General features: G+C 42.1%; 1 protein-coding gene across 1 annotated transcript; it reads left to right on the forward strand.

The window, feature by feature from the left end:
* The first annotated feature begins 13,922 nt into the window (after positions 1–13,922).
* On the forward strand, positions 13,923–118,148 carry pth2ra (parathyroid hormone 2 receptor a). The gene is made up of 10 exons (XM_056289757.1): positions 13,923–14,044; positions 15,115–15,212; positions 19,408–19,591; positions 27,777–27,930; positions 41,696–41,756; positions 52,716–52,782; positions 72,338–72,432; positions 81,058–81,196; positions 96,542–96,583; positions 117,727–118,148. Exons 1-10 carry the CDS (start codon positions 13,967–13,969, stop codon positions 118,126–118,128), a joined length of 1,320 nt encoding a protein of 439 aa, XP_056145732.1. The 5' UTR covers positions 13,923–13,966; the 3' UTR covers positions 118,129–118,148.
* The last annotated feature ends 8,118 nt before the right edge of the window (positions 118,149–126,266 follow it).

Below are 126,266 nucleotides of genomic sequence, written 5' to 3' on the forward strand. Positions count from 1 at the left end.
TATGGGGTATTGTGTGTATATTGATGAGAAAAAAATGAATTTAATCCATTTTGGAATAAGGCTGTAACATAACAAAATGTGGGGAAAGTGAAGAGGTGTGAATACTTTCCGGATGCACTGTACATGTTTATCCTCTTGCCTATAGTGTTATTTATGCATCTAAATAATTTTGGTGTGAGTAGCGGAGTCTTAGAGATATTGGCCGTAGAGGTGTCTGTGTTCTCTCAAATACAATAGAACTGAATGGCACTCGGTTTGTGTTGCTCAAAGCCCCCCCCCCCCCCAAAAAAAACAAAAAAAACAAAACATAAACTCATTTGAAAAACTCAACATCAATATTTTATTTCAAGAAATTATGACCTGATTACTCAAGATGATTATGATAATAATAATAATAACAAATCAATCTTTTCTAGCACCTTTCTAACACTCAAAGTCACTTTACAATAAAGAGGGTGAAACAAGACAACAGATAAACATAGTACAGACATACGAGGGGAGATGGGAAGGGGGGCTACGAGAGGGAGAAGCAGCAGCCACACATGATGCCAGCAGTACTCTCTGACTTCAACAGATACAAAAGGGCAAGAAAAACAAAAAACAACAGCAATGTGGATGTTGATTTTCTGTAGGGGTTTACTCCCGTAGCCTATTCCTCCCCCGAGGTATCCACTAGGCAATAGCACTATTTAACCCATAGCTGGGGGCTGGTTCATGGGCATCAGGGAATATCCACACACTGGTGGGCCTGTGTACTGCACGTCTTGGGGCCAGACCTCCTCCGAGTCCCTTGTAGTTCAGCCAGGGTCCAAGGTGTACCCAGTTACTGTGTGTCGCCATGAGGAGGCACTACATAGGGCTTGCTGTTGGAGAGGCTATGTACTGGCAGGAAGAGACTTGGTGTGCTCGGCTCTCCTGTTCACATTACTGCTAGCCAGCGGTGAAGGTTGAGAGTGAGACATGACAGACACTGAACACTACACAAACACGCGAGACGCTTCACAACAACCTGACTTCTTACACAAGAATGTCAGACACACAATCCACAGACCGTGTTGTGAGCAGTTTCATGTAGGCGTTCAGCCTAAGAAAATAGTTCCTACATGAAACTGCTCACAACAAGGTCTGTGGATTATCTTGAGTAACCGGGTCATGATTTCTGGAAAGAGACATTGCTGTTGAGTTTTTTGGTGCTTTGAACAATGCAAGCCAAGTGCTATCCAGTTCCATTGTATTTGAGAGAAGGCAGACATCTCTATGGCTGATATCTCCAAAACTCAGTAACTCACACCAAAATGATCTAGATGGATAAATAGCCCTACAGGTAAGAGTAAAAACATGTATTTTTGAATTATGGGTGCACTATCCCTTCAAAGTTGTAAATCTTGTCCTCTGATTATTCTGATTAAGGATGTGATTTCCCGGAGGCAACTCATGCAGTGTGAGAAACTGATTGGAAGTGATTTTGTTTTCTGTGATCTACAGGTGGAGTCTGATGGAGCGCTTTCAGCTCAGGAGCAAATGTTTATCCTTTATGATGTTCAGCTGCAATGCCAGCAGAACCTTTCCAACAGGGACTCGGGGACCACAGGTATGAAAAAAACAAGTTGCAGTTTAGCGATTGCAAATGTATGCCATTATGCTAGCATAATTGGCCCAATTTATCTTTCTTTTTTTTGTTTGTTCACTCTTTTGGAAATGTTAAAGCAAACTGAATGATTAGGCCATTTCCTGGATCATCAGTGGTGGCCAGCTATCATTGCTAATCAATGCAATGTCTTTGCAATGAAACCCTCTCTCTTTTTCTCCCTCTCTCTACAATGTGTGTGCTGTCAAGTAAATTTTATAAGCATCCATTTTGTAATAATAAATAAATCATGCCAATAGACCAGTGGTACCCACTAATTTTCTTAGGAGAGCCACTTATGAGTAAGACCATTCCTCGAAGAGCAACAGAGCTTGCAAAACATTCTGCAAATACAAAGCTACACACATAGGCTATACGTGTACCCATGATCCCACGCTTTTACGTAGCCTACGTTCTTTGACGTGTCTGCTGGATAATTCATTTCAATGTGCTAAAAAAGGACACAAACGGAACCTATAGAAGTTATAGCTATGTTCTTGTTATCAGTGGATCTATATGAGGCGCAAAACAAAGTCTCACGAGCCACGTAAAGAGTAACACTGCAATAGACACATACCATTAACCTTATATGCAACTTAACCCCCCCCCCCCGGACCATTAACAATCACGTGTTTCTGAATTTTTGAATGTCGCACCTCTCCCTTTCCTTTTGGATGTTGTGCACATGATGTGCATGATGAGGCAGTTAATGATATGTTCCTTTCCATGTAACTTTATTGACAGCTGATGATTGATTATGACATGGATAGCGTTTTTTTTTCTCAGAATCTATCAGTGGTGTTGATGAAAGTGCTCAACAAATGAGTGGAATATTAAGATAGACGTATCTCTCTCTCTCTCTCTCTCTCTCTCTCTCTCTCTCTCTCTCTCTCTCTCTCTCTCTCTCTCATATACATATATATAACATTTAGTTTAAATCCCAGAGAGTGCCATGAAATATCAAAGTGGGAACCAGAGGCACAATAACTACCTTTTTTTTTTCTCCAGAAATAGAGGATTTCTTTTCCAAACTTGAGTACTCTATACAAATATTATGCACAATATATATTAACAGAACACCCTTATTTTTACTCGTAAAGTAAAATTGCACTTCACTTTGCTCTTCTCATACATAGGGTAGATAATTAGCGTTGCTGAACACGTTTGTCATGAGTGTTTGTTGAAGGAAGTACAAGAGAATAGACTATGTCACCTAATGCTGTGCAGAGATTACACTATTTGCATCTGTATAATGAAGAAAAATGTGTATCTATTTTGCTATTTTGTACCTTTTCTTTTTTGAAGAATTGGAGGAGGTTTGGATTGGATGTATCTACGAGTTGTCTGAAAGTGATACTTTCAGCATTTGTTTATGCTACTGTAAAAGGTACAACCTAAAAATACTGGGATTTACTTTGATTACTTTAAGATTTCTTAAGAAAAAAAAACTAAACAAATATTTTAAGGGTGGAATTTAAATTATATATAGTTCATAAAAATTTCATATGTAAAATTTGTTGATTACACTGACTTTGGTTACAGCTACTGCACAGTCTTGAGAAGCACATGACACAGCCTCAAATCCGAGAAATATATTGTAGTGTTTTACATTTAATTGAGTAACATTTATGTAGGGCCAGGTGGGTGGGTGTACATGTAATTGCTATGTAGATTTTAGTCAAAGGTTTGCATTGAATTCAAAATGTCACAAAAATTATGTCTCATTTAAGAAAACCATTACCGACATGCTTGTAGTATGTAAAATTTCAAAACAATTACATCTGCACTTTGCTTTGACTTCTGGCATCATAACTGCACACACATTGGAAAGCAATCATGTAGACTGTATTTCAACATGTATTCTGTTTGATAGTGGTCATATCAGAATCAGAAATTATTTTATTGCCATGTGCAATTGATGCACTAGGAATTTTACTTGGCTTTGTTGGTACAATTAAGAGTGCACGAGAAATACTGTCTTAAATAAAATAAAATAAAAAGTGTATGTGCATATATATATATATATATATATACATACATACACACACACACACACACACACACACACAAATACACACAAATAAACACACTCATATGTATAGAGCTAAAAAAATAAGTAAAAAGTTAAATAAAAGTACAATTATATTTTCAGATTGCAATATTTATACATGTGTGTGGGAGAGTCTGAATACTAATATTAATTTGTTGTCAGTACATTCCTAGTTTATTTCACAATATGGCATAAGAAACTGGACACAAGAAATTGGTCACAACCTTAATTTCAACCAACAGTTTGACACAAGACAGAGAAAGAATATTTTATCCCCTTGAATCAGTTAATCAGACTATTTATCTGTCTGCCTGCTTCGTGTCTGTTTGAGCGCATATTGTACTTTTTTTCCTGGTGTTCTGATCTCTGTGAGCCTCTACTCATTGAACCAAGTTTTACCATATTCTCCTGTCTGTGTGTTCCACATTTGGGTCCTCCTTGAGTTGGTAACAGAACAATCTGGCCAACATGGACACAGTGGACACAGACAAACTCCACTAGGCTCTCATCAATCAAAGCCTTCTCGTGAGCTGACACGATTAGACCCTCCCTGAAGTAAATGGGGCACTCAAGAACCTGACAACCAATGTCACCTGCATCGGAGCCCAACTCAACCATGTCTACACTCAGCTCTCCCCATCACAGCCTGGAGCTCAATCCAATTCACCCACTCTGGCACCCGTTACGGTTCCATGAGCTCCCCAGCCCAGTGAGCCCAAGATTCTCTCACCAGAGAATTACACTGGAAACCTGGGGGGCATTCCTCATACAATGCCAGCTGGATTTTGAACAGCAACCACTCACCTACAGCTCAGATAATGTAAAATGGCTTATATTGTGGTCTTACTTAAAAGCAATGCATTATACTGGGCATCAATCAGTACGGGAGAGTCAGTCTGCCATAAATTCCCCTTTTATCAATTTTGTAGTTGAAATGAAAAAAGTTTTTGACCACCCTATTCGAGGAAAGGATGCTGCTAAATGCATCCTCACCCTCTGGCAGGGCCCCTGTAGTACAGCTGAGTATTCAGTTGAATTTAGAACTATAGCTGCTGACTCTGGATGGAATAATGAGGCACTTTAGGGGATATCTGTAAATGGCCTTTGTAATCTAGTGAAGGATGAGTTAGCTGCATGGGGCGATTCTGCCGAACTTGATTCTTCGATTTCCTTGGCCATCAGAATGGATAATCACTTCCGTGAGCAAAGTAGGGAAAGGGTTAGCTGTCAGCTGCCTCAGTCCACATCTTGCTTCTTCCCACCTCCTTTCGCAAAGACAGGCCCAGCCCGCTCCACTGGCTCTTGAGTTTTTTTCAGCTTGAATACTCCCACTTCTCAGGGAGATGAACCCATGTAGGTGGGTCAAACCTGCCTCTCACCTACTTAACGTTTCTGGAGGAAGAAGGCCAGAGAATGCATCTACAGCAGTCAAGCTGGCCATTTCCTCACCTCCTGTTCCTAAAAACCAAAAGAGCAAGCTTGCCAGTCACGGTGGGGTTTCTGCTGAGCCGTACTACTTCTTCATCTGTCCCCCAAACCAGGATGTAGGTGGAGGCTACGCTGTGCTGGCACCAACAGTCCCTGCCACTGCTCGCCTTAGTGGGCTCCAGAGCTGATAAGTTTCCTGGACATTAATCTAGCCAAACAAGCTGGTATTGACAGTGAACCTTTAGGTGACTCCCTTAATGCTAATCCTCTCAATGGCAGGCTCCCCTCCCATGTCGCTCATCATACCAAACCACTGCAGCTTATCCTCTCTGGTCACCATTATGAGACCATTCGGTTTCACCTTATCTCCTTTCCTCAAGCCACGGTGATTTTGGGGCAACTCTGGCTTGTGACACACAAAGCTGGAGCTCATGCCTGCAGTCTGCCCTCACCCTTACTGAGGCTGCTGTTTTGGCATTTATCCTGGAACCTCCTGACCTGTCAGTTTTCTCTGTCTATCATGATTTAGGTGAAACTTTCAGCAAACAGCATGATCTCTCTCCCTCCTCATCACCCATATATACGAATGAGCCATCGACCTTTCTGGAGTCCCTCTGCCCTCCAATTGCCAATATAATGTCCCCCATCCTGAGAGGGAGGCCATGGAGGAATACATTCATGACTCCCTGGCAGCTGGCCTAACCTTTCCGGGAGGAACATCAGCTCCGTCTTGTCCAGATTGAGCTTCAGCTGGTGTGTCGCCATCCACTCCGAGATGTCAGTCAAGCACGCAGCAATGAGTGTCTCTACTTGTGTGTCAGAGAGACAAAAGGAAAAGATCAGCTGGGTGTCATCGGCATAACAATGGTAAGAGAAGGCATGCAAGCAAATAACAGAACTCAGGGATGTCGTGTACAGGGAGAAAAGGAGAGGACCCAGAACCAAACCATGTTGAATGCCTGTAGTCAGTCTGCAAGGCTCCGACACAGATCCCCTCAATGTCACGTGGTAGGAGCGACCCGTCAGGTAGGTTGCAAACATTGAGAGTGCAGAGCCTGTGACACCCAGTCTCTCGAGGGTAGAGAGGAGGATCTGGTGGTTCACTGTGTCGAACGCAGCTGACAGGTCCAGGAGTATCAGGACAGAGGAGAGAGAGTTTGCTCGCGCAGAGTGCAGCGATTTTGTCACTGCAAGGAGGGCCGTCTCTGTCGAGTGACCCATCCTGAATCCAGACTTGTTGGGGTCCAGGAGGTTGTTCTGGTGGAGGTACAAAGCAAGTTGGTTAAAGACAGCACGTTCGAAAGTTTTGGATAGAAAGGGTAGAAGGGAAACTGGTCTGTAGTTTTTGATGTCAGAGGGGTTAAGTGATGGTTTCTTGAGAAGGGGGGTGACTCTAGCAGTCTTGAAGGCAGATGGAAAGCATCCTGCCTGGAGGGAGTTGTTGATGAGGTGGGTTAGATAGGGAAGGAGTTCAGGTGCTATAGACTGAAGAAGACGGGAGGGGACCGGGTCAAGGGAGAGTGGGTTGGGGCAACTGGATATGATGAGGTTTAGAACCTCGTTGGGGGAGAGAGGAGCAAGGTGGAATAGGGTGGGACATGGAGAGGTGAGGGACGGTGCAGAGGGTGGGATAGTGCAAGCAGCACTAACCGGGTGGTGAGAAAAGGAGGATCTGATGTCGTTTACCTTCTTGTCAAAGACGTTAGCGAAGTCATCAGGGAGAAGGGAGGAAGTAGGAGGAGGAGGTGGGGTTGAAGAAGTGTAGAGAAGGTTCCAAAGAGTTTCTTAGGATTAGAGGCAGAGGATAGGATTTTAGAGCAATAGAAGGCAGCCTTAGCAGCAGAAAGGGAGGAGGAGAAAGTAGAAAGAAGAGACTGGAAGTTCCTCTGGGAGTTTGCCTGTTCTCCATTTGCGCTCTGCCACTCTCAGGCTCCGTCTGTCAGTACGTACTGAGTCTGTCAGCCAAGGGGCAGGTGGAGTTGGTCATGCAGGCCTGGCGGTGAGGGGACAGAGATAATCCAGAGAAGAGGAGAGGGTAGAGAGAAGAAGATCAGTCGCAGTGTCAGGGGGTAGGAGAGAGAAAGATTCAGGTGTAGGGAGGTTAGAGGTAACAGAGGAAGAAAGATCCGTGGCGGAAAGAGAGCGGAGATGTCTACGGGTGGAAACCATGTGGGAAGGAGCTGAGGGGGGTGAAGAGAGGGAGAGAGAGTAGGACATGAAATAGTGGTCAGAGAGCTGGAGGGGGGTAACAGAGAGATTGGAAATAGGACAGTGTCTAGTAAAGATAAGGTCCAGCTGGTTGCCGGCCTTGTGGGTAGGAGGAGAGGGTGGGAGGTGAAAGTCAAAGGAGGAGAGGAAAGAGAGAAGAGGATCTAGCTTGTTAGTGTGGATGTTGAAGTCACCGAGAAGGATAAGTGCAGAGTCATCAACAGGGAAGTGCTAGACAAGTGTGTCAAGCTCCTCCAGAAACTCACCAAGGGGGCCTGGTGGGCGGTACACAACCACGATGGTGAGTTTGACTGGGTAAGAGACAGTAACAGCATGAAATTCAAAAGAGAGTGGAGAAAACTGTGGAATGGAAACAAGAGAGTATTTCCATATCAGAGAGATTAGCAGGCAAGTACCACCACCCCGCCTCCCAGGTCTGGGAGTGTGAGAAAAAGAGTACACATCAGACAGAGCTGCGGGTGTGGTAGTGTTTTCTGGCATGATCCAGGTCTCAGTTAGAGCAAGAAAGTTGAGGGAGAGCAAAGATGCGTAGCCTGAGATAAACTCAGCTTTCGGCACCACAGACTGGCAATTCCAGAGCCCTCCCATCCCCACTTGCTCAATGTGAGTGGAGAGAGTGGGATAGATGAGATTGGTAGGGTCACAGCGCCTAGGAGTGACCCAATGCGAAGGAAACACAGTCTAAACTAGGTACACAAAATACAGATGACTGTCTGTATCTAAAAAGAGCAGTCCATGCCTGCCCAGGTGGATCACTCTGTCCGCGGTGATGAGTGGTGGCCTTCCTGCTGCGTTCTGGCAAGGCTGCAGTGAGCACTGCCAGGTGCTTTCCAGGGCCCCTGGGTGGCGGCTCATCATCTTGGGTGTGGGCTGCAGAGCGGGGGGGGGGGGGGAGCTGTTGGACTTGCTCCTGCTGCTGGCTTTTCTTTGACGGGTGCTGTGGATGGGGTGGTGGTGGGGGACTGCATGTCTGGCTGTCCGCAGGCGGCGTTGCCATCAGGTGGCATGCGTTGGGTGTATTCAGCTACGTGGGTGTATGCTCAGTGTGTATGGCAGGATGGGGCATCTACCCTTAGCTTATGTAATGCAATACAGGTTTTGGAACAAATCAAACTTTGTGTTGAAAATTTAGAGTCCTTGGTCTCAAAAAAACAAACAAAAAAAATCAAGTTGAAAATCAATGTCTGTCATATTGCCAGACAAAAACAATGTGCTCATTTTTTTTTATCCTTCTCCCTCCAGATGACGTTTGCCCCCCAAGCTGGGATGGTCTGATCTGTTGGCCTCAGGGCCACCCTGGAAGAATTACCAAGGTCCCCTGTCCCACCTATGTCTATGATTTTAACCACAACGGTAAGTACGCTGACATAAACTACCTGTTTTTAAATTGACTTATACACTATCATTTGGTTCCGACTTTATCTGCTTTTGGTTTAGATCTTGCTGTGCCATGTGGACTCAGTTGCAGACCAAACCAGCTTAAAAACCTCGCCAGCAGACAGGGGTCTTATTCCACTTACTCCAAGTTACTTTTATTTCCAAGTGCCTTAACCCAAATGGTCAACAGGCATTTTGTCAATTTTTTGCTCGACGTTAGCCCATGAGACATATGATAATTCCCAGGCTCCATCTTTCTGCCCAACTAATTCTCCCCTGTAGCTATTAAACAAGCTAAAAGTAACCTGATTATGCTGTCATAAATCCACAATACATTGTGCCCATGACGTAACTTCCCCATTTTGGTTCAGACTCTAACCAAATATTGATACAATGTAAAAAAAAAGAAAGAAAAAAAAGTGAATTCTGCTTTGGACTTTTTCAGAAGAACTTTATGTAAAACACCCTGAAGCTAAGATATTTTCAGCTAAGACTTGGGTTGCCTTCTTCACCTATTTGCTACCTGGAAGACAGGTATCACTTAGATCAAGGCCTGAGTGTCTCCAGTCCATATAATATTGCACTAAAAAAAAAATCAGTCTTGACCTCTTAAATATCCTGTTTTCTCCTTGATAATAATAATAAATAATAATAGTTTCGCCAGCGTTCACCCGACTGGAAGTGATTAAATCAACTTGTCATTGTAGGTAATAATGACTATAATATGGAAGAAATAAGAGGAAGAGCAACTTTCGACCAATATAAACGAAAACAATCTATATGAACCTTTACATTCTGCTTTCAGGACCTGTCACTCCACTGAAACTGCTCTGACCAGAGTGGTGAACGATCTTCTACTAGCTATGGACTCTGATTCCAACTCTGTGCTTCTTTGGCACCACTGATAACTTTATACTATTAGACAGAATCAATTGTAATTTTGGTGTCTCTGGCTTGGCTCTCTTGGCTTAAGTCCTAATATCTGGAAGAACACAGTGTGTACATTACATCAGACTTCTCTGATGTTAAATATGGCTTACCTCAGGGCTTGGCTCTTGGCCCTCTACTTTTCTCTCTATATAGTTCATCTCTTGGCCAAATTATACACAGTCATGGAATACATTTCCATTGGCTACTCAGATGATACTCAGCTGTATGTGCCTAAAAGGGCTGATGATCATACTCAAATGACTAATTTAGAGGCTTGCTTGGCTGCTGTGAAAAATTGGATGTCACTAAATTTCCTGCTTTTAAATTCAGATAAAACTGAGATGCTGGTCGTTGGCCCTGGTAGACATGGACACCAATTTGATCAAGTAACAATAACAATTGGTAACTGTGATTTCAAAAAAATGTGACAGCCAAAAATCTTGGCGTTATGTTTGACCCCAGCCTTTCCTTTGATAAGCACATGAAAGAAATCACAGAGACTGCCTTTTTTTTCACTTATATAACATAGCTAGCATTCGGTCTTTCTTGTCCATGGCTGACGCAGAGACTCTAATCCATGCATTTGTTTTATCCAGACTTGATTACCGTAATGTTCTTGTTTCAGGTCTGCCATGTGCTAGTACTAAAAGTCTTCAGATGGTTCAGAATGCTGCAGCTAGAATCCTAACTAAAACTACAAAATTTGACCATATTACACCCATTCTTGTCTCCCGTCATTGGCTTCCTATCCATGTTAGATCAGACTTCAAGGTGCTTCTGTTGACTTATAAAATCCTAAATGGGCGTGTCCCATCATACCTGTCTAATCTCCTTATAAAACATATTATATATTAAACCATACATTCCATCTTGAGTGTGAAATGGCATATGGGAGACAAAGTTAAAAAGAAGTCAGCTGGCGGCAGGGCCTTTTCCTATCAGGCCCCATTCTTGTGGAATAACCTGCCTGCTGCCATCAGCCAATCGGTCTGTTGAGTCCTTTAAATCCAAACTTAAAACTCATCTTTTTGCCTTAGTTGCCTTTAAATTGAATACTTCATGACCTGTACTGCATGGTAGCTCAGTTTCTGTCTCAATAAATTTACCAAGCACTACTCTGCCAATGAGATTACAAAGTATAGATTATCAACTACTGCATACTGTTCTCTGCTCTCACATCTTTTTTTCTGTCTCTGAATGATGTCTTCTCTGTTCTCTTCGCCTGTGTATGTGAATGGTGTGATATACAGGTGCACCTCAAACAATTAAAATACTGTGGAAAAGTTCATTATTTTCTGTAATTTAATTAAAAATGTGAAACTTTCATATATTCTAGATTCATTACACAAAGGGAAATATGTCAAGCCGTTTTTATTTTAATCTTGATGATTACGGCTTACAGCTCATGAAAATCAAAAATCCGTTATCTCCAAATATTAGAATATTACATAAGACCAATAAAAAAAAAGGATTTATAATACAGAAATGTCGACCTTCTGAAAAGTGTGTTCATTTATGCACTCAATACTTGGTCGGGGCTTCTTTTGCATGAATTACTGCATCAATGCAGCGTGGTATGGAGGCAGTCAGCCTGTGGCACCGCTGAGGTGTTATGGAAGCCCAGGTTGCTTTGATAGCGGCCTTCAGCTCATCTCCATTGTTGGGTCTGGTGTATCTCATCTTCCTCTTGACAATGCCCCATAAGCCACAGAAGTTCATTGCTGAAAAGGGCTGGCTGTTCGCAGAGTGCTGTATCAAAGCATATCCATGGAAAGTTGACTGGAAGGGAAAAGTGTGGTAGGAAAAGGTGCACAAACAACAGGGATGACCGCAGCCTTGAGAGGATTGTCAAGCAAGGCCGATTCAAGAACTTGGGGGAGCTTCACAAGGAGTGGACTGGGGCTGGAGTCAGTGCATCAAGAGCCACCACGCACAGACATGACCAGGAACTGGGCTACAAGTGTCGCATTCCTAGTGTCAAGCCACTCCTGAACCACAGACAACGTCAGAAGCGCCTTACCTGGGCTAAGGAGAAAAAGAACTGGACCGTTAGTCAGTGGTCCAAAGTCCTCTTTTCAGATGAAAGTAAATATTGCATTTCATTTGGAAATCAAGGTCCCAGAGTGTGGAGGAAGAGTGGAGAGGCACAGAATCCAAATCGCTTGAAGTCCAGTGTGATGTTTCCACAGTCAGTGATGATTTGGGGGTGTCATGTCATCTACTGGTGTTGGTCCACTGTGTTTCACCAAGCCAAGAGTCAACACAGCCATCTACAAGGAGATTTTAGAGCACTTCATGCTTCCACCTGCTGACAAGCTTTATGGAGATGCTGATTTCATTTTCCAGCAGGACTTGGCACCTGCCCACAGTGCCAAAACTACCATGGTATTACTGTGATTGATTGGCCAGCCAACTTGCCTGACCTGAACCACTGTCAAGAGGAAGATGAGATACACCAGACCCAACAATTCAGATGAGCTGAAGGCCACTATCAAAGCAACCTGGGCTTCCACAACACCTCAGAAGTGCCACAGGCTGACTGCCTCCATGCCACGCTGCATTGACGCAGTAGTTCGTGCAAAAGGAGCCCCGACCAAGTATTGAGTGCATAAATGAACATACTTTCCAGAAGGTCGACATTTCTGTATTATAAATCCTTTTTTTGATTGGTCTTATGTAATATTCTAATATTTTGAGATACCGGATTTTTGATTTTCATGAGCTGTAAGCCATAATCATCAAGATTAAAACAAAAAAGGCTTGACATATTTCACTTTATGTGTAATGAATCTAGAATATATGAACGTTTCACGTTTTGAATTAGATTATGGAAAATAATGAACTTTTCCACAATATTCTAATTTTTTTGAGATGCACCTGTAAGTCTCCCCTGTGTGCATGTGTAGTCTGTCCTCCTCCCTGGCCTCCACGGCGATGGTGGTCACCACCTGGCCACTGCTTGGCATCTCCCTCATCACATTCTTTATATATCTTATAAGTCTACATAATTTTGTTACAAGGTTGTATGATCTCTCTCACCAACTTGTGACTAATGTCTTTTTTTGTCCCTTCTCCTGCCTATGTGAATGGTGTGATGTGAGTCTTCCCTGTGTGCATGTGTAGTCTGTTCACATGTCAGGTCTACATGGTGATCGCGTGGCTCACGTCCTGGGCTGTTCTGGTTGCATCTAGACACTGCTTGGCATCCTTCTCATCATATTCTTTATATATCATATAATTCCATTATAATTTTGTTATCCTCTTTCAATGCCATATTCTGTCTGTCTTGGGAGAAGAGAATCCTCCTCTGTTGCTCTCTCCGAGGTTTCTTTCTATTTTTTCTACCTATTAAAGTTTTTTTTTTTAGGGAGGTGTTCCTTATCCGATGTGAGGGTCTAAGGACAGGATGTTGTACTGTTGTAAAGCCCACTGGGGTACATTTGTAATTTGTGATAATGGGCTGCACAAATAAAATTGACTTGACTCAATGTAAAGGATGTTAAACATTACAGACTTCCACAAAGGCCAGTCAATAGAAATGAGCTTTTAAGTTTTTATACTAAAAAAAGGAAAAAACAAAAACAAACTCATGATACAATAAAAATAACACAAGAAGACAGATGTTATAAATTATATGCTTCTAGGGCCAGTCTATAGAAATGAGCTTTTATGTTTTTTTTTAAATGAGGACATAAAATGTGCAATCCTAGAATCCAGGGGCTCTAAAAGCCAAAGGTCTGATCACCTCTGGTCACACATCTGATCCCAAGGAAAAGTAAGAAGAGCCTGTCCTAAGGACGTCATCCTGCATCCAGGTTTATGCATTGTTAACAGGTTTAATGTGTTCAAGGGTCAGCTGTAAACAAGCTTTAAAAGTTGATAAGATGTTTCAGCTCAATGTCAGTTCAATAATTTACAGGCAAACAAGATAAGGGTGTTATTTGCCCATCTTTTTTATTTCACACCAATTAGCAGTGGTACACCAACAGTTTTAACAAACCACAAGTGTAAGACATGTTTTTCATTAGGTTAGGAGAAGAGGGAGTAGCACAAATTCAAGGACTAGGAGGCTAAACCATGAATAACCTTCTCAAGGTAACCAAAGCACAAAAATGATTGGATTTTTTATTTTACTTGCAGATGTTTCATGAACTTGTGTCCAAGCTGATGTAAAAAAACAAAAAAACAAAAACAAAAACATATTCTCACATGGAATGGAATCAAGGCTCTTGGGGGGGATTTAAATGCAAATTGGATGAAATGGTACTTGTGTGCTTGCAGGCCATGCTTACAGAAAGTGTGAGGTGAACGGTTCCTGGGTGTTTATGGAGAGCTTGAACAGAACTTGGGCAAACTACTCTGAGTGCCTAGGCTTCCTCCAGCCAATTGACGAGGAAGGGAAGGTAAGTACACCCATGCAAACATGCAGCTTGGATGGGCATCTGGGTGGCGTGGCAGTCTATTCCATTGCCTACCAACACAGGGATCGCCGGTTTGAATCCCTATGTTACCTCCGGCTTGGTCGGGTGTTCCTACACACACAATTGGCCATGTCTGCGGGTGGGAAGCCGGATGAGGGTGTGTGTTCTGGTCGCTGCACTAGTGTCTCCTCTAGTCGGTCGGGGCGCCTGTTTGGGGGGGAGGGGGAACTGGAGGAATAGCGTGATCCTCCCACGCGCTACGTTCCCCTGGTGAAACTCCTCACTGCCAGATGAAAAGAAGCGGCTGGCGACTCCACATGTATCGGAGGATGCATGTGGTAGTCTGTAGCCCTCCCCCGGATCAGCAGAGGGGGTAGAGCAGTGACCGGGATGGCTTGGAAGAGTGGGGTAATTGGCTGGATACAATTGGGGAGATAAAGGGGGAAAAATCCCCCCCCCCCTAAAAAATCCAAAAACCATTCAGCTTGAGAAGCACACATGGATCTGCCCTAGTGCAGAAACACACATAAACACTCAAAGTTTAAAGGCATTCCCTGTGGACCCCAAAGGGAAGGAAATGTAGGCAGACAAAAAGTCAGGTGTGTGTATGCCAGTGGGACAACCATAAAGATGGGAAGGAAGGGCTGGTTTGGGTGGTATGGAGTGAAATCAGTCTCAGCAGAACATGAATTTAAGAAGCCATTGAATCCATGATGCTTGGGGAAAAAAACTAAACATATTTTGATATTGTTGAAAAATTTCATGACGAATGTGAGAAAAAATTGGGTCTGAATTCATCTCCTTGAAAGTCATATCTTGAAAATTCAGATTAAAAAAAAATAATCAAGCAGCAGAAATATCAAAGCCTGATTAATTCAAATCTGAATTTTAGAGATCTGAATGTCAAGGTGCTGAATACAGACCCAGTGTGTTCAACCTGACTTTTTATATGATCATCTACAGTAAAAATTTTACATGGACAGCCTTAAATATCCCTCAGTCCTTGATTTCAGCTTGTTTTTGATATTTTAATACTCTTCCCCTGTACACAGCACAACTTCTTTGAGAGGCTTTACATCATGTATACCATTGGCTATGCTGTGTCCTTCAGCTCTCTACTGGTGGCCATCCTCATCATTGGGTACTTCAGGTAAGAGATGTACCTGATAGAGCACACCCCTACAGTAGGAACAATATGAGGTTTAGAGGAGATGGGCTAACAAGGATGCAGAAAGATTCATGAACAGCTAGATAAAAAAAGAGAGGAACAAAAAAACAACACTGAAAAATAATGGAGACCTGATAAACATATGGTGCATGAAGATATTTTTTAGAAGACAGTGAATAATGTTTGTGTGAGATGGGAACAGTGTGCATCTTGTCTTGCTGTTTTTTTGTTGTTTTTTTTGTCATTTTCTCTGATTCACTCTCATATATAATGCAGAATTTTTCTGAATTAAAACAGTTTCCCGAAGCACTGAATTAAAACACTCTTCATGGATTCAAAATAAATTGTATAAATTCAAAAAGACATAAGAAAATAAAGCATAGCAAAATAGCAAAACTGTTTGACAAACAGTGTGTGATAGAGCATGTTACAGAGATATCAACATTTTTATCAGTTATATCCAACAAAGTACTTGGTGGTATTGATGCTTGCAGGGTGACTTTTGTTTCTCTCTCTATATTTTTTTTTTCTCTTTTTTTTTGGATTTGTAAAAAAGTTTAGGTAGACTCTTCAGTTACTACCTCTGGTAGTTGAGTGAGAAACTTTAAACTGAGAAAATCTACTACTACTTTTGGCTGCTCCCATTAGGGGTCGCTACGGTGAATCATCCATTTCCTTTTCTTCCTGTCCTCTGCATCTTCCTGTGTCACACCAGCCACCTGCATGTCCTCTGTCACCACATCCATAAACCTCCTCTTTGGACTTCCTCTTTTCTTCTTCCCTGGCAGCTCCATATTCAGCATCCTTCCCCCAATATTCCCAGCATCTCTCCTCCACACATGTCCAAACCTTCTCTATCTTGCCTCGCTTTCTTTATCTCCAAACCATCCAACCTGAGATGTCCCTCTAATATACTCATTCCTAATCATGTCCTTCCGTCTTTTCATCAGTGCCACTGTCTCCAAACCATATAACATAGCTGGTCTCACTACCATCTTTTAAACCTTCCCTTTAACTCTTGCTGGTACCCTTCTGTCGCAAATCACTCCTGACACTCATCTCCACCCACTCCATCCTGCCTGTACTCTCTTCTTCACCTCTCTTCTGCACTCCCCGTTACTTTGGACAGTTGACCCCAAGTATTTAAACTCATACGCCTTCGTCACCTCCACTCCTTGCATCCTCACCATTCCACTGTCCTCCCTCCCATTCATGCACATGTATTCCATCTTGCTCCTACTGACTTTCATTCCTCTTCTCTCCCGTGCATAGCTCCACCTCTCCAGGCTTCACCTTTGAGAAAATATTAGCTGGAAAACAGAACATCATAATAGCCACAAAATCAACTAGATAAGTAAGGTTAACTACACCATACTACTTTAAATACATCATCATGGAAATCATCAATTAATTTTGAGATCCCAAAAGATGGTCTTTTCCACAAGGGATTCATTATTTTCATTTAACGGTAAGAGACATTTTCTTAGCCGAAAAAGTCTTATCTGTAGGTACCAAAAAATCATCAGATCTCAGCAGCCCATACAGTTGGTGCAGGTAATGAAAGGGAATCATAGTCTGGTAATTAAGTGAGTACATTTTTTAAAATACTGAGTTTGTAAATTTTTAAACTTACACAGTGTACCCTGTTCTCTGAGTTAGTTCTGTTGGCTTCTTCAAATTTAACTGCAGGGCCTGCAAACAAAATGCAGATTTCTTGTGTCTTTGCTCATTTATTTTTTAAAATGTCTCCTCTTTTGGCATGTCTAATTTCATGTTCTCTTATGTCCCTCCACTATACAACCCCTACACTGGTTTAAGGGGTTATTAGACTTCCACATACGTCCTCCAGCACATGTGAGTTTCTGCAAACTTCTCCTGCCAGCTGCAGGCTTCTCCAGGGGGATGTAACGTAGGCGTAGGCCCACGCTATTCCTCCCAGATCCACTGGCAGCTTTAGGCACCTCCCTGCCTGTAGCTGTTACTAATTGCAATGCGGGGAGACGTTGCACCCACCAGCTGTCCACCCAGGAAAATTGCTAATTACTGACTTACTGTATGTTCCATGTGAGGCCAGAGGCATCACTGGAGCTTGACCCTTAAATCCCAGCATTGGGACATTAAGGTATTAGCATAATGCACAACTTGATCTTTTCTTGTTTTTATTAGCTGAACCTTTGTAAAAGAATATACCATTGGCATAAGCCAAGCGTTTGTCAAGTGTTTGTCATATCTTGTGGAACTCACTATTCCATTGGATATGATGCTAGTTGGTATAATCTAATATTGAGTACATTAAGAAACCTATCTGAGTTGTCCATCTGAAAATTTTCATTTTTTAATTATAAACCACACATTTCTGGCACTCCTTAAAAAGGACAATACGGCCTAACCATCACATACATAGGATGGGATTTCTAATGTTCCAAGACTCCAGTAAGAGATTTTTAAATTAGATATTGGCTCTATCGTAACAGGGATCAAAAGAAAATCCTCGTCATTAAATTGCACTATACTTGCCACCACAGCAACATTTAAATGAAGAGCACTCATAAATGGAGAGCATAATGTACAATTGTGTATTAAAGAGTAATTAAACACCAAAGTCAATTTTAAAAAAAAATTGCCCCCCCGCCTTTTCTCCCCAATTGTACTTGGCCAATTACCCCACTCTTCCGAGCGGTCCCAATCTGGGGAGGGCCGCAGACTGCGGCGTCATGTGGAGTCGCCAGCTGCTTCTTTTCACCTGACAGTGAAGAGTTTCGCCAGGGGGACGTATCGCAGGATCACGCTATTCCCCCCTAGTCCCCCCCCCCCGAACCGGAGCCCCGACCGACCAGAGGAGGCGCTAGTGCAGCGACTAGGACACATACCCACATTCGGCTTCTCACCCACAGGCAAGGCCAATTGTCTGTAGTGATGACCAACCAAGCTGGAGGCAACATGGGGATACAAACTGGCGATCCCCATGTTGGTAGGCAATGGAATAGACCGCCATGCCACCCGGATGCCCCAAGTTTTTTATTTTATTGTTAATATATTCATGCTATACAGGTTTATATGTGTATCTTCTTAATACAAGTGATTTGTCTGACCAAAAATGTATAGCATATGAAAACTGCTGTTGGGCTGGTCAATCCACTGGCTATGGCTGCAGCTTTCTTGCTGTGTCTGATGCCAAAGGAACTGGTGAAATTTCTATCACAAATATTTTTTCAGCGAATTTCTTAGGTACACCAACATTGTTCTTGTGAAGTAGTTGTTTGCTTATTTTCAAATCATTGCCATCTTATCTGCACTGTCGCCTAAATCCAGGAAATGAATGTCAAATTGCATCATGGTTGATAGTCTGTGCAAGTAAAGAATATTTTTTTCAGTAACTCCCTTAGCAACACCACCACAGATCTTGTGAGGTGGTTTTGGATGTAAACGTGAGGTCTCTATGAAGATTGTTTTGAAATGTGACCAAAGGAGACCTGCTGGTAACACGAGAAGTTTGTGTTTAATTACTCTTCAAACAAAACAATTGAAATGAAGGGATTTTACAAGGAGAAATAGAATGTAAGACAAGGTTAGCTGTGTCTGTTCAGGTGTTAAGAACCTTTGAGAGCTTGGGTGAGAACATTTGGCAGAGAGCGTTGCAGCGTACCCAATGGCCCTAATACACAAATAGATGAGAACTCTTTCCATAAAACAGCTCTTCAGAGGCTGTAAGACAGCTTTCAGGGTCTGCCATCCATTGTATTATATCAGTTTTTCCTCCCTTGAGCGGCGTAATACATTGGTAACATTAGCAGGAGAAGTGGGTTCACTTCTGAGAAGTAAGAATCAATGAGGATTGGCTCATTGGATGATTCGGTTCTGCTCACAGAATGTGAAAATCTTCAAAACCCAACTTTCTTTGCCTCATAATGAGCAGTATTCAAATTCAGATGGAATACTGACCACCGACTTAATCTGACACAGGATTGGCTTTGTGGTTCATGTTGTTGTCTCACAGCAAGAGCTTCCCTGATAACTCAAAGGGTCAATTTAACTGATAAAAAGAATAGCTTTAAATGCTTTAAATTTATTTTGACCCTTTATCCCATCTCCAATAGACCCCTTAAAGAATTAATTGATTGTTATTACGCTTTTCTTTTTGCCATTGAGGTAATTACTGTATGTGCTCTCACTCCAGACGTCTTCACTGCACCAGAAACTACATCCACATGCACCTGTTTGTTTCCTTCATGTTACGGGCGGTCAGCATATTTGTAAAGGACAAGGTGGTCCATGCCAGTGCCGGTTTGCAGGACTTTGATTCTACTCTGATGGACAACTTCAAAAGTGTTAGCATGGCACCGCTGGACAAGTCTCAGTATGTAAGTACTTCCTGGTTTCAGCTCATGTTTCAACTATCAATGGAAAGCATGCTAAGTATATTTTCACACTGCTTTAGGTTAATGCTACAAGGTGACCTTCTCAGTATGAATCCTGTATCATGTGAATATTGTATCACATGACTTTTTTCAAATGTTTTTGCTATTATAAATTTGACTTTACCTGTTGCACATAAGTATAGTAGTGTATACACACACACACACACACACACACACACACACACACTGACGAGGTATACATTTTAAAAATATCATATAGCTATCTAATATTTAAATGGGATCTAGTCTATGTGAAAAATTAAGTAGCAACTAAAACTGATTTTGATCGTTAGTTAGCCCAAGGCCCCATTTAGCCAATATTCCCATTTTACCAGTTAGTCCAGAATTCTAGTAACATTTCTGTTAACCCAGTATTTTTTTCTGCCTCACAGTTATGATCATGAGTGATACACCCTCGCTCATTTTTCCAGTACTGTCTTTCACTTAAGTTCCTCCATTGAAAAGTAGCTTCATCAAAACAAAACAACAATCTGTTGCCATTATTTAGGTCAATGGAACCGATTTTTTTTAGTGTTCATTTCTCAGCGCAATACAATTTACTATAAAAAAAACAATTGAAACAATAGTTATTGTTATGTATTGCTTCAACTTAAAAATAAGCAATATCTTTGACAACATTGTACCTGTTAAAACTAAAAACATGGAAAAACAAAAAGCTCCCTGGAGAAATAGAGTGGTTGTTAGGCAGCTTAAGAGAGAGTGTCGCCAGGCAGAACGACAGTGGAGAAAGACTAAACTTCAGGTTCACCATGAAATTTACAAGGACAGACTGAATAAGTACTGCAAAGAAATTAAATAGGTAAGACAGTATTTTTTTCTGAGAGTCAGCACCTCCAAGTCTGAGGCCATGGTTCTCTACCGGAAAATGGTGGATTGCTCCCTCTGGGTTGGAGATGAGTTGCTATAGATGTCCATGGCTCTTTGTGTCCATGGAGCCATGGACATCTATAGCTCTGACAACGACTCCAAAAGGATAAATTCTGAGTCTCATCACCAGCCAGTCAGACTAGCTTCATCTAGTCAGAAAGGCACGAACTGAGGAAGCCTCTTGGATGGGAGGCGAAACGTCTTCACGGATATATACCAAGTCCAGTCGCACTTGATTCAACTCCTTTGGATAACCATGACCTGGATGAATGAGAACATTCACAGACGTGCTGATATATGGCTCCTTATTAATCTTGCACAATTCTTGATTGCATTATTTACATGTTTGAAATAAATCATTACTCATTGCTGTTTTCAGAGAGTGCTGCCAGTAGAGCGTCTGAGCCTTGTCACCAGTTTTCATCAGGTTCTCGGTGTTGGCCACTGAATGTCTGTAGTCATACTAGGGGTGGTGCTGTTCTGCGCTGCTGTAGGATCTTTATGTACTTCAACCCAGCATTACATTTGTATTAAATATTTACTGCAAAACATCAAACTTTAGACATGCATACTAACCAGAGCAATCTCTCATGTTGTTCAGCACCACAGCTAGAAGCATCACATGGAAAGACTAAAGAGGGAAATGCCCTGCTGTAGAGAAATGTTTACCAGTAGCTCAGTGTCTATTTACAGCACAGAACACTTTGTACTCATGTTCAGACTGCGATGATTGTTTCCCAGCTAAGACTTGGACTTGGCAGGGTAAATAAAATGTTCTGCGACAGTTTTCAATAGCACATAATGTCTCTGTCAGTTTGAAGAGAACAGGCTGTGGTGGCCACTGTAATTACAGAGAGGTTTTTACCAAACCTTCTGTGGCAAGAATCAGATCAAGTGACAGTGGGGGATCAGGGTCTTGAACAAAGTTTAAATCTGCAGAGGCAGAACAGGAGAAAGAAAGAAAGACAGATGTGTGATTGTCCTTTCCTAGGCAAGGAAGGTCACATAGCCCTTAACTGTTAATCATGTTTACCTTTTCTTGGTTTTCAAATTAACACCACTAACACCTAATGTCATATATTTTGATTAACCTTTTAGCACAGCATCGATTGGGAATGTAAATGGCAGATAGTCTTTACACAGTTTGCATCTTTGCTTTGAAGCAAAACGGCTGTTCTTTGCAGCTGAGCTTTCAAAAACAAACATCTGGAAACATAATTGCCAGTAAAGGTCAGGTTTGATAGTCTGATTCCTGGATAAGTGTGATCTGAATTCTTAAACACAGTGTCGGCATCTGCGAGGCGTGGCAGTCTAGTCTGTTGCCTACCAACATGGGGCTCAGCGGTTTGAATCCCAGTGTTACCTCTGGTTTGGTCGGACGTCTCTACAGACACCCGTGTCTGCGGGTGGGAAGCCGGATGTGGATTTGTGTCCTGGTTGCTGCACTAGCACCTCCTCTGGTCAGTTGGGCCGCCTGTTCGGGGGGGAGGGGGCACTGGGGGAAATAGCATAATCCTCCCATGTGCTATGTTCCCCTGGCAAAACTCCTCACTATCAGGTGAAAAGAAGAGGCTGGTGATTCCAAATGTATCGGAGGAGGCATAGGGTAGTCTGCAGCCCTCCCCAGATTGGCAGAGAGGGTGGAGCAGCGACTGGGACGACTCAGAAGAGTGGGGTAATTGGACGGGTACAATTGGGGAGAAAAAGGGGGGGGGAATCAAAAAAACAAAAACAAAAAACACCATGTCTGCTTTTCAGTACATTGTGTACACCCTTGGAAGAATTGACACAAATTACAAGTTTTGAGATACCCCATGATATCTACAATCGCACATGAAAGGCGAAGTTAAACGCTGTAGATTTTCTCATGGTATCATGGCAAGAATAGGGTTAGCGTCAGAGTTCAATTCAAAGATAAATTTTGGTGACAACCATCTCACATGGGAAGGACATAAAGTAAGGTGAAGGATGTAAACAAAATTAATTTTGCACCCACATTTTTTATACTTGTCTCAACTAGGGAAAAAAAAATTCCATTGCTCTTTCATAAGTACGTTCAGTTAATCTTCTCATTTATTAGCCTGTGTGCCATTAGCAAATAATGTAATTATAGTTTGAGTACTGTTACCATCTGCCTTGCTCCTTGCACAGGTCTACAACACTCAATAATGAAAGAAGTCTACACATTTGTCACCTGGCATAATTAACACTGCTTTTGGTGGCTAATGTAAGTAAGCTCACTGAGTAGATGTTTAATGGATTTGAAGTGCTTGAGTCAGTTCTTCTGGGATTAAAAAAATGCATGTATTTCCATTAAAACAAAATTTCTTTTAGAAATGATTCTCATTGATTGAAGTGAGGAGGATGGGCTCATTAGAGAGCATGGATCCGCAGCAGAACACCGTTACGCCACTGAATAATTTGTTCCAAGGATAACATAATAATGTGGATTCCCATCATTCCCACGTGAAAGTTGGAATATCATTCACTTAATTCACTCCCACACAGTAATACACGAGTTGATACAAATTGCGTTGTGGCCATCTTGATGTGGATTTAATGAAGATTTAAAAGGTGGGAGAGACTGCTGAAGCAGTTTGAGGTGCCATTTAAAGTTTCCTGTTCACACTCTCATTTCTCCTCTACGCCTAAAAACTTCAATTAATTGCTGTGTTAAGATTCATATTTTCAATAACACATAATGAAAATAATGAGCCATTTCAATATTCTAACACTACATGAAAATATAAAATCCTGCCCTCCATATTATGTTTAAAAGTCTGAAATCTCATTCTGTTTTCATATCAGAAACGTCATGTTCAATTTTTGCAACTTTAGGTACAAACATTTTCTTCATCTCCCCCACCTTTTGTCTTACATCACAATGAGTCCATAACTGCCAGGAAGACATGAGGTAATCGCCAGGAAGACATAAGGTAATCTTTTGTAAATGTCAAGGTGAAAATTAAAAAAAAAACATGTTGGCGTTACATGTTTAAAAGCATGTCACAAAATAAACGCATAGCACCCCGAAAATAAATCTTACAATGAATGTGACATAGGCACTATAAGTTTGTTAGCCACTAACTGCAGATACACACTTTGTTATGCCTGTCCAGTTCCCTGCACTTCCCTTTAGGTTTTACCTGAAGCCCAAAGTCAAACAACAAACACAATATATATTTGCATAATCTCACAAACCACCACTTACCAGAAGATGACAAAAGAAAAGGCGGCTCATCTCTACTACTTTTTTCCTGTTGTGGAATTAGATATTTATTGACTGTATTGTACAAAACAATACTTTTAAAGCAGATTTAGGAAAGGCTTAGGGTTACAGTTTGATAATATGATTTTTTTAAAATTTTTCTGCCTTTTTCTCCCCAATTGTATCCAGCCAATTATCCCACTCTTCCAAGCCATCCCGGCCGCTGCTCCACCCCCTCTGTGGATCTGGGGAGGGCTGCAGACTACCACATGCCTCCTCTGATACATGTGGGGTCGCCAGCTATTCTCCCCAGTCCCCCCCCCCCCCCCGAACAGGCACCCTGACCGATCAGAGGAGGCGCTAGTGCAGCGACCAGGACACACATACTCGCATCCGGCTTCCCACCCGTAGACACGGCCAATTGTGTCTGGCCAATTGTGTCTCCGACCAAGCCGGAGGCAACACAGGGATTCAAACCGGCAATCCCCGTGTAGGTAGGCAACGGAACAGATCGCCATGCCACCCAGACGCCCTGATAATATGAAGTTAATCTGAACAGAAACACTCCAACAAAGACACATCAAGCAAAACAAAAAGACATTAGCAAAGATACAACCTAACAACAACCGGAGGTCACAAATATAATTGCCAAAAAAAAATGTATTAACTCAGGTGATTAATTTCCTCTAGGGTATTAACAGCACTTTAGTCTTACGTTTTCCTGAGCCATAGCTTGGCTTCAAATGGCAAAGCTTTGAACAGGCTTACATTTCACAGCTTTGTTTATCTAAAAGAAGTTCACTGTGGCTGCAGCCAAAGTTATGGACCCCCAATACTGTACACTAAGGGTACATTAATTAACATTAGTTAATACAGTAATAAGCATTAACTAACAGTTAATCAATGCAACAATACATATTAAGTAGCTGTTAACAAATGTCTCGTTAACATTTATTAAGGGTTTACAGGTTAATTAGGGTACTAGTATTAGTAAATGATGAACACCACTAGACACATTAGTTAACTATTAGATATTGTTTATTACTGCATTAACTAATGTTAATTAATGTACTTTTATTGTACGGTGTTACCTGTTCTTATCTTGTGAAGTTGTAGTTGTAATATTATCGTCCATTATTTTCATCTATATAAAATGCAACTTGATTGATTGATTGATCCATCTTCTATTCAGATCATTTTGAATCCTGGAGTATACCTTGTATAGCAGAGCTCTATCACTGATGCTACACGGCCATTTAGTCTGTGTAGCCATATATGTCAATAGCAAGTCGTGTGGCTAGAACTAAAAAGTGTGATATCGAGCTTCTTCTTGCAGATTCCTCAGATTTGTGTGTGTGTGTATGTGTGTGTGTGTGTGTGTGTGTGTAGTTCTAACAGTGCAACATTCAAACCTTGGATTCAAGCATCTGCTTTTGCAAAGGAAAAGCTAAAATGAGTTTTCCCTTTAATATTAGGGTGGGGCTCTACTACAACATGTTCATAACAATAAATGACATTATGACATCTTCCTGTAAAATGCTACTCAGATTATGTACAATGAGATAACCTGATAACCATAATTTAACAGATATTAGATTGTGTGTAAAAAAAAATTATAAATGCACAATGTGATTTTTTTTTGTGTGCACAACTATTTTGGTTCATTCAACATTTGGTATGTGGATTCAGCTCTAGTGTAATATGGGTCAGGGTGTCAGCGTTGGTAGGTGTAGGAGTCGTGAGTACTTCATGACTCAAAATCACCGTTTTTATAATACTTAATGCAGTGTCAAAGCCAGAGCTTTAACACCATGGGTGCAAGTCCTTAAACATTGCCCTTGCATCGTATTATCTTCTCTACATTGTGATTTTATTTTTGCCCTTTTTTGCAACCCTCTTACTAAAAGCATTACTTTGGTTCAAACTTCTTTCTTCTTTAATGGCCAAAGATTACTGAGCTTGGCAAGCAAGCGGTTTAAAAAAGTGATGCAATTGAAAGTGGGCTAACGTCTCCGGTGAAGTGGCCAGAAGCAATTTACCGTTTGGATGTTAATATTTTCCCTCAGCCGTTTTATGAGGCGGCGCCCCTATTATCATTTACTTAATTATTTATTTTCTTTTAAGTAGCATCTGCCTTGCTCACCGTTTACAGATACTTCAACAGATGCATTGTATTTATGTGGTGCAGATAATGTTAAATATCCATCCACAATTCAAAACAAAATCACATCACTGTTTGAAATAAATATGTATAGGTTTTCTGTTGTTAAATATAGGCAGCTGTAATGCATTACTGGTTCATTTTCCCTTGACTCACAGCCATTTGTATTGATAGGGTTCTTAGGTCAGGTCACGTAGTATTTCCACATGTCAAACTTTGGTTCACATGTAAAATCACTGTTTCATGTGTGAAATTTCATTTTTAAATTTGATAGTCACTTTCATGTGTTTTTTTTTTAAGGGGGGGTATGTTAAATTGGAGATTTTGTTTCATGTTCGAGAGGGATGATGTCATAGTGTCTGTTTACTGGTCTGTCTACCTGTCTACAATACAAATACAATATAAAATACATTACTCAATTTAGAATAGGGATGAATGAATTTTCAATATGGATTCACTTTAATTCTAGAGAGCTGAGATGTATCCTTAGCCAATGACTGTTTCTTGGAATAACTCAAAACAAGTTTGTATGGCTAAAGTAAGTATACAGCATTGATTTAAATAGAAAAAAAAACCCAAACCTTATTCACATTAGGAAACTTTAATTCAACTTCTTTATTGTTTTCTTTTCTTAAATCTCTACTTTACTCCTCTACAGTCCTAATTTCATGGACATCAGTGCACATGCCTCTTTGGTAATCAGTTTCCTCTTAAAGATACTGACAAAAACGCTCTGACAAAGCTGTCCAGGTCTCCATCCTCCATTCGCCCACAACTTTATAATAATTTTCAGCCCAACTTTTCTAATACAAACCCCATTGTGAGTTGCAGTTGGTCAAGACCCAATGGGCTGAGGTAATAACCTTGTTTTTGCTCACAAACATTTCCACATTTTCCTCTTTGAGAAACAAAAGAATAGTCATTTAAAAAGAATGTAATACTCTAATCTGCTGTGCACCTGTTGTGCATGAGATATATTCCCTGTTCATGAAACTGGTTCCCTGCTATTGATGTCAGTTTTCTAATATCTGCATGAAGACGCTTCAAATTATGTCCTTCATAATTTGATGGACATAATTTGAAGGGACTGAACCACGGAAGTTTGTTTTTCTTTTTCTTCTCATTATTTTGTTTTTCTATCAGGTGCGTTACTTTTTCACCAATTCATATAGCGTGGGTGACAAGACTGAGGTACTTTGTACGAAGGGTACATGTGAAACAGTTTTCCAACTTGCAGTATTTAATTAACAAAATACTAAAGCTGCCTTGCCCTTTAGCTGTAAAGAACAGTCCACAGCCATAATAATATCCTTTACAGAAGTTATGCAACAGTTCAACAGTTTCAACTAACAATGGTAATAACCATCCTTAGTATCAATGTGTCAGCAAATTCCAGCTTCTTCTCACTACCTGCTCAGATGCACATACTAGTTCATGAGAGGCTCATGGTAAAAAAGTGATCCTTGATGTCCCAAATGAGCCATTCCTCCATCTCCCTGGCCCTCAACCAATGCTCAAACCATGTAGCAGTCACCAAAATAAACAATATGGTTAACGGCCAATTTGGCTTGGGATCAGTCAGAGTTACAGGCCAATTCATTGACAGCTTGACTTCCCTTTTCTGATGATGAGGGAGCCAAAAGTTTTTCTAGTGAGCTACACTTTCCCTTTTTTCCTCCTCCCCTTCTCTCTGTCCCCTTTGTTTAATAACCCTATCTTACTTCTTGGTAAGAGAGGAGTGGTGGAGGGTGAGGGGAGGAGAGGAGAGAAGGAATAATGAAAAAGCTTTGGGATGCACCCAGGATTCTCCCTGGCTCCAAACCTGGCTGGGCCGCCATGACTACAACACGTTTGCTTTGTTCCTTAACCAGATTGGCTGCAAGGTGACGGTGCTGCTGTTCATCTACTTCCTGGCTACTAACTACTACTGGATCCTGGTGGAGGGGCTCTACCTTCACAGCCTTATTTTCATGGCCTTCCTCTCAGACTCTAAATACCTGTGGGGATTCACCCTCATTGGATGGGGTTAGTAAAATACCTTTTCTTTTATAGACTTTGAGATATTGTTTTATATTCATAATTTTCTCTTTAAAATGTCGTGTGTGTGTCTTTGTGTCTTTATGTTGAGTAACACACCAAGATAAATAGCTTTTTTTTTTTACATAAAAACTTATAACTTGAGATTTGGAATCAATACTGTGTGGTATCAGTGCATCACACTTTTATATTGTATGGGTGTGTTTAGGTCAAATATCAGAATTACACAAAATGCTGATCTATTGCTATGATAAATGTAAATGATTGGATGTGAAATATATAGGTACAGGTAGTCCCCAGGTTACGAACGCCCGACATATGAACTCCCATCCTTATGAACTGACATCTGTAAAGCCTATTATTTACAACAAAACAAAAAAATCGAGTTACACACAATGGTTCGTACTAATGAATGGACAGACTACTTAGCATGATGCGCACACTGCGTGTTTTAGGCAGTTCGTCGGCTCAAAGGAGAACAATGCCACGCCGTCATCTCCATTTTAAGTTGGATCACGTAAACATTGTTTTGTGCATTGTGTTTTGACTTAAATTTTTTGTGTGTTTACCCTCATAATCGTGGCTTCAAAGTGCAAATCTGATATAAGTGATGGTGATGTACCAAAGAAAAGAAAAATGATCACGATTGAAACGAAAGTGGAAATAATAAAGTGTTCAGAGAGGTGAAACGCTCTTATTTTTTCACTTGCCCAGCGAGGTGAGCCCCAAGCAGGCTCTCGTTTCTGGCGTCAAACAGCCGGCCTCCGCCAGTCGCAACCCGCTCCCGGGACAGGGCAGGTGGGGAGTTTGAAATGTAAGAAATGTTTCTTTAAAGTTTTTTATACCTATACACTCATTCTCTCTTTCAATCATAAATACGGTACTGTAGTTACATTTATTATTATTACTGCATTATTATATTTATGAAGTTTTAAGGTAAAATATATATTATATACTAAATGGCGACAGGCATGGCCGCAAGTCCATGGATATTGGGTTGGCATCCAGCGCTTTACCTGTGCCCCCGTCCATAGGGCTAGTGGTTGTCTCAGGAAGGGCATCTGATGTAAAACTTGGCCAAATCAGTATGTGGATTGACAAGACCATACCGAATCAGTTGAGGCCTGCATTAACAATGGCTATAATTGGTGCTGTGCCCTCACAGGGTCCTAATGGAAACTGTAAAATCTGCTGTGGTGACCCCAGAAAAACGGGAAAAGTTGAAAGAAGAAGAAGATATACTATATACTAAGTCAAACATTTGACTAATTGACGCTAGATGTGAACTGTACGTAACTGTTTCGACGTGCATACAAATTCGACATAAGAACAGACTCGGAAACGAAACTCATTCGTAACCCGGGGACGACCTGTAATTCAAAGAGATAACCATGTTTGAACTTCTTATGTTACACGATAATTTAAAAATACAGCTATTTTGGATTCTTTTGTACTAAAATCTATGTAAAGTGCTCCTTTCTGCCAAAGGACAGTGAACATTCAAGTGAAAGTGTAAAATTGCAAAACCTGATGTCAGTCACACAATAGTGCATCAACAGTGGGTTAATATAAAATTCCCAAATAGTAACATGTGGTGCATGTGTGGGTGTCTTTCATTGTAAAACAATCCATTTGAAACATCTCTTTGCAGTACCCATTTCCAAAAGGAATTAAAATCTGATTTTTTCCTCAATACTTCATGAGATTTGCCAAGTGAAGTTTGTGAAGTATGTGAAGTTTAAACACAAACTGTAATGGTAATAGAAAACAATTGATAAGATGCCAACAATTTATTTGCAGGGAATTCGCTTTGAATGTTGCACAGTAAAGAAACAGTTATTCCACACTTTACTGATGATAACACGTGACTCAGCCCAATCGCCAATAAATCACATATTTCTCTTTTCGCTTTGGTTGCCACAGATAAAGTCCACCACAAGGCTGTGCATTGTCAAGTTGAAATTTGCCCCCAGTGATTGGAGAGTTCCGTTTTGTAATGAATGTTCAATTACTTTAAATACACATGGGAGATGCTTTGTGCTAACAATCTTGATGTGTTCCTCTCCTGTGCCTAGGTGTTGGTTGTGCATAAAATCTGTTTATTATGTAGAAACATTGGCAAATGCTCTTCTCAGTGATTTGTCGCACAGTCAATCTTCTTTGCGAGCAATTGTTGAATGAATGAATGAACTGGAATGAGTCTTTAACATACCAGGAATTTAATTCTAAAATTATTTGAAAAAATATTTTTTGATATAAATTCTTGTGTTCCTACCACAGAAAATAAGTTATCCTAGTCTATTTACCCTTTACTTGGATATATTTTCACCACAGATGGTAACAAAATGGAAAGCAGGGGAAAAAACACCAATATAGTTCATCTTCTCTACTTTAACATTGGGTAATGCGATGGGGATTATTTTTCAATTGTTCTTCGAAATCTCAGGTGCTAGAATCAAGTATCAACGGAGCAAAAAAGAAAAGAAAAGAAAAGAAAGAAAATTGAAGTTAGCTCAGTTACTTTTCATCTACTGTGTTTCTTTTTTTCTCTCCATGGAGTTGGCATCCGCCAACAATCCTGTGAGATTTCCAAAGGTTGCTTAATCAATTCTGATTTGCCATATGTTCACTTTAATTAAAGCAATACACAGAGGGAGAAAGAGTGGAAAAAAATCATGTATTTGGCTGGTAGAGCAGACTTAAACTGTTGTGAATTAATGAAATCCTAATGTGGATGACATTTAATGCTGCCTACAATGTAGGCAACAAAGGAGTGTGAGGAGGTCATTTCAGTCAGGAACCTGAGTCACGTATTTTTATCACAATCAGTTGTCCAAAACTCTTAATTTCAAAGTATGCCATCTATGCAAGCTTTAAGATGCCCCTGGTGATGAATGCGTAGCATATATAGTTATAGATTATCTTCTGCTTTACACAGCATGGGTTCAAGTATGCAGTGAACCGCATCGGTTTTAAGACAAACCGTACAGGTTTTTCTATCCTAACGAGACATTTGGTCCCCATTAGGATAGAAAAACCTGAAACCAGCTACCTTGTGGGGACATTTTATGGGTCCCCATGAAGAAAAGGGTCTATTTTAGGGTTAGGACTTGGGTTTAGGGTTAGAATTAAGTTAAAGTTAGGGTAAGAGTTAAGGTCAGGCATGTAGTTATGATGGTTAAGGGTTAAGGGTTAAGGAATTAATGTAGTCAATGAGGGCTCCCCACAAGTATAGGGTGTCATGGTGTGTGGGTGTGTGTGTGTTACCCTAACTATTCCCAGCCAAAGCTAGTCTCGTCTCACTAAACAGAACATATGCCACATGTCACGAACCATTCCACACAACCTCATCAGCACGACTCATAATCATCACATTCTTAACTAGAAATAATCCATGATCATATCCTGGGATAGGCTCTGGAAAATAAGCACCTTAGCTTGCTTTGTCCGTCTGGTAGGCTATCCCTTTTCCAAATTCCTGTCTTAATAAATTCATTTATTGGGAGATAATACTCTGGCAACATGCTGTCAACTTACAGGTTAAGGAAACTTACTTTGCTTCCGTGTGTGTGTCCATTTGTTTGTTTGCTAGCTACAGCAGCTACTACTACATTCATGCCCTCTGTTATATTTGTTAAGACGGTTAGCTATCAATGAGCTAATTTGGCGTCTAGTTAGACAGCAAGCTGGCTAACATTAGCCAAGCCCCCCCCTTTTCTCCCCAATTGTATCCGGCCAATTACCCCGCTCTTCCGAGCCGTCCTGCTCACTGCTCCACCCCCTCTGCTGGTCCGGGGAGGGCTGCAGATTACCATATGCATCCTTCGATACATGTGGAGTCGCCAGCCACTTCTTTTCACCTGACAGTGAGGAGATTCGCCAGGGGGATGTAGCGCGTGGGAGGATCACGTTGTCCCCTCCAGTTCCCTCTCTCCCCTGAACAGGCACCCCAAAGGACCAGAGGAGGCGCTAGTGCATCAACCAGGACACATAACTCACATCTGCCCACCCACTGACACAGCCAACTGTGTCTGTAGGGATGCCCCGACCAAGCGATTGGGATGCCCTGACCAAGGGATGCCCCTGACCAGCGATTCCCGTGTTAGTAGGCAACGGAATAGACTGCCACGTCACCCAGACATCCACATTAGCCAAGCTTTTATGCTGACTGAGATGATGATAGCTGATAGCTCGGACATGATAAGACCAAAGACTGGCCATGATAAGACCAACGACATGTGTATTGACTTTAGACATAATCCCTCCAACCTGGTCAACACTAAGATTAATGGTCAGGAGGTTGAAATTTTTGAGTCATAGAAGTACTTGGGCACTACAATTGATAACAAGCTGAACTTTGATTGTAATACCAATTTGCTATGCAAAAAAAAGCCAGCAGCGCCTCTTTTGTCTGAGAAAGCTGGCTAAGTTCAGTGTCGACAGGTCACTGCTGACTTTTTTCTGACTTTTTTCTACAGATCTTTCATTGAGTGGGTTATTACTTTTTTCTTTTATCGGGTTGGTATGCCCCTCTCAATCTTAAATGGAAAAATGCACTAACAAAGGTGATCAAGGTCTGCAGTAGTATCACAGGTACCCAACAGAAAATTCTGTCTGATTTATATAACAAGCACATGTTAAGGAAAGCAGAATCCATCCTGTCGACAGCACCCGCCCCCTGCACCAAGAGTTTCGGACCTTGCCTTCTGGTTCCTGCTTCAAATACCCAGTAGTCAAAATCAATTGATACAAACACTCCATTTCCTCAGCCATTTCACTGCTAAACTCCAATCGTAAGAGGTAGCACCAGCTCCACCTTGATAAACACTGTTAACACGGTTTACTGTTGCATTGCTTTTTATTGGCTTTGTTCTCCTCACTACATGTTGTATTTATTTGCGTTATGTGTTCTATGGAATGTTTGTGTGTTTAAATGTTGCCGCTGCTACACAACAATTGTCCCTCTGGGAATGAATTAAACCTACTTGACTGGATACCTCTGGCTAACGATCTTTGCTAGCTTTGGTAGTATCAGTCCCATAGAGAGATATTAAGTAACTTAGATGGTATGAACAATTACATGCTACCTTGTTGGCTGGCTATCTTGCATGCCATTTTGGCTGCTTGCATTAGTGCTTTGGCAACCGTCATGCTTGGCGCCATGAAAAAACACTATCGCTTTGGGTATAAATAATATAGAATTCATTTGTTGATGTCAAATGCTTATTCTTTTAGCATTTTTTAACGGATTAACTTTAAAGTTTACATTGAAAAATTAATGGGCCAGTCATTTTTACAATTGTAGAATATTAAACTTTTATTTAAATTCAATACCAGCTACATAAATGTGGCCACTGAACAGCATATCCTCAACCTTAGCGGGACAGATTGATATATCATCCCAGGGATCTGCATTGTTGAACATAAGATAATGATGGCAGATGTCACATATATGTGAAATTAACATTGGTGAATATTCGCCTCCCGTTCACTTCCATTCTATGCAAGCGAAGGGGTGAATAAAACATTCGCTTCCAGTGGCGAAAGACATTTGTATCTTCATGTGAAGTTCAACTTCAGTGAACTTTGACCGACAAATCCGTAGCCTCAATCAGAAGAAAAGAAGTGTGTGTGGTTGACCCCATGTTGCTGTAATTGGCTGTAATTTTCTTAGTGGGCCAGGATGGATGAGACTGATTGTTGTTGTGTCTAACCAGCCGGTATTGTACGACATTGCCCGTGGAAACTAAAAACTGCCTCACAAGAGAGTCGGGAGACAGGCACTGAACATAAATAGAAAATGTATGAATAGCATCAATTCATATTTCACAGTATACACATATAACTTGTACACCAATTTTCTTCCTCTGTATTTTTCTATGAAACTTTGATAACATGCACAAATGAGAAGTGAAAACATTTGTAATTTGTGATATTGGGCTACACAAATAAAATTGACTTTACTTTCTCTGGACTTCAGTGTACAGCCCCCTTATCGTGTGACATAAAAGCTGCGCTGTACACAAGATGTGCACGCAGAATGTGTGGCAAAACATAGCCGGGAAACAACGCGCTTACTTATGAAACTCACAGATGAAAGCGTATAAAAACTTAAAATTAAAAGGATAAAAGTTAGAAATTTGAGAAAATGGAAATCTCAGAATATGTTGAAGGTCTCAGCAAGGAAGACAAAAAGCATTATGAGTCGAAACTTACGCTAAGCACTGGAGAAAAACTTCCCGATCCACTTATGCTTGCTGAAGCTGAGCGGACAACTGATATCACGAAGTTGCGAAACATTGGCTGGAGGGGAGGGATGTGCCTACGAACCCCAATTCCAATGAAGTTGGGACGTTGTGTAAAACGTGAATAAAAACAGAATACAATGATTTGCAAATCCTTTTCTGCATACTATATTCAATTGAATACACTACAATGACAAGATATTTAATGTTCAAACTGATAAACTTTATTGTTTTTTGCAATTATTCACTCATTTAGAATTTGATGCCTGCAACACGTTCCAAAGAAGCTGGGACAGGGGCAACAAAAGACTGGGAAAGTTGAGGAATGCTCAAAAAACACCTGTTTGGAACGTTCCACAGGTGAACAGGTTAATTGGAAACAGGTGAGTGTCATGACTGGGTATAGAATGAGCATCCCCGAAAGGCTCAGTCGTTCAAGAGCAAGGATGGGGCGAGGTTCACCACTTTGTGAACAACTGCGTGAGCAAATAGTCCAACAGTTTAAGAACAACGTTTCTCGTCTGTGAATGTTCTCATTCATCCAGGTCATGGTTATTCAAAGGAGTTGAATCAAGTGCAACTGGACTTGGTGTATATTCGTGAAGACGTTTCGCCTCTCATCCAAGAGGCTTCCTCAGTTCGTGCCTTTCTGACTAGACCAAGCTAGTCTGACTGGCTGGTGATGAGACTCAGAATTTATCCTCTTTGGAGTCGTTGTCCGAACTATAGATGTCCATGGCTCTTTGATTTCCGATGTTTACTAATGCTCGTCGCTAACAGAGCCATAGATATGGGTGGCTCTTTTGTGTACCGATGTTTGGCCGCGCTCGTCGTTGTCAGAGCTATTGATATGCGTGGCTCTCCTGTGCTCCGATGTCCAGCCGCGTCCGTCGCCATCGGAGCTATTAATTTGCATTTGTTTAGCAGCGATGGTCGTTGGGGGTGTTAGTTTCGACTTCATTATTCAGTGGTCATGAGAGTCGTTGGAGCCGTTAAGTGACCAACTGTTGTTCTTGGAGGCTAGGCTTCTTGAGTCTCCTGGTCTCGAGTCTCCTCCTTTCATCTCTAACTGACAATGGTTTTCCGAAATGCTCCTGAGCATAGGCCGCGGAACGCATTTCGAATGGGTAGGGCCAAGAATGACGTGACGTCACACCCCCCCAGGCCACACTCGTAACGCATAACTTTATTATTATTTATTATTGCCGTTTTTATTTGTCCTGGTTATAGCCTACACTTGAGTCACAATCTAATAGTATTGTAACGTGCATGGATAAGACACGCTGGCCACTGGCTAGCGGGTCTGGCCCTTTAGTCGAGCGGTTAGCGATGCCTCCTGCGGTGCGGGCGATACGGGTTCGCTTCCCGGCCACGGCAGTTCCTGTGGTTGCGTTGTCCCCCGAATTCGCTACAGTATAACCAGTATGATTAGAAAGCATAAATCATTTGACACGTCAAATCCAGTTGCATAGGATTAAAAAATGTCAACGCTCACCACCCCGCCTTAAACGTTCCCAGAGAAGTTCCTCCGTCTCTCGTTGTGCTGGATGACGTCACTGGCAATGGCGAGACCATCCACATTGGCCAAAGCATCCCTGTGTGTGTGGCTGCACATCAAGTCATTGAGTCTCCTTTGAGTCATTGTTGACCTTAGATAAGTCTTCATACGACGAAGGGTTGAGAAAGACCTCTCGGCGCTGGCAGTTGACACGGGAATTGTATAAACCAATTTCAGCAGCCTGTGTACATCTGGCGATAGGCTCATAACGTTGAGGGTAGCAGCGGCAGAGGGGCTAGTTGGAGCAGCGACAGTTAGACATTCTACTTCTGGTTCCTCACAGGGCTCATTGTGGGCTGGAGTGACGGTGGTTGTCTCAGCTACCTTGGTTAACTTTGACCCGAAGAAATCAGTTATTTTTCGATGCTTCATCATTCATTTTAATGTTACTATTGCTTAAAGTTTAGCGAACACTCTAGCAGTTAGTCTACTTGCATAGAGCGCTGGTATTTTGTTCTGTGAAATTCACGTCCGTGTGACGCTAAGCTCACGTGACACAAATAACCAATCAATCATTAAGAAACAGAGTTTGTTGCTTGTGATAGGCTACGTACTGTACGTAGGCTTACAGCTAGTGGAAATTAGCCCGGGAAGCGCGCAAAAGTGTAATACATTAAGAATGTAACGTATTTGCGATTTGAATTTTTACACGTTTATGTTTGATGCACGCCAAAGTAGGTATGGCCACGGCCCTACTGGCCATACCGGTTCCGCGGCCAATGCTCCTGAGCCCACGTGGTAGTATCCTTTACAGAATGATGTCGGTTTTTAATGCAGTGCCGCCTGAGGGATTGAAGGTCACGGGCATTCAATGTTGGTTTTCAGCCTTGCCGCTTACGTGCAGAAATTTCTCCGGATTCTCTGAATCTTTTGATGATATTATGGACTGTAGATGATGAAATCCCTGAATTCCTTGCAGTTGTACGTTGAGAAACGTTCTTAAACTGTTGGACTATTCGCTCACGCAGTTGTTTACAAAGCGGCGAATCTCGCCTCATCATTGCTTGTGAACGACTGAGCCTTTCGGGGATGCTCCTTTTATACCCAATCATGACACTCACCTGTTTCCAATTAACCTGTTCACCTGTGGAATGTTCCAAACAGGTGTTTTGAATATTTGCAATGGAATATCCCGGTTTGAACGAGGAGATAGACTATAGACCTTTTTTATAAAAATGTCTAATTTATAGTCTACTGTCTTTCCGAGTCACTGTGAACATGTACCTTTATTGTGCTATAGTTGTGGGTGTGTGTACATTTAATCTGTTTTTCTTTTCTTTTCTTTTTACAAAGAACTGTGTTTGGCACGTGACTGCGCTCTAGGATCTGTGTGAGGGGCGGGTCTTAGCAATTGGCTGCTTCAGATCCAATCAAGCAACTACCACCTGTGCTCTGTGCCTGTATAAAAACCATTCACTCCTGTTTTGCCTCACTGTGCCCTGAAGAAGGCCCCAGCTGCTACGCGTGGGCGTTTTTAGGTCCTTTTTGGATATGTCCAAGTTCCAGTAAAGACATTTTAATTACACGGAGTGCCTTGGTCAGAGACATTTGTTCTCTTTTTCTCATCTGAAACTACTAACCTTGGACCAAAGAGCACCCAACAAAAATATATTACTTAACTACAGAGAGGACTGAGCACACCACTGACTCCAAACACACTCTCAAATAGGAATTGGGTGTTTGTAATGATTTAAGCATCGTTGCCCCCCATAAGACTTACCTAGCAGGATGCCCTTCCCCAGAGGCAAAATATGACTTTGACTCAGATGATAGATAGATAAATAGATATAGTCTTTTCCGTTTTCAGTATGCTACACAAAACACAACTGATAAAATTAAATCTAAAACAGTATAGTCATACGCGAATAGAAATAAAAACCAAACAAGAACATCAAACTAACTAAATGAAATTTTTCCATACCAAAATGGTAACACTATTATTTAACTATCATTATGAGTAAACATTATTAACAATATGTAATTATGCTATTGTTAATAATGTTTATATATAATTTATATAATTCATAATGAATTATTGTCTTCTAATTGAGAAAATAAATTGTTTCCCAACTACTTTGATTGAGGATAGATTCTCGGGAGTAGGTGGGGGGAGATGGCTGCAGCCAGAAATTGACATCTGTTGGTTTGGCTTTATTGGCCAAAATTCATTTGCATAAAACTGTGGGATTATTAAGTAGTGACCTGCTGGCCAGATACACCCCACAACCAGGTTGTGTTTGGCTCGACTCCATCCTCCCTCTAAAATAAAAATGTTGGAATGCATTCCTTCGATTTTATTAAAATCACGTAGAATCAATGGTGAAGATCAAATATCGCCTCTTTTCTCAGTATCAAGGCTTTTAGAACTAGAACTGGTAGAGCTTCAAAGTACGTAGCCTATCAGAAAGTCTTTGCAGAAAGGCGCTGAGTTGATCCCAGCCTCGCCTAGAAAGACGACCTTGAGTTGGTTAGCTGGAGATGGTTTTTATTGGTCTCTGCAGGAATGAGGAGACGGAGAGATCGAGTCGAGACAATTCCATTTACTCACCACACAAAACAACACCGATACAGCTCAATCTCTCGTGGCAACCAGCTAACTGCTAGGCTGCTGACAACATGGCTCCACGTCCTGGAAAACTCTAAGCAGTGCCTATGTCAGCCCTCTGAACATCTGCCTTAAAGGAGCAGCAGTCCCTGGTGAATCTATCGTCAATTGTGTATCACCACACAACCCCCCCCCAGAACTCACCATCACGAAAAAATGCAAAACAGTACTGTAACACATAAGTACTCAGTGAAACACAAACATCCAACAGACGAACAGTCCCCAGTGAAACAGTCACCGTTTCGGGGGGTGGACCAGGCGGCCAAAACGGCTGCGCTGAATGGGTATAGGGGCGGGGGCAGAGGACAGAGCCAGAGCCCGGGCAGGGGCCGAGGCTGGGCTGGGGGCCCGGGAAGGGGGGCGTCCACGCCGCGAGGGCAGGGCCAGTTCGACTGGCCCACCCAGGTCCAAATGGGCAGGCTTGAGATGGTCCACCAAGACCCGCTCCGGCTTGCCCCCCATGTCCACCACAAAGTACTTAGGCCCCGCTTCCAGGACACGGAAGGGCCCGTCATAGGGAGGCTGCAGGGGGACAAGGTGGCTGTCGTGACGGATGAAGACGTACCTGTCCGACAGCAGATTCTTGGGGATGTAGGACTGAGGGAGGCAGTGGTGAGATGTAGGGATTGGAGTGAAAGCGTTGGTATCATCCCGGGCCACAGCCCGATGAGAAGCTGCAGACCAGGGGGCCACGGCGTCTGGGAGAAACTCACCCGGGACACGCAGCGGAGTCCTGTATGTGCGGGACAGGGAACCAGTCAGGGGTTGTGGCGTTGTTCAGGTGACGAAAATTGCCACAGGGGCGTCAACCGCCGTCAGCCTTATAAACCATGTGCAGGAGGGAGGCCCACGGGCTGTCCGAGCGGTGCACAATGCCGAGGCGTTCCATGGTGTTAAACTCCTCCTTGGCGATCGTGAGCTTAGCTGAGTTGAGGCGCCGAGCATGTGCGTAGACCGGGGGGCCGTCGATGGCAATATGGTGCTCCACGCCATGCTTGGCCACCGCTGATGAGAACGTAGGTGTGGTGAGGTCAGGGAACTCTGCGAGCAGTCGATACGTATCTCCGGCGAGCATGTTTGACAGGCCGAGCGGTTCTGCACCTCCCAGTGTGCACGGGTATGTAGCGAAAGAGACAGCATCAATCAAGCGACAGTTCATAACATCCACCAGCAGCCTGAAGGCACACAGGAAGTCCGCGCCCAGGAGGGGAACCGACACTGCGGCCATAACGAAGTCCCAGCAGAAACGCCGCCCGTCGAAACACACCTCCACATACCTGGTGCTGTAGGTACGTATGGGCGTGCCGTTCGTGGCATCCATCGGGGGGCCTTGTCCGCCAGCCATGGCGTCCACAGCCGATGTAGGCAGGATGCTATGCTGAGCGCCCGAATCGACCAGCAGCCGCCGGCTAGATAAGGCATCCTTGATAAACAACAGCCTGCTGTTCTTGCCGACGCTCATAGCTGCTATTGAGTGCCGGCCCTGGCGTTTCCCTGGACGCTGAAGCTGCATGGCAGGTGACACTGCTTGGCCCTGGCACCAAACCTGTTTTGGTAATAACACAGCCTGCTGTCACGCTGGCGGCGGGCAGCCACCACATCCACGGTGCCCACTGCGTCCTCCAGAAGCGGGGGCGAGGTCTGGGTGGGGAGCATCGCATGAACGAACTGCTGCCGGTTGGCGAGGAAAATCCTGTCCGCTTCCGCACTCAGAGCGCAGTAGTCTTTGATCGAGGAGAGGGGGGAGTTGGCTAGCACTGCGAAAAATATGGGTGAAAATGAAGGGGGGGTCCGCCGAGCCCAAAATGGCCAACATCTTCTCCAGCAACTCAGAAGGTTTGCTATCGCCGATTCCGTTGAGTGACAACAGGCGACCCGCCTTCTCTATCTCACGACAGCTCGAAGAGCTGTAAAAGGAATGCCTTGAACGCGCCATATTTTCCCACTGCCGGGGGGGCTTCCAGTAGCCCCATAGCTCGGGCCGTTGTCCGGGCATCTAACACTGCCACCACATGGAAATACCTCGTAACGTCCCGTGTTATTCATCCGAGCTCGAACTCGGCTTCAATGTGCTGAAACCATGGCTGGGGACTGTGCTGCCAAAACTTGGGCAATGTCACCTTTGCTGTGGAGATGCTAGCGCAAACATGAGCCATACCGTTGGCATTACTTGGAGCCAGAGCGGTGTCGTCATCGCTTTGGGTCGACATGTTCGTTGTCAACGTGCGGGGTCACCAATGTGGGAGTGCAGGAATGAGGAGATGGAGAGATCGAGTCGAGTCAATTCTGTTTACTCGCCACACAAAACAACACCGATACAGCTCAATCTCTCATGGCAACCAGCTAGCCGCTAGGCTGCTGAAAACATGGCTCCACTTCCTGGAAAACTCTAAGCAGTGCCTACGTCAGCACTCTGAACATCTGCCTTAAAGGAACAGCAGCCCCTGGTGAATCTATCGTCAATTGTGTATCACCACAGTAAGGCCTTTTTTCACCACATTGTGCCATGACACTGTAATATCAAATGTTTTGTCTGTGGTTACTGCCTCCAATATGGCCTGGAGAATATCATTAAGGCTACAGAAAAAAAAAGAAGACTGCAAGTCAAAGCTATCATTTGAAGCTCAAGTTCAGAGTGAGTGAGTAGTATTATACCTCAAACCTGTGTACATGAAGCTTTTTATCCTAAACCTGGATTAATCAATAACAATGAGGTTTAGGCTGACAGGTATGGCGACAGGCATGGGCTCAAGTCCATGAACACTAGGATGGCATCCAGTGCTTTACCTGTGCTCCCGTCCATAGGGTAAGTGGTTATGTCAGGAAGGGCATACGACGTAAAATTTTGCCAAATCATGTGGACTGACAAGACCATACCAGCTCGGTCAAGGCCTGGGTTAATAACAACTGCCATTGGTGCTGTGCCCTCACAGGGTATTGATGGAAACTGTCAAATCAGCTGTGGCAACCCCTGGGAAACAGGGAACAAGCCGAAAGAAGAAGAAGAATGTAGTTCAGGCTCGGCAAAGGAACATACAAAGTTCAACATAGTGTTGCAAAGCAACATGATTTAATCCTATTCTCCTTTTGTCTCTCTTTGGTAACAGCTATCTAATACAGCTCATGTCATAAAACAAAACTGCCAAATAGCTAGAGGTAATGACTCCAGTTTCTTTTGATTTGGGAAGAATAAAAGGGAGGAGATGTCAGACACAGGCTCTCAGCTCAATTTGAACATTCAGTTTATATCGATGAGATATGTCTCATCACCACTAGAGAAGGCCTCAACTTGTCTTAGTTTTGACATTAATATTTTGTTTTGTCTTCTGTCTTGTGTTATTTTAGGTGTTCCAGCTCTCTTTGTGTCTGCATGGGCTGTTGTCAGGGCTACACTGGCAGATGCGAGGTGAGAAAACAAGCCAGACTTCATTTAAACATCTTTTTTGCTAGCACAAATTCATGCAAACTGTGAGCTAATAGCTGTACTACTCTTCCACAGCTAAGAGGTATGGTTTGCTGAAAGCATATCTCATACTCGTGTAATATCAGAAGAGACTGGAGGAAACAGACAGGAATGATCTAGAAAAACAACTGTTATAATTCCCTAATTAGTTCCACTTTAAACATCTTCAAAGTTAGTAGACTGTGATAAATTGTAAGAGTTGTACATGACAATTACAAAAGCAATATAAGCACTTTTTTCCTGTATGGCATAACATATTCCAACACAAGATCATTTTGTAAATTCATGCAGCCAAGGTTTGAAGCTTAGCCGCTTTAGTAATTGTCTTACCTGCAATGAAAAAGCCTTTCTCTAGGATTTAAATTGTATGTTCTGCTGGACTCTATCCTGCTTTCCTGTTATCTCAACAGTGCTTTTTTTCTGTTTCTAATGATACCTTGGCTAATAATACATGATACATTTTATTTATTCATACATTCGCTCATTAATGCATTCTGGATACACACTTGATCCAATTATGAATCATGGTAGGCTGGAGCCTATCCCAGTTGGCACTGCATAAAACGTGATCACTCTCACATCCCTTTTTAACATATTCTGCCAATTGGTGTGTAACACATGAAGAAAACATTCACTAGTCCCAAACCAGATGCCTTCACAGATTAGGCATTCGACTGATATTATGTATTACAATTAATTTTGGGAAAACAACAGAGTCAACCAGAAGTCCAAAGAAGGTTGAATCAGTTTATCTGGATATGACATCTTCAGTCTAAACTGACTTGCTGGCATCCCAACTTCAGTTAAAACTGAAGATGTCACTTAGCTGAGTGATGAAACATATCTGTAGTATTAGTAGTTTGGGCCAAAAGACGAGATTGTTTGCATGAATGGCTGCTCGAGATGTATATTTTGCAGACTGTAATTTTGGTTCAGTTTGTGCAGAACTGTTTTGGATTATTTTGGAGACGAATCCTATGTTTTGTGGACAGGACAGCGATTGAGACATGAATTGACAAGTGGAGTTTGTAGTGCCTCTTTATTGTAGACCAAACTGAGCGGGCTCTCAGAGTTGTCATTAAATTATAAGAGAAAAAAAATTATTGCTCTATCGCAAGTTTCCACCAAGATTTTATTTTATTTTTATAGCAATCAAATCAGATCAAAACTTTCAGAGCGGTTCACACATAAAGAAAAATTAATGGATGTCATCTATTTGGATGACATTCATGTGTTTAAGAAGCATCATCTATGCATTTCAGAATAATGTATTCATATTTGGTTACATCCCTACCATAGATAACCCACAATACACTGCACACTTTAAAGATAATAGATTTCATAATTTCTAACTCAATCCACCTCAATTTTCATGCTACTACACAAACAGACCCTGAATTATCTGCCACCAACCTCCTATTGCAGTGCATCAAGTCCAAGACACTTTTCAGACAAGGTTGCACTATTGGAGCCTTAGCCATGGTAAACCCAGTAGAATATTTTCATGGAAATACCGTCTCCATTCAGTAGTGAAAAGTGATGTTTAGGACAAGGGATAGAAATGAAAAAGTGAACCAAACCAGCCTTTTAGTCATCATTTAAGCAGATGGGCAAACCTTGGCAATTGACAATACATGCTCCTGATGTGAATTGCAGTTAAATCATGAATGTTATGATATTCATATTGCTGTTAAAACAACAATATTCACAGCATATCCAGTATTGACACAGAAAAGCCTGTTTTCTCTCTGTTTTAGCCAGTGTGTGTGCTACTACGCTCCCCATGTTGTATTTAGCAGACAAGCATCGGCTGGGCTCACCCACACAGTCTCCAACGTCATCTATTGATCATGCTTCCAATGCAACGTGTTTGTTTATTTCCAAAAATACATATTTGCATCTCAAAAAGAAGCTACGAAAAACTAATAATATTTTGGCATAAAATCATACTATTGTGTAGCTCAACAGTAACTGTAGATAACATTTTGTTTACAGTGATGGCATACTGCTATTTATGGAAAACTTTCACTGTTCTAAAACTGCACTGGGGTGGTTTGCAGCTGAGTGTGAAGTGCTTATCCTGCTGTCAGGGTCGCAGGAATGCCCATTTCAGTTTAACATAACGAAATTTTCCCATTTCGTTTTTGTAAACTACTGTACAATTTAGAAACAATCTTTGAGAGACTTTTTGTATGCACCTGTCAACACTTAATTCACATCATTACCTTCTGCAGAGACTCCATTTTTAATTTCTGTGTTGTAGAAATGTCTTAGCTGCAAATATCTGAACAGGTCCCCATTTTCTAAATTAAATTAAATTCTCCTTTGAGTTTTTCAAAAGTTTTAAAAGTTTTTCCCTTTAAGAGCGTACATACTGCGGTTCTTCGTTCTTCTCTCCACCTTACAAATGTGTTGTCTATTTCTCCAGGTCTGAACCTGGAGGCCTGAGAAGGCAAAATAAGCAGTTTACCGTCTCGTTCTAATTTGCATTTTCTAACTATCTCTTTCCATATTTTCAATGTATCCTCTAAAAGAGCATTATCTCCCCTTTGGTCTGTATATTCTTTCCCACCTAGCCTGGCCTGAGGTATAGATTGGCCCAGATTTAGTTAAATATTGCTTCCATCTAGCTTGATACTCCGCAGAGCACCAATAGATAATATACAGTGCATCCGGAAAGTATTCACACCTCTTCACTTTCCCCACATTTTGTTATGTTACAGCCTTGTTCCAAAATGGATTAAATTCCTTTTTTTTCCTCATCAATCTACACACAATACCACATAATGACAAAGCGAAAAAGGTTTTGTAGAAATTTTTGCAAATTTATTAAAAATAAAAAACTGGAATATTGCATGTACATAAGTATTCACACCCTTTGCTATGACACTCAAAATTGAGCTCAGGTTCATCCTGTTTCCACTGATCCTCCTTGAGATGGTTCTACATCTTGATTGGAGTCCACCTGTAGTAAATTCAATTGATCGGACATGATTTGGAAAGGCACACACCTGTCTATATAAGGTCCCACTGTTGACAGTGCATGTCAGAGCAGAAACCAAGCCATGAAGTCAAAGGAATTGTCTTTGGACCTCCGAGACAAGATTGTATTGAGGCACAGATCTGGGGAAGGGTACAAAAACATTTCTACAGCTTTGAAGGTCCCGAAGAGCACAGTGGTCTCCATCATTCGTAAATGGAAGAAGTTTACTCTTCGTAGAGCTGGCCGCCCAGCCAAACTGAGCAATCGGGGGAAAAGGGCCTTGGTCAGGGAGGTGACCAAGAACCTGATGGTCACTCTGACAGAGCTCCAGCGTTCCTCTGTGGAGATGGGAGAACCTTCCAGAAGGACAACCATCTCTGCAGCACTCCACCAATTAGGCCTTTATGGTAGAGTGGCCAGACGGAAGCCTCTGCTCAGTAAAAGGCACATGACAGCCCGCTTGGAGTTTGCCAGAAAGCACCTAAAGGACTCTCAGACCATGAGAAACAAGATTCTCTGATCTGATGAAACCAAGATTGAACTCTTTGGCCTGAATGCCAAACATCACGTCTGGAGGAAACCAGGCACCTCTCATCACCTTGCTATTACCATCCCTACAGTGAAGCATGGTGGTGGCAGCATCATGCTGTGGGCATGTTCTTCAGTGGCAGGAACCGGGAGACTAGTCAGGATGGAGGGAATGATGAATGGAGCAAAGTACAGAGAGATCCTTGATGTAAACCTGCTCCAGAGTGCTCAGGACCTCAGACTGGGGCAAAGGTTTACCTTTCAACACGACAATGACCCTAAGCACACAGCCAAGACAATGAAGGAATGGCTTTGGTACAAATCTGTGAATGTCCTTGAGTGGCCCAGCCAGAGCCCAGACTTGAACCCCATTGAACATCTCTGGAAAGACCTGAAAATAGCTGTGCAGCGACGCTCCCCATCTAACCTTACAGAGCTCGAGAGGATCTGGAGAGAAGAATGGGAGAAATACCCCAAATATAGGTGTGCCAAACTTGTAGCTTTGTATCCAAGAAGACTTGAGGCTGTAATCGCTGCCAAGGGTGCCTCAACGAAGTACTGAGTAAAGGGTGTGAATACTTATGTACATGCAATATTCCAGTTTTTTATTTTTAATAAATTTGCAAAAAATTCTACAAAACCTTTTTCACTTTGTCATTATGGGGTATTGTATGTAGATTGATGAGAGAAAAAAAGGAATTTAATCCATTTTGGAATAAGGCTGTAACATAACAAAATGTGGGGAAAGGGAAGGGGTGTGAATACTTTCCGGATGCACTGTATCTCATTTGGGAAGCACAATAGTATTCTCCTAGATTTGGCAGTGCTAGGCCTCCATTTTCCTTGTCAATTTGGAGTGTTTTAAATTTAACCCTTGGCCTTGCTCCTGCCCAGATAAACCGGGATATCTGTTAATCCCATGCTGTGAACTGTGATTCTGATTAGTAGGGAAAAGAAAGGGTATAAAACAACTATGGCAGCACATTAATTTTCACCACCTCAATTCCGGGGCTAATGTCCAATACTAGTGTGTTATTTATTATGTTGTAGTTTATTTCATACATTTTGTTTAATTCCTGAGTGATTAGCCTTCAGTTTAGCACTCCTGGGTATTTCCTCGATTATGCTCCCCACTTCCATTTATATTTCTGTCTGATTGCCTTATTTGGTATGTAGTTAAAAGAGAGTACTTGCATTTTTGTGATGTTCAGCTTGTATCCTGACATCAGACCGTAGTTATCCAGAGTTGTCATAAATTTGGGAAGAGTCAAGTTTGGATTTTGGAAAAAGGTAATAATATCATCTGCTAAAAGACCTATAATATGTTCCTCTTTTGCTGTGTTGGTTCCTTTCAGCTCTTTATTTTGTCGACTGTCTTGAGCTAAAGGCTCTATGAATATTGCAGAGAGGACAGGGCTAAAGGCAGCAGCCTTGACGACTGCCTCTGTACAGGTTAAAACTACCTGTCAGGTGGCCATTGATGTTTATTCTGGCGGTTGGGTCTCTATATAGAGATTGTATGTAATGAATAGGTTATTAAAACCCCAGCCTCTCTAGCACTCTATATAGAAAAGGCCAACTAACTCTGTCAAAAACCTTTTCCACATCGACACTGACCAGAGCTGCACTTAGATGTTGTTTATTAGCCTGTTCTATAATGTGTAGGGTTCGTCCGATGTTATCCTGTGTCTGCTGGCCCTTTATGAACCCTGTCTGATCTTCGTTTATCAAATCGGGCAGAAAGTGTTCAATTCTTTTTGAGATTATCGATGTAAACAATTTATAATGTACGTTCAATATAGAAATTGGACAATAAGATTCACCAAATTCTTTATTTTTACCTTCTTTTGGGATGACTGATATAACAGCCTCTTTCCAGGATGGTGGTGCCACGTGTCCAATTTAAGGATTCTAGCAATACAGGGTGAGATCTTCTTTAAAGATTTTATACCATTCATTTGGAAACCTGTCACTCCCTGGGTATTTATTTGTTTTCAATTTACTAATTGCCATGTCCGATTCTTCTTCTTTTTTCTTTTTTGATGGGGGCAGTTAATTCATTGTTTTGTATTTTTCCTAAAAAGGGGAGGTCTAATGTTAACAAGTATTGTTTAATGATATCTTCATCGGCAGTCTTAGGTTGTGAGTATAAGATTCTATAGTCATCTTTTAAGATTTTATGAATTGCTTCTGGTTCATAGGTTATTTTATTAGTTAAAGGGGTCTCTAATTTTATGTACAGAATTCATAATTTGTTGTGCCCTGAGCCATCTTGCTAAAAACTTTTTTTTTTGCTTTCAGGTCTGATTCATAAAAGGTTTGTTTTGTGAATCTCAGTTTCTTTTCCACTTCGTCATTTAAGATGCTCTCTATTTGGTTTTTAAGTTCTTTTATCTGGTTTGCCAGTCCCTTGTCTTTATCTTTTTGTTTCTCTAGCTTTCTCAAAGTTTTCTCCAATTCATCATATTTCATCCTCTTCATCTTATTTAAGTGTGCCGTTCTTGAAATTAGTCTCCCTCTCATTATTGCTTTAATCGTGTCCCATAAGATAGTTGGGTCTACTCGGCCATTCTTGTTCTCTTTTATACTGTCTCCAATTTCTTTCTTGAGCTCCTTTACTACTGACTTATTGTTTAAAATGCTGATATTTAGTCTCCATAGTGTACTCTTTGGTCTGTTATTTAAGTGTAAAGATAAATAAATTACATTGTGATCCGATACATCTGCTTTTCCTATTGAGCACTCCTTCACCCTGTCTGTCTATAATGTTCATAATCTGGAGTGTACCCGATGAGTGGCTGAATAGTGAGTAAAGTATTTTTCCCCTGGATGGAGATTCCTCCAAACTTCATACATGCCTGTTTCTTTGATTATCATGTTGAGGTCTTTCGACCTGTGGGATTTATATCTTTTTGTACTTGTTGTATCAATAGAGTGGTTTAGAATCGAGTTCCAATCTCCAGCGCAGACTAAAATCTCTTTGCTTTCAGAAATGACCGTATCAAATAGGGACTTAAAGAATTTTCTATCCCTGCCCAGAGCGGTGTATATATTGACAAATGTGACCAAAATGTTATGTATTCTTCCTTTGACTATTATATATCTGCCCTCTTTGTCTCCCTTTTTTCTTTAACTAATTCAAAGTTGAGAGAGTTGGAACCCAGAGTAGCCACTCCTCTTTTACGACTATTTTTACAGGAACTGAAAAAAAGAGTTTAAGCACCCAAACCTTTTCAACTTGTCATGTTCTTGTTTTGACATGTGTGTCTCTTGTAAGAATACAACTTGTGTCCTATCCTTTTTTGCCAGTGCATTACTCCTCTTGACTGGATTACTCAGGCCATTCACATCTAAGGAAGCAATTCTTAGGTTATGTGACCCTATCATGCTTGTACCAGGTAATGAATGAATTAGTGGTCCCCCAGAACAAAATTAGAACTAAAATCACAACTATGTAACACAAAAATGAACAAACCTCCAAGCGAGGAGGAGGTTCTTGCTCCTCAGCTGTGACCCCGTTGGTGGGTCGAGGGTGAAGCCTCTCATTCAGAGAGGGCCCAGTATTAAGAATGGCTGATGAGTAAAAAAGCAGTAACTCTACCATCTTATGAGTCCAACATGTCCTGTTTTGAAAATGAAACTGCCACCCCCAGACACACAGTGAACAATACACGGCCAAAATATAAAACTATCAAAGACTATTTAAGAGTTTCGGAAATTGAAAAAGTCATACCGTTTCGTGTAATTCAAGTCTCCATTCAAATTCACTCAGAGCACCTCCTCCGGAAGGCCTGGAGTTTTTCCCTTGCTCTCTGGGTCATGGCCACCCCCCCTCCCCTCCCCCTCGGGGCAACCCGCTGTCTGCTGCCATCCCAGCAGCTCACAAAGCCTCGTTTCCGGGCTGCTCTCTCCAGCTCCTCCACGGGGAATCCGCGTCTCTTCAGCTCCTGCTGTGCCTCCTGTGCACTGCTGTATGTTTGAGCCCCCATATCCCAGTGGATCTGCGCATTTGTGTATGGTGTTTGAAAGTGAATAAACCTTTCCTTTAGGGCTTTCTTTATCCTGTTGTATTCCCTGCGCTTCTTGACTATCTCAGTTGCATAATCATGGTCGAAGTAGAGAGACCTGTTGCCCCGTTGGATTTGACCCTTTTTCCAAGCTTCTCTAAACACCATCTCCTTGGTTGTGAACTCCTGGAAGTTGATAATGATGGGTCTCGGTAGGGCTTCAGGGTGGTGTTTTTGTGCAGGGGACTGATGTGCTTGCTGTATTTTCAGATCCAGGTCCTGTGGTAATGGCAGCTCGCCTCTAAGAAGTTTCACAATAAACTGTGGTACCGAGTTTCCCTCCTGTCCCTCTGCCACTCCAAAGATACGTATGTTGTTTCTCCTGAACTGGGACTCTTAAGTCCGTTAATTTCTCCTGCAGGGCTCTTTGTTGTTCCAGTTAGGTGCAGAGCATGTTGGTCACTGCTTCAGCCCAACCCTCCACATGCTCCACTCGGGTCTCCACTTCGCCAACTCAGTCAGACAGACTGCATTTCAGCAAGTTTATTGAGTTTGCAGTTGAATTCTTGTCTCAGTTGGTTAATAACCTGTCTCAGGTAGTCATTGTGTCCCTTGAGTTCCATTTTTAACTTGTTTAACACCATAATTATGTCTTCGGGGCCTGTGTTCGTTCCCGGACTCCTCTGGACAATGGCAGCTTTGCTACATTTGTTACCATGCTCTGTGTCGGCGTTGCTAACTTTCACCACCAGGGCCGAGGCACTTTTGTCTTGAGCTTTTGGCATGCTTTCCTCTATTTTGTGGCCTTTGGTAATTCTTCTCCTACTCATCTATCCCTTACGCTGGTAAATATCGAGTCAACGAGTTATTTGGTGGGAAATTTCTGATTGATCTGGGAGTGCGCTTTCACTATGCATGTTCACTATGCATCTGACTACTCCATCGGCAAACCGGAAGTCCCATGTTCTTGTTTTTACCACAGGATGGAATTTCTGGTAGGCGCAGTAACCTACTCAGGAGATTGGTTGAGTGGAAAATTTTTAGGCCACCTTTTCCAGGCCCCTCCCCAATTGGGGTGAGCAGTGTAGTCCATAAATAGGGTTGCTCAGTCACACGGGGGTCTGCCAAAAGCAGCTGCCACTCAATCCCAGCTGCTAGCGACCATATACCCTGTGCTGCTGATATGCAGGGCTCTGACTAGAAGCTCCCAGGCCATTTTAGCCTGCTCCCATCGCCAGACACCCCACCGCCACCAGACTTCAACCAGATGTCCATCCATCCATTATCCAAGCTGCTTATCCTGCTCTTGGGGTCGCGGGTATGCTGCAGCCTAGCAGTCATTGGGTGGCAGGCGGGGAGACACCTTGGACAGGCCGCCAGGCCATCTCACACACACACACACACACACACACACACACACACACACCTAGGGACAATTTCGTATGGCCGATTCGCGTGACCTACATGTCTTTGGCCTGTGGGAGGAAACCAGCGCACCCGGAGGAAACCCACGCAGACACGGGAAGAACATGCAAACTCCACACAGAGGACAATCCAAGATGACCCCCAAGGTTGAACAACCCTGGGGCTCGAACACAGGACCTTCTCTTGCTGTGGGGTGACCGCGCTAACCACTGCGCCACCGTGCTACCTACGCCTTACATCCACCTTCAACCGGATGTAAGGCCAGATATTGTACACTGGTCAGAGGTGGAGACCTACGCAAGGATATTTTTAGAGTGCCAATGGGGGTGAGTAGTCCTCAGTAGCTCGGTCTTTGCCATGACAGGTTGGTCCCGGTGGCAAGGATCCAGGACAACCAGTCACCCATCATGACTGCAGGAGGCTGCCGGAAACTCTAGACAGTGGAAGAACCACTTAATGTGGGACGCCAAACATGTTGCTTTTCTCTCAGGGTGTGCTCCCCTGGCCTTTGTCTCAACTTCCCATAAAGCAGCGGGGCAGTGGTTGGCCATGAACAACCACTGAACCTCTGGGGAGAACTGCAGCTTTGAGATCTCCTGCCAAGTTTGCCTGAGGCCGCGAGGCACCCAGTTACCATGAGTGGCCACAAGGAGGCCTGGCAGAGGTCTTAGCGAAGGAGAGGCTATGTACTGGTGGGGGAAGGCTTACAGACTGGGCTGCTTCCTTGTTCACCACAAGGGCTAGCCAGTGCCAGCAAGCTGTAAGCAAGAGGTTAGAAAAGCAGGCGGTAAGCAAACATGCATCTTCCCTCTAACTACTGCACTGCTGCGCTAGACGTATCACATCACTCTGTGTGAAACACACACGTGATACCAGTCCACTCATTATTACCACAACCAACCTCCAATATTCAAAACAGTAGTGATTAGTGATATTGCTACTGCTGTGTAAGATGATATAACAACTATAGAAATTCTAACCTAATGACATTGAATTTCCTGCCAACCACCCTGCTAATGGATCATTTGTTGGTATAGGACAGAATAGAGTCTCCACATAGACCATTATATGAACATGTATTTACTATTTTTCAGAGAACAAGTGAATAGATGTGATAAATTATACCATTCCGCCTCAGGGCGTCAAGTGAGTTTGTCACATTTCATATTTTCTTATGTGGCAGCTCACTGGTAGATGTCAAGTAGTAAGATGATTCATGGGACTATCGGAAATGGCTTAGGAGAAACCGAGCATTTGTGGTATTATGACCATATGCCTATTAGATTTCCAATCGTAGTAAGTTGCATTACATCGCATCTGTCTGGCACAGACGTCACTAAGCAGCAGGGTGTTTCTATGCACTGCAGGGAAGACCACATTATTTTTAAGGTGAGTTGGTCCTGTGTTTTCATGAATCAAAATGAGTCAACAAAAGGAGACTTCTGATGCATCTATTTTACAGTGGAGACTGACATCTAATTGGAAATCCTACAGGTCATGGGAGTAAAACTGGAAGGGAGTCAATACCGTCCTGTAGAGAGGACAGGATCGGAAAAAAATCTCAACGGGAGTGGGGAGGATCAAGAAATATAAAAACATTAATTTCGATCTCTCTCTCTTTTTCTCTCTCTACATTTAAACTATTTTTTTTCTAATGACTATGCAATGTTTTCCTGTATCTGAACAAAATACTGGCCATTCTCTCTTTCCAATTTCCTCCTGTCTTTTTTGTCTGCTGGTTCCAACCAGACCCATGTGTGACTTGTGGGTTGACATACAAGGCCTACACTGTGTGCCTTGTGATGCCAAATATCAACACCAACACTGGAGATGGACTTGGAGAATAAAACTCTATTGCAACACCCAGTTTTTCCTCACATTTTCCATCCTCATTTCTTCATTTTACTCACCTCCTCCTCTCCTGTGTCCTTCTCTTTCTTCTGTTTGTCTATATTGTAGGTGTTGGGAGTTGAGTGCAGGTAATATTAAGTGGATCTACCAGGTCCCCATTCTGACAGCCATCGGGGTAAGTGTGTCTCTCACAGAAAGAGGACCAATCAACAATGTGCAAGATTTATCTAAAGTTGGATAATTTGACACATTAGTAGGGAGCAAATTAACTGTTTTTCTTCTTTGTTTACCCTCCCATTTGTTTTCCCTGCATGCTCCAATCCTGAAACGCATTCCATGTGAAGTATTGATGCTGTGACTATTGACTCACATGAAACGGAAACCTTCACATCTTTTTTGAATGCTGCAGTCAGCAAAAGTTCATGCAGAGGCTGGCACAGACACCACCGTTTGGCAGGCTGGTGTGTGTGTGTGTGTGTGTGTGTGTGTTTGCAGTTATCTGTGTCTCACAGACAAAGAGCCAGTCAGCAGTGTGCAAGCACTGTGTAAAGTCGGATAATTTGATGCTTTAGGAGGGAGCAAACAAACTGTTGTTTTTTTTAATTGTTTACCCTCCCATTTGTTGTCTCCGCATGCTCCGATCCTGAAGTGCATCCCATGTGGATTATTGATGTGAATACTGACTCACACTAACGGAAACATTCACAACTTTTTAGAATCCTGTAGTAAGCAAAATTTCTTGCAGAGGCTGGCACAGGCACACCACAGTTTGGCTGGCCGGTGTGTGTGTGTGTGTGTGTGTGTGTGTGTGTGTGTGTGTGTGTGTGTGTGTGTGTGTGTGTGTGTGTGTGTGTGTGCATGCGTGCATTCATATATGTCTATTCAAGAACATATGTGTCTTATGTATGCTTATGAGTTGGCTAAGGCTTGGGGCCCATTTCTCGACATGCACAGAAAAACTGTGACGTAAACTGGTAGCACTGTTTTCAGAGGTAATTAACATGAAGAATGTTTGTACGGTTGGTGGTGATGATTGAAGTTCTGGGGCTGGAGAATGAGCCCAAGTCAGCAGTATCCTTGAAATTATAACAAAGCAAAGAAGTGTGTGTGTGTGTGTGCTACAGGATCTAATTAGAGGACAAATGCAGTGTGGAGGATCCAATTGTCAAATAAAGAACAATTAAGAATAAAAAAAAAAGAGAAGAAAACTCCCTGAGATCAAGACGCAGCAAACCATGTTGAATGTAAGTTGAGTGCAACAATGAACCCTCCCTCCGGCAGTGTGAAACCTAAAACTTGGGCGAATCATAATGTTTTTAATGGGCTCATGTTCAGCATAGGAAGACAAGAACAGCATCAACTGTAAACAGGAATCTGCTCAAACAACTGAGTCCTTAGAGAATATGATAGATTATTAAAAAGTAACACTTATTGTTACCCTGAGAGAATTTGCAGACACTCTCAGGAGCTGCTTTTCCATCAAGTTATCTGTAATGAATAATTTGTGGTTGCAAAGATGGCTGAATGGAAATTCCATTATATACAAAATAAGTTTTGAAAAACACAAACGTTTCTCGAAAGGGAAAAGTTGGTGTGTCCATAAAGATTGTGTTAAAGTTAAAATTTCTCCTTTTGCCATCTTGCCCATCTTGATGTCACTCTTGAATGTCCTTAACTGCATCATCCTCTGCACAGAAGTTGGTGTAATCCATTAACATAAGCCAATGGAACAAACCACGTTTGCATCCAAGTTGTATTTGGACTTTATCATCCATCCACCCATTCATTATCCAAACTGCTTATCCTGCTCTCAGGGTCGCGAGGACGCTGGAGCCTCCCCGCCTGCCACCCAGTGACTGCTGGGATAGGCTCCAGCATCCCCTCAACTCAAAATTTACCCAACATTTTAAAAGGAAACATGGCTAGAGGGACACAAGAAAAGGAACATGCCCAAACATAAGTAATTAAGTGTGTGCTAGAAAACTCTACCTCTCTCTCTCTCTTCTTCTCTCTCTCTCACTAATGTGCAAAGTTACTGCAGGGGGTGACGGTTTTGGTATTATCTCTGTCAATAGGGATGCAATGGGTGTTGCAGAGAGAGAGAGAGAGAGAGGTAGCGCGGTGAGAGATTGATTCAAAGAGACAGAGTGAGAGATTAACATCCTATATATACTGTCCTACAGTGCAATAGCAGAGAAGCTCAGCAAATCCCTACAGCAAAATGACATGGACTATATTTAGGGAAATAATACACTGTTACTGACTTCAGAAAATTAGACTCCTAACATTAATTTCTCAAAATGACTGTGGTGGCAGGTTAAAGTCAAGTTAAGATGTAAAAGTGGGCAGAGTTTACCAATGATTTTACTTTGGACAGTTTGATCCAAATGTTAGCCTTGTGAATTTTAAATTACTCTAAACTGTCAATAGCTATGAAGGGTGTGTGAGCCCTGTTATGGACTGATGACCTCTTCATGCCATTATCTCTCTGCCTTCTCCCCAATGCATGCTGGGATAGGCTCCAGCCCTCTATGACTCTGAATTGGATGAAGCAGATATATACAATGAATGAATGAATGGATAAAATATTGCAAATACACTAAACGGTGATAGTGTTATCTAAGATAGGGAGACGATACCTTTATTGGGTCAGGGTTTAACAAGTTTATTTTCGCTAATCAAATGAAAAAAACTTGCTGTTCCTCTTTTAAAAATATAAACAAAGTACCTACAAGTATTGGTTGGTGGCTGCACTTACCCACCAGTGAGGGGATAACAGTGATTGTGTGACATAATGAAATTGGAGGCGTGCTGTGCTCAAGCCACAGCTGATGTTTACTGGGAAAAAAGATGGGTACTAGTAAAATTTTCTGGTTCTCAAAATAACCACCAGCATGCATCCTCGGAAACGGCATGCTAAACAGCTGTGTCACCACAAAATAGAGAATGACCGCTGATTAGCTCTATGTGTCAAGTGTGTGCACTCTCCATGGGCCCATTTCTTGATGTTTCATTGATACTTTGCAAAGGTACAAGCTTGTTTTAAAACGGTCCCCTCTCCAGTTTTGAGTAATGCGATTACTCATCCCCATCCTCCTAAACTTCACATGCTACACACTACATTTCAAAATGTGCATAAATGTTGCTGTCTGTCAGCAACCCAAGAACCTGCTGGTGGACACCAGTGGTGAGGGAAGCCGTCAGGCTGAAGAAGGAGGCCTTTCGGACTTGGCTGGCCCAGGGGTCTCCTGAAGCAGCAGACAGGTACCAGGAGGTCAGAAGGGCTGCCGCTTCGGCAGTCATGAAAGCAAAAACTCGGGTGTGAGAGGAGTTCAGCGAGGCTATGGAGGAGGACTTTCGGTTGGCCTCAAGGAAGTTCTGGCAAACCATACGGTGACTCAGGAAGGGGAAGCAGGGCTTGACTCAGGCTGTGCTCAGTTGGGGAGGGGAACTGTTGACCTGGATTGGGGATGTTGTCGAGCGGTGGAAAGAACACTTTGAGGAGCTCCTGAACCCGACTAACACCTCCTCAGTGGAGGAGGTAGAGTCTGAAGACTCAGGGGAAGCACCACCCATATCCCTGGCAGAGGTCCCTGAGGTAGTTAAAAAGCTCCTCGTTGACAAGGTGCCCGGTGTGGATGAGATTCGCCCTGAGATGCTAAAGGCTCTGGACTTTGTTGGGCTGTCTTGGTTGACACGCCTCTTCAGTGTCGCATGGAGGTCAGGGACAGTACCTGTGGAGTGTCAGACTGGAGGGGTGGTTCCCATATTCAAAAAGGGGGACCGGAGGGTGTGCTACAATTATCAAGGCATCACATTGCTCAGCCTCCCTGGAAAAGTCTACTCTAGGGTGCTCGAAAGGAGGCCCCAACCAATTGTCGAACCTCGTATCCAGGAGGAACAATGTGGATTCCGTCCTGGCCGTGGAACAACGGACCAACTCTTTACCCTTGCAGAAGTGCTGAGGGGGGCATGGGAGTTTGACCAGCCCGTCTACATGTGTTCTGTGGACATGGAGAAGGCTTACGACCGTGTACCCCAGGGCAGATGCTACAAGACATCCAGTCCTTGTATAACCCAAGTGAGAGCTGTGTCTGCATTCTTGGCACAAAGCCAAACAAGTTTTCGGTGGGTGTCGGACTCCGCCAAGGCTGTCCCTCGTCTCCGATTCGGTTTGTGATATTCATGGACAGGATATCAAGGCGCAGCCAAGGTGAGGAGTGTGTCTGTTTTGGGAACCCCAGAATAGCAGCTCTGCTCTTCGCAGAAGATGTGGTTTTGTTGGCTTCATCAGAATGTGACCTCCGGCATGCACCGGGGCGGTTTGCAGCCGAGTGCAAAATGGCCAGGATGAGAGTCAGCACCTCCAAGTCTGAGGCCATGGTTCTCTACCCGAAAATGGTGGATCCCCCCCCCCGGGGATGAGTTGTTGTCTCAAGTGAAGGAGTTCAAGTATCTTGGGGTCTTGTTCATGACTGAGGGTAGGATGGAGCAGGAGATTGACAGGAGGATTGGTGCAGCATCAGCAGTAATGCGGACGTTGTACCGGACCATTGTGGTGAAGAGGGAGCTGAGCCGGAAGGCAAAGCTCTCAGTTTACCTGTCAATCTTCGTTCCAGTCCTCACCTATGGTCATGAGCTTTGGGTAGTGACCGAAAGGGTAAGATCGCGGATACAAGTGGCTGAAATGAGTTTCCTCCACAGGGTGTCTGGGCTCAGCCTTAGAGATAGGATGAGGAGCTCGGACATCTGGAGGGAGCTTGGAGTAGAGCTGCTGCTCCTTTCACATCGAAAGGAGCCAGTTGAGATGGTTCGGGCATCTGATTAGGATGCCTCCTGGGCGCCTTCCTTTGGAGATTTACCAGGTACAGCCAACTGGGAGGAGACCGCGGGGTAGACCCAGAAGTCGCTGGAGGGACTACATGTCCAATCTGGCCTGGGAACGCGTTGGGATCCTCCAGGAGGAGCTGGAGGGCATTGCTGGGGAAAGGGATGTCTGGAGTGCCCTACTTAGCTTGGTGCCACTGTGACCTGACCCAGAAAAAGCAGCTGAAGATGAGATGAGAGATGTTGCTGTCTGTGTTGTCGCAATACAGAAACTGTTCTGTCCCTTGATCAGATGTTTATAGCCCTTTTTTGTTGTTGCTTTTTTGTTTTTGTTTTTTCTTCATGGGGAACAATTTCAAGGTTGCCATGTTTAACTGGCGTTATTGTGCTCTACGGTGGCGCAGTGGTTAGCGCAGCTACCTCACAGCAAGAAGGTCCTGGCTTCGAGCCTCGGGGTAGTCCAACCTTGGTGGGTAACCCCAGGTCATCCTCTGTGTGGAGTTTGCATGTTCTCCCCATGTCTGACTGGGTTTCCTCCAGGGGCTCTGGTTTCCCCCCCCACAGTCCAAAGACATACAAGTCAGGTGAATTGACCATACTAAATTGTCCCTAGGAATGAATGTGGAATGTGTGTGTGTGTGTGTGTGTGTGTGTGTGTGTGTGTGTGTGTGTGTGTGTGTGTGTGTGTGTGTGTGTGTGTGTCTGTGTGTTGGCCTGTCCAGGGTGTCTCCCCACCTGCCACTCAGTGACTGCTGGAATAGGCTCAAGCATCCCTGCGATCCTGAGAGCAGGATAAGCAGTTAAGATAATGGATGGATGAATGGATGGATATTGTGTTCTTGGGCTGGGCAGCAATTCAATATAATCATTTACTGTCATTCAATGGTATCGTATCTAGATGAAACTTGGATATTGCAATATCGTGATGCACCATTTTGTTGTCTGAATTAATGTAGAGAATCTAGTAACAAAATTTTCTTACAAAATGAGGTCCTAAATATTTGAGTGAGTATTATTCAGAAACCAGTTTTGGCTCGACATTACACTTTTCATTGGCTAACAGTCCATTGTGATGAACCTCGGATGAATTCTGAATGAAAAAAGGGTAGAGTAGTTTTGCATATGGAATCAGCTATTCCCTGTTATTATGGTGATAGTATTCCCATATTACCAAGGACTGTTGTGTTCCCATTACATGTCATTCAGGTCACCACAATCCTGTTTGTTACCCTGCTCACTTCCTGCTCACTGTCATGGACAGGATAATCAGTTTATCTGCACTTCAGCACATGGAGATGTACCACTGATTTTATGTGTTCACACTTCCTGGAATGTAGAAGAGGATGAAATTGGTACATTAGGGATATATATATTATTCTAGTTCATTGATCGGTTTGTTTTCATTTTAAAGGGAAAAAAGGCAAAAACAAAGGAATAAAGAGGAATAGCACCTGGGCGTAAGGTACTAGTGTTTGGCAGATTTGGTCTGACACATTAGATGTTGTCAAAAGCACCACTAGGGAAAACTACCTCTCATTAAGTTTTTAAATTACTTTATTTGACAGACATCTCTCCTTGAACGCTTCTGAAAACAATATTTATAGCAGTTCCAACACTTTTTTTCCCAATAAACATTTGCCTGTAATAAGGATGTAATGATACCAAAAGCTTACAGTATGATAATACTGTGAAAAAAGTCCATTATATATTTTTTCATATTAAAAAAAGAAGAAAAATTATGACTTAAAAATGGTCTTTATTAAATAATAATCTGATATGTACAGCATTTTTCTTCACATAAAATTCGTTTTTCCTTTAAGTGAAAGTGCTTCTGCTTTCCTTCTTTAATAAAATAAAATAGAAGTAGACAACCATGACCTAAGCGTGTGCAAAAAATTGGCATGAGTTGTCTTTGGCAATGAATTAACAACTGTAAAACAAAACAATGCAGCATGCAGTAGCAGTGATTTTATAAAATAAAATAAAATAAAATAAATTAACATTTTGCAGCATCTGGATTTTGTAAACAAAAAAAGTCACTCAAGAATGTATGGCCATAATGAAATGTATACTTGGATTCCAGCATGTTTACTAACCTCCGAAATCCATCATTGTCAACCACAAAAAACGGTCTTAAGTGTTGGCTTAAGTGTTGGCCTGAAGTCTTTTGACAGAGATCCAACAATGACCAAGCCCGTCATTTTGATGGTTTTGGATTTTTAAAGTTAAATAACTTTGTGAAAAAAAAAAAGATACAGACCTGCCGCTCCCTGAATGCTCCTAAAATTGCATATATTTGCATTAAAGTGAGTTTTGCACAAAAAAAAAAAGTTATGATAAGATCTACCGAAAGCAGTCAAAAGTGGCTATTAAGATAACTTGTGGAACCTAGTAGTTCCTAATAGTTGTTACACAAGTTCGGTTGCAAACCCGCTGCAGGAAGCATTCGACCTTGGTGACGCCCCGTTGATACACAGGTGTCACAGATCACTACAGCCGGTGCCAAAGCCAGGACAGTGATCCAGGACCATTGTTTCACATCGGCATTACTACAGTGACTGTGCTAATATATTGCGTCTTGCCAGGGAGAAGCGGAGGATTAAGGTGAGGGACATGACAATATCAGTCTTCCCTGACTACACCGCACGGGTGGGCCAAGGCCCGCGCAGCCTTCAATGGCATCAGGCAGCAGCTCAGAGGACTAGAGGGAGTCCGATTTGATAGCTCTCATTTGGCCCGACTTTGTATCACATATAACAGTTTGGAGAAGATTTTCCTGGACCCAGAAGAGTTCCAATCCAATGTAACGCAGGCCATTATTCCTCATGCTACTCGAGTGGACAGACACACACTTCCAAGTTACTTGATGAGGTCCAGACCAAAGTAAAGGGGCATAAACTGATAACGACACCTTGATTCAACATCTGTTGACAATTGGAAATATAATTGTGCTCTCTGATGCTAACAGAGGGCACAACAGTTACGTGAGTATTTACGCTGGACTGTTTTGTTTCAATATTTTAGAGGTTTGGTGCTTTTTTAAGGGCTATATTTTGATACGAATGTTTCCACCTCAGGTTTGGGCTATTTTTGCCTGAGTTCATTATTAATGTTTTTGCTGTTGCTGTTACTGAGGATATTGTTTTTGTTTGCTGTTATAAGGCTTTTACTATTCTATTATTACCTTTTGTGCCTTAAAAGTCTGACAAGGCATGTTCTGTAAGCCCTGGTTAGCAGTTTCCCTGACAACAAACACTTTATGTGCTTTTACTTCCTTAGTTTAAAGGAGGTTGGTGCAATCTTCCATTTGAAGGGAGATCTGCATAGGGATTTAGGACTTTGTTTTCCTTTTTTTTCCCTCCCCCATTTCTTTCTAATTTGTTTTCTTTTTTCCATTTTTATACATTTTTTTCATTTGGAAAAGACTAAAGACTATAAGCTATTCAGACCTATACCACTTGATCCCATTGCACAAATAGTAATAAATTATGGCATCATCTAGTTCCAGTACTTTAGGCTCTATTCGACTCACCAGCTGGCATATTAAAAGGAATTCACCATCTGATTAAATGCAGCCATGTGTTTGCACACCTAAAATTCCTGGGCTCAGAAATTATTTTTCTTCAGGAGACTCACCTTTGCACTAATGAATGCACCAAACTTAAGAGAGGATGGATTGGGCAAATATTTTGTTCGAAATACGAGGATAGGTCCAGAGGCACAGCCATACTGATCAAAAAGGGAATCCTTTTTGTTCCAACTTCAGTAATTGCTGATAAGAATGGCAGATACATAATTGTTGCTGGTAAACCTTTTGGTTCACAGATTGTTTTAGCTAATGTCTACGGTCTGAACTGGGACAACCCACAGTTTTTCTCCCGCTTTCTAGCTAAAATACCATATCTCCACACACCATCTAGTTTTGGGAGGTGACTTCAACTGTGTGCTGCACCCTGGCCTAGACAAGTCCAGACCTAGACCTGATAGTGCAATTTCCAAATCCGGTAAGGTTCTTCTTTCATTTACGGACTTATACAAGCTTACAGACCCGTGGAGAAACAAATCCTACAGCTAAACGATACTAATTTTTCTCACCAGTTCACCACTCATATTCACGAATCGATTTTTTTCTTGCTCAATAGTGGTTCCCTCCCATTAGTCACAAATTGCCAGTACCACAGCATTGTTATCTCTGACCACAGCCCGTTTCACTTATATATGCATTTCCCCAATAGTGTAGCACCGCAGCGCACTTGGCGACTAGACCCTTTGTTGCTGTCCTGTGATAAATTCATCAGATTTATAAATGAGAAAATTGATACCTATCTAGACATTAACTCGACCCCCGGTATGTCATACACTATAATTTGGGGATCCGTCAAAGCCTTCCTTAGACAACTTATTCAGATTTTGAGAAATAAAAATGCACAAAATGTCTTTCAGAACTGTCTCCTCAGATAACAGATATAGACAATAGATTTTCTACTGACCCAAAATCTGGATTATATAAGGAATTGCTACAGCTACAGACTGAATTTGAGAACCTGTCAATCAGACATACTGAACAGCTTTTATTTAAATTAAGACAAACATTTTATGAACATGGCGACAAAACAGGTAGACTCCTATCCCATCAATTTAAACAAGCAGAGCCTAATAGAGCTATTCCAGAGGTACAAATTGATCTCAGGTACAAATTAATCTAATTTCTACACAAAATGGCCACCGTTAGCCTGGCCCCGGTTCCTGCTCTGCTGCTGTGTTTTGCACTTTTGTCTATATTTTATGTCAGAAAAACATTGTGTCTATGGAAATACAGCCGTGAGGAGTTGCTATACATCAGGAGGACTACATTTGGCAATTTGGGACTATACGCCAACATTCCAGAGGATATACTGGTTTTAAACATCACTGGATCGCCATGTTGGGAAAATACACCTAGCACAGGGAGACGGAGAACAGGGGTGCTCTCCAGGTTCAGGAGACAGCCCTATCGGCCCCCACTACCGGCACTGATCCTATCCAACATGCGTCCCTCAAAAATAAAATGGATGAACTTTTGTTAACACAAACCGACAGACTACAGAGACTGCTCAGCCTTCTGCTTCACCGAGACATGGCTAGATCAATCGGTCCCTGATCAAGCAGTAACCCCCCCCAGCTTCACCATCTTCAGAGCCGACAGGTCAGTCAAACTATCTCACAAGTCAAAAGGTGGAGGCATTTGTCTCATGGTCAATCAGCGCTGGTGTAACAACACTGTTAAAGTGTGTTGTTTCCTTCTACTAATAAAACTTTACAACTCGTTTCAACCCCACTGTGTTTTGGTACGGCGACTGAGCAGCCGCTGTGCTGGTGTGGTATCAGTACCCTGTGATGGTGTGTTGCGGTGGTCCAGAAGGGCGAGATTAGAATCCTGTCCAGCAGCCTTGGCTTTGAGCAAGAGTCTTTTTGCTGTCTTAACAGCTGACTCAGCTTTGCCGTTGCTTTGCGGGTAACCTGGTGATGAGGTTTTATGTTGAAATCCCCACAGTCGACTGAACTTCTGGAATTCTTGTGACGAATACTGTGGGCCATTGTCCGAGATTACAATATCTGAGATACCTTGGCGGGCAAAATGAGCTTTCAGCTTCCGTATCACTGTGGTTGACTTGGTATCTGCCAGGTAATCCATTTCCCAAAAATTTGAGAAAAAAATCAACAATTATGAGGTAGTCTTTGTTGTCAAACATGAACAGATCTGTGCCCACCTTTGCCCACGGCCTGCTTGGCACATCATGTGACATCAGTGCTTCTTTCTGTTGCTTAATGTCCATTGATCTGCAGATGTCACACTTTGCTATATATGACTTTATTTGGTCGTTCATGCCCTGCCAATAGACACACTCCCTAGCCCTCCGTAGGCATCCTTCCACACCCAGATGTGATGCGTGTAGGCGGCAAGTGATGCCTTTCCTCAATGCATCAGGGATGACAGCGCACTCACTCATCAACACTATTCCATCTTGGTGGCTTAACTCCTCTTGGAATGAGAAGTAGGGCTTGATTTCCATTGGTGTTTTTGACTTATCGTCAGGCCATCCTTGCTGCATCATTTCGATGAGAAGCTGCAGTGTTTCATCCTCTTTTGTGGCAGATCGTATATCATGTAGCCTGTCTGCTGCGATAGGTAAGTGTTGTACCATGTTGACAGTCTCTAGTTCTGCATCCAGTGCACTCTCAGGAAGATAAGCTCTGCTCAGAGTGTCTGCTAGCACCATGTCTCTACCTTGCACATATACTACATCTAGATCATACTTTTGTATGTGCAGCATCATTCTCTGCAGCCTTTTGGGTGCACTCAGTAGAGGTTTTCTCACAATTGTTTCCAATGGCTTGTGATCACTTTGCACCGTCACTTTTCGGCCGTATGTGTACTGGTGAAATCTTTCCATGCTAAAAACCATTGCCAAGAACTCCTTTTCTATTTGCGCATACCCACGCTCTGTTTGAGTGAGTGCTCTGCTTGCAAATGCTATTGGCTTACCCATCTGCATGAGCGCTGCACCTAAGCACGTGTTTGAAGCGTCACACTGCACTGTGAGTTCCTCATCGGGGTTGTAATATTTCAGTACGGAGACCTTTGCTATAGTCTCTTTCAATTTGAGGAAAGCCTCCTCGTGCTGTGCTGTCCAATTCCACTCCCTGTTTTTGTGAGTCAAATCTCTCAACACTATGCACTGGTCTGAGAGGTGGGGACAAAACTTGGCTAGATAATTTACCATACCTAGCAGCCTTTGCCCTCCTTTCACATCCGTCGGTGCTGGCATCTTCTCAACGGCACGCACTTTCTCTGGATCCGCCCCGAGTCCATCAGCCGTCAGGCGGTGTCCAATGTATGTGGTCTCCTTTTGTCTCAACTTGAATTTGTCTTTGTTCAGCTTGATGTTCTTTTGTCTGCATCTTTCAAGAAACAGTCTCAGTTTTCCATCATGGTCATGCTCAGCTTCCTCCTGTGTTTCCCCTTGGCCTGTGATCAGTACATCATCAGCTATAATGTACAAGCCCGGTACACCGTCCAGCGCTTGTGTGAGCTTTCTCTGAAAGATTTCTGGGGCCGGACTTATCCCCATTGGCATCCTCAGCCACCTGTAACATCTGAATGGAGTGGCAAATGTTAGATAGCTGGACTCCTCCTCCAGCTGCACATGCCAGAATCCACTCTTGACATCACACACTGTGAACACTTTTGCTTTTGACAAGTCTGGTAAAATGTCCTCAATGGTTGGCAGTGGGAAGTGACTGCGCTTTAGAGCTTTGTTCAAAGGCTTGGGATTGATACACACTCTTGGTTTCCCTCTTGGTTTCTGTACCCCGACCATTGCACTGATCCAATCTGTACTGCATTCCACAGGTGTTATGATCCCTCTTTGCTGTAGGTCTTGTAGCTTGTCCTTTAGCGGTTTCATCATGGCAACTGGGACCCGCCTCTTTGGCAGCTGTACTGGTTTCACTGTGCTGTCCACCTCTATTTTGTATTTTCCCTCGAGGCAGCCATCGCCAGTGAACGCCATCGCCATCAGCATACTCATCTTTAATTTGTCCCATTGTCCACTGTCCTGTTGTTGTTTCTGTTGTGACAATACTGTCTATTGTCATGATGTTTTCTTATTGCACTTTTATCAATTTCATGGCCTCACTGGCTCTCCTACCCAGCAGAGGCACTGCACCGGCTGCATTCACCACCTGGAACTCTAAGCGATATAGCTTGTTGTTTCTCGGGTTTCTTATTTTCACTTTACATTTTCCCAGTGGTTTTAATTTGGTTTTATTGTACATTACTACACTCTTCGTGTGTTCTAATTTGGCATCTGGATTCAGCAGGTTAATCGGGATGATATTGCAACTGGCACCACAGTCTATTTGGAATTTGACCATGTCCTTGCCTAGAAGCATGCCAGCATACAGAAGCTGAGTTTTCTTAATTTTCTCAGTTTCTTTTACTTCCTCTACAGTCTCTGTATGCACATCTTTCCCTGTGTCAGTCTCTACTGCATCTACAGTTTTTGTCTCAGTTTCAGTGACACAGGTGATAATATCTTCATATTCATCACTCTCAGATTCAGTTGTTATTTTACTCACATATTCATTTTTCCTTAGTTCCGGTTTTGCTCTGCATTTTGCTGCAAAGTGGTTCTCTCTTCCACACTTTGTGCACTTCTTCCCAAACGCTGGGCACGTTTGTTTACTTTTCTCATGCGTTTTTCCACAATATCTGCACTCCACAGTGTTGCTCGTCTGTTTCCAATACTGTGCTCCTTGCACAGCATGTACGTCTTCCACCATCGATCCCGAGATGGTTTTCACATTGTCCTTTGAGAGCTCAGCGGCTCTGCACAGCTGCAAATGTGTGTCCAGTGTCAAGTTTCTCTCTTGGAGCACTCTTTTTCTTATGATTGTGTTGTTACCTCCACACACAATCTGATCCCAAATGAGTGAGTCTCTCAATGTCCCAAAGTTGCATGTTTTTGCCAACACGCTCAGTTCTATGACATAATGGTCTATATGTTCACTGGTGCCCTGGTTTCTTGTAAAAAAAACCGATAACGTTCCACAGTCTCGTTAACGCTGGGTTCGCAGTGATCATCGAACTTCTTGATAACCTCATCTAACTTCCATGCATCCTTCGGTGTGTCGCCCAGTAACGTGTCCATAAGTTCCCTGCCACTCTCCCCGACAAGATAGCTGAACAGTTTCACCTTCTGTTTGTCATCGGCGTCAGCCATGGCTAAATCCACATACAGAGCAAACTCGCCCCTCCAGGCCTTCCATGTCCTCGAAAGGTTGCTTGAGTCCAGACATAACGTTTGCGGTGGTTTTAGCCTATCCATGTCCCACGGCAGTCTCACACTAGCAGCTAATGCTAACATATACTGAACGTTGCTTAGCAACACTAACTGCTCTCCCGCGCCTAGAAAACTTTTCCGCACCAAACTTCAAACCGAGTCGTCCGCCGCTGCTACCATGTTAAAGTGTGTTGTTTCCTTCTACTAATAAGACTTTACAACTCGTTTCAACCCCACTGGGCTATAAACTTTAATAATAACTTCGGCACGTAAGGTTATACATCATGCTCGGTCCGTTAATCAAGGTGCAACAAATAAACGACCTCTGTGGAAACAAGGAACTAAACAATGGTTCCTAACAATAGTTCCTATTGTTACAAACACAACAATCCTTCATCGCTACTGCTCTTATGATATTGAATTCATCAGTTTGAAATGCAGACCATATTATCTTCCCAGAGAATTGCTTCAATTGTACGAGTCGGTGTTTACATTCCACCACAAGCTAATGCTAACACAGCCATTAGCGAACTCTCACGACACATTTCCCATGTTGAAAACTCCAATCCTGACACATCTGTCATCGTGTTAGGTGATTTCAACCATACTAATCTTTGCCTCGAACTACCCAACTATGAGCAACAAGTCACTTGCCATAGCAGAGAAAACAAAACATTGGATCACTGCTACATCTCAATTTCAAATGCTTACCGTGCATTCCCGAGGGCGCCACTGGGAAAGTCCAACCACGCTGTGTTACTCCTCATCCCAAAATACAGACAAAAGCTTAAATCCATCAAGAAAACATAAAAATCTGTCAGGTCCTGGTCCATGGATGCCATTGAAACACTTCGAGGGGGTTTTGAACGCACTAATTGGAATATATTTAGTTCCACTTGCAAATCCCTCGATGAACTCACTGACACAGTGACATCATATATCAAGTTCTGCGAGAAAATGTTCATCCCTACCAAAACCGTGACATTTTACGGCAATAAAAAACCCTGGTTCTCCAAAGAATTACACCTTCTACACAAAGAAAAGAACTGGGCATACAAAAACGGAAACAGGGATCAGTATAGAGCAGCCAAGTGTAAGTTGTGTGCTGCAATAAGAAAAGCAAAGTCCAGCTACACAACAAAACTCAAAAACAATTCCCTTTCAGTAACTCCAGAGCAATATGGAAAACACTTAAGGAAATGACAGATTACAAAAAACACCCCTGTTCCCCTCCAGATAATGACCATAACCTCCCAAATAAATTAAATACGTTTTATGCAAGGTTTGAAAAACCTATTCCACCAGCCATCCCCCCTACTCCTTCTCCAATGCCACCCTTCTGCATCCAGGAGGATGAGGTGAGAGCAACATTCAAAAAGCTGAACATTAGGAAAGCAGCAGGGCCAGGCGGCATCAGTCCTGCTTTGTTTAGCCACTGTGCAGCACAATTGGCACCAATATTTTCCATCATATTTAATATCTCTTTAAGTCAATGTACAGTCCCACAGTGCTTCAAACTCTCTACCATCATTCCTGTGCCAAAGACCTCAAAGATCACCTGCCTCAATGACTTCAGACCAGTTGACCTAACTTCTGTGGCCATGAAAGCATTTGAGCGCATCATTTTGTCACACTTGAAATCTTGCATCTCTCCAGTGATGGACCCATATCAATTTGCCTATCTAGCCAACCAGTCTTTCGAGGATGCATTTAGCATAGCCCTGCACCATGCCCTACAAAACCTGGAATCACCAAATATCTACGCATGCATCCTGTTCATAGACTTTAGATCCGCCTTCAATTCCATCAACCCACTCAAACTCTTTACCATACTCTTGGATATGAACATTGACCCAGCCATATGCCACTGGATTTGGAGCTTCCTGTGGAACAGGCCACAGAGGTTGAAGATTAATAACCTAAACTCACACCCTCTTACCCTCAGTACAGGTGCTCCTCAGGGCTGTGTTCTCTCCCCTTGGCTCTTCTCACTTTACACCGCTCACCTCACATCCACTGACAGTTCTGTTAAAATAATAAAATACGCAGATGAAACAACCATGGTAGGCCTCATCTCCAACAATGATGAAACCCAGTACCACACTGAAGTAGACCAAGCTATCACTTGATGCTCAAACAACAATCCTCCGCTTAATACAGCCAAAACCCAAGAACTCATTATTGACTTCCGATGCATGCCGAATCCTAAAACACCCATACAAATGAACGGAGACCCCATCACCACCACCGACTCTTAAATTCCTTGGAACATACACTACCGTTCAAAAGTTTGGGATCACATTGAAATGTCCATATTTTTGAAGGAAAAGCACTGTACTTTTCAATGAAGATAACTTTAAACTAGTCTTAACTTTAAAGAAATACACTCTATACATTGCTAATGTGGTAAATGACTATTCTAGCTGCAAATGTCTGGTTTTTGGTGCAATATCTACATAGGTGTATAGAGGCCCATTTCAAGCAACTATCACTCCAGTGTTCTAATGGTACAATGTGTTTGCTCATTGGCTCAGAAGGCTAATTGATGATTAGAAAACCCTTGTGCAATCATGTTCACACATCTGAAAACAGTTTAGCTCGTTACAGAAGCTACAAAACTGACCTTCCTTTGAGCAGATTGAGTTTCTGGAGCATCACATTTGTGGGGTCAATTAAACGCTCAAAATGGCCAGAAAAAGAGAACTTTCATCTGAAACTCGACAGTCTATTCTTGTTCTTAGAAATGAAGGCTATTCCATGTGAGAAATTGCTAAGAAATTGAAGATTTCCTACACCGGTGTGTACTACTCCCTTCAGAGGACAGCACAAACAGGCTCTAACCAGAGTAGAAAAAGAAGTGGGAGGCCGCGTTGCACAACTGAGCAAGAAGATAAGTACATTAGAGTCTCTAGTTTGAGAAACAGACGCCTCACAGGTCCCCAACTGGCATCTTCATTAAATAGTACCCGCAAAACACCAGTGTCAACATCTACAGTGAAGAGGCGGCTGCGGGATTCTGGGCTTCAGGGCAGAGTGGCAAAGAAAAAGCCATATCTGAGACTGACCAATAAAAGAAAAAGATTAAGATGGGCAAAAGAACACAGACATTGGACAGAGGAAGACTGGAAAAAAGTGTTGTGGACGGATGAATCCAAGTTTGAGGTGTTTGGATCACAAAGAAGAACGTTTGTGAGACGCAGAACAAATGAAAAGATGCTGGAAGAATGCCTGACGCCATCTGTTAAGCATGGTGGAGGTAATGTGATGGTCTGGGGTTGCTTTGGTGCTGGTAAGGTGGGAGATTTGTACAGGGTAAAAGGGATTCCGAATAAGGAAGGCTATCACTCCATTTTGCAACGCCATGCCATACCCAGTGGACAGCGCTTGATTGGAGCCAATTTCATCCTACAACAGGACAATGACCCTAAACACACCTCCAAATTGTGCAAGAACTATTTAGAGCAGAAGCAGGCAGCTGGTATTCTATCGGTAATGGAGTGGCCAGCGCAGTCACCAGATCTGAACCCCATTGAGCTGTTGTGGGAGCAGCTTGACCGTATGGTACGCAAGAAGTGCCCATCCAACCAATCCAACTTGTGGGAGCTGCTTCTGGAAGCGTGGGGTGCAATTTCTCCAGATTACCTCAACAAATTAACAGCTAGAATGCCAAAGGTCTGCAATGCTGTAATTGCTGCAAATGGAGGATTCTTTGACGAAAGCAAAGTTTGATGTAAAAAAAATCTTATTTCAAATACAAATCATTATTTCTAACCTTGTCAATGTCTTGACTCTATTTTCTATTCATTTCACAACATATGGTGGTGAATAAGTGTGACTTTTCATGGAAAACACAAAATTGTTTGGGTGATCCCAAACTTTTGAACGGTAGTGTACATCAGAAATAACCTGAAATAGAAAACTAACACCGAACACATAATTGCAAAAGTTCAAGAATGACTTTCTTAGATAGCTTAAAAAATACCGGATCAAACATCAACTTCTCGTTCTGTTTTATTCAGCCATTATCGAGTCCATCATCACATCTTCTAATAAACATTCCAGCGATTGACCCAGAAGCCCAAAGCAGCCTTGAAGCTACTATAACATGTCAAGAAATCACTCAAGCTATTAACTCGATGCGAAGCGGCAAAGCAGCAGGGCCAAATGGGTTCCCCATAGGATTTTATGAATCTTTTTCTTCAAAATTATATCCAATCTTTTGCTCTGTGTACCAAGAAACACTACTGGAACAAAAGTTACCTGAAATGATGACACAGGCAATCATTTCGGTTCCATCAAAAAAAAGGAAGCAATCCATTAGACTGTGGTGCCTATTGGCCTATAAGCATTTTATGTTCTGACTATAAAATTCTCACCAAGATCCTCTCCCAATGCATTGAAACTGTGATTTCTACCATCATTGCACCTGACCAAACAGGCTTTATACCAGGTAGGCAATGTCTGGCCCCTCCCCTGGGACCAATTTGCCTTGGGAGACCATACCAGGAGCTATTGCGCCAGACAACACAGCTCCCAGGATCCCCGGAATACCCAAACCCTTCTACCCTGTTAAGGTGGTGATTCTCAGAGGAGTATCGGCATCAGTATCAGCAATGATGTGAATGTTGTACTGGGCCGCTGCAGTGAAGAAGGAGTTGAGCAGGAAGGCAAAGCTCTAAATTTACCAGTCAGTCTTCGTTTCAACCCTCACCCATGGTCATGAGCTTTCAGTAGTGGCCGAAAGGGTGAGATCTCGGATACAAGCAGCTGAAATGAGTTTCCTCTGTAGGGTGTCTGGGCTCAGACTTAGCGATAGGGTGAGGAGCTCAACCATCCAGAGGGAGCTCGGAGTAGAGCCACTGCTCCTTCACGTCAAAAGGAGGCAGTTGAGATGGTTTGGGCATCTGATTAGGATGCCTCCTGGGCGCCTTCCTTTGGAGGTGTTCCGGGCACATCCAAATGGGAGGAGAACCTGGGGTAGACCCAGAGCTTGCTGGAGGGACTACATGTCCAGTCTGACCTGGGAACGCCATGGGATCCCCCAGGGGAAGCTGGAGGGCGTTGCTGGGGAGAAAGACGTCTGGAGTGCCCTTAGCTTGCTGCCACTGCGACCTGAACCTGGAGAAGCGGCTGATGACGAGATGAGATTGAGAATCACTGAATGAAGAGTAAATAAACCCATTTCATCCCTCCATCATTGAATATCCTAAACTCAGGACATAAGGAGGGTGTGAAATATGGGGCTGTGTTGCACGTATTTGAATGAACTTTATGTATGAACATGTCTGTGCGATGCACTTTATGTCTGTTGTGGTACCGTGTTGTATGTATTGTTATGTGGCAGCCTTGATGCCCAAGACAAATTTCCCTAGGGAAATAAAGTAATCTTGAAAGACTTGAAATTAATTAATTATCCTTTGGCGACGCATTTTAATTAACCTCCACTTTCAAGACTGTCATAAGACCTGAAGATTACAAAAAATAAATAAATAAGTGGAGTTAAGCACGAATCAGATAGAAAGATAGAACCACAAGGAATATGTCTCCATTTCTGAAGTCAGATGTGTTTAACTGTGGAAGTTACTATCTTTGAGAATGATTTGGATGAGAGGGTCACTTTTGTAAAGGCAAACCATTTTGCAAAGCCTTCTCATGAACTTTGACAACGTGACATTTGTATATATACACAGAGTACTTGGAAAGTCACCTTTCATATCCGATGTGCCATCAAAATATTAATGAGATGGATTAGATTGAGTGTGTCATTTGTTAATTTTTTTTTCTTTTGAGGCAGTCATTATTTCTCATACTGACTTTCAAAAATTTGGCACATGAACTTTTTGTTCTAGATGTACATTACTGCCAGCTCTGAAACAGAAACCTGCCAGTAGCACTTAGTAATAATGCAACAGGAATACATCTGTTTTAGTAGAAAATACCTCACATGTAAATGGATATTTCGCTCATATTTTTTCAAGATTTCCAAGGCAGAAACTAATGAAGTAAAATGTCTGACTAAACACCTTCCATACACACAAATTTTAATAGCTGCCTTTCTACCCTTTTTTTCTGTTTCAGCTCAACTTTATCTTGTTCGTGAATATTGTGCGAGTGTTGGCCACCAAGATCAGAGAGACGAATGCAGGAAGATACGACACCAGGAAACAGTACAGGTTAGTTCTGGACTGACTGTATAAAGTAAACTAGCTGTTTATTTAACTCTCTAACAATTTCCAGCGGTACGGTGGCCCAGTGGTTAACGCTGTTGCCTCACAGCAAGAAGGTCCTGGGTTCGGAACCCCAGGCTGTCCCAGGTCCTTTCTGTGTTGCGTTTGCATGTTCTGCCCATGTTTGTGTGGGTTTCCTCCAGGTGCTCCGGTTTCCTCCCACCATCAAAAAGATTTGTACATATGTTGGGGTTATGTTAGGGTTGGATGGAGCGGGAGATTGACAGGTGGATTGGTGCAGCATCAGCAGTAATGTGGACGTTGTACCAGACCGTTGTGAAGAGGGAGCTGAGCCCGAAGGCAACGCTCTCAATTTACCAGTCAATCTTCATTCCAACCCTCACCTATGGTCATGAGTTTGGGTAGTGACCGAAAGGGTGAGATCGCAGCTACAAGTGGCTGAAATGAGTTTCCTCAGTAGGGTGTCTGGGCTCAGCCTTAAAGATAGGGTGAGGAGCTTGGACATCTGGAGGGAGCTTGGAGTAGAGCCGCTGCTCCTTCGCATTGAAAGGAGCCAGTTGAGTTGGTTCGGGCATCTCATTATGATGTCTCCTGGGCGCCTTCCTTTGGAGGTTTACCAGGCATGGCCAACTGGGAGGACACTCTGGGGTAGACCCAGAACTTGCTGGAGGGACTACATGTCCAATTTGGCCTGGGAACGCCTTGGGATCCCCCAGGGGGAGCTGGAGGGTGTTGCTGGGGAGAGGGATGTCTGGAGTGCTCTGCTTAGCTTGCTGTCACTGAGACCCTACCCCGGAGAAGTGGCTTAAGATGAATGAATGACTGAATGCTAGGGTTAATACTCCTGCCTGTGCCCCTGACCAAGGCAATGGAAAAAAGAACTGGAGTTGGTCCCTGGGCACTGCAGCTGCCCACTGCTCCGACACAATAGGATGGGTTAAATGCAGAGAAAATTCGTTGTAAGAATACAATTCATTATAACAATACAATGACAAAATAAAGGGGCTTTTTTCTACTAATAACAAGAAGCACTGGTAAGAAGAGTACAAGGCCGCTACATCTGTGTGCTGCCATTCAGCATGAGGTGCGCCGCCATTCATACTTCCGGATATCTGAACCCCTCACTCTAAGGCTGAGCCCTGACACCATATGGGGGAAACTCATTTTCAGCCACTTGTATCCACGATCTCACCTTTTCAGTCACTACCCAAAGCTCATGACCATAGGTGAGGATTGGAACGAAGGTTGACTGGTAAATTGAGAGCTTTGCCTTCTGGCTCAGCTCCCTCTTCACCACAATGGTCCAGTTCAATGTCCGCATTACTGCTGATGCTGCACCAATCTGCCTGTCAATCTCTGCTCCATCATCCTACCCTCCCTCGTGAACAACACCCCAAGATACTTGAACTCTTTCACTTGAGGCAACAACTCATCCCCAACCTGGAGGGAGCAATCCACCATTTTCCGGTAGAGAACCATGGCCTCAGACTTGGGGGTGCTGACTCTCATCCTGGCCATTTCACACTCAGCTGCAAACCGCCCCAGTGCGCGCAGGAGGTCGAGTTCTGATGAAGCCAACAAAACCACATCACCTGCGAAGACAGAGATGCAATTCTGAGGTTCCCGGACATTTCTCACCTTGGCTGCGCCTTGAGATCTTGTCCATGAATATCACAAACATCGTCAAAGAAGAGGGATAACCTTGGTGGAGTCCAACACCCATCGAAAACGTGTTTGACTTTGTGCTGAAAATACGGACACAGCTCTCACTTGGGTTACACAAGGACCGGATGGCTTGTAGCAACTGCCATTGTACCCCATACTCCCGCAGTACCCTCCACAGAGTGCCCTGGGGTACATGGTCGTAAGCCTTCTCCAAGTCCACAAAACACAGGTAGACTGGTTGGTCAAATTCCCATGTCCCCCTCAGCACTTTTGCAAGGGTAAAGAGTAGGTCCGTTGTTCCACGACCAGGATGGAATCCACATTGTTCCTCCTGGATCCGATGTTTGACAATAAGTCGGAGCCTCCTTTCCAGCATCCTAGAGTAGATTTTCACAGGGAGGCTGAGCAGTGTGATGTCTTGATAATTGGAGCACACCCTCCGGTCCAGTTATATATATAATGTTGTTTAAAGAAACACTCAATGGTAGGAAAAGTGCTCAACAAATAAGGAGCAAAATAATCCTGGATTTTCTATATTTATATTTTGTACTGTGTCATAAAGTACAAGATGGCTTGTACTGTCTCAAATAATTTACTTGACTCACTGGATTATAGAGGACAGCAACGTACACATTTTGGACAGAGAAGATAGATGGTTTGAAAGAGGGGTGAAAGAAGCCATCTATGTGAAACTGGAAAAACCATCCCTCAACAGAGGAGGAGGTCTGCAACACCACCTATCTCCCACTTACAATGCCGTCCTTTCATCTCCACCCAGGAGACTCAAGAAGCCTAGCCTCCAAGGACAACAGTCGGCCACTAACGGCTCCAATGACTCTCATGACCACTGAACAATGAAGTCGAAACTAACACCCCCAATGACCGTCGCTGCTAAACAAATGCAAATCAATAGCTCCGATGGCGACGGGACCGGCTGGACATCGGAGCACAGGAGAGCCACGCATATCAATAGCTCCGATAACGACGGGCGCGGCCATAACATCGGTACACAAAAGAGCCACTCATATCTATGGCTCTGTTAGCGACGGGCGTTGGTAAACATCAGATCACAAAGAGCCACGCATATCAATAGCTCTGACAACGACTCCTAGGGGATCCAAAGGAGTTGAATCAAGTGCAACTGGACCTGGTATATATCCGTGAAGACGTTTCGCCTCTCATCCAAGAGGCTTCCTCATTTCATGCCTTTCTGACTAGACCAAGCTAGTCTGACTAGATAACCATGACCTGGATGAATGAGAACATTCACAGACACTCCTAGAGAATAAATTCTGAGTCTCATCACCAGCCAGTCAGACTAGCTTGGTCTAGTCAGAAAGGCACGAACTGAGGAAGCCTCTTGGATGAGAGGCGAAACGTCTTCACGGATATGTACACCAAGTCCAGTTGCACTTGATTCAACTCCTTTGGAGATATATATATATATATATATATATATATATATATATATATATATATATATATATATACAGCTGATGATTGATTACTTATGGTATGAAACAGGCTTGTATTGTCTCATAAATAATTTACTTGACTCACTAGATTTTATATATGGGCAGCACAGCGACACAGTGGTTAGCATGGTTGCCTCACAGCAAAAAGGTCCTGGGTTCGAGCCCCGGGGTAGTCCAACCGTGGGGGTTGTCCCAGGTTGTCCTCTATGTGGAGCATGCATGTTCTCCCCGTGTCTGCGTGGGTTTCCTCCGGGTGCTCCGGTTTCCTCCCACAGTCCAAAGACTTGTAGGTCAGGTGACTCGGCCATACTAAATTGTCCCTTGGTATGAATGTGTGTGTGTGTGTGTGTGTGTGTGTCATCTGTAACCAGGTTAAGATTAATGTTTTTATTTTATTTTGTTTGAGTATGAAATATCACCAAATCCTGTCTGTGTGCTGTTATTTGTTTACTACATTTTATTTTATGTCATTTTTTACTTTTATGTAGGTTTTACAACGACCGTCATATACGTGTACTGTCGCTTTAAGAGAGATGTCTTGTGGGTACACGGAAGAGGGAACGCGGGAGAGGCCATTTTTGTTTTGTGGGAGGAGTCTCAAGCAGCAATCGAGCCGTGCCACGCGTGTTTCTTACCGTAGGACAGTTTTGCTGGTTGAGGAGAACGTAACTTTGAGTATCCCTGTAAGAAGATACTGCAAGCTGTGGGATAAAATACTTGTTTATCCTTTCTTACATCGGAGTCCCGTGGACGGTTTCTCCTTCTAACGCACACGAGTGAAGTCCGGGCAGTGGTTGAACTTCGACCCCCACGTCCGTAAGAAACACCGCTCCCGCTGGAGGACTGGACGTTTGTCGAAGAGTTTGAAACCAAAATAAATGGCAAGGTGGGCCAAATAGAGTCCTGTGTGTCCCCCCTCCTTCTTTGATCATGATGATGATGATGATGATGATGAGAAACTGAGGGCCCCCCACAACACCTGGGGCCCCACCGAAAATAGAACACAACGCAGAGCTAATGATGAGAGTGACGGGCGTGCAGCAGGCTGACCAGCATAGAACAGCATAGGACTGCCCCCGTTACACATCCATGTGATGGCCTGTCCAGGGTGTCTCACCGCCTGCCACCCAACAACTGATGGGATAGGCTCCAGCATCCCCACAACCCTGAGAACAGGATAAGTGGTTTGGATAATACTTTATTCATCCCCGAGGGGAAATTGGGTTCTCTTACAGACACTCATGCTCTAATAATTAGAAATAAGAACAAAATATATCAACAAGCATGGTGCACATAACACCCTATCTATACTGCACTACCGCAGCACACAACAAGCAGTCTGAGGGAGGAGTTAAGTTTGATGGCCACAGGCAGGAATTACCTCCTGTGGCGCTCTGTGGTGCTTTTCGGCAGAGTCTATTACTAAAAGTAATAATGGATATATGTGTGTGCGTGCGTGTGTCTGTGTGTGTGTGTGGACCTTGCTTGTGAGCGTGTTAACTAGTTTTTCCTCCTTTCTCAGGTGCATGTGCATGTGTGAGAGAGAGACGAAGTCCCCGCTACACTGTTTAAAAGAACAATCACAATAGTCCGATATATTTAACAAGTGTTAATGTTTGAGTTTATGCTAGTTGTCTGTTTTACTTTTTGATATGTTTTGCATTCCCTCTCCTTACAGTTTCTTGTTTCTTCTGACAAGTCTGACATGTCTTAGACATTGTTTTAAACATGAATGCCTCTGAAATGTCAATCCCTCTCTGATAAGTTATGACTGGAGATTTTCGTCTTGGTCAAACAGGAGCCTCAATTTATTTATTTTTTTAATAAATCTGTGTCTGCCCCTTTTGATATGCAAAGCCCCATGTGATTAACTGACATGCTGCAGACTGCACAATAACCTCACACACACACACACACACACACACAACTACAGAACACTTGCAGAGTATGCAAACAAAAAGAAATAATGTATTCCAATGTTTGCACCTGGGCAATTATTAAGGTTATTATTCACAGGGTGAACAGACATAAATATGGCAGATAAAGGCCATCATCATTATAGTGTATATTTGCTGTCATTCTGAATGCTTTAAGCGGGGGTAAACAACGTATTATTCAGAAACGTTGATAGTAATCATGCTTTGGCAGCTGACATAAAGAGATGCCACATATCTCTGCCAGCTGGTTTCAGAATAATCATTAAAATAGATGGGTCTCTGCTCATGAACCACAGGCCAAATAGAGATTCAATTTAATAATCTGTGATGTCATCAAATTCTGGAGGTGACATTGAACCGTCACACTTTGGTATGACTTTGGCACTTTTGAACCATCTGCAGTTGTCTGAACAAACCATATTGTTTGTAAATGTAATGTTGTTAGTGTAATAATGTAGCGTTATTAGAACGTTATTAATGCCCACTTGAATACCGTGAGATAGCTTTCACAACTACATTGGTGGGGGGACTGTGCCAACTTTTAAAAACTTTGACAGGAGTGAAGGGCGCTTTTTGGACTTACTGAGGGTTAGGAATTAGGTTTGGGTTTTACCTTAAGAAATGGCTAAAAATATGGGGTCTTGGACAAAGTTCAAGTGGACCACAGCGCGAGCTGTTTCTTGTGTGAAAGTAGTTTCAATAAGGCCTGACCATACCGTACCATAAATCTAAATGAGGTTAATTTCACTCATATCATAATTTCCTTGTTTTAGGTTGGACTTTATTAATTCCAGGTTGTATTTCTTAAGGAAACGTAAATCCTTTAAGGTCAGACATGTAACGGGGGCAGTCCTATGCTGTTCTATGCTGGTCAGCCTCCTGCACGCCCGTCACTCTCATCATTAGCTCTGCGTTGTGTTCTAGTTGGGTGGGGCCCCAGGTGTTGTTGGGGGGGGCCCTCAGTCTCTCATCATCATCATTATGATCATGGAAGGAGGGGGGGGACACACACAGGACTCCATTTGGCCCACCTCGCCATTTATTTTCTTGCGGTTTCAAACCCTTCGACAAACGACCAGTCCTCCAGCTGGAGCGGTGTTTCTTACGGACGTGGGGGTTGAAGCTCAACCACTGCCCGGACTTCACTCGTGTGCGTTAGAAGGAGAAACCGTCCACGGGACTCCGATGTAAGAAAGGATAAACAAGTATTTTATCCCACAGCATCTTCTTACAGGGATACTCAAGGTTACGTTCTCCTCAACCAGCAAAACTGTGCTACGGTAAGAAACACGCGTGGCTCGGCTCGGTCGCTGCTTGAGCTCCCCTCCACAAAACAAAAATGCCCTCTCCCGCGTTCCCTCTTCCGTGTACCCACAAGACATCTCTCTTAAAGCGACAGTACAGGTATATGATGGTCGTTATAAAACATACATAAAAGTAAATAATGACATAAAATAAAATGTAGTAAACACAAATAACAACACACAGACAGGATTTGGTGATATTTCATAGCCCAACAAAATAAATAAAAACATTAATTTTAACCTGGTTACAGACGCAACCGCCTATTTTTTTTTTAATCAAAGTATCTTGGCCAGTGTCCTTTTTTACGCTGTGGTTTGCTGGAACTTGATCTACTCGCCCTACCGGATGTGCTCGGGGTCCTGCGACTACAGATGACATCACTACTTCACGCATTATGATTGGGTAGGGGCTAGTTCAGTTTAGGAACAGCTGGAAACAGTAGATTGACGTTAGACGCAGCTCGGGCCTTCAGCCCTCACGCGCGTTCGCTCGTTCAGGAACCCCCCCCTTACTGAGCCTGTGTCCGCGCCCCTTGGACGCAGCTCGGGCCTTCGGCCCTCGCGCCTTTACTAACAAACTCTACGTCAATGTGGATTGTAAAAAACACACAGCTAAGTAACTATTGTAGCGAATTCGGGGGGCAACCACAGGAACCGCCGCGGCCGGGACACGAACCCGTATCGCCTGCACCGCTGGAGACATCGCTAACCGCTCGACTAGAAGGTCGGATCCGTTAGCCAAGGGCCAACGTGTCCACTTATCCATGCACGTTACACTATAAAGCCAGCGTTAAACAACATAATCCGTGACATCATATGTAGTCGAAGGACCCCGAGTCGATATTGTACCCGAGCAGAAATGGAACCCACACCGGCCGTTTGACACCAGAAACGAGAGCCCGCTCGGGGCTCGCCTTCCCGCCTCACCAGGTTAAGTGAACAAACGATATGAGCGTTTCTCCTCCCTCTGAACGCTTTATTATTTCCACTTTTGTTTCAATCGTGATCCCGTGATCCTTTTCCTTTTCTTCGATGCATCGCCATCACTTGCATCAGATTTACGTTTTGAAGCCATGATTACGAGGGTAAACACACGAAAAATTTACGTCAAAACACAACGCACACAATTTCTACGCGATCCGACTTACAATGGCGACGACGGCGTGGCGTTGTTCTCCCTCGGGCTGACGAACCGCCTAAAACGCGGAGTGTTTTGAGCGTCGCGAACAGTAGTCCGTCCGTTCGTTAGTACAAACCATTGTCTGTAACTCGATTTTTTAAAATAATAGGCTTTACGGAGGTCGGTTCGTAAGTACGGGCGTTCATAAATTGGGCATTCACAGCAAGTGTACAAGAGGCTGTGTTGTCGCTGTTTGTGATACAGAAAACTGTTGAGGTTCCTACTTATAGCCCTCCAGAAAAGTCACGTGGATGCTCTGTGTGTTCCATGTACAGAGCTGACTACCTCAGATCACGATGACCAGTTGTTCTCTGCTGTTTGTAATCTTTTTCTTTGATTTTAGTATTATTATTATTAATATTTTATCTCCTGGACAGGGCCGTCTTAACTCATGGGCACGCTGGGCAGTTGCTAGAGGGCCCCATTCTAATCTATGTATGTTGTGACTTGCTATCAATAAATAAATACTACAGCGAATACGGGGGGCAGTGTGGGAAACCGTCGCCACAGCTGGGGCGCGAACCCGTGTCTCCCAGTCCGCAAGTGACAACGTTAACCAGTCGACTAGAGGGTCCGGCCCGTTAACCAAGGGCCAACGTTTCTACTTATCCATTCACATTACAATACTATACAAAACTATAAATATTTGTTATTGGAAAATGCATATTTAGCATGTGTTTTACTAAAGATAATGAGCAATATTAATGTTAATTTTTATAATAACAAATGCACATTGGCGTCTGATTTAGTATCATGGTCACCTCTGCAACCACATGTGCATGTATGTGTACATATCTCACGCGCTACATAACGTAAAAGCGTATATGTTATCACTCCAACTCACTTGACAGTTAATAGCAATGATATTGGTTATATTTTTATACCATTGGTTATTAGAGATTGAATCTGAGGTAGGGGCCCCAGTGCACTGCTTTGCCCGGGGGCCTATAATACTATTAAGACGGCCCTGCTCCTGGAGCTAGCTGAGTCCATAGTTGCTTTATGGTGTTGGAAATGTTACCGTGTGTGTGTGTTTGTGATGCCCACAGGAAGCTTGCCAAGTCCACCTTTGTGCTGGTTCTGGTGTTCGGGGTCCACTACATCATCTTTGTGGGATTGCCACACACATTCAAAGGACCAAGCTGGGAGGTCCGCATGTATTGCGAACTCTTCTTTAACTCTTTCCAGGTACAGTCATATTGCTAGTTTTGCACAGATCCTCCTTGCTTTAGGCTTCAGTTCTCTCAGTAGGTCCATGATCAGTGAAGTTCTAACCCATCTATGTCCCATTAGATTTTACTGTTTTTCTTTATTTTTTCTTTTAATCAGGAAGTCTCCTTGCGATTAAAATTTTAATTTTCAAGTGAGACCTGGCCAAGGAATGGCTGCATCAATAAGAAACATGTCTGACGAACATCATGAAATCTTTTCACAGCAGGTTAAGTTAGATAAAATTAACATGATTTCTTTCTTGGTTTAAAATGTGCCCTTCTCCAATAGGTTTAGCCCATCTGATCTCTCAAAAAAAAAACATAAAATAAATAAAATCAGGTTTAAACAAGGCTGTGCACAGACATTTTGGTGAGCAGGGACTCAAGCAAAAAAAAAAAAAAAAGGCACACTCTCCAGCCACCACCCCATCGCTCTCTCTCACACACACACACACACACACACACACACACACACACCATTCCCACCCTAATGCTGCCACGTTGCCATTCATTACCACGCTACGCTAATAACATTGTCCTTGTTCACATTCTACTGTAACATATTATTCTTTGAGGAAAGCACAGACATGACATGCATTCATTTCAGGATGGGAGAAAAAAAACCGTTTCAGTTATGAATTGTGATTATTTTATTTGATGATTTTTATATTGCTGTAATGACTCAAGAATAGATATTTCAGTCAGTACATAGAGGTATGAAATTGTTGTTTTTTCATTATTTTCAAAGTGGGTAGAATGCCCAAAGCGTCAGGTTGAAAAGCATTCAACACTTCCTCTGCTTTTGTGAGTATGCAAGTTGTGTCTGAAATCGTTCCCTTTGTGCCATATAGTGTACATCACCTTTCACCATTTTGTTTGAGTCTGGACTCTAGCTGTAATATTGATTCACTAGTTAGTGTCTCAGAAGTGTCCAACATACGGACACTGCATACATATGCAGTGATGTAAATGGGTGCACATCCTGTGTCTAATGCATTAAAATCCGAAAGGACGCAGTAAACTCACTGTCGACATGTACATGGGACGCATCCTATTTTTTCCCTGATGCTATATTGTGACAACAAATCTGTGTTGAAATAGAAATAAACAAAAGAAACCTCACCACCAGCCACCCTTTTCTAACCATCTGCACAATTTTCAGATGGATACATTTAACACTACAATTTGTCAAAAACTTTTTTTTTTATTGGGGGCCTACTCAATTTCCCAGGGACCCACCTGTGACCACCTGTGGTCATTCAAAATCTGTTTTATATTTTTTTTATTTGGCATTTCTGCTTTATTGGACAGTGACAGTAGAGAGAGACAGGAAAGGCAGGGGAGAGAGAGGGGATGACATGCAGCAAAGGGCCCGGGCTGGATTCGAACCCAGGCCGCTGCGGTAAGGACTTAGCCTTATGTGGTACACGCTCTATCAGGTGAGCCACCGGGGCACCCTCATTCAAAATCTATTTACATCTGTGTCGAACACAACAAGTGAATGTATTCACCTGTTGGATTGGATTTCACTTTAGTTTACAGTACAGTTCTGTTGTAATGTGTCGCAAATTACCCTCTAAGAAAGTCCAATAAGGGTCTAATGGCGGGAATTAAAGATACAATGTCCAAGCAGCTTCCATAGCCTAATGTTACTGGATAGTGGCATGGCATAAATGGTCTGTCTTAATTGGTATGGGAGTAGAGCATTGAGGAAGATGCAGAAGACAGGAAGATATGGAAACGGATGATCCGCTGTGGCGACCCCTAATGGGAGCAGCCGAAAGTAGTAGTAGTAGAGCATTGAGGAAGCAAGTATTACGCTATCTATTACTTACCTACAAACTCTACAGGACTCCAGAGCAATGGCATGCGATGATAATTTAATCAAAATTACCATACAAAGAATTCATAACAACATATCAAAATCTCACTCTAGTTAAAAGTATGCTGTTAAAATATATTTTTTAAAGATTTATTTCTTTTTTTTTTCCCTTTTTCTCCCAATCGGAACCTATTCTAGTTCAAACACCCACCCTCGTACCGTATGCGTTCACCAACTGCATCTCTCCGGCCAGCAGTCTCGAAGGAGATGCCTCGCCACTTCCGTGACAAGGTGAATCCAGGCCGAACCACTGCTTTTTCCGACACACACATAGACACATTCATGTGACGAACACAAGCCGACTCCACTCCCCTCCCAAAAACAGCATTGCCGATTATTGCTGCTTCATCGAATCCGGCTATAGTCGGATCTGACGAGACAGAGGCACGAACCCCGGTCCCCAATGGGTAACTGCATTGACACAAAGCCGATGCTTAGACTGCTACACCACCGTGGACTGTTATAATGCATTTTTAATGATATTTTTTATTTCCTTGCCCTTTTTAAGTCCTTAAACTTCTAAGAGTGAAATGCTGTATAGTGCACAAACTCACCTACTTGTTTCAATGGGAAGGGTAGGCTCTGCTTTTTACAGGATTGCCTTTAACGTTGTGAATTTCAGAGTTTGTGCATGCATATTGTGTAGCTTAAGGTGAAATCAACAGACAAGGAAAGGCATTGCTTATCGCAGGAGTGTGAGCCAATCAGAGCCATCAAGGTGCTAAATTGCTACAATGTCATAGATATTTGTGCTATCAATAAAGCAAGCTAGCTCATTTGAATTTGAGCAGCTTAGCTTCACTTCAGAGTGAAATCAGTAATGTCAACCATCGTACGTCTTCAGAGTTTTAATAAACTGGATTACCTGCAAAACTTAACTTTGTCATCAAGCAAGGCAGGCCTACACCAGCTCTCCCTGACCTCCACCAGCGTAAAGGGCAGAAAATCATCCGATCATTCCAGCCGGAGTAGTACATAAGGAAAGAGCTACTAAGCGGCTCTGATGCTACCGCCAGAAGGCTGTACTGCTTCTCTTGTTTGCCGTTTTCCAGAGGGCGGGACGATGTATGGTAGGTGCCGGCTACTGTGACCTAAACAACCTGCCTGCGGTGCTAGTTAAGCACAAGCGGTCTAGTTTACACATCCAACATCAAATAGCATTGAAAACCTTCGGAAACTGCACTCCGAGCAACCTAGCTTTAAATGAGGCTAACAAACAGCAAGTCTCTGTGCACAATGCGAAGGTGAGGGAAAATCGTGAGATTCTGAAGGACTTGATACGTGCTACTTGCTACGTAGGGAAACAGGAATCAGCCTTCAGGGGAAGCAAGGAAAGCACCGGCTCATCAAACCGAGGAAACTATGTGGAGCTTTTAAACCTCATTGCAGAGAAAGACTAGCGGTTGGCGACACATCTTGACGTTTCCTCAGTGTTTTCTGGAACATCGAACTGTATTCAAAACGACCTTGTCTTGGCAGTAAGTGACACTTCGACAGAACATTCAAGATGAGGTAAATGCAGCCCCTTTCGTGTCCGTACAAGTCGATGAGACCACTGACACAACCAACAAAGCGCAGCTATCTGTTGTATTGCGGTATGTCTGCCAAAATGGAGTTAGAGAGGCATTTTGGGGATTTAGTGATGTAACGTAATGATGTGAGACAATGGTGTTAGTCATTTCACAGCTATCAAAAAACCATATAAAAAAAGAAAACAGTACTTCATATATACTTTGACAATATTTTTGTTTAGGTTTTCATTTGAAATGTAGTTCAGCTAGGGGGGCACAATATTCTAGAATTTTGTGGCAGTTGGAAGAATGAAGAAGGATCAGATTGTTATAAAACATTAAAGAGCACAAAAAGGTAGAATGTGGATTTGTGAGTGCCCACTGCCTACCCAGCCACTGACCGCACGTCGCTGCTCCAGAGAACATCCAGGCTACGAGGGATGTGTGAAGTTGTGACAAGATATGATTGGTTTCTAATTAGACTATAATGTCTAGGTGTAGTATATTTTGGGTCTAATATGGCGTTATATGTGGTTTCTAATTACAGCATAATTTAGGTGTATGGTGTCTAATTAGGGTATAACTGTTTGTTTACTTTTCTGTCCTGGCCCAACAGTGGTGGAATGAACTCCCCACTGAGGTCAGGACAGCGGAGTCGCTGCCCATCGTTCGGCGCAGGTTGAAAACTCACCTCTTCAAGAACTACTACCCTATTACTTGCTCTTAGCACTTATTGTATTCACTCATTTAGAAAAAAAAATCTCTTTCTTGCACTTTAGCACTGGTTTTGCTCTTAGATGCTTGTTTAGAGAGAAGATGCACTCATGACCTCTGACGACTAGTAGTTCTCCTGATTTCCTATGTTAAATGCACTTATTGTAAGTCGCTTTGGATAAAAGTGTCGGCTAAATGACTGTAATGTAATGTAATGAATAAAGAATATATTATTTCTAGTTTTTGTGTAATTTCATACAAAGCACAGCTTGTTACATCTTAAGTGTATTAAGTGCGACCAAGTGTTGTGCTCTGCTGTTAATTGTAAGAGTGTCCATCTTGCTTTGAACTTGGTGATACATATACATTTTCTGTGCAAATTGCATTCATGCATTTTCAGCCTTTTCAGTGTCAACATGTTTGGTTTTAAACTGCATTTTAAGGTAGGAAACCCCAGATGCTGCAATCTTCACATCTCTCCTACAAACCTTGCAAAATGTTCCCCTAGTTTGGTTCATTTGATGCATTCGAACTGAATGGTCAATTGCAGGGAAAATTTGTTTTCATATTTAGGTTGATTGCCTCTCGCTCCCCATCCAATTTTCCAGCAATACCCCATCTTTCTGTGTGTGCAAACAACATAAACATCAACATTCAATTCATTCGACATTCAGCATTCACTACTGCCAGGAGCACAGCAGGAGACAATGGAAGGCACTCTGCAAGGCCTCACAAATCCAGTCACACTCAGTATGGAGTTTTGTTGTTTTTCAACGATAAACCACAACATTTTCATTTCATGGCCGTGAGACAGCAGCAAAGTAAAAAAATAAATTAAAAAAAGCGATAGGTATTAACTACTCATTGCCTAAATTCAGCACCCAGCTAATGGACCATAATAAATCAACCTACTCTCACAACAGAGATTGATCAGTACAATGAATAAGTTAGTTCTCTTTCATCTGTATAAGCTTCCCTTTTCCTAAAGCAACAGAAAAAAAAACATGCAAGCTCATGTAAGCAACAGTCACTCACATGCCTCGCTACCAAAGAGCCAGTTAGTTAACCCAACTAAAAGCAACAGTTTTGGCATTCACATGGTGATGGAATGGGGGGGGGGGGCGGGTTCGTAACAGGGATTTGACAGTTCAGTGTGTGCTATGTGTGCGCTGTTTTGATTTCATGAGTTCTCAAACATAATTAGTGTTTACATTGGACAGTGGAGGTTTAGAGTGCCTCAGGCAAAGGAAGAAAACAGTTCACCTTGTCCTTGTTTAAAGAAATGCACAGACTCACAAAAGAATCCCCCTCCCCCACACACACACACACACACACACACACTCAAGCCTAAAGTCCCACATACTGGTTCTGAACACATCCATGCATATATGCAGTGTATATAATCTAAAAGTTTTATCTCTCTTCTACCTATTGTTTCAATGGTTAAATTTGACAAGAAATCAAATCAGTGCATCACCAGTACCTCTTAACCATTGAGAGGGGACATGAACAGGGAGACCGACAGCTAAGTTAGATTGAAAATAGTGAGGAAGGGAGCCAGACAAGAAGTTGTCAAGGCTAACCGGTGGCAATGAATTCACTCTTAAAGGTAACTATCATTCAGACAGATTTGTAGATAAGCTGCCAGGTGGAGTGGCTGGGCAAAACGATAAGACAATTTGGCAGCATGATGTACTGCTAGATGTAACATTGAACAGATTGGCAGCCATACATTTTCAAAGACAGGAAAATTACTTGGTACACATCCAGGACAGAAAGAAGACGTGAATGTAAAGCGAATAGACAAGCAGAAAACATAAGTTGGTTTTCCAGTTATTCCAGCCTCCAATCACGGAGGTTTTAGACCTGACACAACAGGTGAATATATTTAATTGATTGTACCCGAGAACCATTACTTTAAAATACAGCATGTGCCTGTCTACATGGCTTCCCCTTCTCAAAGTGTATCTCTGCGTTGAAATAGTTACACCTGCACCCTCTTTTCCGCCATATAGACCAAACACTGAAATTACAATTCATAAAATAAAAATCCTGAATGTTTTGTTATGGTTGCCATGAAAAAAAAAAACAAAAAAAAACAACTGCAGGTTGTGTTTGTTGTGATGAAACCTCCCTTACTTTATTTTAGCCCTCAACTCGAATCTTAACCAACAGAACTACATGCCTCACCTTAACCCACACCATAACCTTAAACTAATCCCAACTTTAACCCTAACCCAAGTCCCTATACCAGATCAATAAAAGCAAGGCAAATTTATTAGTATATCCCAATTCAGCAATGAGGCAAGAAGTGAGGATTGTCCAAAATGTCCTCACTCTGATGGGGTAATATGTGGGGTAATGAGATGTACAGTAGGCTAACCTCAATGAACCGCTGGCTGGCTCGTTACTGTAATGAGCAGGGATTCGGCTTTGTTGAAACAGGCCTTCTTTCTGGGGCCACCCTTACCTGCTGAAAGTGGACAGCATTCACCCTACTGTGGGCGGCGCCACTCTTGTCTACCAATATACACTACCGTTCAAAAGTTTGGGATCACCCAAACAATTTCGTGTTTTCCATGAAAAGTCACACTTATTCACCACCATATGTTGTGAAATGAATAGAAAATAGAGTCAAGACATTGACAAGGTTAGAAATAATGATTTGTATTTGAAATAAGATTTTTTTTACATCAAACTTTGCTTTCGTCAAAGAATCCTCCATTTGCAGCAATTACAGCATTGCAGACCTTTGGCATTCTAGCTGTTAATTTGTTGAGGTAATCTGGAGAAATTGCACCCCACGCTTCCAGAAAGAGCTCCCACAAGTTGGATTGGTTGGATGGGCACTTCTTTGAGCAGATTGAGTTTCTGGAGCATCACATTTGTGGGGTCAATTAAACGCTCAAAATGGCCAGAAAAAGAGAACTTTCATCTGAAACTCGACAGTCTATTCTTGTTCTTAGAAATGAAGGCTATTCCATGCGAGAAATTGCTAAGAAATTGAAGATTTCCTACACCGCTGTGTACTACTCCCTTCAGAGGACAGCACAAACAGGCTCTAACAGGTACTATTTAATGAAGATGCCAGTTGGGGACCTGTGAGGCGTCTGTTTCTCAAACTAGAGACTCTAATGTACTTATCTTCTTGCTCAGTTGTGCAACGCGGCCTCCCACGTCTTTTTCTACTCTGGTTAGAGCCTGTTTGTGCTGTCCTCTGAAGGGAGTAGTACACACCGGTGTAGGAAATCTTCAATTTCTTAGCAATTTCTCGCATGGAATAGCCTTCATTTCTAAGAACAAGAATAGACTGTCGAGTTTCAGATGAAAGTTCTCTTTTTCTGGCCATTTTGAGCGTTTAATTGACCCCACAAATGTGATGCTCCAGAAACTCAATCTGCTCAAAGAAGTGCCCATCCAACCAATCCAACTTGTGGGAGCTCTTTCTGGAAGCGTGGGGTGCAATTTCTCCAGATTACCTCAACAAATTAACAGCTAGAATGCCAAAGGTCTGCAATGCTGTAATTGCTGCAAATGGAGGATTCTTTGACGAAAGCAAAGTTTGATGTAAAAAAAATCTTATTTCAAATACAAATCATTATTTCTAACCTTGTCAATGTCTTGACTCTATTTTCTATTCATTTCACAACATATGGTGGTGAATAAGTGTGACTTTTCATGGAAAACACGAAATTGTTTGGGTGATCCCAAACTTTTGAACGGTAGTGTAGATCACAGTTTTTGTTTAGTTTGACACTAGAGACTTATCATTCAGCTGGTTGCAGGTGATTAAAGAGCTCCTAGGTTTAAATCTAGTGCAGCTGTCCCCGTGGTTCCATCTTGAGAGCACCATTTGCACTCCTCTTATGCCCAATGAATATATCACAGCCAAATTAGCCCAACAGTATCGGTCACATCCTATTTTGTCCCATATTCAGAAGAGAATAGCTCAGATCCTTAAATATGACCCCTTTCTTCACCGGTCCATGGGGATCTGGCTAAATCCCAAGTTCTGTATAGATAAATCACCGTTCCTCTGGAAGTTCTGGTTTCAGGAAGGTATCACAGTCCTAGGGGACATGTATCAGGGAGAAAAATTAAAATCCTCTGAGGCACTTAGGCAGGAATTCGACTTACCACACATTCAATTTTGGAAGTATTTGCAGTTAAGACACCTGCTGATACAAATTTTCAGCTCCTCCTCAGTAGCTCCATTTAGTGGTGACTTTTGAGAGAGGGTCCTTAAGATCTTTGGACATGCTCATGAGCCTTCTGTCTACTAGTCTATGATCCTTACAGTCTCAGATTCAAATATATTGACCCTAAAACTGACACGGGAAACTGATTTAAAGGTTTCATTTTCAGAGGCACAATGGAGAAGAATACTTAGGAATGGGGTAAAAATGTCAAGGGAACTGTGAACAAGGCTGATCCAATTCAAAATTATAAACAGAGTCTACTGGACGCCATGTAGGCTACGTAGAGTGGGTTTGGTGGACAGTTCAGAGTGCTGGAGGTGTCTTGACAAAGGTGGTACTTAAGTACACATGCTTTGGAGTTGCCCAAATATACAGGAGTTCTGGTCTGCTATACATAAATAGTAAAAAAAAAAATACAGGCCTAGACATCCCTTACTCCTCCAGTCTGTTTATTTTGGGTGACCCCTCTGCATTAAGTGATTTGACACCACCGCTTGCTGACTGGATCCAGACTGCCCTTATGTTAAGACGAAAGCTTGTGGTCAAAGAATAGAAAGCCTACTCTGCACCAGCACCATCTTTGTGGTACACTTCTCTTGGTCAGCCGTCTGCCCTAGAACAGTTATCATAGGCTGCTTGATAAGGTGGAGGAATATCACTTGAAATGGGGGCAGTACCATTCTTATGTATTGAGCGTTTAATTGGGTTTCCAGCTCATAAAAATAACAGTAAAATATCACATGAAATGCAAACAACAGGTACATTTGGTTAGAATACCCGCTGACAAGCAATGCTGTAAACTTTTAAGCACTCCACGCATCGCAGTCATGTTTTTTTTCTTCTTTTGTTTGTTTTTTGCTTCTGCCCCCCCCCTCTTCTTTCCTTATCTCATTATGTCACTCCTATCTTTTATTTATTTTTGGTCTGGTTGGTTTTGTTTCCATCGTATTCTGGTTTAATATCCATGCCATTTGTATTTGAAATACTTGTGTCACCTGCCACCCAATGACTGCTGGGATAGGCTCCAGCATCCCCACAATCCTGAGAGCAGGATAAGCGATTTGGAAAATGGATATATATATATATATATATATATATATATATATATATATATATATATATATATATATATGTTTTGCTTATTGTGGGGAAAAAAAGCTATTAATCATGAAAAAAAAATCTAGTGCGGATGTGGAATCAAGTAGTTTAATTCATATGTTTAGTCAGGGAATTTCTCATAGTGTAGATTATCATACTGACAGCTTGGTCTATAACATTGACACCATCTCCCTTCCCTACTGTATTGCTCCTAAGCGCTCCTCTCCTAAATGAGTGAATCACAATAATCTAATAATCATTCCTTCCACTGGTGTTGGTGAAATGTGCAACAGAGTATCTAATAAACTACAGAATCAAACATCTAATGTTATCAAAAGTGTGACCACATATTGCCCAAAGCATAGGTCATCAAAATTGTCAACTGATAATACAAGGAGTCTAATTCCAATTAATATTTCATCTATTGGTAGCTCCAAATTTCTGTCTACTACTGATCACTTCAACAAGATGCTTAAATTTAGTTTCATAAATATCATCACTATCTACCAAAGCCTTACAAATAAATGATTTGATTCTTGAACATATGTTTGATATGATTGGGTTATGCGAAACATGGCTGAAACCAAATATTTTCCTTCCTTTAAATGAAGCTTCCCCACCCGACTATACTTATACCCATGTAGCTTGTGCAAATAAACAAGGTGGGGGTGTCACCTCAATATATAACTATTTTCAACTTAACTTCTAAATTCCAATCTAAATTCCAGTCTTTTGAGGCTCTTATTTTTAGTCCATCTCCCTCAGCCTTGGCTCAGTCCAGATTGTGATACTTTTTCAACCTCCTGGTCCTTTATATTTCTTGAAGAATTTGGAGAATTTATTTCAGGTCTTGTTATTCATTCTGATGAGATTCTAATTCTTGGTGATTTAAATATTCATCTGAATAAGGCTGCTGATCCTCTAAGTAAAGCCTTTCTGGCACTTACTGATACTTTTGGGTTTGCTCAGTTTGTTCAAGAGTCGACTCATTGCAGTGGTAACACCCTTGATTTGGTTTTATCTAAAGTGATAGCCGTTTCTGAGCTGAATGTCTTGCCAACCCCATCTGCTGTGTCAGGTTTTCACATCAAATTTGAAGCCTTAATTGGTATGTTCAGTTAATGTCGGCACAGATGTAATTGCCACTCGCCACATTGGTTCATCCACAGTAGCGGTATTTGGCCAGCAACTGCCTGAAGTCTTGGCTCCTTTCAATGTAGAGACAGACACTTGGACATTTCACAAGTGATTTAAATGTGGCCCTCTCTAGTCTCCTCAATTCAGTTGCACCTCTCACTACAAGAGCTAGGCTACTACAGAGGCCGACACCCTGGTTTTAACAATGAGACACGTGCTCTTAAGCATGCCTGCAGGAGACTGGAATGTAAATGGCGAAAATCAAAATTCGAGGCTTTTTATCTACCTTGGCATGAATGTTTATTCAAATACAAGCATGCTTTATCTGCTGCAAAAGCAGTGTATCCCTCTTGCTTAGAAACATAACCCCAGATTTCTCTTTGACACTATCTAAATTTACTAAAAAACAGCCGTCTATTAGCTGCTCACCATTCACTGCCCATTAGTATCTAGACTTTTACTGCAATAAGGTTACACTTAGTGTTACAAATTCATTTAGCAGATGCTTTTAACCAAAATGACATACATATGAGAATACAACACAAGAAAGATCTAGTCAGGAGGCAACAATGCAAGTAAGGGCCAAAAAACTGGGTTCAAGTACAATAGGACATAGGTGTCAACAGGCAGTGCACAAAGGCAAAGCTTAGGGTGCATAGAATAGATTTTTTATTATTTTTTAAATACCATGAGGTGTGGAGGTGTTTTTGAAAGAGCTGGGTCTTTAGCTTCTTAAAGATGGAGAAGGACTCAGCGGATCGAATTGAGTTTGGTAACTTGTTCCACCACTGGGGAACTACAGAAGAGAAGACTCTGGCGAGTGACTTAGGGCTCCATTGTGACGGAAGTGCCAGGGTGATGAGATCATAAACAAAATTAGTTCTTCAACTCCAGCTACTCTTGCAGATCCTGTCTTACCAAATTCATAGCTATACAATGAGTCACTGATAGTCCCGGTTATTACAGCTTTTGAGACCATCTCTCTTGATACTTTGACTAAGCTCATGTCAGCTTATAAACCAACTACTTGCCTACTTGACCCTTTACCAGCAAAACCTTTTAAAGACCGCCAGCCTTTCCTGGAACCTACAACATTAGACATTGTTAACTGATGAGATTATAGAGTATAGGTTATTGACTATTGCAAACTGTTCTCTTCTCTCACATATTTTCTCTCTCTCTGAATGATGTCTTCTCCTTTCTCTTCTGTGTATGTGAATGGTGTGATGTGAGTCTCCCTTGTGTGCATGTGCAGTCTGTCCTCCCAGGTCACCATGGTGATGGTGGTCACCACCTGGACACTGCTTGGCATCCCCCTCATCACATTTTCTTTTTATATATCTTATAAATCCATATAATTTTGCCATCCTGTTTCAATGTTATATCCCTCTCTCACTTAGATGTGTGACTAATGTGTTTTTTTTCTTGTCTCTTCTCCCATATACAGTGGTGCTTGAAAGTCTGTGAACCCTTTATAATGTTTTATATTTCTGCATAAATATGATCCAAAACATCATCAGATTTTCACACAACTCCTAAAAGTAGATAAAGAGAACCCAGTTAAACAAGTGAGACAAAAATATTGTACTTGGTCATTTATTTATTGAGGAAAATGATCCAATATTATATATCTGTGAGTGGCAAAAGTATATTAACCTTTGCTTTCAGTATCTGGTGACACCCCCCCACACACACACACACACACACCTCGTGCAGCAATAACTGCAACTAAACGTTTCTGGTAACTGTTGATCAGTCCTGCACATCGGCTTGAAGGAATTTTAGCCCATTCCTCCGAACAGAACAGATTCAACTTTGGGACGTTGGTGGGTTTCCTCACATGAACTGGGTCCTTCCACAACATTTGGATTGGATGAAAGTCAGGACTTTGACTTGGCCATTCCAAAACATTAACTTCATTCTTCTTTAACCGTTCTTTGGTAGAACGACGTGAGCTTAGGGTCATTGTCTTGCTGCATGACCCATGGTCTCTTGTGATTCAATTCATGGACAGATGTCCTGACATTTTCCTTAAGAATTCGCTGGTATAATTCAGAATTAATTGTTCCATCAATGATGGCAAGCCATCCTGGCCCAGATGTAGCAAACCAAGCCCAAACCAAGGTACTACCACCACCATGTTTCACAGATGGGATAAGGTTCTTATGCCGGAATGCAGTGTTTTCATTTCTCCAAACATAACGCTTCCCATTTAAACCAGAAAGTTCTGCTTTGGTCTCATCCATCCACAAAACATTTTCCCAATAGCCTTCTGGCTTGTCCACGTGATCTTTAGCAAACTGCAGATGGGCAGCAATGTTCTTTTTGGAGAGCAGTGGCTTTCTCCTTGCAACCCTGCCATGCACACCATTGTTGTTCAGTGTTCTCCTGATGGTGGACTCATGAACATTAACCAATGTGAGAGAGGCCTTTAGTTGCTTAGAAGTCACCCTGGGTTCCTTTGTGGCCTGGCTGACTATTACACGCCTTGCTCTTGGAGTGGTCTTTGATGGTAGACCACTCCTGGGGAGGGTAACAGTGGTCTTGAATTTCCTCCATTTGTGCACAATCTGTCTGACTGTGGATTGGTGGAGTCCAAACTCTTTAGAGATGGTTCTATAACCTTTTCTAGCCTGATGAGCATCAACAACACTTTTTCTGAGGTCCTCAGAAATCTCCTTTGTTCTTGCAATGATACACTTCCACAAACATGTGTTGTTAAGGTTAGACTTTGATAGATCCCTGTTCCTTAAATAAAACAGGGCGCCCACTCACACCTGATTGTCATCCCATTGACTGAAAACACCTGACTCTAATTTCACCTTCAAGTTAACTGCTAATCTTAGAGGTTCACATACTTGTGCCACTCACAGATATGTAATATTGGATCATTTTCCTCAATAAATAAATGACCAAGTATAATATTTGTGTCTCATTTGTTTAATTGCGTTGTCTTTATCTACTTTTAGGATTCGTGTGAAAATCTGATGATGTTGTAGGTCATATTTATGCAGAAATATAGAAAATTCTAAAGGGTTCACAAACTTTCAAGCACCACTGTATGTGAATAGTGTGATGTGAGTCTCTCCTGTGTGCATATATAGTCTGTTCTCCTGTCAGGTCTACATTTAATGGTTGTCGTGTGACTCGGGTCCTGGACTGTTCTGGTGGCTTGTGAACACTGCTTGGCATCCTCCTCATCATGTTCTTCATGTATTTTATAATTCCATTATAATTCTGTTATCCTCTTTCAATGTTGTATTCTGTAAATTGTGTATACACAACATCCATTGCACGTCTGTTCATCTTGGGAGAGAGAGAGATCCGACATCTGTTGTTCTCCCTCAGGTTTCCTCCGATTTTTTCTCCCTGATAAAGGTTTTTTTTTTTTTCAGGGAGTTGTTCCTTATCCGATGTGAGGGTCTAAGGACAGGATGTTGTGTTGCTGTAAAGCCCCCTGAAGCAAATTTGTAATTTGTGATAATTGGCTATACAAATAAATAAATTGACATGGTTAAAAACGCAAATTGGTCCTCACAAAGATAGAAGTACTCACAAACACACACACCCACCCAACAGATTTCACGGATATGTCAGTCTGTCATTAATATGTTCATTATGGACAATTGAGCAGAGTATGAGGGGCAAATAACATACTTTGAGAATTGACATGTGAGGAAGCAACACACAAAAGATGCCACTTTGCATCTCATTTATCTCACAATAAACACAGCTGTCATGGGCTAATTTTGGTCTTGTCTCTAGAAACGACTTGATCTTCACATCCTATAGGAGCTGTGTGGACGACATCCCCAGCGCCACCTCATCTGCAACAAGATTTTTAGCGAGTCTTATCATATGTTCGATGATATCCAATCAACCCTGATAAGTTAGCAACCATCATATTGGCTAAGACTGGATCTATAAAAACTTCTCACACTTCTCGATAATTTCTGCCAACCATTGAAACCAAGCAAGACTCATATTGGGAGTTCCTCTCAGATGGGCTCAAAAGGCTTTTTCAGGGGAAATCAACCCCAGCTCTACTGGGTTCCCACTCTTACTTCCATTTCATAGGACAACATTAATTCATTCAGCATCCCTTTTGCCCAACAAGTTCAATTTCGGGTGCCAGGGCCTATTTCACAGACTTTCAAACATGTATTAGCACATGTACAAATCCGAACCTTCCGATCTTCCAATCACCGAGGATTTTCAGAGCAAAACATCTGTTTTTCACTTTCAATCTCTGTCTTTCCCATCAGGATTCAGGAACACAAGGTTACAATTGAAGCAGCCTAAGAGAGACATAATGATTTCCCCCCCCTCATTTAACAGACACAGTGTGAAAAAAAAAATCAAAAAAACAATTGTTGCCCAACAGTTCTCTGAGTCCTGCCTCTCTTAGCTTATGGAGAATAGAGAAATATAAAACCGACATTAATTAACTTGCAATATGACTGATTGTTATCTACTAATTTCTGGATACAACAGCAATATAATAGGCTATGCAGAATACGAACAAAATAGATTTACATTACAAATTGGTCACAACAGTAAAAATGTAAAATCGTTAAGATTTTAAATGTTTACTGCTATGTAAGCAGTATCAGATAACCACTGTTATAATGAAATGTATGAATGATGAATGAAATTGTAATGTGCAGAGAGGTGGTGTTTGATACATTTTAACAAATTTCATAACTATGCTTGATAACTATGTTAACGGTGCTTGATTTATTGGCTTGCTCTCAATTTCTGTATTCATTTCTTCTCTCCAGGGCTTCTTTGTATCTATCATATACTGCTACTGCAATGGAGAGGTGAGTGGATAATGTTCAGAAGTAAATGGACCAAATATCATGAATTCATTTAGAGTACAGACTAAGAAAATATAAAACTACATTAAAAAAAAAATTTCAACCCTCTGAAGAATAGATTTAACTTAATTTTTAACATACACAAGTATACACATGGGTACTTAATTACACAGAGATGTTGATTTTGTTGTATTTGCAAATAAAAAAAAAAGATGCACAAGTTAGAGTGTGCAGATGAGGTTAGAAAAAAAATCTATTTTCCTCATCCTGCCACACTACTACCACTACCTTTGGCTGCTCCCGTTAGGGGTCACCACAGCGGCTCGCTCATCTGTTTCCTTCTCCTCCTGTCCAGCCACCTGCATATCTTCCCTCACCACACCCATAAACCTCCTCTTTCGCCTTCCTCTTTTCCTCTTCCCTGGCAGCTCCATCCTTCTCCCAATATACCTAGCATCTCTTCTCCGCACATGTCCAAACCATCTTAATTTTGCCTCTCTTGCTTTGTCTCCAAACTGTCCAACCTGAGCTGTCCCTCTAATATACTCATTCCTAATCAAGTCGTTCTTCATCACATCCAATGAAAATCTTAGCATCTTCAACTCTGCCACCTCCAGCTCTGCCTCCTGTCTTTTCGTCAGTGCCACTGTCTAAGGTTTAGTTGAAAAGATCAGTGTCCGTTTGTCTAGATGGACTTGGATCCAGCCTCAGTTGTCCTATAGGGGGAGAGTCTTGATTGTTAATCTCTTGATTGCCTTGATGTTCTGGCACCGGTTTACAGTTTTAGAACCTCAAGACACGCTCATAAGAGAAGTACAGAAGAGGCTAGTGAACTTCTTCTGGGGAGGCTTTCAGTGGACCAAATCTGTTGTATTGTTCCTACCAGTGTAAAGCATCCTACACACTGTGCGATTTTAGCAATCCTATAAGTTTATTGCAAGCCACACTGTGCGATATGGATCTAATAAACTTGGGTACGACCTCAAGTTCGATGTATGTAGACTGTACGATAACACTTACTGAATCGCAGGCTACAACTTAAGTCCATAAGAATGTCATCAGCGTGCATCCCACATCAATCTATGCTGCTGGTAGTGCAACATCACACCAAGCAGGAATTGAGTCCTTTCAGTAGTCGCCGCAGCTCATTTTGCTAGTTTTGTTGCTCATTTTGTTGAATCCATCGTATTTGGGTCAAAGATGTTAACAGTCTGTTTGTTTGTGTGTAGCGCCAGCAAAGATTCTTCGTCGCGTTGATCAGTGCGTCATTTCGTGCTGCATTTCTATTGGTTGGTTAGTAGACGTAGGTCATAGCAGCAATCACATTGTGAGATGGTTATCCTAAATTTCTCACACTATCAAGACTTTTGTCCCAGGTTATCTTTGGTTGCAAGACCGTAATATCGGCCATCTTTGAACCTGTCTCACAGTGCGACGTAGGACCACCATTTTGGAGCTACGACCAAAGATAGCCACTTTTAGTCCTCTTTCATCTGAGATGGCCCAAATTCGCATAGTGTATACCAGCCTTTAGAAGGTGTCTAGGGCCTGATTGAGCTCTCTAGTCATATCACAGTTTTTCAACTAATGTATCATAAACAACAGCATTGGAGTGAAAGAGCATCTGTGTTGCTTCGTAGGATTATGAACCTGAATCTATAACCTGCTGATACACTGCAGGATGCTCAGCTCCATCACCGTATGGAGAACCCTCACAAGAGCTGTGTCAGATCAGGAGGAAAATGCATTTTGACCCAAGAGACTGGTTTTAAATCTCTTTGTCAAATGGAAAGGTTGTTGGAGGACATGGTCGGCACACGTCCTTGTTTCTTCAGAGAGGCACTAGGGGCAGAGTCTGGAAAGGATCAGCCAGTTATGCGGCCTGGTTTTCCATCTTTGTCCATCCGTGCTGCAGTGGAGGAGCAGTAAATGGGGCCCTTCTGTCTTTTAAAACACCATAACTACAGGACTTCGGCCTTGTATGCAGTCACTGTAAAAGGTTCTCAACAGAATATCACTAGCCAGTGTACAGGAGTTGAGGTGGTTGGGTGTGTCGACACCAGGTTCATCTCCCAAAGGCAGCTGGAGTTCCCTGTACAAACTCCCCATAGAGAAACGCACTGCAGATCTACAGTGGAGGGTGGTACATGGGGCTGTGGCTATAAACAGACATGTGGCATATATAGATTCAAGAGCAGGGAGTCACTGTTTTTTCTGTAATGACGAAGAAACTTTACAGCACTTATCCAAAGACTAGCTTGGTCTAGTCAGAAAGGCACAAACTGAGGAAGCCTCTTGGATGAGAGGCAAAATGTCTTCACAGATATATAACAAGTCCAGTTGCACTTGATTCAACTCCTTTGGATAACCATGACCTGGATGAATGAGAACATTCACAGACATGTTTACAGCACTTGTGGCTCAGCTGTCCTAGATTGAACCCTCTTTTCTCTGTGCTGCAGTGGTGGTTCAGAGGTTTTGGAAGACAGGCGGTTTGTCTTTGGTCCTAGGTAAATGGCAGCACAGTGCAGACATGTCAAGTAAATTTTATTTGTATAGCCCAATATCACAAATTTGCCTCAAGGGGCTTGACAATAACACAACCTTGGTTAACTATCTGATGGGTCAGACAGAAACGAGCATTCAGCTTAGTAGAGAGAACAAAATGAAAGGCACAAGGTCCACAGATGCTACACTCATGTTCAGGGGTCTAGTGGCTGCTCGGCTGAAAATTTATATATTGTGGGAGTGCAGGAATGAGGAGACGGAGAGATTGAGTCAAGTCAATTCCGTTTATCTGCCACACAAAACAGCACCGATACAGCTCAATCTCTAGTGGCAACCAGCTAACCGCTAGGCTGCTGCAAACATGTCTCCCCCCAGAAACTCTAAGCAGTGCCTACGTCAGCACTCTGAATGTCTGCCTTAAAGGAGCAGCAGCCCCTGATGAATCTACCCTCATTTGTGTATCACCACAATGTTACATATTACAAAATGATTTCAAACTTGGAAGAATTTGTTTCTGTTTAGGAACATGGAGATGTTCTGCGCATTGTAGCAAACCAATTACTTGTTCTTAACTTCTGAAAAAAGGAAGTTCTGTGTCTTTGTTACGTTCCCCGTTGAAGGTCCAGGGGATGAGGGGAAGTAAAGAAAAAAAAGTGTCCTGGGGGAATAAGAAAGGTGGGAGGCGGAACCAGGTGCAAAAACAAATAGATTTATTGACAAAACTAACCCTATATACAATAAGAAAAGGCAACTGAAGATGCTGGCCCTTAACTATCCAGGCTTAGATAACAAAGCAACCTCAGATCAAACCAAAATGAAGGAAACAAGAACACTAACATAGTTTTCACCCTCCTTCTCAAGGAGTATAGAGTACTGACACAAGAGCTTGCTCTCTGGTTGACAACAATGGCCCACTGGCCGTCTCTCTCTCACTCTCTGGCTGCCAACAATGGTCCACTGGCACTGTTGTGTGTCTCTCCCCAACGTACATACCCAGCTGATGAGGAATTGGGGTCATCTGGGCTCTATCAGCAGTTCCACAGGAGGCAGGGCATTACCTGGAGAGGGAAAATTACAGACGCGCGGCACTAGGGCCGTAACACCCCCTCCCATAAGTACAAACCCTAGGTTTGTATACGAGAGGGTAATCACATACACAACACACGGCATTGGGGCCGTAACACCCCCTCTTATAAATACTGTAACGGTGCGGCTGGCCGTTACCGCAGAACTAGCCGGCATCCTACATTCCGGATCAGAATAAACTAGATGGACAACAATATTGACAAACAAGTGTTTATTAGCGCACACGATTCACACACACACTCCGACAGTCAACGTCACTCCACAATATAAGGACAGCATCGCAACGCGATCGTTCCCCCGTCTGCAAGACATAAACATAAACGCAAATGTAATATTACTTGGCGTTCAGATCAGCCGGCTGAATGTTAAGAAATTATGGACTGTTTTGCCATATCACATGAACTCATCATGTACTCACTGTTGCAGTTGACAGTCTCCCGGTTTTGGATGGGGAGAGAACCCGACAGAAAGTCAGAGCGGACATTTGAATTGTGGAGGGCGTGACGTCATAATTGAGATGGGGTTAAGTGTCTAGGATTAGAGGGGTGTTTGGGGCTATGATAGATATTTATGGTGTTGTGTAATGAATTGAGTAATTGTCTTTTGATAGAGTTGTTTATTGTAAGATGTTAGATGTATTTAATGATATTTAAACAGAGAAAGTATATTTTTGTAGTTGATTGATTTGAGTAAAGTGCAATGGACTGGACCAGGGAATGAAATGCCGGGCCAGGTTTGGGTTATGGGAGATTGGTCTGAGGTGAGCAGGGGTCAACACCTGTCTATAGGCCAGGAACTTTGAATGCCAGGATTGAGTGTTATCTTTTGAGTTTAATTATTGAAGGTAAATTGCAGTTTAAAGTGTAGTTAGGAACTGAGATTATAGTGGGAGTTTTTTTTTTCTCCCTCTCCTGACCGGCAAAACTTGATACCATAACCAAGACAATAAATCCATCTTGCCATTTATAATAACACTGCCTCCAGTGCGTCACTGTTCGGCCAGCTTGGCTACAAATACAAACCATAGGTTTGTATTTTTAAGAGGGTAATTGCATTCAAAAAAATTACACCATTGCTAATTACTTACTTCTCGTAAGTATGGATGGGGATAACATTTGCCGTTTTTCAAATTCACACACCTTGCATGGTAACCGGGCAGGCATTTTACCTACGGGATAAAGCATCAGCCACCACATTGAAATCCGGCACAAAAAAAGGAGCTGACAATGTTACAGCCCTGTACCAAAAGTGCCCAACGCATCAACCGTTGGTTGTGGTTGTACATCCGAGTTAAAAGGACAAGTGGATTATGGTCGGTATACACAGTCACCGGAAGTGAGCTAGAACCAACATACACTTCAAAATGCTGCAGAGCAAGTAGCATGGCTAGAGTTTCTTTCTCAATAGTGGAGTAGTTGAGCTGATGCTGTTTGAACTTTGTAGAGAAGAAACACACTGGGTGAGGTAAACCGCCCACATCATCCTGCAGCAATACTGCTCCAGCCCCAGAGGCGCTGGCGTCAACTTCCAACTTGAAGGGCAGGGAGAAGTTAGGAGCAGCTAGAACAGGGGCACTGCAAAGGAGAGACTTTGCAGCTTCGAAGGAGTGCTGACACTCAGTCGTCCACACAAAAGGAACAGCCAGGCTACACAAAGCGGTGAGGGGGGCAACTACCACCGAAAAGTTCCTGCAAAAACACCGGTAGTAGCCAGTCATGCCTAGAAAACAGCGGAGTTCACGTCTGGTGGTGGGAACTGGGTAGTTTAATACTGCAGTGATTTTTGCATCTACCGGTTGGACTTGCCCATAACCCACCTGCTTACCCAGGTAAGTAACAGTGGCTTTGCCAAACTCACACTTGGAGAGATTGAGTGTTAGGTTTGCATCCTTGAGCCTTTTAACACCGTTTTCAGGCTAGACACATGGTCTGTCCAATTATTTGAATACACGACTACATCATCGAGGTACATGTTGCAATGGGGGACATCACCCAACACCCTGTGCATCAAACGCTGAAACATAGCAGGAGCGTTTTTCAAGCCAAACGCCATTACAGTATATTGCATGAAGTGGTCAGGGGTCACAAAAGCTGAGATCTCTGATGCTCTGGGGGTTAATGGTACTTGCCAATATCCTTTTAGGAGAACTAGCTTTGTGATAACAGTAGCAGGGCTGATATTATCAATACAATCTTCCATGCGGGGCAAAGGAAAAGAGTCCAGCACCGTAACTGCATTCACCTTCCAAAAGTCAGTGCAGAAATGGGGTGTCCCATCAGCTTTCAGAGCCAACAGACACGGGGAACTCCAAGGACTGTGACTAGACACAGTTAATCCATTTTTAATCAGATAATCAACTTCTGCTTTCATTACCTGGCGTTTATCAGTAGAACAATGGTAGGCATGCTGTTTGATGGGAACAGCACTACCAACGTCAATGTCATGCTGTAGGACACTAGTACGGGACGGCACATCACCAAACAAAGTGGGAAAGGTGTGAAATAGACTGAGGATGTCATTTCGCTGCTCCACAGGGAGGTACGACAGGTGGGAGTCAACACCAGATAGAAACTCAGAGTTGGTCAGCCTACCACTCTGTTGGCCACCAGAGGGCAGGTTGAGTCCATCATCCAGTAAGACACCCACACATACTAAGGAAGCAGACATTTCGGGACTCGCCTGTGTCGACCCAGGAGTATTCCTGGGAAAGTAAGGCTTAAGTATGTTGACATGACATAACCTTGTTTTCCTCCTACGCTCAGGAGTGAGAATAACAGTCTGTATCAGACACTTTTCTTTCCACCACATATGGACCTAGAAATCGTGCAGTGAGGGCAGATCCGGGCACCAGCAATAAGATGAGTACTTGGTCACCGGGACGGAACTGACGCGCCACTGCTTTATGGTCAAACCGCTTCTTCATGTTATCCTGGAAGGCGGAAAGGGCTTCTCTCGCCAGTAACGTTGCATTATGCAGTCGTGCTCTGCACTGGGAAACCAAATCCAACACAGACTGGGAGCATGAACTAGACATGAACTGCTCCTGTAACACCTTTAACGGACCACGCATATTATGGCCAAAAACGAGTTCAGCCGGACTAAACCCCAGAGACTCTTGTTTTGCGTCACGGATGGCAAAAAGCATGAACGGCAAACCTTCATCCCAATCTTTCCCTGTCTCATAACAGTACTTCTGCAACATGGACTTAAGAGTTTGGTGCCAGCGTTCTAGCACACTCTGTGACTCAGGATGGTACGCGCCACTCACTGTGTGTGATATGCTCAAAGACTGCAGTGTTTGTTTGAAGGTCTTAGATAGAAAGTTTGTGCCCTGATCGGTCTGTACAACACGTGGTAACCCAAAAGTGGTAAAGAACTTAGTTAGAGATCTACTAACGGCTGAAGCGGTAATACTCCTTAGTGGAACCGCTTCAGGAAACCGGGTCGAAACACACATTACAGTCAGTAGGAACTGGTTACCAGACTTAGTCCTGGGTAGGGGGCCAACACAGTCTACAATAACATGTTCAAAGGGGGGGGGGGCAACAGCTGGAACTGGATGCAAAGGGGCTGAGGGAATTTTTTGATTTCGCTTACCTGCAAGCTGGCACTTGTGACATGTTTTCCAAAAACGTGCAACGTCAGCTTTCAGTCCTGGCCAAAAGAAATGCTTTAAAACATGGTCGTAAGTCTTGGTTATACCCAGATGACCCGACCACAGGTGTTCATGCGCTAAGGTCAGCACATGTTGCCTATAGCCAGCTGGAACTACAAGCCGATGAACTGAACTCCAGTCTTCTCCCAAGTCATCTGCGACAGCCCCCCCCCCCGTGGAACCCACGTGCGCACCAGCAAACCATCATCTAGTGAGTATGAGCGGTTTCTTCTACACTTAGACACCTTTGTCAGACAAGGGTCACTCTTCTGGGCTTGGATGAATGCTTCCTGTGTTAGTGGCAGAGTCACATTTGGAGAAGCATCCATCTTTGCATTCTTGTGTGCTTTGGGCCCATCACTCGCTGACTCACCAACAGAGGACAACTTGTCCTCAGACAAGGATGAAACAAACACCGAATCAGCCAGATCAACCTCTTTTGGCTGTCTCTGGGCCTGAGCATAGTTAATGCACAGACACCAAACACGTCAGGATGTTTCTTTGCCAAGTCATCAGACTCCGTCACAGACAAGGGAACATCCATGACCTCAGGTGTGGGGTATACTTTCCCTCCTGCTATGTCGTTTCCCTTGATGAAATCAATGCCGCTGATTGGTAAAGAGGCGCGGACAGCTACGGGAAACAAACCACTAACGAGTTTCGATTTCACATGGATACGATGAAGTGGTGCAGGCACAAAACTCATTCCGATTCCTCTCACAACAGCGCTCGCATCACAGGCAGAGTCTTCAGTCAAAGGCAAGACAGCAGCGCGACTGAATGATTGGGAACCACCAGTATCTTTCAGGATAGTAATTGGACATTGATCTTCGGCTCTCCCGGTGAGCAATACAAACCCTTCAGAGCTGGCCCCTCTGCAAGGGGAGGTTGGTTAAGGGGGAACGTGGACATCGTTTTTAAATCAAACCCACCCCTTTTGGCTGTCTTGGGACAGCTGCCCACTGCTTCCGTTTCAAGGCCTCACAATCTGCAACCACATGTCCAGACCTATGACAAAAAAAAAAAAACCCACTGTTTCTCCACTCTAGGATTTGGAGGGGTACCGACACGCGAAGTTTGGGTAACATGCAGGTTAGGATTTCGTGAGTCGCCACCGCCGGGGGAGGAAATATTACGCGGCACAAAAACGCTCTTATGTGTTAGCGTGAACTCGTCCGCCAACACTGCTGCCTGATGCAGAGTGGACACTTTTTGTTCATTCAAATAAGTGACAATGCGGTCAGGCACACAGTTTTGAAAATCCTCCAACACTATCAGCTCTTTTAAGGACGCCAAGTCGTGGGCCTTGCAAGCCGAACACCATTGCTCAAAGAGAAGGCTTTTTCCCCATGCAAAGTCAGTATACATCTGATTTTGGCTTTTCCTGAGGCCTCTGAAACGTTGCCTCTGGCACCAACTCATATGCCCGCAGAATAGCACTTTTGAGTTTTTCATAAACAATGCTATCTGTGGCAGGAAATGAGGCGCAAGCTTCTAGAGCTTTCCCAGTTAGTTTACACTGCAGCAATATAGCCCACACAGCCTGCGGCCAGCTCAAAGCTGCGGTTATGTGCTCAAACGCACCGAAGTAGGTTTCAACTTCGGCCTCACAGAACACAGGGACCAACGTGATGTTTTTGCTCACATCAAAAGTGCCGGTAGAGCTTGGTGTCGGCAAGTCCCTCGTAACAGCAGAGCCAGATCCTAACTGCAGCTCTAACTGTCGCATATTGACGGCCGTCTCTGCCTCCAACTTCCTCAACTCCAACTCCCTACGAAGCTGAAGTTCCCTTTCCTCTTTTTCCAACTGGAGACGAGCAAGACAGACTTTTAACTGCACATCCAGTTTAGAACCAGGAGTGGACTCTTATGGAGAAAGGTTCAAAGGGTGGTAGGGTAATCGGTTTGTTCTCCGTCACACCACAGGAACCCGGAGTAAAACTAACCGGTATTTGCTCAGCCGGCTCTTCTGCCGGAGAATCAGAGCGACTCTCAGCCAAGAACAATGCGGCTTCACTACGAGGGACCGGTAAGCTAAGAACCCCTCCAAAAATTAGCGCATCTATAAGCGCCGCTTTCAGGTCCCTTTTGGAAAGAGAACCTGAGATGGAGATGCCATAATGCACCGCAATATCACACAGCTCTTTTTTCCTACAATCATCCAGCTGAGCTAATGTAGAATTAGCTGTAAATGCACGCAAATCAAACGTAGCTATAGTTGAGAACACCACAACACCACATACAGGCCTCAGCTACAGCCACTCAACCTCACACTTTCAAAAAGTCACATCCACCAGTGGCAAGTTACGGCAAGCTGAAAATAAACGTATGATTAGCCTAACAAACAAACTTCCCCCGTTCCTACCTGGTTTAAGCTTCACCTATCTGTCTTCTCGGAGCGTGCCGGGCTCGGGGCGGCTTTAAAGGCTGAACTTCGGTGGCCTGAGCCCCGAAAAGCCTACCCCCGCCAGGGAGCGTTGTCCCCACCCAGGATTACTCCTAAAACAAGAAAGGCAAAATAACAAAAGAGTGTCTGATGGAAGGACTGATCACAGCCAGCCGGACACTCCCCTATTCTAACCAGGGAAGCTGTCTGAGACACCAACCGAATTAATATTCACCGCGCCCGCCACCAGAGACAAGCTGCACACATCAACAATTAACACACACCAGGAATCCACCTCCTTACTGTCTTATTCAAAAAAAGTATCCCGGACAAGCCCCCAATTGTTACATTCCCTGTTAAAAGGTCCAGGGGATGAGGGGAAGTAAAGAAAATAAAAGTGTCCAAGGGGAATAAGAAAGGTGGGAGGCGGAACCAGGTGCAAAAACAAATAGATTTATTGACAAAACTAACCCTATATACAATAAGAAAAGGCAACTGAAGATGCTGGCCCTTAACTATCCAGGCTTAGATAACAAAACAACCTCAGATCAAACCAAAACGAAAGAAACAAGAACACTAACATAGTTTTCACCCTCCTTCTCAAGGAGTATAGAGTACTGACACAAGAGCTTGCTCTCTGGTTGACAACAATGGCCCACTGGCCGTCTCTCTCTCACTCTCTGGCTGCCAACAATGGTCCACTGGCACTGTTGTGTGTCTCTCCCCAAGGTATATACCCAGCTGATGAGGAATTGGGGTCACCTGGGCTCAATCAGCAGTTCCACAGGAGGCAGGGCATTACCTGGAGAGGGAAAATTACAGACACGCGGCACTAGGGCCGTAACAGTCTTCATTGTTTTTTTTCTGTGTATGGGGGGGTTGTTGTTCAATATGTATGGGAGTATCTGTGTTAATGCTACCGTTGTGTTTTTTTTTAATGTAAATGAAAAATCGGACCATTAAAGAACTGGTTAAACAAGGGTCTCTCTCACTCTCTCTCTCATTGAATTGGCTGGATTGTGATCAAAATGCTATGGTAGTGTATGTATGGCATTGGTTGAGTTCAGAGTTAGTTGCACTCTTCACTTTTGGTGTTTGTTGAATCACCAGAAGCATTCAGACTGTAGAGTCATTTTCTTTTAGAACTGGAAGCTACAAATTGGGCACTGGCTAGCACGGTTGCTAGGCAGTGGACAACACGGGCACAGAGCCAGCTCACATGCACAAAAGAAAAAGCAGAGAATGATGCCCTGAAGATCAACTCAACTATAGTCTCTCCCAATGTGTGTGTGTGTGTGGGGGGGTATGCTCAAGGCAAATGTGTGCAGAATCATTGGCAGTCCAGGTATGGTGAGGTTATACACACATTAATACAATCAAATATAGTGTTGGCTAACAAAGAATGTCTTATCTAAGCAAAAGGAGGGGGGGCGCCCCCCCCCCGTCACACACACTTAATATGCATGTCAGTCTGTGTGTCTGTTGGCAGACTTGGGGTTTCAGCTTGTATTTTATTCTGCTATGGTAGAGATGAAATATGAATATGAAGATATGGAAGCTATAGGCAACTCCTCTGTTAATTTTGACTAGATTCATGTTTTTGATTTTAACTATTCAGAGTCCAGTAGAAATGTATAAATAGCTCCTGTTAGTTCAACTTACGTTGTTTACACACCAAAATCGGTCACATGGGTGAAAATATCATATTCCTCTTGTTGTGCCAACTGAATATGAGAATATCACTCATAACCATTCAATTTTACATTGCATGCTAAAATTCCTTTTGTCTTCTATGGACGGCACAATGGCTGTGTGGTTAGCACTGTTGCTTCACAGCAAGAAAGTCCTGGGTTTGTACCCCAGGCTGTCCCAGGTCCTTTCTGTGTGGAGTTGGCATGTCCCTGTGCCTGCATGGGTTTCTACCGGGTGCTCTGGTTACCTCCCACCATCAAAGACATGTATGTTGGGTTAACACTCCTGTCTGTGCCCCTGACAAGGGCAATAGGGAAGAACAACTGAAACTGGGCACTGCACTACGGCAGCCCACTGATCCTAGCTACACGGATAGAATGGGTTAACATGCAGAAGCTGAATCTTCCCAAGGGAATTACATTTCTTATCTCATCTCTTCTATGTGTTCAGAGCAGTGTTGGGTGAGAGGTTTGTTGATGACATGGTCTCCTGATCTTTGTCACAGTGTGTCATAAACTCCAGCTTGGTTAAGCTTCGTTCTCCTTGATGGCAGTAGAACCATTTGGTTGTGTTGCACCAGGCCTCCTACAGTGGTCTCTGACCTCAGGGGTCAAATAAACAGGAAAGAGGGGAAAATGCCTGGCCTGGGGATTAATGCAGACATCCAGTTCACCACATTACATATCCCTTTCCCCCTACAGTTAATTTCATGGTCTTGTGAAGCCTTGTGTCATTTCTTCTTTTCTTTAGTTTGACACTAGGGTCTTATCATTCATCATTCAGTTTGACACTAGGGTCTTATCATTCAGCAGGTTGCAAGTGATTTGAGAGCCGGCTAGGTTTAAATCTAGTGCAGATGTGAAGTCAAGTAGTTAAATTGTCAGATTGATTTTATTTCGAACATGCTAAAATAACAAATAAAATACACAGGCAGGAATACAAGAACAAATGGAAATAATAGTACATTTATTTTGCAAACTCTCTGTAACAACACAAGTAATAACTGGACCATATTTGAAAAGGGTGTAGGATGAAGTAAAGAACTTTTCTGGTCCTACCCCTTTCTTATGCTTTATCAATCAAATCAAACCAAAACTTTCAAGACAAAACAAAAGTGGAAAAAAAGAAAAGAAATGCCAATGCATAGAGATCAAAATAAACAAAACAGTACAAGTCAAACAAGGAACCTTACACATCATGTATCAAGTCATATTATTCCAGTCCACCTCTTTGTTCATCCATCCTACATCTATTCAGTATTTTATTTTTCAAGAATTCAAACTTACTTATTGATGTACACATCTTAATTTCTTTTTTACAGTTGTTCCATAGATTGACTCCTTTGATGGATATACAATGAAGTTTTGCATTTGTCCTCACCGGTTGTTTTTTTTAATATACATATTCCTCTGAGATCGTGTTTACTTTCCCTCCTTTGGAACAACTTTTGAACACTATTTGATAACTGCTGATTTTTTACTCTGTACATGTTTTGAAGTCAACCAAATCCTTACGTTTTAGTGCTTTCAGTTTGATAAAGAGTGGGTTTGTAGGCTCTCTGCAAGTGGTTTTGTTTACAATTCTTACGGCTCTTTTTTGAAGGATGAAAATTGGATCTGTGTTTGTTTTGTATATGTGTTCCCCCACACTTCCACACAGTAGGTGATGTATGGAAGTATGAAGGAGCAGTACAAGGTGTATAGTGCTGGTTGATGCAGGAGATCTTTGGCTTTATATAGCATTGCAATTGACTTTGATATTTTTGTTTTTATATACTTTATATGTGGTTTCCAATATAATTTATTGTCTATTATTACTCCAAGAAATTTGATTTCCGACACTTTTTCAATTTCTACATCATTTATCGTGAGCTTCTTGTTTGAGTTTGTTGACCGATTCCCAAATATTATGAATTTCGTTTTGCTTAGATTTAGTGTTAGTTTATTTGAATCAAACCAACTCTTTAGTTTCTTCAATTCATTTCCTACTGTATTTCCAAGTTTTCCCCATTGCAAAGTAGGTTTGTGTCATCTGCAAATAAAACTATTTTTAGTGCTTTTGAAATCTCACATATATTATTAATGTACAAAATAAACAACAATGGCCCCAACACTGAGCCTTGAGGAACTCCACACTTAACCATCATTAATTGTGATTTGTAATTATTAATTTGCACATATTGGTTCCTATTATTTAGGTAACCGGATAGCCAAGAAAGAGCCACTCCTATGATTCCATATTTTTGTAGTTGTATTAATAAATAAGTCATGGTCAACTGTATCAAATGCTTTTTTTTTTTAGATGTAAGCATACTCCTACAGCATATTCTTTCTTTTCTATAGCAGTTAAAATCAATGAGTGCAGATGATGTAGTCCGATTGGTTCTAAATCCATATTGTTGTTCACATAGTACATTATGTTTTGTGATAAAGTCATCCAACCTCGAATAGAATATTTTTCTAGTATTTCAGAGAATTGTGAAAGCAAAGAAACAGGTCTGTAATTCGAGAGTGTGTGTCTATCTCCAGCCTTGTATATGGGTATGACTTTAGCTGTTTTCATTTTACACGGAAACACCAGTTTTCAGAGATTGATTGCATATATATATATATATACATATATACATATATATATATATATACATATATATACATATATACATATACATACATACATATATATATATATATATATATATATATATATGTACATATGTGTGTGTGTAAGAGGTTTCACCACACACTCAATCATATCTTTAACTAGTGACATTTCAATACCATTGCAGTCTGTTGACTTCTTACTCTTAAATCTTCCAACAAATCTTTCAACAAAGTCAGTAATTTCTTTTTCATCTGTTCCCTTTAAAAACAAAGATTCTTTTAGCTGTACATCTTTACTTGCCATGTCATTTCTACAGCCAGTGCTTGCAATCTCCCCAGCCAAACCAGGACCAACACCAAAAAATAAAAAAATCATTGAATTCATTAACAATTAAGGCCATATCATTGATAGTTTTATCATTTTTGGTTAGGAAGCAATTTGGGTATCCAGTTTTACCCTTATTTTTAATAATATCACTCAATACCATCCATGTATTTTTTATGTTGTTTTTATTGTCCTCTAGTAATCCCTTCTGCTGTTTCTCATAATTTTTGTCTGTTTTAATACGTCTTGTATTTGTGTTTCAATTGTTTTGTCCTTGTCTTTAAAAAGTATTTATATAATATTTTTTTTCTTCTTGTGAGTTTAATAATCCCTTAGTTAACCATGGCTTTTCAGTATTTTTTGTTTTACTACTTTCTTAAAGAGGACAGTTTTTTTCATAAAGAGCCATTGTTATTGACAAAAATGTGTCATAGGCTTCGTCTACATCTTCCACATATACTTCATTCCAGTCTTGTACCATCAGATAATTTTTAAAAGAATTGTCCCTTCTGTTTTTTGTCTAATTATTTTGTGTGTTGTAACATCCTTATTTGCCCCTGTACAGCTCTGAATGACTGCAAATATTGGCAGATGGTCACTTGTGTCATTTATTATTAACCCACTTATTACTTTCCTATCAATGACATTAGTGAATACATTATCAATTAGTTTAGCACTGTGAGTTGTTAGTCTGGTTGGGCGTGTGATTGAGGGATACAGGCTCATACTGTACATTGAATTAATGAATTCTGTAGTGGTATTGTGTTCAAGTGGGTTTAACAAATCAATATTGAAGTCCCCACAAACAAAAACCATTTTCTTATTATTTATATTTTCATACGTCTCCAATAACGTTTCCCTAAATGTATCAATACATGATCCTGGAGTTCTGTATACACAGCTTATTAGTATGTTTTTTCATTTCTCTAGTTCTGTTTCTATGGTAATACATTCCATGATATTGTCTACTACTTGTGACATACTATTGATTGACTAAAACTATAATTGTAAATCTATGTATAAATCAACTCCTCCACCCTTTTTTTTATTCCTATTCATAGAATACATCTCATATCCCTCAATATTGACCATGGCAGTTTGTTCCTCATTAAGCCAAGTCTCAGAGATTGTTATTGCAGTGAATTGGTTCTTCAGCTGTCTTAAACAGTGTTGGATCTTTGAAAGGTTTGAATTCAGGCTCCTACTATTGAAATGTATAATTGATATTACTCCATTCATTTTTGAATTTCTGTTAAACCGTTCCTCAGTATAGTATTCACAATGGTTGTTTGTTGATATAGAAATTGTTCTCAGGATCAATATCATGTCCTTTATGTTCAGTGAATTCAAAGGCTTTTAGTCCAACAGTTTCATATTTTGAGATCAGGATTTGTTGATTAATATCTCCAGTTGGAGATGAATGACATGTGTCAATGAGGCTTGTCATGGTCTGTAATTGTCATGAGTGTCAGAATTATTACCTTTGCTGTTCTCCAAGGGTCGTCATCTCTGATACTTGTCCAGCTCTGCAGTGTCCTTGATGGCTGTCTTTTAGCTTCCTCTGGAGATCCATTCAGTTTTATGAACACTTTACAGTTTGTTGTCCATGATGATTGAATCCCGTTTTGCTTCTTCAAGATGCGTGCTTGTCTGGCGATGTCCGCGTTTTTCTTCGTCAACATGTTTAGTCAGGGGATTTCTCATAGTATAGATTATCATACTGACAGCTTGGTCTATAACATTGCGACCGTCTCCCTACCCTGCTGTGTTGCTCCCAAGCTCTCCTCTCTTAAATGTGTGAATCACAATAATCTAATAATCATTCCTACCACTGGTGGTGGTGAAATGTGCCACAAAGTACCTAATAATCTGCAGAACCAAATATCTAATATTATCAAAAAAGTGATCACATATCGTTCAAAGCATTGGTCGTCAAAATTGTCAACAAGTTGTCCAATTCCAATTAATATTTCACCTATTGGTAGCTTTAAAGTTCTGCCTACTACTGATCACCTCCACAAGATGCTTAAATTTGGTTTCATAAATATTAGATCACTGTCTACCAAAGCCTTACTAATAAATTATCTGATTCTTGAACATAGTTTCAATATAATTGGGTTATGTGAAACATGGCTGAAACCAAATGTTTTCCTTCCCTTAAATGAAGCTTCCCCACCCAACTATGTTTATGCCCATGTAGCTTGGGCAAATAAACAAGGTGGGGGTGTTGCCTTAATATCTAAATCTATTTTCAATCTGACTTCCTGACTTCAATCTAAATTCCAATCCTTTGGGGCTCTTGTTCTTGATCCATCTCCCTCAGCCATGAATTGATTCAGCTCAGTCTAAATTGAGATACTCTATCAACCTCCTGGCTGTTACTCACTATTTCTTGAAGAATTTGTCTAAGGTCTTGTTACTCATTCTGATGAGATTCTAATGCTTGATTTCAATATTCATCTGAAGAAGGCTGCTGATCCTCTAAGTAAAGCCTTTCTGACACTAGTTGTTAATTTTGGGTTCGCTCAGTTTGTTCAAGAATTGACTCATTGCAGTGGTAACACCCTTGATTTGGTTTTATCTAAAGGGATAGCTGTTTCTGAGCCGAATGTCTTGCCAACCACATTTTCTGTGTCAGATCATTTTCTCATAAAGCATTATTGGCCTGACCAGTTAATGTAGTATATAATGTATATATGTATATAATAGCCACTTGCCATATTGGTCCCTCCACTGTAGCTGCATTTGGCCAGCAGCTGCATGAAGTATTGGCTCTTTTTACTGTAGTGACTGACCCTGCTTGAAAATTCACTAGTTACTTAAATGTGGCCTTTTCTACTCCTCGATTCAGTTGCACCTCTCATTACCAGAGCTAGGCTACAAAGAGGCCTACACCCTGGTTTACCGAGGAGACACATGCTTTTAAGCAGGCCTGCAGGAGACGAACGTAAATGGCGAAAATCAAAATTGGAAGTTTTTTTACCTATCGTGGCATGAGTGTTTATTGAGATACAAGGGTGCTTTATCTGTTGGAAGCAGCGTATCTCTCTCACTTAATATTAATATACATAACCCCACATTTCTCTTTGACACTGTATCTAAATTTACTAAAAGTTGCAGTCTATAAGCTGCTTGCCATTCACAACCCACAAGTTTCTAGACTTTTTCTGCAATAAGGTTGATAAGATCATAAACAAAATTAGTTCTTCAACTCCAGCTACTCCTGCAGATCCTGTTTTACCAAATTTATATCTATACAATGAGTCACTGATAGTCCCTGTTATTACAGCTTTTGAGACTCTCTCTCTTGATACTTTGACTACGCTCGTGTCAGTTTCTAAACCAACTACTTGCCTACTTGACCCCTTACAAGCAAAACGTTTTAAAGACCCCTGGCCTTTCCTGGGACCCACAATGCTAGATATTAATTTATCACTTACTACTGGCGCTGTTCCCAGCAGTTTTAAAACAGCTGTGGTTAAAGTTCTACTTAAAAAAAAAAACACTTCGATCCAGGGTCTCTTAATAATTATTGACCAGTCTCTAATCTTCATTCTTTTCTAAAGTACTAGAGAGAGTTGTTTATCAACAACTTTTGACCCATGTAGGAGAAAACCATCTATATGAACCTTTTTAATCAGCTTTAAGGGCCTGTCACTCCACTGAAACTACTCTTACCAGAATGGCGAACGATCTTTTACTAGCTATGGACTCTGATTTCACTTCCATGCTTCTACTACTGGACTTCAGTGCAACCTTTGACACCACTGATCACTGTATACTATTAGACAGATTAAACTGTAATTTTGGCATTTCTGGCTTAGCTCTCTCTTGTCTTAAGTCCTACTTAATTATTATTTGAGTGTTAGAAAAGCGCTATATAAGTTTAATTTACTATTATTATTACTTATCTGGACGAACACACTGTGTCTGCTATAGTAATATTACATCAACATTCTGACATCAAATATGGTGTACCTCAGTGCTCAGTTCTTGGCCCTCTACTTTAGATTTCACCTTTTGGCCAAATTATACGCAGTTATGGAATACATTTCCATTGCTATGCTGATGATACTCAGCTGTATGTGCCTATAAGGGCTGATGATCATACTCCAATGACTAATTTAGAGGCCTGCTTGGCTGCTGTGAAAATTGGATATCACTAAACTTTCTGCTTTTAAATTCGGATAAAACCGAGATGTTGGCCATTGGCCTTGCTAGACACAGACACCAAGTTGATCAAGTAATGAGAACAATTGACAACTCTGATTTCACAAAATGTGGCAGCCAAAAATCTTGGCGTTACGTTTGATCCCAGCCTTTCATTTGATAAGCACATTAAAGAAATCACCAAGACTGCCTTTTTTTTCCACGTACATAGCATAGCTAAAATTCAGTCTTTCCTGTCCATGGCTGATGCAGAGACTCTAATACATGCATTTGTTTCATCCAGACTTGATTACTGTAATGTTCTGTTGTCAGGTCTGCCACATGCTAGTACTAAAAGCTAAAATCCTAACTAAATCTAGGAAATTTGACCATATTACACCAATTCTTGCCTCCCTTCATTGGCTTCCTATCCATGTTATATCAGACTTCAAGGTGCTTCTGCTGACTTATAAAATCCTAAATGGGCTTGCCCCATCTTAAGCGTTTGGACACTGCTTGGCATCCTCCTCATCGTATTCTTCATATATTTTATAATTCCATTATAATTCTGTTATCCTCTTTCAATCGTTGTATTCTGTAAATTGTGTAAACACAACAGCCATTGCACATCTGTCCTTCTTGGGAGAGAGATCCCTCCTCTGTTGCTCTCCCTGAGATTTCTTCTCATTTTTTCTCCCTGTTAAAGGTTTTTTTTTAGGGAGTTGTTCCTTATCTGATGTGAGGGTCTAAGGATAGGAAGTTGTGTTGCTGTAAAGCCCCTTGAGGCAAATTTGTAATTTGTGATATTGGGCAATACAAATAAAAATTACTTGACGTGACTCTCTTGTCTTAGGTTTCAATGACATGACAACCTCATGAATAAAGGCCAAATACTTTTATGGCGTTTTACTTATCTACATTGTTCAAATGTTCCTTTTTTCCCTTTTATTTTTTTAAACTGTATCTCTTCTCCCCTCTCCCACCATTTATCCATTCTTCCTCCATAGGGACTTCCTAAACGTATCATTTCATTGTCCAACACATCTTCCTCTCCTGCCTTCTGTTCCAACAAAGTATCCAGCTGTTATTTATTCAACACCTTCCTCGCCCCTTCTCTGACCCTCATAATTACACTACAGGGAGACTTGTTGGAGAGAGCTGTGTCATTGATGACAGGAAAAAATAAGTTGTATTGACACCAGTTTAATTGGGATTTAGCTGTTACGGTGGCTGTATTGTAGATGTAAAATTTTAAACCATTATATAATCTGTTCTGATGAAGTCAGATATCAGTTCAACATGAAATCACTGCAGCACCAATGTGTCTTCAAAAAGAGAAAAACCTAAACATGCAATTTGTATGTAGATATTTGAGTTTTAACCAGCTTTGACACTAGGCTTGCAACGGTTTTCGGTTTAAACCGAACCGTACGGTCTGCCCTGTACGGTTCAATCCGCCCTTATGGACCGTGTGTTTTCGGTTTTGCAGTTAAAATGTGTGTGAATAGTTGACAGGTGTTTCTTACTGCCGGAGAATGGATTTTTCACTGTGTGCAGGCAGGCTGAGACAGCCTGCTGCAGAAAACCCCGCCCCACGAGTCAATATCCAATCACTGTTAGCCCCCCACCCCCCTTGTAACTGGAGCCAACAGTCGAGTTGAAAAGACGGCGGTAGTTCGCAGAAGCAGAAAAAAAAGTCATGGCGAGTGGAGGAGTAGAGAGAGAAAAGTTTGAAGAAGCACCGTCTTCATACAAATCTGGGGACGTTTCGGGTTTGCTGTTGAATACAACGATGAAGGAGACAAAACAGTGGACAGAAATAACACTGTGTGCTGCAAGCATTGCTTGACCAGTGTCCCGTACTACGCAAGTGGAAACACTTCCAATATGAGCCAGCATCTCCGCCGTCACCACCCAGATGTCTCGCTCTCTGGAAGCAGGACAGACGCACAGGTAACCGCACCAGTGAACAAAACAACCGTCTATCGGGGATGCTTTCCAACAAACCTATAGCGCCAACTCAGAGAAACACAAAACAATATCCCGTGCGTGGAGATGTGGGCTTTCGTCAGCTAATGCATACGCTCGATCCGCGCTACATTATTCCCTCCCGAACTTATTTCACCAACAATGTAATTCGATACCGAACCGAAACCGTGATCCAAAAACCGAGGTACGAACCGAAGGCTAACTGGACCGTTGCACCCCTATTTGGCTCTGGTGCAGTTAACTAGATTTGGTCAATTCAGATAGTGTCAGGAAAGGTAGTGTCACAGTTGTCAGAAAAGTATTCTTAATTTTTTGTTTGTATCCTCTGAAATTTTACTATCTAACCTCAGATCTGTAGTTTACATTACCATAAAAAGTTTTCTGTGACCTAAAAGGAAAAATCCTCTATCAGAGCCAAATTTCCAGTTAAATTAGTCAAAAGTTTTGAGGTTTTGTATTGTTAAAATTCACTTATAAAACATTTGAAAATGCTTTTCTTCCCTTGTAATTAATTGAAGCAGGCCATTTTCTAGAGGTTCACCGATTTGAGTCACAGGACTTGTCCGTGTAAGCCTGGTTTAGACTGGAGGACAAAGAAGGGTTGCTTGTATCAAAATCCTAGATACTGCCATTACAAATCAGGATTTGTATGAATTTAAGTAACTCTCATCTTGTTATAAATTAGTCCTCTGAAAAACTAAAATGATCACTTCAAGTTTAAGTTAGGGTCCCTCTCATTTTTTTCCCTCCTTTCAGGTCCAATCAGAAATAAAGAAAACATGGACTCGATGGAACCTGGCATTTGACTGGAAGGGCACGGTGGTCTGCGGTCACTTCCATTATGGTTCTGTCCTCACTGGTCTGAACAACAACAGCACCAGCAACCAATCCCATTTAGCAGGCGGTGGGGTAGCCACCCGCTCCACCACGCTCATCTCCAGCCGTGTCTACAGGAGCTCAGTCACAGCCATGGTCAACACACACCCCACCCTGCCTGGATATGTGATTTGTAACTCAGACCCCGACAGTCTCCACCCTTCCATACCAGAGGAACTGGAGGATAGTGGACCCAAGCAAGTGGATGACATTTCCCTCAAGGAAACTCTGCCTGTTCTCAACACCAGTACCACGGCAGAAGAGGATGAGGAAACACTGTAGAGGTTCTTATAGCACTAGGCTCGGAAGAAACTAATGGACAATATGCCATTAGTCATACTACGTCAGAGTCAAGCGTTGCTACAGTCACCACCCATGTTTCATTGAAGAGGATTTAATGGACTCTACAGGTTTCGGCCAAGTACATTTAACCTGTGGTCTCCTGCATCACCCTGTTTATACACTTGGATTTGGAAAAGGATACAAGCAAAACTTCACTGACTCTAAGGCACTTTAAAAACCTGTGTTTTTGGGGGTTTTTGTTTGTGCAATTAATGCAGAGCAAAATATAAAAAAATTGCGAAGATCAACAGTATCCTTTGTGTGGTAGACTTCATGGACAGAAAGAGATTGATTTTTGTAGGTGGGAAGAGAAAGTGGATGGATTTTATACTAAAAGCAGCTGTGCATTTCCTGTCAAAGGCATCACATATTGGGGGATGAAAAAACAGGGTGGCAAACTGGCATTGTGCAAAAAAAAAAAAACTTCCCATAGTAGGAAGTTCACAGGATAGTGTCCTATAGGAATATCCCTGTGCGGGTCACTAAGTCTGAGCCCCGAAATCGCTCTGATGTAGGGCATCAGTAAATGTTGTGAATCAAATACTCCAGCAGAGAAGGGGCAAAAGAAAAATAAATGTATGTCATTGAATGTGGAGGATAGATGTGGTAAACATCAGCTGTCATTGGAATAATCAAAAAAAAAAAGAGTAAGAAAAAAAAAAGCAACATGTTTACTGGACACACTGCAAAGCCTAAAATGTATTTCGATGTATGCCATTTTTCTGCTGCTCACAGGAAATGCTAAGCCCTACTGGAAGTTACCTCCCTGTTTACATGGATTGATCACAACACTAAACGACTACGGTGTCTGCCACATAACAAAACATTGACTACTTGAAAAGGTTAACTTCATTAGAGCACACTGTGGTCATTAAATCAAAAGGGGCAATTAAGAATTGTCATAAGATCACATAAATGTAGTCAAGTGTTTTTGGTGGATTTATGGACTTGAACGTGGATAGTTTTTGTGGCAGACAAAGAATGGAAAATGTTATACGAGATCAGCTCTGGACTTGGGCACTTGCAAACCATGAAGCAAATTTGATGAAAAATGTACTCCAATTCACCTAGTGGGAAAAAAACGGCAACTGTTTTGAATTACTTTTATGCTCACCTCTCAAGTATATGTAATATATAGATTGATTTCTAGACATTAGGCCTGGGCAGCTGAATCCCCCACTTGAGCCTTTTATATGTTCATACATATCAGTTAGATGTCGGTGCTCAACTGTGCTAAGCCTTCAGTCAGTAAATGAATGTATATGTTGCTGTCAAGAGTATGCAAACTGAATTTGTCTTGTGTGTACAAGTCTTCAAAAGGTCTTTCAAAAACACAAAGAAACGTATTCATTGTAAATAATCAATCACAAGTGTTGAATATAGAGGTCCTTACCATAAACAAAAAAAATATTCTGATGGGCTTCATAATTTTCAGTGTTTACTATAGGCAATGGGTGTACCCAGATAAAGAAAACTAATTATTTACAAGCTAAGAATTTATTAGCTAAAATCTAATCTTACAATGAAAACCCCCTATGAAGCCCTAATAATCCTTGACTACCAAAAAAGAACAACATTTATATAGCAGACAGCTTTCATTTTTAGATGTAAGAGATAAAAACCTGGGCTAACATCTCCTGAATATAGTAACTATTAGAGTTGCACTAGAGAGTTTGTGAACCCTTTAGAATTTTCTGTATCTCTGCATAAATTTTGACCTAAAATGTGATCAGATCTTCATCCAAGTCCTACAACTAGATAAAGAAAACCAAATTAAGCAAATAACACAACAAACATTGTACCTTTTCATTTATGTACTGAGCAAAATGACCCAAGAGTAATGTCTTTGTTGAAGAATGTGATTCTCTAGGATTATCAGTTCATTTAAAGGGGCAATTGGAGTCAGGTGTTTCAATCAATGGGATGACAATCGGATGTGAGTTTAGCCAGCCCTTCGCTATTGAGAGAACATAAACTTGGGTCTCCATTATCCAAGTCTGGTCTTCATTACAGAGGCTTGTAGAAGTTCCCCATGCTTTGATCACAGGAGTTCTTTGGGACCTTGGAAAAAAGTTGCCGATGCTCACCAGGCTGGAAAAGGTTACAAAACTATTTCTACAGCATTTGGGCTCCACCAATCCTCTGTCAGGTAAATGTGTAAAAATGGAAGAAATTCGACACCATTGTTACTCTCCCCAGGAGTGGTCGTCCAACAAAAATCCCTCCAACGCCAAGGTGTATAATATTCCAGGAAGTCACAAAGAAACCAGGGTAACATTTAAGGCTCTACAGGCCTCTCTTGCATTGACTAAGGTCAGTGTTCATGAGTCCACTATCAGGCAAATGCTGAACAAGAACAGCACATGGCAGGATAGCAAGGAAGAAGTCACTGCTCTCCTGGAAGAACATTGCTGTCCATCTAAAGCAGGGGTGGGCAATCTTATCCAGAAAGGGCAAGTGTGGGTGAAGGTTTTCTTTTTCTTTTTCCAACTACGTAGTTACACACCTGATCCCACTAATCAACCAGCAGTCTTTGCTGAGGAACTTGATTAGGAGACACAGGTGTGCAATTGCTTGGAACAAAAACCTTCACCCACACTGGCCCTTTCTAGATAAGACTGCCCCCCCCCCGATCTAAAGTTTGCTATTGCTGAAGACCACATGGATTAGACAGAAGGCTATGGAATGCTCTGCGAACAGTTGAGTACAAAATAGAAGTTTTTTTGTTGAAATGAGGTGTTATTTTTGGTGAAAACCAAACACTCATCCCAACCGTGAAGCACAGTGGTAGCAGTATAATGGTTTTGGGCTACTTTGTTGCCTCTGGATCAGGACGGGTGCCATCATTGACAAAACTAGGAATTCTGGAATGTACCAGTAAATTCTACAAGAGAATGTCAAGGTGTCAGTCTGTGAACTGAAGCTCAACAGGAAGTGGATCATGTAACAAGGCAATGACCCTAAACCCACAAGTCAGTCTACCAATGAATGGTCAAACCAGAAGAAATGTAATGTTTTGAATCCAAGTCCAGACCTTAAACCAAATGTTTAGGTAACTGTTGATCAGTCATGCACATTGGCATGGAGGAATTTTGGCCCATTCTTCCTTACAAAATTGCTTCAACTTAGTGATGTTGGTGGGTTTCCTTGCATTGAACTGCTCTCTTCACATCCTTCCCCAACATTTTTATTGAGTTGAGTTATTATTGTTCAAGCAGGTCACACCAGCTACTAAAGGCAAGGTTCACGTACATTTTCCAACAAAGACATTTACTTTTAGATAGTTTTGCTCAATGAATAAATGGAAAAAGTCTAATTTTCTGTTATTTATTTGGGTTCTCCATCTACTTTAGTTTTAGAACTTAGATGATCTCTTCACAATGTAGGTCAAAACTGCAGAAAATTTAAAAGGGTTCAAAGTTTATAGTGCTACTGTATATATAATGAAGAATTTCTGCATTATCCTGGCAAATGTCTAAACCACCAGGGGGAAAAAAAGAAGCTATTTTTATAGTAAGCTGCTATATGAATGACCTAGAACTGTAAAATAACTATGCAGGGATCAGGCACACACAAAAGCATGCATATGTACAAGCACTGTGATGCATGCACACGTGCACAATGTGAAAGACATGAATATGCTTTTTTGTTTCACCAGATAGTTGTAAAATATTTGCATCTATATTAGCATTTTCTAAACAACTGCACTTCACACTTGGAACACAGGCAAGTTTTAAAACTAGCATTTTACCATTTTTGACAATCAACATAATGCCTCAGAATTAACTCATGTATTAAAAAGGGCTCCAAGTGGTGGCCGCTCAAAGTGTTTGTGTCTATTGCGTGTGCATGTTTGTAATTGATCCAGTGACTTTCAAAAGAAAAATGACTGCTCTTTATGTGCCCATGTTATGGAGAAGATAAGCAAATGACAAAGAAAACCTTTTTCTTCCTCTCATGGTAAGATTCTCTCTTTTCCATGCTCTTTTTCTCTACCTCTTACGCCCTCCATTTTGTTTAATGCAGATAAAATATTAATGTGTTTACAATCTTCATGTTTGGTGTGTCTTTAAGGTCCAATTGTCACCCAATAAATATCCCTACAAGAAAACCAGTTTTCTGAAGTAATTTTCAAAAAAAAAAAAAGAAAACAATTGCAACCATCTTACACAACATGACATTTTCTCCAGCCCAGGTTGACCAGAGTTATTGTTTGTCTGCATAATTTATATCACACTGCCAATTTGTATGTGTGATAATCTACATATTTGCTCAAGTAATTTTATATTTGTTCATGAGCACTCACTTCCCAACATAGAAATAAGAAAACAAGGGTTCTATTGTGTGATGTAACTAGGGATGCCCCCCGAAACCCGGTTCTAAACAGGAACCGGTTCTAAATTAGTAAAAACCGGAGCATTTTTAAGATCCGACGTTTTCGGTTCTGCTATCGGTAGTCGGTAGGTACTCGAGAAATCATGGAGTGAGATTTATATTGTGGCAATTGTGTTTTTCGAGGAATTTAAACGTCGAACATAATCTTGTTTGCTGTTTTCTCCATCTCCGTCTCTCTCTTACTGCGCGAGGGGCGGGGCTGTGCTGTGCTCCACACACACGCGCAGACAGCTCTGCTCAAGTGCTCATCATGGCGGAGAGAACTAAACGTTCAAAAGTTTGGGTATATTTTTCAAAAGTCGATGACAACAACACTCGTTGCCACAAGTGCAACAAATAATTTGCCAGTAAGGGTGGCAATACAAGCAATCTGTCGAAACATCTTTTGTCGAAACATGGTATTAATCTGCAGAAATGCGGAGTTTTCCACTGCTTTGCTCGTAGTGTTCCATCCACGTCCACTGCAGGTAAGCCGTATGAGCCATAGATACGGAGTTAGCTAGGCTAATAACGAATTATTACGAATAGGCCAATAAATAAAATATAATTGCTTAGCTAATTGTTTAGCTACAAATATAAGCGCCATAGATACGGAGTTAGCTAGGCTAATAGCCGGGGACATTATAAGTCAGGAGAGATCACGACTCCTGCCGGAGAAGGCAGATATGTTGATTTTTCTGCAGAAGAACTGTTAGGATAATGTTCTAGGTTCTTGTTTGTTTGAACTTCCGTTAGCCTTTTGCTGTAAAAATTTATTTTTAATATTTTTTTTTCTTTATCTTTATCTACTTTTTTTTAATCTTATTTGCTGTTGTTGAATGTTGATTATAAAGTCTATAATTCAGACGCATTTAAAACATTGCTGCTGCTGTTGAATAAATAATGTTTATATTTATATAAAGTTATATAATAGAATAATAAAGCAATGTCGATTCTGTTCTTAATTAAGTGTCTTTTTTTCTTGCATAATAATAAAAAAGAACCGATAAGAGTATCGATAAAGTACCGAACCGATAAGCAGTACCGATAAGAGTAGTAGTATCGATAAAATCCTAACGATACCCATCCCTAGATGTAACCCAAAAACATAACACGGACTGGCTCCATTAGCAATACTACTCAGACTATGTTATCTCATTTTACACCAAGGCCCGATTTTCCAAAAATGTGTGTTACACTAAATCAGCAATATGCCTAAAAAGTCCAGGATGCTGGTTTCAAACAGTGGTTATAGTCCCCAGAAGACATGGCCAAATATCTTGTGAATAATTCTCGCAAGTTTTTTGACAAAGTTATAATCATTCATTTAAATGCTATCAAATAATCATGACGTGTCTAGCAGATGCAGACAAGGGAGGGAGTATGACCTGAGCTCATTGATATTCATGTTTGTAAGAACACACGTAAAAACGTCCTCCTGTTTATGTTATGCACGCATCAGAGGTTACAAAAGCCAAATACAGCAGTGATACTGGCAGCTTATAGATTTATTTGTATGGACAATATGAAGTTAAAGTTGAAGAGGAGCCAGATGACATTCAGACCAATCCATACTCTGGCCAAAAGGTTTCAGAATGGTGAGTTTGTTGTTCTATGACAGTGTAACAATTTGAGTGACTCACCGGTGAAGAAGTGGCTAGACATCTAGGTTAAAACAGGGCAATATGTGGGTGAAGTTTGCCAGATGTTTAAAAACACTTCCTTATCATAGTGTAGATAGCTTTCAGTGTTACAGCTAGTGCACATTAATATTTTTTAAGATGCACTTGTTTTATTTTAAATTAAGTAAATACTCATCTTTATCCCGTCTCTGCCGACTCGTATTTATAAAATGTGGTGTAGATGTAGAGCATAGGTTCTCAACCTGGGGGTCGTGAGATAATTTCCAGCGGTCGCCAGAAGGTTGTAGAGAAAACAAGCAGAAAATCGTCCGGACCTACGTTGCATTTGATGTGAAAAATAGGTGTACTGTCTCTAATCTCCCACCTGAACTCTTCCACCTGTCATCTGGAAACCAACCCCACTAGATTTCTGAAAGAGGTATTTCACACTGTTGCCTCACAAATGTTCTCCATTATCAAGTGCTCACTGTCTACCGGTTTGTTCCCATCTAGTTTTAAACATGCAATAGTCCGACCTCTCCTGAAGACTTCACCCTTTTGTTTTAAGCAATTTTCAACCAATTTCAAATCTACCTTTTTTTATCTAAAATCTTAGAAAAGTCTGTTGCTCTTCAAGTAACCACATACATTAATAGTTGTAGTATTTTCGAGCAATTTCAATCAGGATTCTATACCCACCACAGCACAGAAACAGCTGTCATTAAAGTTACCAACGATTTATTGCTCACCACTGACTCTGGTCGTACTGTCTTACCATCTTGTCGCTACTGAGTAACGGCACTGGCAGTAAGTGTCAATACCTTCCTCACATTACGACTCTGAAGACGGTTAGTGTTGTCCATGTCATAGACGTGAGTTTTATGTGTTTTACGACAGTTGCTACTGTAAGTGGGAGGTGTCGAAAAGCAGTCATTACGTTACACACGGATGCTGATGTTGTGGAGCAGGGGGGGGGGAGGAGAATAAAACCATCCTTTAATTGCAAAATACTGAACTCTCGCTAATCACTTATAATAAACAAAAGCTAGTTTATTAGTTCATTACATGGTGTCTATGACAACGACTCCAAGAGGATAAATTCTGAGTCTCATCACCAGCCAGTCAGACCAGCTTGGTCTAGTCAGAAAGGCACGAACTGAGGAAGCCTCTTGGATGAGAGGTGAAACGTCTTCACGGATATATACCAAGTCCAGTTGCGCTTGATTCAACTCCTTTAGATTTTACTCTCTTCAGTTACTCTTACACCACAAGAGGGTGCTGTTGTTTATATTAAGCATTGAGTATTACGTGTATATGGATAATGGCAGTATCTAAAAGGGAGATATGTCATAGATGTGAGTTTTATGACGTGTTTTACGACAGTTGCTACTGTAAGTAGGAGGTGCCGAAGAGCAGTCAGTACGTTACACACGGATGCTGATATTGCTGTGGAGCCTAAGAGCACGGAGAATAAACCCATCCTTTAATTGCAAAATACTGAACTCTCGCTAGTCATTCTTACAATAAACAAAAGCTAGTTTATTAGTTTATTACAGTCCACAGGTTTAATAATGTTGGAATCTACAAATAACAAATCTCAAATTACTTGAATGTACTCATTCATTGTCCTTTACATGAATAAGTTGTTCATTGCAGCACTAAATAACATGAAAGCTAGCCTAACACTAGCAGTGCATCTTAACAGTTAACTTGCCATTACAGAGCACACATGATCCTCCTTATGTTCTAATTAACTGAACAATATGGTGACTAAATAACAAACTTAATATCTAAATATAAGTATTGAACTAAGAATATACGTACATGCAGATGATGCAACAAAAGCAGATGTAAATGGATTGCGGAGAAGTCCATCAACATGTCATCTCATTGTAAATAAACATACTTCCTGTTTGTTTAACTTCCTGCATCATGACACCTGAAACTGTATTACTAGAATCCACTATTAGGTGGAAAAAAGTACTAAATGTTATGACTGTAACAGCACACTGATGCTTCCATCCATCCATCCATTATCCAAACCGCTTATCAATCAATCAAACAAGTTGCATTTTTATAGGG

This window comes from Lampris incognitus, chromosome 11 (assembly GCF_029633865.1).
Source record: "Lampris incognitus isolate fLamInc1 chromosome 11, fLamInc1.hap2, whole genome shotgun sequence".
Taxonomy (NCBI): domain Eukaryota; kingdom Metazoa; phylum Chordata; class Actinopteri; order Lampriformes; family Lampridae; genus Lampris; species Lampris incognitus.

Bases quoted from the DNA above. Each gene is read 5' to 3' on its own strand.
- pth2ra (XM_056289757.1), top strand. From the start codon at position 13,967: ATGGAGAGCTTGAACAGAACTTGGGCAAACTACTCTGAGTGCCTAGGC. The intron at 27,931-41,695 runs GTTAGTAAAATA...GTGTTATTTTAG, and splicing joins ATTCACCCTCATTGGATGGG to GTGTTCCAGCTCTCTTTGTG. The intron at 41,757-52,715 runs GTGAGAAAACAA...TCTATATTGTAG, and splicing joins GCTACACTGGCAGATGCGAG to GTGTTGGGAGTTGAGTGCAG.